This window comes from Thermobia domestica, chromosome 14, assembly GCF_964235325.1.
Source record: "Thermobia domestica chromosome 14, izTheDome1.hap1.1, whole genome shotgun sequence".
NCBI classification, from domain to species: Eukaryota; Metazoa; Arthropoda; class Insecta; order Zygentoma; family Lepismatidae; genus Thermobia; species Thermobia domestica.
Window position 1 is genome coordinate 180,523,330 of NC_137467.1, and position 144,179 is coordinate 180,667,508.

The window sequence follows — 144,179 nt, forward strand, 5'->3', positions numbered from 1 at the left end:
GTCTACCGTAGATTCAAAATTGACGCCGAGTTCACTTGTAGTAACAAAGGACATCGTAAGATGGAGTTATTTTGTAGCATCAGTGGTTATTTTGTACCAAACGTGAAAAGGGTTGCAAAGTTCCTTATTGGTAAAACCATGAACTATAAAGCGAAAACGTCAAGTGTCACTGTTTAATGAAACATCTAGCTGTATTTTCGCCATAATGTTGGCGGTTGACGTCAGTTCTAGTTACTCAAAGTTTTTTTTATTATTATTATTGTAAAGGTATAGAAGGTAGTTGCTGTCAAGCTCGGAAAAATTTGAAACACATCACCTACAAGAAACTCTGTCAAGGCAAGTCGATTTCCTAGATTACTACTTTGTATAATGGGGCTTTAAAGGAATAGTTGAAATTGCAGTGTGAAGCTTTTTAAAGCCATAGAAAAAGAAATCTGGGAAAAGACGGTTTCAGCCTCAAATCGGGGTTACTTTGCACCGGTCCAAAGTAACCGTTTAGATAGGAAATCATTACTATCGGTTTCTGCTCTCTGCACTACTCAAAGCATTGATGCTAGCAATTGTACCACATAAGGAAACAAACTTGAAATCAGACGTCAAAAAATGCGAAATATGACCAAGATTTTTTAAAATAAAATCTTGAAGAGTTTGGACAGAAGAAGCAAGAAAAGCAAGCATGCAATGCAATGAAAGTGTGGCATCAGTAGTAGAGGATACTTTTAAAGAATTGGAACGGATGAAGATAATATCAGGGGGAAAAAGGCCCCGACCAAGAGAAGAAAAGGAAATGAATTTGCCGTCTGGAAAGAACATTGCATTCAGAGATCTTACTACTGGCCAATGCCAATGCTTGTACACCCAGAAGTATCAATCAGTACCGATTCAGAATCCGGTAATTATGATGCAGTATTCCTCGTGATTTCTCACTCGTAGGAATAAAGATCATTGCCCATGTATTCCCACTGGCGAAAGTGACAGGGATGTGAATCGTAAACTGAATACTGTAGACATGAATCACCACAGGAATGGGGTACTGTGCAACGGAAGTGAGTGAATGTTATTTTCAGATATGAGAATTAACTTTCCTCAGGAACAATTCTTGCATTTACATAAGATGGAGCACTTGTTCAAGTAATGCAAAGGGTAAATGATATTGGAAGTGGCCATCTATAGTCGATGAATTGGAGTATAGTTGAGACGATATTCTTGGACATACACTGAGAAGAAAAATTGTAGGTGGCGTACTTAAAAAGATAGTTTATATGCGTAATTCCTGTTGTTGTTGGACTTAACTTACAGGAAGCGTATAACTGAAAACGCATGTTTTATAATACTTTCTGTGTGTGTTCTATCTGTACGTACTTTTCATATGAAACAATATATGCAGTCAGGATCTCACATACAAATGAACGTATATAACATATAGCTGTCGAAGGTAACATAAATATATGCATGTGATATACCGAAAACTGTTAGATGTCAGACATCCTGCAACGGCATGATGTAACATCTAAGGGCAGTGCCTATGTAGCATACGGATAACGTATGCTCCGTACTGATTTCTATAGTAAGCAAGAGGATACCGTATATTTGTAGAATATACCGCTGTCCGGAGAACGGATTTTTCTCTGTGTATACAGCAACCAAGGCAAATCACTTAACGGGGATTTTTCTATTCCTCAGTTGGCATTTTTGTGGGACATGTGGTGAGCTATCAGAACGTCGTTCCTGTGCCGGTACCAGAAGATATATTATTTTCTTTAGAAGTATTGGTAATTCATACTAAGTACAGATACTGGTACCGTCATTCTAATGTCAATATTTGTAGACTGCATGCAGTTTTTTGTAGGAAGTGCAATGTATAAATACGGGAGGCAAAACATTGCAGGGAAACATTTTTTTCTTACGTTAAACATATTTCTTTTGTATGTGATGCAAAGTATCCTCACCTATGGGGTTACTTTCCACCATAGTTTATATTTCATTAACTATGGTCTCACGGAATATTTTCTAATGCTTTTAAAAGAATATTTTCCTTATATATATCAAGCTTCTATATGTTTAAAATACAATATTCTAAATCATAATGTTTCTAAGCAACATGCGATTTTCTTTAAAATTCCTTACATCCGTTGCAAAGTATGCCCGTTTTACGTAACATACCAATTAATGTAACTCCTTTAAAATTACTAATTTTTGTTACAGAGTAAATATTAATAATTTTATAATTGTAAGTATTAAATAAAATATAAAACTATGATTTATAATATTTTATACATTCTTAATGCTTAGAATAACATCTTACCTACAACGTTACGTGACATTGAATGTTTTCTTTCTTAAAAAGCCAAAATATATAACATGTTGCTATCTTATTAGGGACAATAATAAATTCTTTACAATATTTGGCATTTCATTGACATTACTTCACCAGTTCTACACTTGTTACATAACTTACGTTTCTCTAAAAACTATAAATACTACAACTAGCAAGTAGTGTTAGTATACGTAATTGTTGGGAAAATGTAATTAAATGTCTTGATTATGTCAAGAATCAAAATCACCAACTAAAGTTATTCTTTCATAATTAACAATTTTTGGTAATTAAAATGTTAACTACTGTATCACTATCAGCATTAACTAAAACATCAAAATATTACTTAAAATATTTATTTGTTAGTATACGTAATTGTTGGGAAAATGTAATTAAATGTCTTGATTATGTCAAGAATCAAAATCACCAACTAAAGTTATTCTTTCATAATTAACAATTTTTGGTAATTAAAATGTTAACTACTGTATCACTATCAGCATTAACTAAAACATCAAAATATTACTTAAAATATTTATTATACATTCTTAATGCTGAGAATAATACTGAACCTTTAATGTTACTTGAGATTGAATATTTCCTCCCACAATACCAAAGTATGTAACATGTTATTATCTTATTATTAGAGACTATAATGAATTCTGTACAATATTTGTCAATGGTTTGATATTACTTTGTTAATTTTACGTTTTGTTTGTCAGCTTAGGTAACTGTAAAACTGTAAATACTACTACTAGCAAATAGTATTAGTAGAGATAACTGTGGGAAAATGTGAATCAATGTCTCGATTATGTTAATAATCAAGAATAGAAATAACCAAATAAAGTTATTCTTTCATAATTAATAATTTTTGGTAATTAAAATGTTAACAACTTTATCACTATCAGCATTAACTAAAACACCAAAATATTACTTAAAATATTTCTTATACATTCTTAATGCTTAGAATAATACTTAACCTTTAATGTTACCTGAGATTGAATGTTTTAGTATGACTTTCAACATTGAAGCGAATGACCGTGCGGATTGTTTTGCTTTTTTTCCCGGTTCTTTGTCGAAAACAAAGAAGATAACTAGATAAGGGATAGAAGTGAAAAGGAACGTTCAGATAGTGAGGTAAATGCATAAACCTTACAAATTTCAGTGAATTAGATCTTGCTGTATTACAAACAAAAACGAGCCTGGAACGGAACGCAGGCTATTGCAACATGCGATATTCTGCAGTTGGTAACTCTGTTTTCGAGAGATGTTTTGGTAGTAGTTTCACCTGTGGCCACTATCACCTCACTGTTTGTTCACCTATAGCAGTATCGTTTTGTGTTGGGGGAGCCAGTAGAGGGAGGACTAGCTCGGGAGAGTAATGCTCCCGGAAGTAGAAACGAGAAACACAGTTTTGATTGGTTGGCGTTATCCACTTCTTGCCACGTTGCATTCAAATAGCTAACAACAAACGCTTGCTGTTGTCGGCTTCAGTGGCCGAGCTATATGCTAGTAAGAAAATTCTATTTTGGCGCGAGTTCAAACCCCGCCCGAGGAAAGATTTTTTTTTTTACATTTTTAGAACACTTATTAAATTAAAATAATATGAAAATAATACTTAAAAAGCGATTTATTTATTTTTATGCAGATAAGTAGTTGTAGTACTTGTACCCTTGTACTCAATGATATAGGGTCGTTTTGTTCCCCTTGTACTTCATGATATAAATTTTGTGACCAACTTAAAACAACTGGCTAGGATAGCGCGTAAAACAGCTGTCTAGAGTAAGGCGCGGAAAAACGTACTTCCGGGAGTATTACTCTCCCGAGCGGGTCGTGTAGAGGGGGGCAAGAATTTGCGCAAGGGAGCCTTGATTCCAGGTCCTCCCTTGGCTCCGCCACTGATCGTTCACTTCCGTTAACGAGATCGGAAGAATCCTCGATTCCAGTCTTCATTTGAATTATTTGTCACTTTTGCCCCGTTAAGCGCAGCTTCATGTACATTCCACGTTTCCGTAGGTAAGAGAGGAAAGTATCTCTTGAATCTAGAAACAAGTCCCTGTTGGTGTGAGATGTAACACATTTTAAGGTACCACTAGTGAAGGTACTACCAGAATAAAACAACAAATTTTGCAAGATTTCTGGGAAGTTTATTTCAAATTGGACAATCCTTCATCTACCGAATGTAGTGCTAGAAAACGAAGCATTTAATTCAGTAATAATAAAAGTAGAACTGTGTAAATTTATAATTATACATAAAAATTGAACGATTATTGGCTGTTTGCAGATGATCACGAAAGAGAAAGAGAGAATATCCATTTCGATAATAATAACAAATAGTTTCATGTTTAAGTTAGCTGTGGGTGAACTTTTGTCCGCAAGCTTAGCATAACACTGGAGGTGAGCTCTTGTCCGGAGAGCTTATTGCCGGTGAGCTTTTGTTCGGTGAGCTTATGTCCGACACCCAGAAAATCATATGATGGATATGAAGAGGTATTAAAATCTAGACTTTGACTAGTAGTAGGCCTAATTCAGTAGAAAATAGAGGTGCTAATGCTATATAACAGTTGTCAGATATCAGAACAAAATAACAAGGATGTTGCACGGTTTAATGTGTTAAACGTGGGTGGGCTTTGAAGAACTTGTAATAAAATGCTCCGGATATTTAAATGTTCTTTGGCTACTAGTAGGCCTAGTTCCTCAATAGAAAATAGGCTATATGACTAATGTCATATAGGAGATATCAGAATAAAATATTAAGAATGTTGCAGACTTCAAGTCTTAAGGCCGTCATCATATTTGCAGACCAATACTCATCAAATGAATCTCTTTCTTATTTCCTAAGAACAAAACAACAACTTATGAGCCAAAAAAGCTTAGTGTTAGTAAATAAGAAAGAGTTTCTTTGAGTGTTGGTCTGCAAGCACGACAGCAGCACTAAGAAGCAAAACCTAAAAAATCTGAGTATGATGAACTCTTAAAAAAATCCCAATCCTGTTAGCAAGCAAATTCTACTATGTAAGTATTCATGCCTAATCATGAAATTATTTTAATGCAGTGATGAATTGTCCGGCCTATAAGAAAAATTTGATTTCAAAATTTCCAGGGCGAAAATTAGGCCTATTGCCACCCATGGATAACACATTAAACTTGCAGCATCCCTATTTTTTTGGTATATGGTAACTGCTATACGACATTACTCAGTAGCTCTACTTTCTACGGAGTTATTAGGTCTATTTACAATTACAGTCGAAGGATAGATTTTAATATCCAGGGCATATTATTAGAAGTTCCTCAAAGTCTGCCCTCTTTTAATACAACGCAACTCCGCAACATCCTGATTATATATATATACAGGGTGCGGCACGTAAAACCGGCACGTCGTAATATTCTGGTATATTGTGTTTTTGGCAACACTTAAATAATCTACCTTCCTACCAAGAGATGGCGTGTCAAGGTCGGGTCGACTTACGTGACCTGCAGCAGTCACGTGCAGCCGCAGCCAGTGAAACTTGTCGAAACCAGTTGAGAAAAAGGCCTCGTTGTGTTAAGCCGGGTGAGTGTCAGTGTGTGATAATGCCGTATTCGATACCCGAGCGTGTTGCCATTGTTGAAGGGTTCATTCTCACTGGATCTTTTGTGAAAACAAAGAATTTGTTTCGGGACAAATTTCCAGGATGTTCTGTGCCAGCAAAAAGCACCATTCAGAAATTGATTGAAAAAAGGTGGCGTACAGGATCGGTTCAAAATGCTCCCAGGAACAGACGATCATCTGTCTGCACACCTGAATTAAAGATGCAGGTGGAGGAGATAATGACAAGAAGTCCTCGAAAGTCAACCAGGAGATTGAGTCAACAGGTTCATGCGAGTGAGAGAAGTTGCAGACGTGTTTTAAGGGAACTGAAGTTAAAACCGTACCGGATAAGTGTTGTGCAAGAACTGAAGGAGCCTGACCTGCAGAAGAGGGTGCATTTCTGTTCATGGCTGTTGAGCAATGTCGCCAGTGGTTTCTTGGATCCACTAATGCTCATCATGAGTGACGAGGCGTGGTTCCACCTGTCTGGGTACGTAAATTCCCAAAACAACCGGTATTGGTCGACAGAAAATCCACACGCAATCCACCAGGTACCCTTGCATGATGAGAAGATTGGTGTTTGGTGTGCCATTTCCGCCACACGAGTTATTGGGCCCATATTCTTTGAGACGACAGTAAACAGTGACGTGTATATGGGAATACTGGAGGACTTTTATACACACTTGACCGAAGAGGAGCGTCAGTTATGTTACTTTCAGCAGGACGGTGCAACATGCCACACATCAGCTGCACCATTGTCCCTTGTGCATGGGATGTTTACACCAGAGAGGACAATCAGCAAAGGCTTGTGGCCTCCTCGGTCACCAGACTTGTCCACGTGTGACTTTTACTTATGGGGACTGTTAAAGGGAAGAGTATACGAAACAAATCCACACACAATTGAAGAACTCAAGACCAGGATCCAGGATGTCACCAATAGCATTACAACACAAGAACTGACAAGGGTATATATGAATCTCCTCAATCGTGCTCACATGTGTGTTGAAGTGGGCGGAGGACACTTTCAGCACCTGCTGTGAAGGTGAGTAGTCATATTCAATACATTACATTTCATTTTATGTGTTCACTTTACGGGCCGGTTTTACGTGCCGCACCCTATATATATAAATGTATTGTATTGGGAAAATGTAATTAAATGTCTTGATTATGTCAATAATCAAGAATCGAAATAACCAACTAAAGTTATTCTTTTGTAGTTAATATTTTTGATAATTTAAATGTTAACAACTTTATCAATATCAGTATTAACTAAAACATCAAAATATTACTTAAAATATTTGTTATACATTCTTAATGCTTAGAATAATACTTAACCTTTAATGTTACTTGAGAAAATGAAATGAAATCTTTGAGTTTTACGTCCCACGCTTATGCAGGTTAGGCTAAAGGAGACGGTGAGTATGAGAAATGAGTGAAACGGCGGAATGAAGAAAGTGAGAGGAAACGGGAGAACCCCGAGAAAACCCACGAGCACGGTGTTTGTCTACCACAAACTCCACACAGCGCGAGCTGGGACCCCTCTTAATGTTACTTGAGATTGAATGTTTCCTTCTGTAATACCAAAATATATAACATGTTGTTATCTTATTATTAGGAACTATAATGAATTCTTTACAATATTTGGCAATGGTTTGATATTACTTTGTTAATTTTACGTTTTGTTAGTCAAGTTAGGTAACTCTGAAAACTGTAAATACTACTACTAGCAAGTAGTATTAGTAGAGATAATTGTGGGAAAATGTGAATCAATGTTTCGATATGTTAATAATCAAGAATAGAAATAACCAAATAAAGTTATTCTTTCATATTTAATAATTAATAACATTTCATAATTAATAAAATGTTAACTTTATCACTATCAGCTTTAACTAAAATATCAAAATATTACTAAAAATATTTGTTATACATTCGGAATGCTTTGAATAATACTTAACCTTTAATGTTACGTAAGATTGAATGTTTCCTTCTACAAAGTCAAAATATATATTTTGCTATCTTATTAGGTACTATAATGAATTCTTTACAATATTTGGCAGTGGTTTGATATTACTTTGTCAATTTTACGTTTTGTTTCCCAGCTTAGGTAACTCTGAAAACCGTAAATACTACTACTAGCAAATAGTATTAGTAGAGATAATTGTTGGGAAAATGTGAATCAATGTTTCGATTATGTCAATAATCAAGAATCGAAATAACCAAATAGTTATTTTTCGTAATTAATAATTTTTGGTAATTTGAATGTTAACAATTTTATCAATATCAGTATTAACTAAAACATTAATATATTACTTAAAATATTTGTTATACATTCTTAATGCTTAGAATAATACTTAACCTATAATGCTATTTGACATTGAATATTTCTCTTTTTCAAAGCTAGAAAATATATATGTTGTATTGTATTAGATACTGTACAATAATGAATTCTGTACAATATTTAGCATTTGTTTGTCATCGCTAATTTTACATTATCTTTCTGAGCTTACGTTAGTCTGAAACTGTTAATACTACTACTAGCAAGCAGTATGAATAGACATAATTTTTGAGTAAAGTGGGAAACCATATTTCAAAAATGTCAGTAATCAAGAATGCAATTGATTCGACAAATTCTATTTACATCTATAGTTTGGAATGGAGGATTAAGATTTATGATTGTTCTTATATTTTTGTTTCGTTATATCTTTACTTTATTTTGAATAAATCTACAGTAGAGGATAAATCTAAAACCACAAAGGAACTAACGGCTGCTATGAGAGCTCAATCGTGTTAGATCGCGGATTCTTATTTTGACAAAGAGAAATCGAATCGTCGATTACAGATACACAGTCAATTACTGAGGTAATCAGTGTTGCCAAAGTCCTAGCTCTGGAGTGGGCTGAAAAGAGTACCAAATTGAACCGAAAAGGGCTGAATTCATTATTTTATACCAGTGTAATACCTGGGTCTAGAACACGAAACTAAAAGAGGTAGAGTTCTAGAACACTCCCCCCTCTACCAAGACTCCAAATCAAGAAAGTGCTCTTTTAAAAAAATACTTTTTAAAAACATCCAAATAGGAGGACCCCGAACAACCGTGGCAGTAGACGAAACTTTTCTCTCACATAGGATGTATAACAAAGGCCGCAAACTAAAAGGGAAAACAGTTATCATCTTCGGTATATGTTCTAAGGAAACCAAGGGCGCTTCTTTTCCAAAATGACCAATAAACCAAAACGGTATTAAGGCCATATATTAAAAAATATATAAAATGAGGAATAATTCAATAATCTCTGAGTTTGTGTGTGAACAGTACGTTAAAATAAAATATTGAAATATAAATTACTGTACCTTATTCTCGGTTATTTCATGACCAAAGGAGGATAATAGACTGCATTAATATAAGGTGAGTAAAGTGACTGACTAACTAACTAACTAACTAACTCTATGGACTATGGAACCCGGAGGTTCAATGCCGCGTTCAGAAAAACTCTCCACTGACTTCTATCCTTAGCTAACTGGATCCAGTTTCTACTTTGTATTCCTATTTCTGCGAGATTCATCTTGCCTCTGGGATATTTTTCCTTACCTCTCCATAAGTGAGATGCATATCTGCCAGCTCGTGGACAGCATAATCTGCCATTGTGCAGGGACATACAAATTCACAAAATTAATTTTACTTAAATATCAACGTCTAAAGATTTACACAACGGTGAATACCTGGACACAGTGCTGTAGTCTTAATATTTTCAGAGGGTATACCCTATTTTGAGATCATCTATGATTGTCATAAAAGACACAGAATAATTTTTAATGAATTATGTAAAACGCATATGTTAATTCAATAATTAAAATATAAAGGATACATTACTGTTTTATTGTCTTAAAGCATTTTATGTTATTTTCTTGATGACACTTCCTACTTAAAACACCAATTCTCAAAACTCCCATCAATCATCACGGCATCATTTCATCCATTCCTGCTGCGTGCAAGTGCACTTCACTCCTTAGTCCCATAACTCCGGGTCCTAGCATTTTAAAACCATAAATCCATTTATCATGAACAGGCCATAGCAAGGTTGGCATAAAAAAAAACAGTCCACTGTGCTCGATGATAGATTTTAAAAGCCGGGTGATCGGCTCGGCACAACCCCGAACCTGGAAGACCAATGGCTGCCTGTAGTTCCGAAGAACCTGGGCGATGGGGGCGCCACATCCCGATGCCAGGTTATCATTGGAATCATGACCCAATTAAATATATATAAACGAAACAAAAGTAGAAAGTACGCTTTAATGCAGAAAGTACACTCTAATTAAGCAGAGACCCTCGACTACAGCCCTGCCTGGACACAACACTTTACCGTTGTACGCAACACTTTCTATCCTGTTATACAGCAATTTCATACGTAACATCAGAGCATCGGACTCTGTATATCACTCACAAGTTACGTCAGATGCCTACTATAACACAGCCATGCTAATTTATGCCTTTCCATGTCAAAACTGCAATACAGCCTTCCGCGAGCCACTTGCAAGTGGCACACAAGAGACAATAATTCCGTAAGTGCTGAGCAGAAGTACCACAATCTCTTTCCTCCGTGTAGGTATTTCATCCAGCTCCAAAGTATATAGAGAACGTCGAAAAAAATATTTTCCGCCATTTGTTGCATGTGTTTTCTTGTAGAAACAATTTTCTTCTAAAAACTTGCTCCACCAGTGACAAAATCAAAATATAAGTGGGCTACACTACAACACTATTTTGGTATATTCACAATAGGAATGTAGTTTTTCGTAGCTCACTATTAAGGGGCGGTTTGCCAACTCCAAGAGAAGGGAAAAGCCCCTCAAAAATATCCCTGAAAGAAGATTTACCTAAGGGATAAATTAAGTATACTGTCCCAGCGCATTTCTTTGTATCGTTATCCAACGTGTACAACATCTCGTGTTTCGTCCATTTTTGTTGCTTCCGTGCACAGAAGTATCATATTCCACGGAATTACATATTACGAGTAGGCAATCCTTTAATGCAGTTTACGTTCGTCCAATATGTATCTAGAGAGTCCTTGTACACTCGTTGATCACATATGATCTTTGCATTTTCGACTACTACATGTTATGTTTCTTTACATGCCACCTGACTGTCCTATGCACAGTCATTTTAAACCTAATCTGGGTCAAAGTTATTTTTTCTATTTTCACACACTCGTAACTTGGACAGAAAGCCGTTCAGTTATTCGTTATCAATAGCCCAGAAGATATAACTGTGATATGTTAAAGACTTCTTTTTGTTTATATTATTCTCCCAAGAATTTGTTCCGTGATGAGACGAAATAGATCAATCACACATGTGTATCTCTCTTTTTTCCAATTCTAAGTGTTCTAATTTGAACAATGCACTATTACTTTTGCTTGTTGAAATTTTGTACTTGATTGTTGTTCATTGCCCTCATTCAACGTTTCGTAAAATAATCGAAGGAATGCTCCAATTTCTTTGGAAGGCACCCTTGCGTCACCACTGCACTGTATCCGATTGTACACTAATGAGATCTACGACTAAAAATAATGGACATTTTCTTTTACCCAACTTCGATCTGATGTATCATTCTTGAGTGAGTTCTTACACTTCTCCGACAAATTTTCGTGTGATCAATGTTCCAAAAGGATGCATTTTTACACCCAGGTTGGTGTATACTTTTCGTTTTATATCCGTGTCAGCAGTCATCCCCTGAAGTTTATGTTAAATTACACCCTGTATACATACTGGCGCCATTTTATGTATTAAAACCCAAAGTTTGTTTAATAACGTAAATAGTTAAACTGCGAAAACTTCTTTATTACAGAAACACTTTTTTAGTTCTTGTAAGATTTTTTTTTTTTTTTTTTTTGGCAAAGAAAATGAAGCTAAATATATACTAATAAATCAATATAGCTATATTTTTGAAATACAATAGGCATTGATTATTCCAATACTCCCCTAAAACACACAGGAATAATCACATGAGAAGAGCGCCTTACGTAAAGGGCGCACTGTGCCCTTCACCGGTTCTTTACCAACAGTATGCATTCATTGTACAAAACTGTGCCATAGAGAAGAGTAAAACCGTTTATCTTTGATTGTTTTCGCAAGGACGTCTTATGTAAAGATTGCACTGTACTTATCATCATAGGCGCCGACTTGAAGAAAATATTGGGGGGCCAAAACAATGAATAAATATATAATCATATTCAGCCGTTTTCTACCAAGTGCTGGATAAAGGCCCCCTTCCCTCCAGATCTCGGTCAGCTGCATCAGCTCCGCTGCTAAATTCATGACCTAAGTAAAATTTGAGTAAACGCATAAAAACAAATTCAAGTTCAAATTCTGGGAACTTCACTGCACCACGTTGGTCTTCACTTCTCATATCAGTGTTGCCATAGTGTTGGCTGAAGCTTCAGTGCTCTATTAATCCTTTTAGGATTTTTGGTAACTATTGTTACCATGGCGTACTATTGTCTTTGACCTCTTATTTAGATTCTATAACAGGTACGTAAGTCGTCTTTTTATTAGTCAAGTCAAGGATGGACCAAAGAACACCCCAGATGCGTTTTGGAACCAAATCATCAAGCCAAGTGGGTGCGAAAGGGCGTGACTTTTTACTTTTTCTTAAGGCAAATTTCAAAAATTTTTCACGCCTGTAGTTTTCACGATATCATATTGGAATTGTATGTACCTTTGGATATTTCTCAAATTTTTCTGAGATCTCTACGTGAAGCCGAGTCCGGGCACGAGGGGCGCAAATGTTCCGAGGGACTGATTTTTTCAGAAAAACAAAAATATGTTTTCCCGATTTTTCCGGTTCGGGAACACGATACGTACATGTGTCTGGCACCGTTGGAAAGAGCTTGTTATACTAAAGAAAATAACGTTTAAGCCATTACTCTAGCCTAAATAGTAATGACGCAGTAAATCTTTGTAATAAGTATATACGTATGTGTGTGTATAAAGAGAGAGCCTAAATTCAGACTTTCAACAATTTTTCTGCCCTTTGTATTTAAGGTACAAGATTGGAATTTTGCACACATATTATGTACATAACAATGTATTTTTAGAAAAAAAAATCAGATCCCTACGTAAACCCAGGCCTAGGCCAGAGGGGCCAAATATTTTTGGTTGGATTTGCAAAAATACTTCCGAGTTTTTCCCTAATTATCTGGTTTAGGTGTAGTATGATACGGACATGTGAGTGATACCGTTGGAAAGGGCTTATTATACTGAAGAAAATGTCGTTTGAACTATGACTAGGCTAAATAGGAATGACGCAGTACTTTTTTTTTTAATATTTTATACCTAGATATATATAGAGGAAGTTCGGGTATTATGGAATACCATTTTTGTTTCGCTTGTAACTCAGTTAATAATTGCACATTGGAACAAAAAAGGAAAACAAGTATACGCCTTATATATTTGGCTTTATTTATGTATATCTTGATAAAGAAGTTTCGTTACAGGGGTGGGTAAAATTTACAATTTGTAAAGAAACTACTTTGGAGGGTAATATGAAATAGTGGGGTAAGATGGAATACAAATGCTATATAGAAAAGAAAAAAGTTTTCTGTTGAACATACAATGAATATAGTTACATCATCTTTATTTCATTTCGTGGAAGTTACGGGGACCCTCTCCCAGAAAGTTTTCGGCAATTTGGAAATTAAAACGCAAATTTAGGGTTTCCTTTAAAACTTTAAAATTTTCGGGGGGGGGGGTCCGGGAACCCTCATTGTTTGGTAATATGTGGATTGAAGACGTAATTTTAGATTTTATTTTAACAACTTTTCAAAATTTTGGGGTCACTAAAAGAAATAGCATTATGACTATGTCCTTTTCAGCTATTAATATTGCTAGTTGTACATTTACACACACACACACACACACACGCGCATATATATATACTAATTTTATATTGAAATGTATCATATATGTTTAGTGTATTAACTTTCCCGTACTATTTAAGAGCACATTTTGATTGACATTCATTCTGACTGCAAAATCTCTATTGAACTTTTGAAATGGGATGAAAATGATATTTCTTTTATTTGACGTTCCAGGATTTGCTGTTGTTAGAAGATAGATGATCAATGAAAGGGAGTAATTATAAAATTAAATATATATATATATATATATATATATAGGGGTTGAGGGGGTACATTTAAACATTTAAGATAACAGGCTAGAAATAATAGCATATCTGGTGGTTTCAAAATTTTTGCTTTGGCAAAACTGCGTTGCGTGACGGTCAACTGTTATCTGCCATTTTAGTGTAACTGTTGATGAACAGCAGTACTTTGTTACTTTTGTGGGGTGGAAAGTTCGAATTTTTCTGAAATTTTCTAAGATTTTTGCCAGAAGCTTGTGTTTTGATATTATCTGCATTCATTGCAGAAGCAAGTACATTAATTTACTTATCTAATGTTGACCTTTGTATTTCACAATAGTTTGTACTATCTGGGTATTACCAAATTCTGCTTGGTCATGCCGGTTGGGGCATTTTGTACAAAAATTAGGGGGCACATTTGAACATTGTTCTGCCTATACTTTTCTGAAACTTATAAGTATCAGCAACATGTTTGTGTTCTCAGACAAGGAAGAAAAATGTTCACTGCCAACTGCTGATATTGTGTGTAGACTTTCTAATCCCACAACTTCTGGAGAGACAAAGCGTACTGCAAAAATTCTGACATTTCATGTTGATTTGCAGAATTTTAGGGTAGAATAAATTTCATGTCCAGTACCCGGTTAGTAGTGAAAAAAATATGTAATTTCTTAGATCTCTTAGATTGCTAGTAGTAATAGGTTCTCCATTAAGCCTATCAGGTATGACGAGCTAAATTAAAAAGTGAATCATAATCATATTTTCACAGATATGCTACGATGATCATATTTTTTTTAAAGTTTTCTTCAGATCACACCTACACCTATAGATATGTTGTCCACATATCGTTTGTGTGTGTGTGTGTGTGTGTGTAACGTATAATGTACAGCATATATGCAGGCACGTTCTAGTAAGTGCTATTCTGTGCTATTTGGGTAAGTGCTATTCTGTGCTCGAGCACAGGACGTCACAATTTAGGGGGCGGCAAAATTTTGGATTTTTTTTTAAAAAAAGATTCACAATAAAGTTATATTTAACAATACGACACTCAGAGTCCCGCCCAAGAGCGAGAAAATGTTTAATTCGCTCTAATTACAGTAATTACTAATTAGCTAGCTTATCTAATTATTTTTTAAAAAATCATCCTCTCCTACTCCCACCCCAAGGGGTGAGGATGAACTTGATCATGAAAACTGATACCGTTAAACTCAGCGACCTCGAATACAATGAATTCAACACTAATATCTGTCGTTTTCGATTACTTTTAAACTCTCTCCCGCCTCACTCGGGAGTTGAGTATGACCTTGAAGTTGAATTGGATTAAAACTGTCACTATTCGTCTCAGCGACCCCATAAACTATCATTCAACTCAATTCAGATGTGTTTCCGAAGGGGGAGGCAAATTGTTTAGAGCACAGAGGCGCACAATATACAAATACGGGCCTGCATATATGTTTCACCAATTATTACTATTATTATTATTATTTCCTTGTCATACGCGATTGGTTAATTCTTGTGCCTTAAACCGTTAATGCTGCTTTGTTACATTAGCCTTGTTGTTCGTAAACAAATTCATCCTGAAAATTACGATTATTGTAGTAAAATAATGGTTTGTTCCAAACTGCCCCACGTATGTTCAAATCTACCCTATGCTTGTTTCAATCTACCCCCCAAGGGGGAACATTTGAACGACACCCCCTGCGCCCTTACATAGAATGACAAGATCAAACAAAGTACTCTATTTTATGGCAAATATAATGTGTATTATATTTAGCTTTTGCTACAGTTCTATAAGGAAATTTACTGAGTGTTTGGAAACAAAAACGAATATTCGAAAACAGATGTTCAAATGTACCCCTCTCTCCCCTATATACGAGGGCTATCCAGAAAGTAGATTACGTTTTGGAATAAAAAAATCAACAAAGTATAGGAAACAAATTTTATTATATACAGATGAAAGCCACACACAAATACTACTTTTCGACATAGTCACCATTCAAATTAAGGCATTTATCGTAGCGATGTACGAGCTTGGAAATTCCTTCGTCGAAAAATTCGGCCGCCTGCGACTTCAACCACTTCGTTACCTCTTCTTGCAGCTGTTCGTCGTCATCAAAACGCTGCATGGCCAGCCACTTCTTCATTGCTGGGAATAGGTGGAAGTCGCTCGGTGCCAGGTCGGGACTGTACGGCGGATGAGGAAACAACTCCCACTGAAAAGATTCAAGAACTTCACGCGTGACATTTGCCGTGTGGGGCCGGGCGTTGTCGTGAATCAACAAGATCTTAGAGCTCAACATTCCTCTGCGCTTGTTTTGAATTGCTCTTCTGAGGTTTTGCAGAGTTTGGCAATACCTTTGAGCGTTTATTGTAGTGCCTCTTTCCAGGAAGTCCACCAAAATCACACCTTTTCTGTCCCAAAAAACAGTCGCCATCATCTTCCTTGCCGACATTGTTTGCATGCATTTCTTGGGTTTTTGGGGAGAACCTGTGTGCCCCCACTGCATTGATTGCAATTTCGTTTCACAGTTCACGTGTTTCACCCATGTTTCGTCACCAGTAACGATGCGATCGAGCAAAGAGTCACCATCCTTATTGTAGGCGTCCAAAAAGTGCAACGCTGCAGCCATTCGCTGATTTTTGTGGTCCTCTGTCAAGATTTTTGGAATCCATCTTGCACAAAACTTGTGGTAACCAAGCTTTTCGCTGATGATTTCGTGCAACAAACTTCGCGAAATTGTGGAAAACTCAAAGAAAGTTCCGTTATTGTGAACTTTCGATTTTCACGGACTTTATCATCGACTTTTTCGACAAGTTCGGCAGTCACTTTGCTGGGTCTCCCACTTCGATCTTCATCGTGAACATTGGTTCGGCCATTTTTAAATCTTATGACCCACTGTCGCACTCCACCTTCAGTGATAATGTTGTCCCCATACACTTCACACAGCTGCCGATAGATTTCTATCGGTTTACAGTTTTTTGCTGTCAGAAACCTTATTACTGCACGCACCTCGCAGCTCGCGGGATTTTCAATTAACGCAGACATTTCAAACCGTCACAGTATCTTAACGGAGCACAGCACGAACCTCTCACTAGCACGGCTAGATGCCGACTGAGCTGCGCAACGCTCTGACCCCAAGATGGCCGCGCTAGCCCCGCCCCTAGCGGACACAGACGAAAACGTAATCTACTTTCTGGATAGTCCTCGTATATATTTGCGTGTGTGTATGTAGGTTTTACAGACCTGGGGCCCGGCACGTCCTAAGGCTGGCCCTAATTTGGTAGTTCATTTAATACAGCTAAATTAACCTAATTACCTAACTTCTGTCATAGGAATTGGACATTCAACAAACTAGGGAAAATTTGATAGGAAAAGGGAAACTTTTGTGTCAGTCGTGGCAAATTTTCTTAAAGAAACCTACGAACATTGCATCAACGTCCCTCTCCCCACTGTCATTTTGGAGCTGAACTCGGTACAACTAATCATGGGTTTTCTCATGTCCTCAGTACTCCCTCTATCATTCCCAGTTCTACTCTGCCTTGTATGCAACTTGGATTCCATTCTTTTCATGGCCCCGATTTCTTTCCTTATTTTTTCTCTTTTATCTTTCTAGAAATCTCATGTTTCCCTGCAGCAACGGCGCCGATCCTGGTGGGTTGGAATCCGAAAGCTCTTGTGGGCCCCCTATTGTATTTATTCATTATTCGGCGTAATTGGAAAGCAATTTGTCTTAAAATCCTCATATATATACCTTCTTCATCTGAATGCCCCCCAAATTTACAGAGAAATCGGCGCCCTTGCCCTGCAGTTCTTAGTTCTTCTTCCATATTGACTCTGGAATTATTACTTTTAAATAATTAATATTTTTCTGACCAGAGTATGCATTTTTATTCTTTATTAAAGTTTAATTTAATACGTAAAAGTTTCGATAACGTAACGTATTAAATTAAACTTTAATAAAGAATAAAAATACAGACTCAAGTCAGACAAATACTAATTATTCATAGTCCACTTTCTTCTTTTTTTCTTAATTTTCCCAGAGTTTATACCTACCCATTCTGATTTTTTTTCTATCTTCTTACCTTTGTAACTTGCCGTTAGGTCTCTTTGAAGACAGTAAAATTTTACAAATATGTTATAGGCGAAGAAGAAGAAGTGAAGTGAAGTGAAGAAACGTTGATTTATGAACAGTGATGCCAATTGAAGGGAAATTTCCCTTGGCGTAGGGAAATTTTGAGTCAATTTTGAAGAAAAGGGAAAGTACTTGTAATCTCTCAATATTGCAGGGAAATTTGAACCTCTCTTCAATCATTTATAGATTGAATGTATTTACGTATCTGATTAATCTCATTAAAATCCAGTATAAATTCTACATCCTATTTGTTCCAAACATAATCCGTTGCTCATATTTCACATAAATTCTCACAAGTTATCTTGCTTTCAGTGTTGCCAGACACGGCAAGCAAAATTACACACGTCTTCCGTCCAAATTGCACAATTTTACACACAAGCTGGAAGACAGTGCATACAACATTACACAATATATAACTACCTATCTATGTATATATATATTATGTCTAATGACGTACATATCTATACGTACACTCATGTCCAAAATGATTGCCACATATCTATTAATAAGGCTTGTTGTGCGAATATATTTGGATAATGATATCGCAGGGTACATTTAACACTCTTACTATGTGTATAATCGGCAGAGACATGTATGGGGTAAATTTCATGTCAAAAGATCTGCAAACAATATAACGAAAAAAATTTTCCTTGTCCATTTAACAACATTTTGATGTACTCATTCTAATTTTCATATTTATAATTTTTTTCTATGAAATTTAGCACAAATATACATTTCCCGATTATACAGATAGTAACAGTACTAGAAGTACCTTGCGAGTTTATTATCCAATTACATTCGCACAACACGACCGTTATAGGTATGCGACAATCATTTTGGGCATGAGTGTATGATCTGTCAGGAAAGTAAATGTACACCTATTTTTCGAGTCTGGCATTCCTGCGCTCCATCCATGGAGAGTATGAGAATTAAATCAATTAAATGTTTACTGAGGGGCAAAAAGAAAAGCTTAATCTGAATAAGACATTGCAGAGGGGCACAAGCTGTGAATACGAATAGTGCATTGTGTAAATAAAGGACGACACGAAAGAGAAAGCCAGAAACAGCTGTTAAACTTACAAAAAAAGAGTAAAAATTGTCGAAGTGGGAACATAAAACACAAATACAACAAATACGCCGACAACTAAACGACATGATCTTGGTGTAGTGGTTAAGGTGCTGGCTTACAAATGCAAAGGACGCAAGTTCGAATCCTCGGCAAGGACATTTTTAAAAATTTTTGTTAATAATACATACAACTCATGAGAGATGGTAAAAGAGGTCGTATTTAGTTTTTCGTAGCAATTATTATTGGTAATGTTTAGTACTGATAATACTTTTTGTCTTTGCGTATTGCTTTTATTCTTTTCTTCATTTCCAAAGAGAAGAATATCCGAACAAATGACACCAAAATTCCTCATATTTTGAATGTAAACGCCATTTGCAATTAGTAAAGAATAAAAATTGAACGTTCCGATGTAGCTGCAAAAAGTAAAAAGAAAAACATGGAAGTGGACCATACTCATGGTTATTAAAAATACAATTTCTACATGCCTTACACCTCCCGACCACGTTTCTACGTTAGCAAGTAAGAGGCTTGTGTTTAGGTTAGGTTGGTCAATACGTTTTGCAAAGGGGCCCGGTTTAGCTCTGACGCACCACAGGTGCGAGAAGGGAGAAAAACACTTTTTCTCTCTCCCTCTGTGTGTATACTTATCTATCTATTTGTATATATATAACGCTATTTGTGAATGCCATAACCACCCTAATTTTCAGCGGATTGAGACGAAACTTGGCACAAACATTAATTGTTGAAATATCTTGATGAGTTCGTTAACCTGAATAATCAGATGAAAATGTTCAAAATGGTGGCCCTTCAAACTCTTAAAAAGTTCCAAGGGAACCAAATTTCGCCCATAAATAGGTATTCAGAAAGTTTGAATAAATTTTCCTCTTTTACTGAAATATTTGTGTGCAGAAACTTATTGAAATATTGGACCCGATTAATCGCCTAAAGAAGGTTCACGCCCTTTCGCTACGGTCAGTTTTTTTTTTGTGCAGGAGGGGGTTATTTTCCTATCGGAAAAAGATTATTGTTAGTGATGATATGAAATTACACATTGAAAGTGAAGTAACTTGTGTAACGTGTTATTTGAAAGAATAATATAATAAATGTGCATTCCTCTAACACAGAGAACTCATGTATTTCGAGTTCGGGAGCCTGAATGGCGAGGAGTGTTATTTGATTTGCTTTTTAGTAACACATTGCATTGCAAATAAAGGTAGGCACCATTAGTGGTAAGTAAAATAATAATAATAATAATAATAATAATAATAATAATAATAATAATAATAATAATAATAATAATAATAATAATAATAATAATAGGTGTTGTTTGTGGCAAGGTAATATCTTAATCAATTCTTCTTCAAACGTAATGATTGTAACGCCATATCTCCCTTACAAACAAAATATTAGCAATTTATATCGAGAGAACGAGAAACTGTAAAGCGATGGGAGCAACGTTGGACAGTATGCACTCATAGTACTCAGAAAAGTAAGCGATTTCAATGCAAAAGGAACGAAGAGTCATTGTCATGGGTAGTCATGGGGCCACGGCAGAGCCCTCTTTAGGCAAAGTGTCAATAACTTATATCGAGAGGTGATACTGGGATGGGACCAACTTTGGACACCGTAGACCCATAAAGCGCATCGAAAAAAATAGGGGGGGGGGGAAGCCAGCCTTACTTATTTCCACATAATAATATAAAATTATGTTGTCGAAATACACACACGAGTTAGCTACTAATATTTCATATTATTATTATTATTATTATCGACAGCGTCTTTTGATTACGTGTGCGTGTTTGACATGAAGCCAAAGAGAAGATCCATCATTCGTAGAAAGAATAATAGTCAGTTACTTTAACTGTGAACGACAGCGAAAAATACGAAAAGAGTGGACTACCTGTAGCGTAAAGAAGCAATATTTTCTCTCAAATGGATAAAAAATCAAGCCGAGATTAATTCGAACTCGCATGGACGGCGCGAAAAGCCAGTGCTTTGTCCACTTTTTTTTAACTGACTCACTGAACGTGTTTCAGTAACTTACTTATTGCTAATTTTACTTGCTTCACTCGTTTAACTTGCTTTTTCAAATAACTTATAACGACAGAGACACGAACACAGAAACATCGAGAACAGTTAAAAATCATAGATGCTCTCCCGCCGGGAATCGAACCCGGAACTCCATACACCAAAGGCGCACGTGCTAGCGACTAGACCAGCGGGAAGGGCACCACTCTCTCCCTGTGTCGTTAGGGATTACGACCACTGTCTTGCCAGCTATCACTTCTGTGGGTTGTATACTATGATCACATGTTTCTTTTTTGCTGCAAGAGTAAAACCTACATTATATGTAATACATGAGGTATTTAAACCTACATGCTCTTCATATAATGTAATAAAAGGGTCATGCTGGGAATAAGAAAAAGAACATTCCTTGGACAAAACGGAAACTATTGGCATCAGAAATATTTATCTACGAGGCATGCGCAGTAGTATATTTCAGAATAGTTACTGTTTTGTTCAGTAAACGAAGAAAGGGGTATAAAAAAGCAAATATGTCGCGTCAACGAGATCGACCAGATTTGACAGGGGCGGAAGCAGATGTATAGTAATACAACAACTTCGCTCAGTTGATACGAGCCGAGCCGGTTGATATCACTACCCGAGTTGGTCTTCTGCTTGGGCTCAAGAATTCGACCGTGCAGGTCTCAGCCTTAATTTTAAGAACTACAGTATAATTTTAAGTACTACAAGAAAAATACCTTTGACTCGACTCGGAACATGTTTGGAACGAACCAATAATCTTATTGCAACGATATTTCCACCAAAGTGCATGCCGTAGTTAATTTATTCGTTGGTCTGGAGACAATTTAGTGCCCATTAATAAACTAAATAACATACAATGGAATAAAATTACAGAAATGATATCGTATTATACAGTAATTTCGCCGTGCAAGTTCAATAGTATAATAATAATAATAATAATAATAATAATAATAATAATAATAATAATAATAATAATAAAACATTTTCATCGGTCGTGCGCGGAAAGTGAGAATTAAATCAATCACATGTGAAGTCAATGTAAGAAGAAAAGCCTAAACTGAATAAGACATTGAAGCGGGTCACAAGCTGGGAATAAGAATAGTGCACGGTGTAAATAAAGGACGACACCGAAAGAGAAATCCAGAAACAGCAGGTAAAAGGAGAAAAAAGAGTAGACATTGTTGAAGTGGAAACATAAAATACAAACACGAATAGGGATGAGCACAAGTCGAGCCAAAATTCAATTCAACTCGAGTACAATTTGAGTCGAGTCAAAGGTAATTTTCTTGAATTGAGTTCCGAGCCAAGTCGCTGTTTTCGAGGTCTAGTTTCGAGTTGAGTTGAGTTTGATAATGGCTCTCTCGCTCGTTCAGCTCGTTTTAACTCGTTTTGAAATATTGGCCTGATCAGACTGGAAAGCAAAAGCCATGAGAAATGTAAGCAGTAATGTGGAATACTTTTAGTGTTGCTCACGACAGAGGTGCGTCTCATCTCGTAATTTTAGTGCATCTCGTGGGGCAATTTTAGTGTATCTCGTCTCGTCTAGGTAACGAGAAGACAAGAGTTTACTATTATTATTATTATTATTATTATTATTACGAGACAGCCTCAAATGTCGTAATCACCAATATAAGTATATACTGTAGTTCTTAAAATCAAGGCTGAGATCTGCACGGTCGAATTCTTGAGCCCAAGCAGAAGACCAACTCGGGTAGTGATATCAACCGGCTCGGCTCGTATCAACTGAGCGAACAGCTCGAGTCGGCTCGGTTGGAATGAGCCGATGACCCTAGCCGGCTTAGTTGGAACAAGCCATCGACTCAGGTCAATTGACCCGATGGCTCGAGCTTTCTCGGTTGGGATGGGTCACCTACTCGGCTCATGTGAATCGGTTCGAGCCACCTAAGTTGAAACTAGTTCATCAGTACGTTTCGACTCAGCTCAACTAAGCCGATGGCTCAAATCGGCTCGGTGTGGTGAGCTGTTGGCTCGGTTCACTTCTCGATTCGGTTCGATATTGAATGAGCTGTAAGCCGAGCCGCTCGAGCCGTTGAGAAGCCCAAACCCGGTCCCAGCTGTTTTGAATATGTTTGGATGAAGCCTATAACTTTTAACAATTTTTTGCTCGAGCCCGAATACTTGCCCCTTCGGAACTCAAACCCAGAACGTGACCGATGTCCTTGCCTCCTGAAGACTTCCAGACGACCGAGATCGACAGTCAATTAGCTTTTACTATTCAGATACAAACCGTATATCTTTTAAAGATTATACATGGAGTTGATATAATAATAATAATAATAATAATAATAATAATAATAATAATAATAATAATAATAATAATAATAATAATAATAATAGTTTTAAACTTGCCCTGAAATTTGGGAAAACTTACTTAAAAGTAGAGATTTCGGGGAAAGGGTTCCGTACCTTCAAGACACACCTCTGCAACTACCAACATTTTAAACTAGAACCTTTTATTGAAGTTTCATGTAGAAAGTATGTTTTGAGGAAAATAACTGTAATAAATATAACTGAATATCACGCGACAGTAAGGCATATAATAAACTAATTTTTAGAATATGCAGAGGTAAATATAAAAGCTTTGCTACAAAAATACCTACACAGAGCATAATTCAATGAGCTCTGAAATACAATGTAACGAAATAGCCTATGAGATTCAGTCTACAGAGCAATTGTTACTTAAAGAATGGACATACACTATTTCGAGAATCGAGACAAGACGGGGAAATGTTTACGATACTTTTCGTCTCCGCTCGATTCTCATCTCCAAAGAGAGACGAAAATTTTGATTTAGCCCTGACCCGTCTCGAATGTAAAATGTTAATTCTCATGTTATTTTATTTGTTTTAGAAACGAGATGAGAAACTCCTCTTCTCGTGAGCAACATTAAACCAAACCGAAATATTCTTTCCAAATGTCACGTTTCTGCTTGTAATGGTATGACCTGAGCGATAATTTAGCTTCTAGCTTTTAATCTTCTACGAGATAATAATAATTATTATTATTACTATTATTATTCCTGAAGATTTGATAGTTCAAGTATTGAAACATCCGAGTATTCAAATATCTGAATACAATAAAACGGTATGTTATCGCTGATCAATCGCCATCAAAAATTCTAAAGTAAGAAAAAAAATTGCAACGTGCATTCGCAGAAGCACCTTGACCACTGAACCGCGATTGCTACGCGGTAAACGATCCGTCTTTAGTCTGGTTACGTTAGGTTTCTTTGTCTCCGCTTGCAAACTTGTATGTTATATTTTTCGATTCAAAATGTCTTTCGTATTTCTTTTATGAAGTCGGCAAAGTTTATATTAATAACTTGAGTTTTTCTTAAACCACTGGTTCATAAATTCGTTCTTTCTCCACACGAAACTACAAATATGACAGATTGAATTCTCATACTTCCCATTTCTTTCAAAGCAGTCGCCATTACCTGGTCAAAGACTTATTTCCGCCACGATTCATATTAACCAAAATAAATTCATTTTTCGGAAGCGGAACTTTCACTTTCCGGATTTCGCAAAATTATGGAATTCAGTTATACTCCGGAATTCAGAAGAATTTCGGAACTGGGAAAGAATCCGGAATTTAGAAAATTCCGGAATTGAGAAAAACTCCGACTTTCGAAAAAATCCGGATTTTCCGAATTCCGGAATGTTAACGAAATCAGAAATTTCTAAATTCCGGATTTTTCCGAATTCCGAAATTATTAAAAAATTGGAATTTTCCGAATTCCGGAATTTGTCCGGCTTTACTTTCGGGAGTCCGAAAACTAATAATTCCGGAAAGGGCTATCCCTAGTTTATACACAACCTTTCAGAACACTAAGCTAGTAGCTGTCTACAAACAAACAAGTAATGCAAAGCATGTTGTATACTGCAATACGTCATGTATTAAAATCCGACACCATGACCCTTTTATTACATTATATGAAGAGCATGTAGGTCTAAATACCTCATGTATTACATATAATGTAGGTTTTACTCTTCCAGCAAAAAAGAAACATGTGATCATAGTATACAACCCACAGAAGTGATAGCTGGCAATACAGTGGTCGTAATCCGTAACGACACAGGAAGTGAGCGTTGCCATCGCCGCTGGTCTAGAGGCTAGCACGTGAGCCTTGGGTGTATGGAGTCTCGGGTTCGATTCTCGGCGGGAGAGCATCTATCATTTTTAACTGTTCTCGATGTTTCTGTGTTCGTGTCCCTGTCGTTATAAGTTATTAGAAAAAGCAAGTTAAATGAGTGAAGCAAGTAAAATTAGCAATAAGTAAGTTACTGAAACGCGTTCGGTGAGTCAGTTAAAAAAAAGTGGACAAAGCACTGGCTTTTCGCGCCGTCCATGCGAGTTCGAATCAATCTCGGCTTGATATTTTATCCATTTGAGAGAAAGTATTGTTTCTTTTCGCTACAGGATGGATTTTCTCTTTGGTTTCATGTCAAACATGCTCACGTAATGAAAAGACGCTGTAGATATTAATAATAATAATAATAATAATAATAATAATAATAATAATAATAATAATAATAATAATAATAATAATAATAATAATAAAATGAAATATTAGTAGCTAACTCGTGTGTGTATTTCGACAATATAATTTTATATTATTATAAGGAAACAAGTAAGGCTGGCTGGCGCCCGCCTCCCTAATTTTTTCGATGCGCCTCATGGGTCCACGGTGTCCAACGTTGGTCCCATCTCAGTATCACCTCCTGTTTTCTCGATATAAGCTATCGACATTTTGCCTAAAGAGGGCTCTGCCGTGGCCCCATGAGTACCCATGACAATGACTCTTCGTTCATTTTGCATTGAAATTGCTTACTTTTCTGAGTACTATGAGTGCATACTGTCCAACGTTGGTCCCATCGCTCTACAGTTTCCCGTTCTCTCGATATAAATTGCTAATATTTTGTTTGTAAGGGAGATATGGCGTTACAATCATTACGTTTGAAGAAGAACTGAGGAAGATATTGCCTTGCCACAAACAACACCTATTATTATTATTATTATTATTATTATTATTATTATTATTATTATTATTATTATTATTATTATTATTATTATTATTATTGTTTTACTTACCACTAATGGTGCCTACCTTTATTTGCAATGCAATGTGTTACTAAAAAGCAAATCAAATAACACTCCTCGCCATTCAGGCTCCCGAACTCGAAATACATGAGTTCTCTGTGTTAGAGGAATGCACATTTATTATATTATTCTTTCAAATAACACGTTACATAAGTTACTTCACTTTCAATGTGTAATTTCATATCATCAGTAACAATCATCTTGTTCCAATAGGAAAATAACCCCCTCCTGCACAAAAAAAAAAAAAAAAAACTGACCGTAGCGAAAGGGCATGAACCTTCTTTAGGCGATTAATCGGGCCCAATATTTCAATAAGTTTCTGCACACAAATATTTCAGTAAAAGAGGAAAATTTATTCAAACTTTCTGAATACCTATTTATGGGCGAAATTTGGTTCCCTTGGAACTTTTTAAGAGTTTGAAGGGCCACCATTTTGAACATTTTCATCTGATTATTCTGGTTAACGAACTCATCAAGATATTTCAACAATTAATGTTTGTGCCAAGTTTCGTCTCAATCCGCTGAAAATTAGGGTGGTTATGGCATTCACAAATAGCGTTATATATATACAAATAGATAGATAAGTATACACACAGAGGGAGAGAGAAAAAGTGTTTTTCTCCCTTCTCGCACCTGTGGTGCGTCAGAGCTAAACCGGGCCCCTTTGCAAAACGTATTGACCAACCTAACCTAAACACAAGCCTCTTACTTGCTAACGTAGAAACGTGGTCGGGAGGTGTAAGGCATGTAGAAATTGTATTTTTAGTAACCATGAGTATGGTCCACTTCCATGTTTTTCCTTTTACTTTTTGCAGCTACTTCGGAACGTTCAATTTTTATTCTTTACTAATTGCAAATGGCGTTTACATACAAAATATGAGGAATTTTGGTGGCATTTGTTCGGATATTCTTCTCTTTCGAAATGAAGACAAGAACAAAAGCAATACGCAAAGACAAAAAGTATTATCAGTACTAAACATTACCAATAATAATTGCTACGAAAAACTAAATACGACCTCTTTTACCATCTCTCATGAGTTGTATGTATTATTAACAAAAATTTTTAAAAATGTCCTTGCCGAGGATTCGAACTTGCGTCCTTTGCATTTGTAAGCCAGCACCTTAACCACTACACCAAGATCATGGCATGGTGACCATTTAGTTGTCGGCGTATTTGTTGTATTTGTGTTTTATGTTCCCACTTCGACAATTTTTATTCTTTTTTTTGTAAGTTTAACAGCTGTTTCTGGCTTTCTCTTTCGGTGTCGTCCTTTATTTACACAATGCACTATTCGTATTCACAGCTTGTGCCCCTCTGCAATGTCTTATTCAGATTAAGCTTTTCTTTTTGCCCCTCAGTAAACAGTTGATTGATTTAATTCTCATCCTCGCCACGGATGGAGCGCAGGAATGCCAGACTCGAAAAATAGGTGTACATTTACTTTCCTGACAGATCATACATTGACCAGCCATTGTTCAGGGATTCGGAGCTTGATTTATTATTATTATTATTATTATTATTGTAAAACCGTCACCTTCCCGCCCATTGTCATTTTCATTTTACTTTCAACCATGCTCGCCGACTACGTGGATGCTCCAGGGCTCCGGCACCCACATAAATAAACTTGTGGGTGCGGCGCACCCACAAGATTTTTAGCTTGAACCCGGGTTTGAACCAGTTTTCTCTTGCGTTTAAATCAATCGTGTTACCGACTGATCTAGGGCATCCCCAATTTATCCTTATAGTACCGATATATTTTACTTTCTCACAGGACAGGCCTTTATGACAATGTTCATAAAATATTTTAACTTAAAGTAAATCAATCAAATATTGAGACTTCCCTGGAAACATATAAGCTAATATGACCCGCCATTGATGATATGCAACCACATAAATCTTGGAAAGTCTGCGCCATTGCTTTCAACGTACTTAATGTTTTTAATTGGACATCGGACACTTTGTCATTCATCTGTTTGCAAAATGGCATTTTCTTCACAAGTGGTGAGAAGACAAGATTTCTTATCACCTCTGCCTCATGTTTTGGCCAACATTGAGGGTCAACATTCATTCACATTGCTTGCTTGAACAAAGCGTCTTTGCTTGGGGATGTCATGACACCCGCCTCTGAAAAACAAGAAGTGAGGTACCAAGGAAGCAAGATAGGTTTTATCATACTGTAGAGAAAATAACAAGAGATTAGCAATAATCACAAATAACTTGTTATTTTCTCTGTGGTTTTATTGCGCTGGCCTGGAGTCAGGCGTTGGAGCTCGTAGTTTTTAGAAGGCAATTTTCAGGAAAAAAATGGTGGAAATAATGAATATTTGAATGAAAGGAACTTCGTAAAAGTCATCAATGTCAAAATTTTTAATTGTGCCAAATTACACACAAAATGCACACAGATTGGCATTACACACAAAATGCACAAACAGGCCAAAATTGCACACATTTTGTGCAATTACACACACATTGGCAACGCTGCTTGCTTTGCATTCGTTAATATTTATCAACATTACACATCTATCAACATATTCAGTTAAATTCGAAACATTACAACAATGCTTATTTAAAATCTTTTATCAAAATTAATCTTCCCATTGTTGAATTAAGTGCAATGCAATAAGATGAAATATTTCTCAATTAAATTATCACTCCAACTATTATAACAGTTTGGTTTTCTCAATCAAAAGATATTTTTCCCAACCAGAAAATTGATTGTGAAGAGGATTAATCGATGTAAGAGAAGAAAAGTCGCGTGTCGTAAATTTAAATTAGTATATATGGGCGAATACTGGGTCATTAGTGTATGTGTGTTTGTGTAAGTTTACAAATTTTCTGGTGACTGTGCGGGTACAGAATTATAAATTCTTAAGAATTCCGCATCTCTAAACTTTGTATTGTGCTTACGAACATTCCTCGTGTACAGCCAAAGACAGTAGCAGCTAGAGTTTTCTTTGTAACTGTTCGTATTCGTTTCAGTAAATATGGGAGTGCTGTTTTTAAGTAAGTACATACCAAATATATACTTAATATTTTCTTTGTACTTTAGGTTACATTAATATTAAAACCTATCATGATATCTAGGATAGAAATTAAATTTACGTAATATTTATTTTATATTTTTTATGATTTATTTAGGTTGTCCGTCCTGACCGAGGTATTTATAGGGGGTTTCCTCAGTCACACCAGGCAAATACAGAGATTGCACCTTTAACATAGTTCCTGGCCTACACCTTTCCATAACCTTTCCCCTCCTCTATCGCGACGCCTTAGATCCCTAAACAATAAACCAAGTTCAAATTCTGAGTAAGCTCAAAGGAAGGCTGTCAGGTATCTGCTTGTATGTGGTTATAAGATTGGGAGCGAGGGGGTGAAAGCGAAAAGGATTAAAATTGCGTTTACTAAATACAGTACTTGAACGATTTGGATGAAGGGAAATTTTGTCCACGAAAGGGAAATTATGAAGTTTGTGAAGGGAAAACGGCTCTCAAGGAATTGGCATCACTGGTTATGTATAACCACACCAAGTCATACGACGGATTAACACCTGGAAAATTTAGTTTTTATTTCAAAAATCCTTTTTCTACGATATTATTAAAACAATTTTACATTTGTTACCTGTAGGATGTATGTCTGAGGCACTTATTTCTCTCTATGTGACTATTTTTAGAGAAAAATAAAATAAAATATGCAAACGTCAATTTACATAAATTATAAATTAACAATGTGCCAACATAAATCTACATACGTGCTACTGTAGTTTTTTCGCACCACACTTTCGGTGATTTTCAGGTAAAATTCAATACTTTTACGCTAAAACGCATATTTTTAAGGAACACACTTCTGCACGTGACAAATACAAATTAATACGTCTGTATTTTAGGTTTACAGGTGCAGGGTTATGGTACTAGTGTGAAAGGATTGTATTTGTGCCGTATCGCCGGACCACTTTGATAAAAGAAAAAAGTGCATTCGGTTATATTTTGTTGGATTACATTAAGTTTCGCTAGATTACGTTACATTAGGCGTGCAGTATTACTTTAATACAGATCCATAGTATAAGTATAAAAACGGGTTAGAAGCCCGGCAGGGTTTGGTTGGGTTCTGTTCTCGAGATGAAATGGGCACACTAAACACTTGCGATTTTTTTTCTGTACATTTTACAATTTTTGGATCCGTATAGTAAAACAAGTGTACCTCCGCGAAATACTTCATCCGCCTCCATATACAGTGCCGCTAACAGCATCAAAATAATCAACAAATACAGTCACTCTTAACTTTTACTATTTCCCTTACCTCCCTTGTACTCATTCTTTCTCATAAACTTAAATAAATTCTCCAGTTGACCAGGTAAATATCCTAAAATTGGTCCGGCGATACGGCACTTAATCCGAAAGCATTAGAAGTGCTTTACTACCCATAAAATAAGTAAGTTGGTATGAAAAATGACACTATTAGATGTTATCGTGCAATTTTACTATGCTCATCCACGATGTAAGTAGTAGTAGTAGGAACGGGTTCGGAGCCCCGCAGGGGTGGTTCAGTTCTGTTCTCAACATAAAATGGGCAAATTAGAGACTTGCCCAAATTTTTCTGTACGTTTTACAATCTGGATCCGTATAGTAAAACTGCACCGATGATGTATTCTCCACAGTGTACAGAAGTTCTATTTTATGTTTACAAGTGGAGCATTCCTTTTCGAAACTATGACAAGTGCTGTTGAAGCTCGTATCATTGACAAAACCCGTTTTTTTTTTTTTTTCACTATCCTCTCTTAAGCGTATACTCACTTGTTCATTTCAGACACACCTGCGCTGCCACGCCAGCTTTCCGGGTGCGCGCTGCTCTGACTCGGTTACGTAGCATTCGTGTTTTGAAAGGCCATATAGCATAGGTTAGTTTCTAATTTTTGTATTGTAGTTTTTAGTACATTGATTCGGAAACCGTATTTAAATGCATATCTTAAAATGTAATTTTTCAACAATTACTTCTGGTGGCCTCCTTGAATTTGATCTTTTGCGAGTGAGATATTTTCACAGCAAATCTTTTAGGGGACAATAAGCAGGAAATTAGTACATGAAGTAGATTTTCTCAACAGTTATTTCGACTGTTGCACCGAAAGTAATCCTGCAACTTTATATATATTTATAAATCAGATTAGTGCTTCACGAAATGTTTTCGTTCTTCTACCGATCCACATTGTCCCCAAGAATAATTTTCGCTAGGCCACATGGCAATATGTTAAGTAGTATATTCCATATGTGAAATTCACGGGATGCACCAGAAATAGATGTTAAACAATTTATTATTTCACGATTTTCGTGAGAATACCAGCTTGAATTTAAAAAATGTTGCATTGCAAAACACAAACGAACTTGAGGTAAGTGGCCACAAAATAGCACGAATGCTGTGTAACTAAGTCTGCACTGCGAAACTGGTGGAGGCACGCGACAACTCGGTTGTTCGTACGTAGGAGCAGGATTATTGGCTACTCTGCTATTTTTGCGTGTGCTGCGATAATAGTGAAAACATGAGAAAGGCATTTCCAAGAATACTGGCTTTTTTTGTTAGGTGATGCTCAATTGCTGGAGGCCAGTCTTTTCGTAGAATGGAAAAGAGTTACAATTTCGTTTATTTCTGGTAATTTTAGGTTAGGTTAAATTCTAAACATTTAGCTCCCTTAATCTAAACAGAGACATTTGCTACATTAAAACAAATAGATATCGAATCCTAGCAGTTAAAAAAAAAATCACTGAAAAGTTTGACTTTTCCTCTTTATTTTGTTGTATAATATTTGACACTGTAAGAATATGGCAATATTGGACAGTACATTACTTTTATGTACCATTTAAAATTCCCAAACTAGAACTTTTAACTAGATGCGTTCAAAAAGGAAGCACGAGCACTATATTTATTTGTAGTGTTTATTTATAGTTGTTTGTCACGTGAACATGTCCGCATTCTCACTCCATTACATTCGAAAGATTTGTGATGTGAACTTTTTATAGATGAATTACTTTGAAGTGATTTTTTTTTAACGGATATCGACTTTTGTGGTGGAATTTTGTGTAAAATGTGTTTTTCTGAGATCAGCGTAGTGACTGCGTAACTATCAAAGTTTGCCGCTTGGGTCTCCTCCTTTGCACAATCAGTCTCTCACAAGTAATTTTTCTAAATTCAAAAGGATTAGCTTGCCGCTTGTATGTAGAAATTGACTAAAGCCATTGACACGTGTGAAATATCTCTGCATCAAAAACTTTACCGGCAATTATGCTTAATTCCTCTTCCAAATTTAGGAATAGTATATCATTCCCATTTTTGCCGTAAGACAACATACAACATGCACATGGTTATTTGGTAAGAACAGTAACAAAACAGTTAGGAGCATTGTCTCGTTATGTAGAAACAAAATTACCTTCTATAAAATTTTGGGCTTAATGCAAGATTGATAACTCCGTAAAAGTATGAAGAGAAACAAAAGAAATTTCTATCTGAAACATACCTTTATACATGATCACAGATTCCGTATGTTTGGTCCTTCCATATATATATATTTATTTATTTTTTATTTAATTTTCCGCCTTAAGAACTCTGGGTTCATGAATTCGTCATATATATGTGGTTAACACTCATACTATTAGTATGTCTTTCGAGTAATTAACTATAGCAGTTATAAGAAGATTTCTCCGTGAGGATGAAACAAGTATTGGGAAAGCATTGGTAACCCTAGTTTTGTTCTATCGGTAAATCTCTTCGGGCCTGTTCAGTAGCCACTTGCGGAGGCTTTCACTGTCGTACGGGAATTTCCTTTGGCGGTATAGGAGGGGATTGTCTGAGAGTTATAAAAAATAGTACGAAAAATTATATCTAACAAACCAATATTTATGAAAGAGGAGGCAAGTAGTATAGTATTGTTTATTTGTAAGGTAGAAAAATGACTCTTCGCTGCATCCAAATAAGTAAGTTAAGCATTTAAATCGTAAACTCCTATTAATATGAACACGCGTTTATCTTAGTAAAATAATTTATTTTTTAATTTGGTTGAGAATGGTAAAATAGTTTCCTCGTACCTTTATTTTACTTTATTTCAAAATAGATTAAATTTGTCGTTAGCATATAAGCCAATAGGACCGTTTGGTGTAAACATTTGGTGATATTGATTTTAATGTTTTGAGTATCGAAAAACATCATTACGGCACAAAAGTACGATACATGCGAATTTCTTTTTTTGAGATGCTTCAGTTCTGTAAAATATACCGTATAACTACGCTCGTAATACATTTTCTCTTGCCTTAATTTAAGATAGGTATGCACTAGGCTATAAGAACATTGAGGATATGTCCCATTACTCCGGATATTAGAGCTGCTTTGTGTTTAGGTTGTGTGCCTGCCGCGCAAAAGACAGCTTTAGTTCTGGTAGCAGCTCAAGTTTTTAGGATCCAACATTAACCAGTAGCTCGATGTTCCATATAACATTGTACTAAAATGGACGCTAAATACAAGTACAACAAATAAACCAAGAAATACAATAAATTACTATATAACAAATGAAATGAAACAGAATCATGTGAAAAATACTGAAAATTTGAAAATACCTATAAAAAAAAAGGCAAAAGAAAGAAATTAAAACATTAAGTATGACAACAAAATAAATTTATCTAGAAATTGTTAGCACTACATGTATTTGAGTAAAGGCGAATGGCTGGAGAGAACAAAGAAATTGATCTTTAAAATATTACACTAGTCTTAAAATTGTTATATATTTTAAAGTAGAATATTTGTATCACATTGATTTTCATATTTTGTTTAAGAAGTATAATCTAGTAATGTAGTAGAGAAAAGTTTAGTTCCGGGGTCTTCTACCCTCGTGCAAAAATAAAAAGAAAAAAAATAGTAAGAATTGTATTGCGATAACTTGTACTTATGTATAACAAAAAGATAATAATATATATTAAAGATAATATAGCACTATAATATACCTTATGCAAAGCAGAAGATAAAGAGATTAAGTTTTGCTTTAAGAACAGATAAAATAAATTTAAAAAATTGGATATTTTCAGCATTTCGACATTTTAGTATGAGTGGTAGCGAAATTTCGGATATTTTAAAATATTGGTTTTAATACCTTTTGCATCCCTAGTCTGATGCCAAATAATTTCCACCATTAGTTTAATCTCAAGTGCCATTTTCCGCTGTCTTCCCTGCTTGTTCACCAGTTCTGTTAAAACGAATATTTTTCTTATTGCTTTCAGATTTGTTTGTTTTTCTTAAACATTGATTGCTGAAGGTTTTATACCTCCCTGCTGAACAATTTTTATGTTAGCGAAATGGATTCTCATCATTTCAGCTTTGCTTGTGATAAAATTGAAATGGAAAGAGAGAACATTCCTATTAGAGTTGAAATAAAAACAGAAAACGAGTCATTTGAAGAATGCAATTATAAACAATGTACTAGTAACAGTTACGATTTTAAAGATCTTACAGTAAGCTTGGAATGTAAGGAACGAGAAAGTGCTAAGGAAGCAGAGAGTATCTCTTTAGGGAGAAATGAGGAAGAAATAACATCAGATTGGAAACTTACTTCGAAAGCAGTATGTTTGGTCAAGCGTTTATCACCTGCTGTTGTACTTGTAAATGCCAAACGTTTTCACAGTAACATCAAGCCAAATTTCTCGGATTTTGCACACAACATGGAAGATTCAAGTAACCATATGTCTGTCGGCATTCGAGAGAGAAACAATCATGAAGAGGACGTGCAAGAAAATAATTGTGAAACATGGAATAGTGCTCAGGGCCTCAGGTACGTTAAAACTTTTTTTTTCATCAGTTAAGTTTTGTTTAAATACTTCTTTTCAACAAGTCATATACTTCGTTAAATATTCCTTTTTTGTTTACCTTAAACTTCGTTAATGCAATCGCAAAAATTTGAATACATAAAAGAACGCAACCTATTTCTTAGGTTTGTAAGAGGTGAGGCAGGTCAACAGTGAAATAAAATCCAAACGTAACAGTAATATACTGTACACCCCTTTCTTATATCAAGCGTAGATGGTGAGGGTTGAGTATTGACAGTGTTCTTAGCAAAGTCAAGAGCAATCAGTAATACTTTAGACAAGATACAAACTGCTGTCAAGTCTCAGGACTACTTAATAGGAGTCTTTTAAAACACTAAGTGCAATAGAAAGTGTTTTTATTTTTTTTATGGGAAAGGGGTGGGGGCAGAAATTTCGGTAATATGTTTTCTATTAGGAATCAACACATTTCTCCTCTGAAAATGTTGTCATAACAAAAGCTCATATTTTTGTATTATAACAGAACACCCTAGTAAATAATGCCGAACAGGGATCACACAAAGAAATTATCGAGTTCGTTTTTTATTGTTAACGTTACGGAAATTTTTCACGTATTGTGATTGTTCTAATATTCAAGCATGTCATCACAAACTAGGCCAACCACAAATTTTGCAAATATTTTAAAATATGGCTTAATTGACTTCACTGGTAAAGCTTCGTTGTTTCAGAAGTTTATATCTTATGATGGCGGGCCTAATCATATGACGGTGTATCCGGGCAAAGGTTATAGATGAAAGGGCTTTTCTTGCTACTTGTGTGTCATTTGCCGGCAAAATATTATTTTCCTTAAAGAAAGCTTTCGTCGGTTTTTTCAACACTGACCTTGTTACGGGTCCAGAGTGGGTTATTAATAGAATGGTCAACTCCTGCTTTTTAATTCTGCTGCTTCGATTTTTCCAAACGAATACTTTGCTTCGATACTTCATTCTACTTAGATCAAGAAACTAATACTTTTTCTGTAACGAAATATCAAGTTATAACTTTAGGATATTATATTCCATATTATATGATGATTCGTTACAACATCGTTTAATAAGAGGCATTGTGGGCTGTGCTCTATAATTGTTTAATGGAATAGCAGGAAAACATGATATTAGGATGTGTGCTGTAGTCCGTTCATTAAATAATTATTAAATTGTTTGAATGATCTGTAGTAAGAAATTCAGTAACTCAGTTTTAAGATATGTAAATTAGGAATTAAGTTGTATTTTAAAGAACGTTTGTTGGATATCTGTTCCTTGAGAGTTAGTTGTACCGTTATTTACTAGAAGTAGATTAATGTGTAATTAGATAACGGAAGGTTTTTTTGTGTTCTCTTGTACACGGGAAGAATGTTAGTTTTGCGTAGTTCAAAATGATGAAAAATATATAGGGATTATCTGCAAACTTCTTTCGTGGCAAAGCTTATACTAACAAGTTTACCAGAGATTAATGCGTAGCGTACGAGTTAGAACCGAGGATTTTGGCAGAAGGTGAGATGAAAAAATGGAACCAGGAAGAATGGAAATATATAAAACTTTCAACTACAGTGTTTGAAATATGTAGCAAATGCTTTCTAATCTTACCATTACTAGAACTTCTCTTCAGGCAGTTTTGTCTCTCCTGCGTGTAGGCTTCCTATACTCAATATGCGACCCTGCTTATATCGTTATGACCTCATCTACTTTTACGGTGGAGGAAAGCGGACGTTTGAGTTATTAAGTGTTGGGACTCACACTCCGATTAATAACAAATTGTAATCGTTTCATATGTTTTCTTCCTTTCACCACATAAAATTGAATTCAGTCATATATTAACGAAATAAAAGACACATGAGGAATGTTATCGTGCATATGCTCTTTCTCTACAAGTGGTGTTGGACATCGATCCGAGTAGGTAATGTTGGACCACAGTGGTTGCGAACAGTGATAGGTCATATTAGTTCATAGAAGGTTGAAGTAAATAGTAGCCTTAGTGGATTGTAATGGGTATTGGTGAATGTAACACGGGAGAAATTTGTATTGCACCTTCTTGGATACTCAAATCACCTAAAATATCCAGAGCGCTTCATATCATGTAAACTTAGATATTTTCAAAAAATTATATTGACTTAAAAACTAGAGAGTGTTACGTAGATTTTAGGTATATTTCGTACAAATTCAGAATACTAATTTATTTTATTAAGCTTCAGAATTCTTACAGAGTGTCCCTTAAATGTTCATTATTTCATTTGTATTACAACGAGATTTACGAATTTTTGTTTGTTCTTTAATTTTAAATATGGAGTGTATTGGACAATTTTCTGGTATCTTTATGCCTAACTGATATTAAAACTAAAGTGTTCAATAGTAACACAGTAGGGACCTTGCACATTCCAGGCATGATGAATAATAGCCTTTGTTAATTTTATTATATATATTTCAGGTGCAAACCTCGTACTTCTTTCACTGGGATTTTTTAAGCTACACTCTGAAAATGTTTGTTATTTGTATTTTATAGATGGGACTTTTGTGGATTCACTATTAAATAATTGACCGTATGAAACATCTAAATTGAACGCAGTACTTACGTTATAGCTTCCATCCGTGATGAATACTTTCCTTTAAGAGCAGATAGTAAACTTCACAACTAGAACACATTTTGTTAGTAATTATTATTATGAGTAGGGAGTACCTATGTGGTTAAGCGGTCAGCGTACCCGCTTGCGGCATAGGAGACCCAGTTTCAGTTGCCGGCGGGTGCTTATGTGGTTCGGACTCCGCGTTATTCTGTAGGTCAACGTCTTATATAGCCTCGCTCCTGAAATGTGATGAAATGTAGAATAGGACTATCAAAGATTGGGAGCAGCTAGTTGCACTGATCAGGTGCTAAATCGAAGTAGCTAAATTACTACAAGTAATTATCATGAATTCTTATTAATCACTTATCTTATTTATTCAGTTAATAAACTTGGACATAATCTAAATACGCTGACGAATAATGCCGTACTCTTATCTTGAAATCATAAGCTATCGTAATATGAATCTAACTTATCATTGCAATCAAATTCAGCATATCGACAGGTAAATGCATTTCTTTCTTTCTTACTACTAAACGTACCTAGCGTTAGAAAACTAGTCATTTGTTGTCAACTCTTACATTTCCCACTCTTCAATACTCAACAGAATGAACGTTAAACTCAAAACCAACTCAATCACTTATTATTATTATTTATTCTGCCTTTTGGCAGCCCTGGGACTAGTGTGGTGTATTCTAATTTTCCTTTTTTTAAAAATTTATTTTCCGCTTAAACCTGGAAATGTTTTTTCCACGTTTCTCAATCTTCAGCTTCCTCCTTTAACTCCCAATATTTTATTATATTTTTCAAGTCATCGATCAGTTTTCTTTTTTTCTTCCCTTCCACCATTCTTTGTATGGCGGTATGAAGAAAATAATTTGTTCGCAAGTTGTGCCCGCTCCAATCGTCTTTCCTTGGAAGAATGCTGGCTAATTGTGCTCAATATAGGTGTTATATACTTTCTATTTGTTATTATTTTATTCAGGACAGGAATGTTTTAAAATTCACCATTATATATTTTGTACAGCTTTGCATACGAGACTTGTACATTATGCAGAATTGCAATACATTGTTGTGTGCTCTGGGTCTGTAATGTGTTTTGTGTGAATCTCAATTCTAATAATTTATTTATTACTGAAGAATTGTGGGTTTTCAAATTTTTAGTTTCTTCAATATTAATTTTTACAATTAAATTTTTGTAAATAATAGTGTACTCTTTACATTGCATTTGTATTTTTCTCTATTAAAGTACACTCTTCTCTATTTCATTTTCTACATATATTTTATCTTTTTCAGCTTGTCTATATTATTATTATTATTATTATTATTATTATTATAATTATTATTATTATTATTATTATTAAAATAGTAGTAGCATTACTCAGGTTTATATTTGTGATGATGCTATTCTTAACTCGTTACCATGTACTTATTGATCACGTTTGTTATAAGATCAATTTCTTTACATGCTGACAAAAATACAAAAAAGAAAAAAACAACTTTTCTTGTGGTGAAAACTGTAGACCCGGAGGTAGCACGAAACTTGCCATATGTGTAAAAGTTGTTACTTAATCAGCACTAAGCGGACAAACAAAAATAAAAAGAAAGAAAGCTTTGTCTTATTGGTTAGATAAGAAGCATAAGGCAAACAGCTTGTGATATTTTATTCCGAATTCTCAGAAAATGGTAATATAAGACTGGGTTTATGGCATTGAAGGCGGAAATTGTTGTTAATCTCATTTTCCGACATCAGTCAGAAGTAATTGCAATACTTGTCACTGGGAAATAAATTGAACCACTTAATCTATAGTACTGTACTACCTATTGGTTTCCGTTGGATAAGATTCGTACGAAAAGATTGTACGAATAGAATGCTGCAGGCTGTAAAATAGTTTTCTGTGTCTTGTTTTTGGATACCACAAACATTCTTTGTTAAGGAGGGCATTATGTGATATTTACGTGATAACAGTGGCTGCAAATTATGTTCTTCGTAACTGTATAAAATAATTAGTATGTATATCTGGTAAAGATTTCTGTGTATGAATTTTACTTTGAATTCCTTGCAACGACTCTGCTAACCAATTAGTAAACTTAATTTATTATGTTAAGTCGGTATACGTATCATTATCTAATAATTTCCATGCATGAGTAATGAGCATTTTCTTTGCTGTGATTGGTCATGAATGAATTTACTATTTACGTGTGTTAAGAATAACATAAGTAGACCATTTCTGGCATACACCTAAAGTATATCTTAAAGATACACACTTAACAATTGTAGTGTTCTTTATTTTTTGCTAACTGTACATCGAATTTCAAACGAGATATTTTCATACATTTTGAATGGAATAAAATCATCATATATTCTTGTATGCTAAAACCGATTTCAGGAGTAAATAACATTCAAATAGGCTCATGCAACACCTTTCCGTTATTTTAACTATAATCCTAATTAATACTGTTCGGTGTACTTTAAAAGAAATGTTTTAAGTAGGCTTTGCACGTGTGAATTTTCCTAGGTTATCTTTCACCCTTGTCTAATTTCAGATTGTTTTCTATTTTTCTTTGTCATTAATAGTATTTTATTACTACAGACAAGGCAATATTTCATCTTGGTCTACACATCGTGTGTTGTAAATTTTGGTCATCTTTAGGGTAGAGAGTCATCTTGTTTAGACATGCATTCGATTGTTTCACATTACTCGTTACAGTAATGATAAGCAATAATTTTTGTCTCTAGTTATATAAACCTAATCACATATCTTATGACATTTTGCAAGTTTGCTTATCAAAATTTCACCACATAACTTAATATAGCTTGTTCTCTGATTACTAAGGCAAAGGATTTTTTTAATTTTGTTTGTCCGCTTACTGCTGATACTTGAATTCGTTATACTTAGGACGTGAGAGCTTTCGTGCTAACTTTCTCTATATATCGTCTATTAAAGCGTTAGGTTACTTGTGTTTCATGATTGAATTGATAACATGCAAAAAAGATGTTTCCATAGGTACACTTTGCTGTTATCATATGGTCCGTACCACACTGTAATATACACAATTGACGGGTACAGTTGCGATGGTTTATTGGGAAATGGTGGTGGTGAGCATTTTTCGTTTTTCATACAAAGTCATCTGGGAAACAGAATGCAGTTTTACTTGCGTCTGTAATCCATACGTCCCGTTCAGTGAATTGTGATTACTATGTGTGTCACCAAAATTATTAGTCTGTGAAATTCTGAAGTTTATAACGAATAATTTAGGAGAAATTTGCTTTGTATATATAACAATGTATGTAATAGCTGTTGCTATAATCACGGCAATAAATGTAGATATTGGAGTACGCCTATCACACAGCTACAAGGGTCTTTCTTAATGTGCGAGCTGTTATACCATTACTTGCAAATTGAGTATGAAGGAGAAACTGTCTGTTTACAAGATTCGGAAGATATCTTCTCAACTGTAAACACTTCACATGCAAGACCGCGTCGAGGAAAGGAAAATTTTCCCATTCGTTGAAGCTGGATTTCATAACATTATCACAAGTCCAGATAATCGAATTATATAGTTGTTTATTGACAGTTGAATTTTGAAGAATGAATTTTAATAAATTACTTAAAGTGAAATATAAGAAAATTTATTTCACTATAGGTATAGGTTATCTTTACAATAGAAAGAGATCATATATTATTACACAAATAATGAAATAGAAATGTCTATGATAATTGAGCGATATCGCGTCAGTAATACGCATGCACTCATAATATCTTTATTAACGAAAACCTATATAGGCTGTTAGTAGGTCAAAAAACAATAACAAAAATCATAAAACATTCTCCGGAAGTGAATGAACGAGGGTGGGTTGGTTATTTCTAAGATGGTAAGTTTATTTATGACTGTCCGGTTTCGGTTAATCACAGGTTGAATTAGTTTCCTATCCTTCTGTTCGCAAGAATTCGTAACAGAAGCATGAGCACTTATTTCACAAAAACCAAGGAACTTCCAGAAATAGTTCAAAAAATTAACCGAGATTCGCTACAAGAAGTGGTTATGACGACGGCGGTTTAGAGTCGGGAGGCACTGAGTCTTCGTAAATAACTTGGAGTTCGAAAGTCAGTCTCATATTTTTTGTTTTCTGAATATGAAGATATGATAAAATTATTAAAAGTTATGTTACAAATTTAAGCTTCAAATTCAATGCTTTCGTGTTAAAATTGGTGTTCGTTACTATATATTTTTTTAAGTTCCAATACAAATGCTTATAAGACTTCTCGCTTTAACATCTGTAGAATAATCAGCGAAATTATGATGGATGTGGTCTCCGACCTATATAGGCACACACAAGCCTTTATACCAATTTCATACCAGATAAAATGCATCTATTGCAAACATATTTGTTAACCAATTAATCATATAAAATTGACAAATCAAAAAATTATATTTGATACAAAGTACTTTCACTGGAAAAATAACCATTTTCTTTACTATCACAAATATCACAGATGCCCATCACTTACTAAAAAACGGACAGTAGTGCTAGCAGCTTTATGACTAATTTGCTTATTTTTTTCGCCTTTTCCTTAACAATTGCTCGACATGTTTTTTTTTTTTTAATTTGGTAATTTTCTAATGAAAAAGAGTACAAGATTTCCACAAGTAAGAAATAATACTGTGACGTAACTTGAGAATCAAAAGTCGGAGACAAGGGTAATAGTATAAACTGATAATACGTCATTCAATCAGTTATTATCAACTGTTGTCTTTTCGGAAAGAACAGCTTTCAGAGAAAAAAGATCCAATTACTTTTACATTGAGATTCTCAAATTTCACTTACTCTCTTGAAGAGAGGTGACGGAAATTGAAGGACTTAAGAAAATTAATTTGGACATAAATATTATTAAACCGTTTTAATAAGGATTTTTATGGATTCGAAATATTATTTGTCTGGGGTAGTGATACTTTTGTAAATAAACGGTAAAATAAGAATAACTTTCCATAAGCTGTAAATATTCTATGATAAAAGAGCCAGGCAGCCCTGTATTCAAATAGTTTGTTTCGGGGCAGAATGAGAACTAATAAGAAAACAGGCCCCACACAAAAAATATCCGTTTGCTATTGGAAATGCAATTATGATTTCTAATGAAATAGAAGTTAAATATACACATAAACAATTATCATGACATACTTATAAAGGCCAACTTTAGAAAAAGTGGCGATAAAAAAGGGTTTCGAGTCTTCCATTCAGTGTTATAATGCAGAGTTGGCCAGTCATAAGTTATTGTATTTTTATACAGGAATTTTACTGTAATTACTATATCCGTTATAAGGTTCGAAATTTAGATATGGAGAAGGATGGAAAAATCAGTTGGCAAGATAAAATAAATAAGTTCTGAGAAGCCTAAGTGAAGAAAGAATACTGAAGTTGATGACAAAAAGGAAAATAAATTGGCTAGAACATTATCCAAGGATAAATTACTTACAAGAGATACTTTGGAAGGTTTAGTTTCTTGAGTAAGAAAGAGGAGAATGAGAAGATTATATAAAGACCGCTCTTGGATTATATAAAGATAGAAAATCTTGATTCCGTAAAAAAGTAAGGCTCAGAACAGAAATAAATCTGCAAAGATTAGTTTACTATAAAGGCCTGACAATGTAAAAGAACAGTAATGATATGAGTAAGGTTAAAAGTTGTGTCCATAATAAAATCCGTAGGATTGCTTGTCTTCATTACGATTCATACTACCACCCTTTCTGTGGGTAAGAGAATTACTGTTATTGTTGCGTCACATTTATATCTTAACAAAATATACATAAAAATATAGTAGATAATTTCTCCAAATTATAAAATATCGTTAAACGGGTGGAATGGAGGTATTAAAAATGGCGAACGAAATATTTTTATTATTATTTGAAGGAGTAGTAGTAGAAGATGATGATGAAGCAGTAAAACATTGTGAGCAAGAACTAGGAAGCAAGAACGTTTGTATTTGGTCAATGGCATTTCTGGACACATACTAAAGATATGTGTGATATATTCAGCAATTGCTTGCGAAACTCCTTACGTTCGCAGGGAAAACGAATCAAGGTCGATTCGGCTGACGTCATTGTGCATATATGAAATATCAATAGCACTATAGTGTGTGCACTAAAGAGCGTCGTGTCAACCCTACGACCGAGAACAATTGAATATTTTTCATTTTATTGTACATGAGAAATATCAATACTGCAAACAAGGATAAATTCTTTAATTAACTCATCGGGAATCGAACCCGGGACCCGCATCTTTGGAACCAACGATTAAATCACAACTTAGAGACAACAGTACAGTAGGAAGAGAAGAGACTCGATAGGAAGTGTATTTAGAATACAACATATTTTTACGATTCAAATTTTGTAATAAAGTATTTTGTACATGATAAAATACTGAAGTGTTAGTAAAAGCAATAATCCGGAGAATTCAAATCTGAATTTATAAAGAAAACGTATACAAACATGCAAGGATTTAAAGGAGAAATCGAGCCGTTATTTGGTTCTCTTTGTTTTGAAAACAAAGACTAAACTGACACTTTTCAGCATATTATTTCATATTTAGAATAGTTTCTTAAGATGTATAGTGATTCATATTTTTAAGTAGTTTTAATTCTAGTGTTTGACTTTAGAACGAAATTACGACTCTGAATGTTTTTTCTTTAATATTTCTAGGAGAACACAGAAATGGTCGATGAGACAGAGAAGAGTTTCTCGGTTCGGTTTCGTTCCGGTTAACTGTTTGAAACAAGTTAATCTTAGAAGACAAAATCTCGGTTTACAATTGCTCTAACGTCCAGATCTAATAGCCACTTGATCATGCCCTGGATACACTTCAATATATATAAACTGTAAAATGTAGTGAATATTGCCTTGGTAGATTAAGGATGCCCAACGTTGTTTTAAACGCATCAGACCACTTGAGTAGTTATGGATCATGTTGCGCCAGAATCAAGACAATAAGAGAGTCTCCTAAGAAAGTGCATTTTTAAATACTTGTCATCGTTTTTGTCAAAATTAGAAACCAAAAATTGAAGTTTATCTGTTGTAAGGATACTGTAAATGTTAAAAGTTGTTAACATTATTGAAAATTCTAATCCTTTTTCATGTATAGGGTAAAGTGGCAAGTTTGGTTATATCATTGTACTTTAATGTTTGTTTCTCCCATGAAGGACATCGTTAACGCAATTGTTATTTATTTCGTAAGTTTTAGCTTTCTTCAGTGTCTAAATGCCAGTGGCTTCAATTCTGTTCGCTTACATTAATATTCTTCCCTTTTTTAAATTTCATAACAAAAAGTCTATACAAAGTAATTTAAGGAAGAGAAAATATGTATAAAACGTACGTTTGAGGGCGCGTTCTACATATCATGACTTCGCAGACTAACGGTTAGATATGCCTGCCATATTTTTATTCTTTAAATATCGAGGAGAGTAAATAAAACACCATACATGGCAACCTACAATGTGTATTAGTTCTTTATATATAAATATATTTGAAAACATATCTGAAAATATATTTGTAGTTTTACATAACATATAACCTCAATGCTCAATCAGGGCGTTAAAATTCCTATTCCCGTTGGGCCAGCCTTTGGAATTTTAACTGTCGTCTAAGTTTCCGTGTTCGTATCGCTATCTTAAAGGAAATCTATGAAAAAATCAAGTAAAACAAAACGAGTAAGAGAGCAATGAAGTTACTAAAATTATTTGGTACACGAGTTTAGAAAATTTAGTCTGAAATACCAGATTCCAGTAGGAATGAGCGCCAGTTAATTGTTCGAATCACTGTAGACCGTTCTCCCTTCTTGTTTTTCCCTTTTTGTGTGTCTTCTGCGTGGTAATTTTAGATTTCAGTTTCCTGGGTTATTGTCTGCATGTATTTCTTTAGTGTTTCATCATAACAGGAATCAAAGTGTTTCGACATTACTACAACACTGAGATGGTGAAAACGTGCAATTTGAGACATACACTTTACATCGAATTTTTTGATAATAGTTAACAGTAATTTTCCATCTTCATACGTCCAGGAGATGCCACGTTCTTCCCCTCTTTTCCGTTCCAGAAACTAATCCTTGCTCAGTATCTGTTATAAGGCAATCTATCCTCGAACACTAGCCTGGACAATTACTTTTCCTTTCTGCTACCAAGTTCGGTATTCTTCTTCATTTAACTTCTTTATTTCTTATTTTCTCTTTCCAGCTGACTTTTCCTTCCTTCTTTATATTTGCATCTTGAACCTTAATGCAATACTCATAATTACAGTAAAAACATGTGTAAAAGAACAACAATGTAAATATGACTGTCCAGCTCTATATTATAGCACAGGAGGTCGACTCAGAGTCTGTTCTTATAGCAACTTTTTACAGACTACTTTTTACAGCATTCATTAAGTATGTCATGATAACTGTTTATGTTAATATGTACCTTTTATTTAATTGGTAATGATATTTGCATCTGCAAATACAAGAGGACATGTGTGATGTGAAACGTGCTTTGTCTATAAGTTCTCACCTGGCTCCAAACCAAGCTGTTTTAAAGCGGGACTGCCTGGCTTGTATATCATACAATATTTAGAACTTACGACAAAGTGATTTTCATTTTTCCTTTTTTTAATATACAGGGAGTTAATGAACTATACCGACAAACTGTAAGAGGCGTTTCCTTACATCAAAATAAAAAAGTTCATATGGATCTGTGGGGCAAAGTGCTTGGTTTCAGAGCTAGGGTTGTCCAAAATCGCCCAAAGCCAAATTTCAACAGGCCGTACTTCGAATTTCAGAAACTGTGGATGGAGATCCTTATTAGCATAAAGGAAGTCACGCGTATGAAATCCAAAAATGCACATTTCATGAATTTTTACTGGGTGTACAGAGTATTCCATGCAGAGTGAAATTCCCGGACATGCCATCAACCGAATTTTGATATGCTCTGACTTTATGATTGTTCGAAAGTAGGCAAACGATAAGGTTTGATGGCAGTAAACACAGAATCTTTTGACGCGGTGTCGGAAGTGTTAAGGATCGTCAGCAGCATAATTTCTCGTACTCGGGAAAACGTATTCTGCAATGTTTTCTTTCAGGCTTATAAGTAAAGAAAACGTGAAATATACCTTGACGAAATGCATCGCATGATACATTATTCAGTAGACGAAAAACATTGAGCTGCCGGTTCCTAACATTTCCCACTTCCCTCCGAAGCATTGGTTGTCCATTGTTCAAGGCTTACCTCCTGCCTACTTTGGACTCTCCTTGAAATCAGAGAATATCTGAAAACTCTACTGAGAGCATATCTGAGAATTACACCCTGTAGGGAATAAACAGTATACCTATTGAAAATTGACGAACTATGCACTTTTTGATTGTGTGTGCGTGGCTTCCTTTACGCTGACAAAGGACCACTATCCACACTTTCTGGAATCCGAAATAGGGCCTGCTGAAATTTGGCTTTTTTGGTGATTTTGGACAGTCCTAGCTCTAAAACTATGCACTTTTCGCCATAGGTCTATATGAACGTTTTCTCTTATTTTGATGTGAGGAATCACCTCTTACAGTTTGTCGGTATAGTTCAGTAACACCTTGTATAACACTCCAGATAGGTAACATTTCGATTGTATAATGTTACTTACTAAAATATTTTAATAAATAGAATGTCTCTTTAGAGATCTACGGGAATTGTGATAGATCTAGGTAAAGTTTTGTGAACTGAAGTATACTATGTTTAACGGTCAATGGTATATTTTATTTCCTTCATTGTTTTTCATTTTCTGCTAGAATTACGCAGTCCAACTTACCATCACAGCTAAAAATGAAGGTCAGGTCTCTAGCAAGTATTTAACTCTTTTTGGTTTTCATTCCTACTTTCACTAAAATATGCATAATAAATTGTTCATCTTCTTATAGGCAGGAAGTCGCATACCTCGTCAAGAAGGTAAGACTTGTAAGACTAGTAAGAATATCCAAAAGAACAATTCATAGCTTGAGTTTTCTGTATTATTATTTTCGCAGATCGATCAGTAAATACAATCAGGTATAAGCGTATGAATATTTTCCCCTTTTTGGGAACTGTGCAAGATCTTGTTCCTATTTGTTTCTGGACTGAAGTGTTGACTAGTTTCAGAATGCATTTTTAAAAAGATAGACTTCCTTTCCCTGAGATAATATAATTGAAATGTGTACTCTTTCCAGAATGCGTTGGTAAATTTGGGGAAAGTTGATATTTCCTTAAACTTCATTTTAATCTGAAATACTTTCTTGGTTTTGGAGTTATAAAGGTTCGTAAATGTTGGGTGTTCACCACAGCATTCGACATATAGTATCATAATTTTTATTCACTCAAGGGTGTGTTAATAAAAGTTATATCGTGTATGAAACCCTTAATACAACGTAAATATACTTGGACTGATTGTCCACAAAGCCTCGTCCCGTAAACATTCTAATGTATTAACTAGGGAATTAAATATGTCATATAAATATAAATTAAGGAGAAAGAAGTTAATTTTTATTATATTTTTTCCAAGAAGAAGAATACTCTACATAGGTAAGGGGACAGGTGAGGAACGGAAAAGTGGCGATATTTAGAAGGAAAACGACGAAAATACTTTCCGTGAAAAGATTTCTAATGTCGCATGTGTCGAAACTTTCTGTACTTTTAGACGATGCACATGTTAAAATATGGAAATATGTCAGTGTGATATGTTTAACATCTATGAGTTCCCAGCTGAATAACATTTCATGACGTCCACATGAAAACCTAGTTTTCCTAGAATTAACTGAATGCTAGTTAAACTGTGATAACGAAACTCCATTTGATGATGTGTAACCGATGTCCGTATATTATATGATAATCGTATATCATATAGTAATTTTGTATTTGGTCTAGAAATTAATTCGTGCGGTTGGTACGCACACATTGAAGCTGTAGTACAAACACAAAATACATAAATACCTTAAGAAAAATATTGTCCATCGCTAGCCACCACTTTCGCCCATCTGTCAGGCAATGTACGGATTCCGTGGCGAAAGAAGTCCTCATCCTTGGAAGCGATCCAGTCAGAGACCCATGTTTCGATATCTTCTGAAGAAGTATACCGCTGTCCAATCAAATCGTTGTTCATGCAATCGAACAAGTAGTAGTCCGAAGGAGCAACGTCTGGTGAATACGGCGGGTGGGGTAAAACATCCGACATTTTCTAAATAGGTTTTGACCGGTTTTGCGACATGTGGGCGAGCGTTATCATGTTGAACAATAAATTTATCATGTCTGTTCTCCCATTCTGGTCGTGTTCTGGCCAGAGCTTGCTTCAAACGAATTAATTGTCGTCGATAACGTTCTCCATTCATAGTTTCACCCGGTTGCAGCAGCTCATAGTACACCACACCTTTCATATCCCACCATATGCACAGCATAACCTTTGCACAGTGAATATCTCGTTTTGGTTGTGATGGACCTGGTTCACCTGGTTTCACCCAGGCCTTTTTTCGTTTAGGGTTCTCGTAATGAATCACTTCTCATCACCCGTAATAATTCGATGCAGAAACCCCTTTCTGCTCTGTCGTTGAAGCAGCAATTCGCAAATGGTTTTTCGTCTTTCAACGTCTGTCTTTCAATTCATATGGAACCCAATGTGACATCTTTTAAATCATTCCCATGGCTTTCAAGCGTTTGGAGACTGTTGTTTGATCAACGCCTAATGCTGCTGCAAGTTGTTCCTGCGTTTGACACGAATCCTGCTCGAGCAATGCTGTCAATTCTTCGTCTTGAAACTTTTTTTGGCTGTCCAGCTCGCTCTTGGTCTGCCAAGCCGAAATCAACCCTTCTAAACCGTGCAAACCACTTCTGACACGTTCGCTCAGCTACAGCATGGTCACCATACACTTCCACCAAAATACGATGACTTTCAGTTGCACTTTTCTGCATGTTAAAGTAATGCAGCAGGACACCCCGCAAAAACACTTTATCAGGCACAAATTGCGCCATGTTCACTTAACTACAAACTGGTGTTGTTGACGCTTTAATCCACTGCCCTATACTACGAACGATACGCGATGACAGGGGTTTGCAACACATGTGTGGATACACGGAACTGTGGGACGCTCCGTTCGTTGCGCCATCTCTTGTCCACCCGCACGAATTAATTCCTAGACCAAATATACTAAAAAAACTACGCAAATTGGTCACTTTCGTCCCTTAAAAAGTAGATGTCTTGTCCACTAGTTTTAGTACATATTTTATATTGCATATCTCACAACTGTAACATAATCTACTCGTCAGATACCCTATTTTGGCGTACAATTTAAACACGTTGTGTTAGTCATAAAAATAGTAATATAAGAAAAGGAAAGAAAGAAAATACTGTTGAAGGCCAGTATTAACTGATGTGTGAGACTTACGTGATTCACCCATTTCGTCAGCTAATAATAGTCGATCTGGATGTGAATATTGCATACTGAGAAGAATATCAAGATTGTTCTTCTTTTCACTCTTAAACATTGTAATTTCCAAAACAAGCGTATGTGTTAAGTTGTCTCTTTCTAACAAGAAAGAGAGAGAGAGAGACTCGCAAGGTGATTATTATTGATGTTCCTTTTTTTTATCTTCTTCATTCCTTATGTTACCCAATTAAATGAAACTAACATGATAAAATCCCAGTTGATGGTAGGCACCCAACACGTTAGATTTTTTTTAAAACCGTTCATCTGCCTTACTTTTAAAATATAATATATAACGTGTTTCTTTGATTTTTTTTAACATCGAAAGTGGAGCATTAACTTGACATGCCCTCTTAACTTTTAAAGTAACAAATGGTAAACAGTGAAGTCTCTCCCGAACCAAATAATCTTAGTGGGGCATGGTTTGACATACCCTGCAATAACAGTGGAGCATATCCGATATAGAATTTCGTTTTCTTCATTACATCAGTTTATTACAGTAACCCTCGAAATTCTGAAAAACTATCAATAATCACCCATGGGAGACGAACAGGGCAATGCATTTCGTCATTACCTTAGCATCGAAATCTACACATAATATCAGGTATCTTTTATAAATAGGTGAAAATTTACAAGGAATTGTGAAATCTACATACCTAAAGGCTTTACTTTGTTAAAGTGCTTAGATGTATATCACATCTAACTACATAGTTATTTATAAATAGACGTAAAAGTTTAATGAAAATTAAGATTTAGTAACTCAAAGCATCTCGAGGATATTAAAAGCCCTTGTAGAGATTAAAATACAGCTGGAGTTTGCGTACTTTGTGCAAACTTTCAAAAATTGTTATAGCCTTCTTTTGTTTCATTGTTACTATAATAACAGTTTCTGGTAGTAGTAACAGCAATAAGTTAACACAGTTACTAAATTTTCTTCACAAAATTAATTTTATGATACATAAACACCTTTAGTGACTTCGTACCTCAGTTTTCACCTATAATAGTGAAATATTCAGTCCATACTGTAAAATGTGTATCTTGGAATGTACTAGAGGTAACTGTGATGTCATATGTATAAATGTAGATACAACTTGAGATGACAAAAAGTACATAGTATTAGTTTGCGATTAGAAATAACATGGAAACCTCTCATTAGTTCTTCATGTTTCTACATAATTTTATGTAATAGCACAAGAGTATGGGGCTTCAGTTTACCACGAAATATAACGTATAAATGTCTTGCAACACTTCACACTTAAATTGCAATAATGAATGGAATACAAAATAACTGCCTTCCCATTGTTGCTGTATTTACCTGGAAGCATTTCTATTTCTAAGGTGTATTATGCTATTCACCTAGTATTTCCTTTTTTACTGAATTCGTTACAGGTCCCCTAAAGATACTGTTTCCAGAAATGCAGGTACGTTTATTACACGAAAGGATATAATTTTTCATTCAGACGTGAAATCTTATTCTTCCAAGGAGTTTTGCCCTGGGTCTCTTGGATCACATTTTGCAAAACGTATGTCTTCACATACAAGTAGAAAACAGCATGCATCTCAAGAATTCGGGAAAGCAGTTACTCACAGTTCAATCTTGGCTAATAGGTTATTAGCCCATACATCTAGAAACCTTCACAAATGTCGTAAGTGTGGAAGGGAATTTACTCAAATTTCTACGCTGAGAGCACATATGTTAACACATGCCGTTGAAACACGTCCTAAATGTGAAATGTGTGGAAAGGAATTTATTCAAAAATCAAAGTTAAGAAAACACATGCTAATTCATACAGGTGAGAGACCTCACAACTGTAAAGATTGTGGTAGAGGATTTACTCAAAAGTCAGGTTTAACAAAACACATATTACTACATACAGGTGTAAGACTTTATATGTGTGATATTTGTGGAAAAGGATATAATGAAAAATCACATATAGGTAAACACATGTTAATTCATACTGGTGAAAGACCTCACGAATGCCCACAGTGTGGGAAGAGTTTTAATCGAAGAACAAGCCTGGAAAGTCATAAGTTAATACATGGCGGTGAAAAACGTCATAAGTGTGATGTTTGTGGGAAAGGTTTTATTGATAAATCAACATTAGCAAAGCACGTGCTAATTCATACAGGTGATAAACCTTATAAGTGTCGAGAATGTGGTAAAGGATTTACTCAAAATTCAACTTTGGGAAGACACGTTTTAACACATGGAAAGGAGAAATGTTATACGTGTGAAAAGTGTGGTAAAGGATTTACTCTCAAAGTATATTTAGCAAAGCACATGGTAATTCATTCTAGTGAAAAACTACATAAATGTGGAGTGTGTGGAAAGAGATTTATTCAACGTTCATATTTGAGACAACATATGCTAATACATTCTGGCGAAAAGCCTCACAAGTGCAAAGTTTGTGATAAGTTTTTTACTCAAAAATCACATTTGTCAACGCACTTGCTTACACATGCAGGAGAAAAATGTCATGCCTGCCAGCTATGTGGAAAGCGGTTTAGACTAAATTGTAATTTGACGAATCACATGTTAGTGCATACTGGTAAACGAGCTCATACGTGTCAAGAGTGCGGTAAAGGATTTATTAGGAAACGTAATTTGACAAGTCACATGTTAGTGCATGTTGGTAAAAAAAAAAAAAAAAAAGTGCGGAAAAGCATTTATTAGAAAATCAAATTTGAATGCACACGTTTCAATTCATAAGCGCGGTGAATGACGAAAGCAATTTTTCAGAGATCGCTTCGAATCACGGATTTTTCTGCTGATGATGAAGCTCACAAACGTAGAGAGTGCGGAATGGAAATAGAGGATGTTGAGCCAGAGCCCTTTAAAGAGAAAATGTGAATTCACACGCATAGCCAATATAAATTGTCAACTGTCTGTTGTTCTCATTGTTAGGGTGGCGCTTTTATCGTTTGCAGATTTAACCAGATCATATGTTCCTGCTTGACATGAGTGTTTTTGCCGATGCTTTGTACCTAAGATCACTTCTTCTGGACTCTTTAAAAATCGCTTTAACCATAAGAATCTCCAGAATATGTTGCAATTAAGAAACAACACAAAAACAATTGAATCTCTTCCTGTCAATATTCAAAGTACATTAGAAATAGCCGGATATTTGTGAAATAATGGTTTTTTCTACATATTAGCAGCAGTTTAGACAGGATGCACTAAAACTACATTCGGAATTATAATATCGTTCTGCTCTGATGATCACCCTTCTACGTTTGACTTTCTTTATTTGTATATCTTGCAATTTGTGAATTTTCCTCCAAGAAATCTGCTTTCTTCAAGTTCAAACTGGGAATCACAAATAAATGTTCCTCTCACGTATTTTGTTCATTAAATAGGAAAATTAGCAGAAATGACTGACGAAGAAAACTATAGAAAAAAAGGGCTACAAAATATCACTTGCAGGTTTATTTTGGTTGAAAAGGTTATAGACGCATGTAAGTGGGAAAGTAATTATCCACCATTTCCAATAATATTCCCTTAGAAAATGGGTATTTTTTTCATCTAACAGGTTAATAATAAAGTGTCAAAATATACTAAATGTATCGTACATGTCCTATGATCAAACTACGAAGAACATATTCAAAGCAAAATAATGTTTCCGTCTTCACCAAATGAAAAGACTTTGCAAACCTATTTATAACGTAACTAACACAAGAAGTGTATCGTGTGTTATTACTTGCAGGATTAGAAATGACCGCTAGAGTTGCATCTAAAAAAAGCACGTGGGTTGACATATTCTATGATTCTTTGGACAGCTTGAATGAATTCATAGTTGAGGCCACATCGCGGGGATGTAGTAAGGGATATCGCGCAAAGAAATTCGAAAGGTGTTAGCGTTGCCAAAATCACTAAGCCATCACGAGAATTTTCAAAATTTGCTAGTGTCTAATTACTGACTCAGGGCGCAACGAAGAAATCTTTCATAATGTTTCTAATAGAATATTATCTGTTGTGAATTTATTTTTATGCGCGGAAAACAATGGATTTGACGTTTTCTCATTCTTTTGACAGATTTCCCTTCTATAGATGTTTGGGAAGCAAGAAACACACCAGGATTTGGATAACTTTCCGTTATATACAGATTTCACTTTATTGGTTTTCCGGTTTATACAAGTTTCTTTATATTTCAAAACGTAACTTTGCTTATGTCTACATGTTATATCTATAGAATTTATTAACAAGGGAAAATATAACAAATTTTACACTGTGAATTGTTGGTGTAGTTGTTCTATAACTTTTTTTCTACAACGTGCTGCTATATATGTATTGAGTATTAAACTTAATGCTGCAATCGATTAAGTACACGCTACGTTTGTGTAAATTAATTAATGAAATGTTAAGAAAAAATATGAGATTTACACTTCTTTCCGTAGCGTTTCATACGAAGTAGAATCACGATAGCGTCTTTTGTGGTGAACCACTCCAACTAAATATGTTTTCACTTTGTCTTCAAACCGATCTGGTCCAGCTTTAGCAGCACACATGCTAACTCGTACATGAGAAGCTTGTTGCACGTGGAAGATGTTCGAAAAGGGATTTAATCAAAGTTCGCGTTTAGTTTCACATGGAAAATATAGCGCGTGCCAGCACAGTTGAAATGATGTATCGGAAAATTATGCTTGCCAGTACACATATTACGAGATGCAAATGGTAAACCTCATACGAGCGAAATGCGAGAAAATGCATTATGGTGAAGTCAAAGTTTTGGAAGACAAATACTTAAAAAAAAAAAAGTTAAAGAAGGTCATGCGTGCGGAAAGTTTGGAAAGGGATTTATTGAAATATTACGTTTGGCAACACCTATTAATATATACATGAAAAAAAAAAATAACAGTTGCCAAGAGTAAGATATTAGTCAAAGTTCAAAATTGACAAGACACATGTTAACATAATCAGACGATGAACAACATATATTCGCCAAAAGTGTGGAGCAGAAATTCGATATTCACATTTCTCAAGACGAACAGCACTACTGACTTGAGTGTGGGAAGAAATGTAGTCGAGGATCACATGTGGCAACATATGGACGTAAGACATGCTTCACTTGTCAAAAGTATGAGAAAGGATTTGTTCTAAAGTCAAGTTCGGTAAGACATGTTAACATACAAACAAGGAACAGATGTCGAGAGTGTATGTGATGGCAATTAGTTGAAGTTCGCATGTAACACGCAGACTTAGAAAAAAATGAGATATATCTGTCAAGCATGTAGGAAATAATATAGTTAAAAAGAAGTTTTTCGCAACATATGTTACCATTTGATGTGAGAGGTGTCACACGTGGCAAGAGATAGAGAGAAACCCAAGTTAAATGTCAAATTTGCCACCATATTTTAACACATAGATCTGAGAACTTCACATATTCCACAAGTGAAGAAAAAATTATCATGAAATTTGACAATATATATTTTAACACAAACAAGACCCAACTTGTGTCAAGATTGTAGTAAGGAACTTACTGAGAACTCAGAAGTGTGAACACGCACAATACATTCTGGTAAGAAGTTTGTCATGTGAGGAATGCGGAAAGATGCTTATTGAAAATTCGGGTTGGCAAGATTCATGTTAAGAATCACGATACTGGGAAGTAAATATAAACCATAATCAAGAGATCACATGTTTACAAGTACAGATGAAAAGTTTCATCCGCCTTAGCGGTGGGAACAAATATAGTTGGAAATCATATTTCACAAAACACAATTAAAATCGCAATGTAAGGGAGCGGATTTTATAATAAATTAATTTCAGAAAGCATTTATATTCATACATGCATATGCATACTCATATGGTTATATATATGGATATCTTCAATATACAATTTTATTCATTTGAACAAACATTTCTTCATTCTAACATGAGACAAATCAGTCGAGACAGTTATTGTCCGTTCGCTCTAGGATGGAAAATTGTTTACAAACAACAATTGTAGTGCGAGCGTCAAAACCTTGCTTCTCACCCCTACATGGTTAATTCATGATTGCCAGGCACATGAATCGCCGAACCGAATGTACCTACTTCTGCACAGTCATGAACCAAGTGCTATTACTACATAAATTGTTGCTTTTGAGATGACTGAGATACTAACAATATGACAAATCGAGTTACTTATTATGTAATACAATCTTACATATAATGCACACTCAGTTTTGTACAAGTGTTCTTGTTCGAAAGTGTGCGAAAACCTTGTACGCCTGGCAATATTGGAAGATGACAGTTTGTGTTGTAAACAATAAACAGAGAGGGCGAAGACCGTTAGGTTCGCTGGACAGCGTTGTTTTCATGATAAGGCGACAAAAACATGCCGTATTGTACTGATTGTAGACAAGGGCTGGGAATTTCGATGCGAGTATAGGTGGAAATATTCTCGCCACATATTGCCTGTTGGTGAAGGTTTGCAATGTTGCAAACTGCTAAGTCTGGAATTTCATACTAATTGAACGAGCTTTGAGGATTACTATGATGCAATAATTATAAATACTAACAACCATAGACTTAAAGTATTAGGAAATAAACTATGCTGCTGTAAGAAAAATATAATACACATTGAATTACGTGTTCAAAGTACAGTATAAAGCGAATTTTAACATTTAAACATTTTAAAGCTGTACACATTTGCCCTGTTTGGGTGCCCTTACCAGACACTGTGCAACACAAAGAAAAGCATTAAAACAGGTTGATCGAGCGTGGGCATGAACCCTTCTCTGGCCGGTATTCCTTATTAAGGTTTTCCTCACTCCCACGAGGTGAATGCCGAGATGGTAGCTTCTGTAAGGCAGGGGCGGATCGAGGACGGACTTCTGGGCGGGCGGTGGGTTTTAATACTGCTACTTAGAGCACTTTGAAGAGCTCCAAACTCGGATTGGGTTTTATTTAAATATATAAAATGAGAAAGTTTCCTTTCCTTGTGGGGGGGCAATCGCCACGAACGCCCCCTGCATCCGCCACTGCTGTAAGGCCAGAATTGGGCCAAACACTGAGGCCCCAGAATTGGCGGGAAATATATTCCGCCAGAATATGTTGCCAACTCTACCACAAATATGGTGGTGGGTTCTGATATCCCTTTTTCGTTTATATGTGCTTAAATTCATTATGAAGTAAATGTAGAAGTGTTTCTTTCATTCTTTTTTCTCATCCTCGCTCTCCTTCCCCCATTTTCTTAAAATTTGAATACTATCCTTTGTAAGATTGTTTCTCTCCACGGCCCATGGTTTAAAGAGACCAACCTGATATAGTTAACTATCAGCAGAACTGTACCAATAAATTCACATTAGAGACAGCGCCGTAACTTAAATTTTTTCTGCGGGCAAGCATTAATACGTGTATTTGGGCCTTCTAGAAAAAGTTGCTTTTCTCATTCTTGGGTCCCCCTGTTCCTACCTTTCTCTTGCTATTTATGCCCCCCCGTAGTCTGTGGGTCCTTTCTGACGGCAAGGTGTGCGGGGCCGTAACTTATACCCCTGGGCCCGTTCCATAGATGAAAAATTAATTAAGGGGACAATATTGACAAATCTCAAAGCCATACGAATGAATGTTATTTCTAGGGCCTTATAAATAGACGTTTCTTACTGAAGTGGGCCCACGGCTCACTTTTGTTTTACTCACCTTTTGTGTGCTGTTATGTAATGTAGTGAAACTGTTTGATGCTTCATATATAATTTCATGTTCGTATTGTATATGGATTAAGAAAATTTTCTCTCCAAATGGGCCCCTTCGAACAGCGGGGAACCTTTCTGGGGGGCAGTTGCCCCTCCACTGCTCCACACAAGTTACGGTCCTGATTAGGGAAAAAGTAAACTCTCGAAATTTACACAACTTGCAAATACCAAACCCTACTAGTGCTAAAATTGATGAGTTAGTGCCACCGTTACCACTGCTATAAGGGGAAAGTAGGGGAAGGACTGCTAAGATTCGCTGGCCAGGTTTTGTGTCAAAACACAGCGCCAAGCTACAGTAAACGGACAATACTGATAGAAATACCGTCTCCTTTAAAGTTGCTTACGATTCTGTACAGTTTGGGGCAAACATATTAAAATAAAAGAAAGTTTTCTCTTCATACTCGAAGTGAGGCGATATGACAAGAAAACGTGAATATATGTCAAAAAGTAAACTAATTCAGCGTAGTTAGTGTGGTGTATTAATAATGGCACACCACACTAACGCTACCTAAGCATAATTTTTTTTTAAATCTCGGATATACATCCTATTCCCTTCTCACAATTTAGTTTTTATAATATACGATGCTTACAATACTTTAAAACCGATAAAATCTGAAACATTGTGATATGTAAATTATTTCATTTTCTCCTTAAAGTGACAAGTTTGATAGTACAAGACAGTGGTGAGCCAGGGAAGATCTGACTCGAGCTAAGCTACTTGTTAGCTTGCTGGAATAAAGAGTTGATTGTGTTTAGGTATTTTATTTTAAATTTGTGGTCCCAATGTTAGATGATTTGTTTATTCTTGACAAATTATAATTTCAGATTCGAGATATATATACTCATACCGTACCGGTAATTACCAGCGGATCTGAACAATATTTAGTGACAAAATATCCAATTGTCTAGGGAATAAACGTCGTTATATTTGGCGGTAGAGCTCGTATTCGCTGGCAGAGTAGCAGTATTTCTGGCTTAGATTAGCTCAATTTTATGCATATGCCTGCTTTATGTTTCTTTAAGTACTAACTGGCTCTGAAGGAAATTTTCTGTGAAAATAATCCATTGTGTAGACAGTCATTATTATTTTATTGTAACATTTGAAGGCTCCTTGGCCAATGCCACACTCAATTCTGTTTTGTATAATACTTTATTTCTGAAGTATCTTACTGTAAGCTTCTGAAGTATCAGTAAAGTATCTGAAGTATTCTTAAAGTTTATTTCTGAACCAGATCACAAAGAAATTCTTTGGCCAAAAGCCCATCTTCTAAGCAATCAAGCTCACTATATTTCCGTTCGCAAGTAGAAGGTATGTAACACAGCTTTGTACGCTGGGAGCTTCTGAGTTCTATTGCTTGTATATGTTTCCTTCGTTATCACTTATCACACAAACGCAAAAAAGAAAAAAGTATAGACCTTACGAGGCCGACCTTGTAAACAACTCATACGGGGTGGGCACATATTTAAGCCTCTAGTGTGAGAATACTAATTAATATCTCGAAGATTTTTTATATGCCAAATATGGTTGGTACAAAGTTTATCCTGATGTTAATTTTCTCCACAGTGTTGAATTCCCTCTAAAGTGTAAGCCCAAAGTCGAAAAAGCGAAAATTTTCATTTTTTCTTCCAGTATATATTCCTTCGTTTTAGGGAGACAAGTTTAGGACTTACATGTACTCCATATTGATACCTAATTGTTCAGCCCAATTTGAACAACTTATCACCAGTCAAAAAGGCTATAATAATCTTAACATTGGTAACCTTCTTAATCGAAAGTAGCAGAAGTTCCAAACCCTGCAAGGAAAAATTTCCAACGCTGAAAACGGAAGTTAGACGGGAGCAAGGAAACAATATGTTCGGAAACCACATAAAAAGTAGTTGTAGAATGATCTCATGATACATGCATCTTCTGTCAGCACCGAAAGAGGATACTTGTGTTTACGTTACAACAAATAGCAGCTTTTGTGAATCTACTGTTTATATTCTTGATGTAGAGTGTGAAAGGTAAATTTTTGAATAATTAGGAGGTGCATCGTTCATTTAAAGAGCGGATGCACACCAACATAGTGATATCAAGAAAAATATAAAAGTATGTCAGCTATCCGTTGTTAAGTGAATAATAATTAGTGTTTGTATACTCAGTTCTGCAGGTCTGATCAAGCACCGTCCACTATTATCAATCTGCTTCGATAATTGCTCCTCACCTGACTCACGTAAGAAATTTTTCCCTTGAATCAGGCATTTTCCTACAGCGGTTAAAAGTGGCTAAAATGATTACCTTGTTCAAAAAACGTAGTCGTTACAATATTAAGAATTATCGCCCTATCTGTTTTCTTTGTATCTTGAAAAAAAAAATTGAGACGGTAATGTCAAATAGGATAAGAAATTACTTACATTCCGATAATCTAATATCATTATCACAATATAGGTTTTTAACTGGCAAATTTATTGATTGCAATTTTTGATTTTCTTAGTACTGTTATCCATGCGATAAATAATAAAAAATGGGCAATTGGACTCTTTGTTGATCTTACTAAAGCATTTGACACTGTAAATTATGATCTCTTACTGAAAGAAATATGCTTTTATGGTATAAGAGGAACTGCGAATAAATGGATCGAGTCTTACTTAAAGAATAGGTATCAGATAGTTCAAATTACAAACGAAAATATATTACAGTTCTGGGTTCGAGCAGCATAGTGCTGCGCGGTGCACACCATCCTCAACCGGCCTCCGCAGAGAACTCTCTCTACTCGTCGCCCTCAAATAATATAGTTTTGCACTATTTCATTTGAGGGTTCAGAAACTTCGTCCCCACGACTATCGTTTAAGGAAGGCGCGACACACCTCACCGTTACGGTCCAGATCCGGACGGAACCACCTGGGCGAAGATCTAAGGCGGGTTATGAAAAATAGATGATAACATCACCTACTCTCATAGATTACTTACAAGCGACACAATGACCATAGTCTTACTTCGTCAGGCGATCTAGAAAAAGAGAAAACGAACAAATCTAAACATTATAGTGCCATTTATTCAATAGATAAACATACCTGTGATACACTGATTATTTTGGATATATAGCCCCGCTTACGTAGTAAATTCGTAAAAACGCGTTAAATCGTCCACAATGATAGTTTAATTCGTCGTGGCGCCAGTTACTTTAGTCACATTTTGTTGTTCACTCACCGAATCTGAAGTAATCTTCACACAGAAATTGTTCTTTCTTCAAATTTCAAGTGTTTATGTAACAGTCGTTCCTGGCCGACTTAATAACAGCATTATGTAGCGGCTACCGTTGGATGAAACAAGTTATTCAGACATTTTTGGTTTAGTCTGTAATTATATGTCCATTACCTTCAAGAGCAACCTGCGAAGTCCTTTGTTTCACTTATAATCTCGATCACACCCCCTTGTCGTTATAAAATATTACTTGGGGCTGATTTACTTTAATAACGACTTACGTAAAAAACACCAGATTATTCAGATTAACAATACTATTTTCACTGAATATTTATGCATATTCGAAGATAACGATGGATTTTCCAAATTACATGACAACTTCTACTTTTTTAAATAACGTCTGGTAACAAGATCATGACATGATCAGCAAATAATAGCTGTGTCATTAACATCAACACACACCAACACTTACAACGAAAAACTAACTATTGCCTCTCTCTTCTTTCCTTTTCTTCTTCTTCTATCCTATCTTTTAGCACCACTAGGCGGCAGCATGATCAGTGAGAAACATATACCACACAAAGTGTAGGAATTCAGATGAACGTCACATAATGCACTAACGCAGAATTTGCGTTTATACGAAAAATATTTTAAGTAAAATTTTGGTACAGTTACATTGGCGGTCGAAAGGAATGTACGTGCACCATTGGATAATCGTAAACGTTCAAGAACCCTGACTGTAATTTCACTTCAATAATCACCAGTGTTCCAAAGTCAAAATTGACACTAGTTCACAAGGAAGTTTATAAGAACTTTCGTCGAGTTACACTTTATCAGATGAAAAAGTTTCATTTAACGTAGTAAAACGACAAACGCGTGGGGCATTCATACACTTACGTAAAAGTTCTATGGGGCTTTCGTACGTAAAGTCTTTAGAGTTCTTTTTTTTTTTTTTTTACATTCGGCACTGTCACTAAGTTAAACATTTATAAGTGCGTGACTCACAATATACAAATAATTCTCATGATATACTTTTGATATTTGTATTACAATATTGCTATATGCGCTCTTATTGTTAAAATAACACAAACATTATACGAAATCATGGCATTATTTAGACGTAAAATATTTACATTACTTACTTTACGATATTATACGAAAAACTACAAAACATAAACAATTAATTATTATGAATAACTCAACTTTTCAACAAATAGATAAAATAAACATTATTTGAATGATATATTTCAATATTCCACAAGAGGAAATGAACAAACTTATTCTACACACATTATACTTAAACTGCATAAATGACAAAACATACTCGCACTTCTCACTCTATTCTGACAAAGAAGTTACGAAAACAAAATTGTTATTCACAAATACAAGAATTACACATCATTTAAACATAATAACTATATGAAATAAGTTTATTACCACTCTTTTGTACTGTTACAACAAGAGTGAGGCCGGATAGAAGTAAGTCTGCCACACTTTTACGCTAATAAGCGCCTATCCACTTAAACTTTTAAGTCTCCCTTCCCCATTATACATTTATATTATCATCCCACCCCTCTGGAATGGCAACAAGACCTTCTAGTGAGGTAGGAATATAAAACAACATAGAAAAATGAACCCAAAGGTTAAAAATAAATGAGGGGGGGAGTTGCCATTCATAATTCAATACTTGTGTCACAGTGTTCCACTGACACATAAAAACTTACTCTCACTCTGACAAAATCAGAGCTCATTATCGTTTACATTTGTAGTAATACATGAATACTAGACAACTCACCTCATAAAATTGCTGGCTTAAAATCTAACAGTTAGTCTTGATAACTTATCGCAAAGCATCAACAAGACGATACAATAATTCATGTAAACGAGTTTTTTATCTCATGTTTCCTTTACATATGAATACTAATGAACAACATTTTCATACATATTAGCATTTAAGAAATAATCATATCCGTGACTTTTTTTTTTACATGTCACGTCTGTTTAGCTCAGGATTCAGCAAATGATTTAAAGCTAACATAAGAGTATGATACCGGCAATCTAGCTTATCATTTAAATATTGCAAATATGTATCACATTTCAATAGCTCTTTCAACAACAACTGAACATTGAACTTATTACTTTCGCTCTGGTTGAATACAGACAAACTAACCTTTGTTATATTCAAAGAATTCACATTTACCAAAGTTTCCGGTTCACAAGAATCAGCTTTTTCACTATTTTCTTTTACAGAATCAAATTCTCTTTCATGTATATGTTTCTTAGCTAATTCTAACCAGATGTTTTTAGTTTTTTGAGTGGGTCTCCACACTCTCACACGATCGATAGAATGTACGCCACAAGATTCTCCAGTTAAAGGATCTACAAGTTCAAAGACTTTATCTGAAATTTTATTTTTACAAAATAGCGGACCTTTGTAGAGCATGAAAAACTTGCGAATCTTTTTGTCTACTGCTGAACTCAAATGTGATTGCAACAAAAATACCAAATCATTTTCTTTTATTTTGTATTTTCTTTCTTGGGATGCATTATATTTCTCGTTTCTTTTTCTAACTTTTTCACTTCTGCGATAGTCAGCCATTATGAGTTTATTTTCCCAATTTACAGGTTCACTTTCATCATAGCTTTCGTTTGTTACAATGCCAAAATGCTTCAACACAGAATAATTTGCTTTCACATTTAAATGAAGACTAGCAGGGCTGACACCTAAACTACTACACACAGAATAATTTAACAAAATGACAATTTGAGGTATGTATCTTTCCCAAGAAGTATGTTCTTCGTTACACAACAATTTGAACAACCTATTCGTCTCCCTATGGATTCTCTCTACAATTGAGGTCTTCGGGTGATAAGGAGTTACATAATGAATTTTAATATCATACTCTTCCATTTTAGATTTAAATTTTGCCGATACAAAACATCCACCATTGTCCACCAATATGGATTTTGGAATTCCCATGGTTACAAAATAGTAATATTCTAAACATCTTAAAACACATTTGGTCGTTGCGTTTCTAATTGGGAACATCGTGTAATATCTACTAAATACATCCAAAATTGACAATGCAAATTTATTTCCATTATGAGAAGGTGGATAAGGTCCTAACAAATCGATCGAGACCATGTCTCTTACATTCTTTACAGCCACAGTTTGTAAAGGTCTAGCTGGTGGCGAAGTTTCAACTTTCGTACGTTTACAGACAACACAGTCACGCAAATAATTGCTGATATCTCTACGCATGGACTTCCAATAAAACAATCACTTACAAAGCCTAAAACCTTTTCAAAACCAAAATGACCTTGTTCATGATAATTTTGAATTACATCATTCACCAATGAAGGAGGAATACAAATTTTCCATTGATTAGGAAAATGGTAACTACGATTCAACAAAATTCCATTTTCGATTTTGTAAAATTCACCAATATTTCGATTCTTAACCTTAACATAAGGATCATTGGGATTCTCTAAGTACTTCATGATATTTTCATACTCTGGGTGTTCTCTTTGTTTACTGATTAAATCTTGTACAGACAAATGTTTAAAACAAGATGGCAACACTTCGTACTTATTAACTTCATGCTTTTCAACCTCAGGAAACAGAATGATACGTGACAATGCATCGCTAGCTTGATTATCTTGACCTTTAATATATACAATTTGTACATCAAATCCCTGAATTTGTAAACTCCAACGAGCTAATCTAGAGTTCCACTGTCTCATTTTGTGCAAATATACCAATGAATTATGATCCGTGTAAATTTTTACATGTCTTCCATACAACAATTGAGACCAACGTTTGAGCGCGACTACAATTGAAAGACACTCACGTTCAGTCACAGTGTAATTCTTCTCAGCAGGTTTTAACGTTCTACTATAAAACCCTAAAATATGTTTCTTACCGTCTACTTCTTGAAAAAGAATGTTTCCCAAAGCAACTGAACTACAGTCTGTAATTAAACAAAAAATCATGATCTAACAAAGGATGTGCAAGCATTACCTCTTGAACTAAATCACTTTTCAATTGATTGAAACTATCTTCACAAGATTGATCCCAGATCCAATTTTTATTTTTCTTTAACAAACCAAATAAAGGTTCAGATTTTTGAGCGAAATTTTCAACAAATTTGGCACACCACTGGAACAAACCTAAAACTCTTTGTAATTCTTTCAAATTTCTAGGCCTTGGAAGGTCTTTGATACATTGTACATAAGAAGGATTTTTTGAAATGCCTTGTGGACTAATGTCAAACCCTAAAAAACTAAATTTCGTGTTGCAAAAGGTACACTTTTGCAGATTTAAAGTCATGCCAGCCTCGTAAACTTTCTGAAATATTTGATCCAAAAATTGTAACTGTTCTTCAAAAGTCATAGAAATTACAGAGACATCATCAATATATGAGACTACCTTTTCATACAAACCTGCCCCAAGGACAGTTTGCAAACATAACATAAAAGCAGCTCCTCCATTTATGTAACCAAACGGAACTCGAGTATACTGATACATTTTACCGTTCCAACAAAAGGCTGTGTATTGTTTACTTTCTTCACTCAAACATACCTGTAAATAACTTCCAACAAAATCTCAACAAGAAACGAATTGAATTTCTTGAAATTTAATGAGAAGATCATAGATCTTATCGACTTTTAACTGCTTTAATTTCACAAATTTATTCAATTGAGTTAAATCTACAACAGTACGAAGTTTACTAGTATTTTTCTTAGCTACGCACAACAAAGGATGACAATGCACAGAAATACATTCTTCCACTACGCCACATTCTAGCCATTCAGCTATTTGCTGTTCAATATTTTCTTTGTACTTAAAGGGTAATGGGTACTGACCTTTTACAATCGGTTGGTCTGTTTCAACTTCGATGGTGTATTCAAATTTATTACATTTACCTGGCAAGTCGCTAAAAACCAATCTATGTTTCAACAATAAATCATATAGTTGCTGTTTTTGAACATTAGATAAATTTTCAATTTCAAGGACTTTTGTTCTAATTTCTGTAACAGAAGGAAAGTGACTTCGGGGATTACGAGTAATTTTACTTGTATTACAAACATCCTGATTTATTTTTACATTATTATGAGACTTTTGAATTTCCTCATCCAATTTATGAATTTGTTCCCCATAAAAATGATACAAAAAATGTACTTCAGCAGCTTCGTTCAAACGTGCTTGTTTTATTTGCTCTATATTTAAATCATTATTGATATTACACCTTTCTACATGTTCGAATGCTTTACTGTTTTCTAACAAACTAACCATCCATTCCTGCGTCAGTTGTTTCTTATGAATTTCTAAATTCTGAATTATCGGACACTCTAGCACAGGTTCGACTACATCTTCGTTTTCGCTTTCAATAGCAGAATTAGTGTCAACACAATTCGCATTATTTAAATGAAAACCAACCTTATTAACACTCTCTCTAGTAAGTATTTTTACTTTACCTTTACTTTCATTACTCAGAAGGGGGTCACTACCAAATCCGTGCTCATACTCTTTCATTGGTACCTTACAAGTGGTAGGGTCGTAACCTACAGTAACGGATTTCTCGCCAAAGTCTAATTTCGCATTAGCTAGCGATAAGAAATCTCTGCCTAGCAGACAATTACAATTAAGGTCACTGACAACAATAAATCTAACATCACAAGTTACAGGTCCAATTTCTACACAGAGGGTAACCTCGCCCTTAACAGATTTTGTTCTTTTTCCACTATAATCTACTAGAACAATTTGAGGAGCGGGTTGTAATACAGCGTTTGACACAATGTTAGATATTTTCTTCCACGCATTATAGCTTAACAGACAAGCCGAAGCACCTGAATCGCACAGAGCATACAGATTTTCATTCATGATTTTGACAAGAATTTCAGCAGTGGCACATGAATTTACATTAGTTTTACAAAACTCTTTAGTTTCTTCTTCATCAGATGAGAAAACATCATCCCACTGTACTAAGTTTATTAGATTTTTATCAAGCTTTACAAAAACAGTCTGACTATTTGGAAGGAGTGCATTATTTAACTCATTACTACACGTTTGAATTAATTCCCTGGTATGAGCACTCTTCAGGCAGGGTGCTTCTAGTTTGGGGGAGGAAATCTATTTTGAAACCCAAAATTGCCTGCAGTGACATTCGTAAAATTCGGTCTTGGTGGCCTAAAGCCAGTAGGATTACCAAAATTCGAAGGATTTACAAAGTTTCCATTACTGTAACCAGTCTGAGGTGAATTTCTTGTTTGGGAATTACCATTCGCTGGCCTATTAGTCACATCACTAGTGGCTTCATTTTGATTTACATTAGCATTGCTATTACTTACATTTGAACCATAATTGCAAAAGCACACACTTTCTTCATGCCTATTAGAACTACTATTATTATTCCATTTTTTCTTTTTGTTTCTACGAAAGGAATTTTTTCTTTTCCGATTATCTCTGTTATTTGAATTTTCGTTTGAATGTACCTGATCTGATTCATCACAATCATTAACGTTATTCTGATTACTTTCACGCTTACCATTCTTATTAACAGACACCTGGTTGACTTTCAGAAATCTATGATTATTGCTGTTATTACGGTTATCATACCTGGGAATTGCTTCTAATCTTTGTATAACGGACAATACAGAAGACAAATTCATAGTAGACAAAGTTGTTAACTGACGTCGGTAGTAAGGTGGAATCAAATTGAGAATCATACTAATAGCTAACGATTCTTTTATGTCGGGATTAATTTCTTGAATCTTATTACATCTATATGACACAAAATTGTACACACTTCCGTCGACTTTTGCATCATATGGTTTCTATTGCAATACCATTAACTTGTTAGCACGAACCTGTTCATTCTCAAACTCTAATTTGAACAATTCGGCAAAACGATCGTAAGAAGTGAAAAAACCACCATTGTTAATGTACCAATTTTGCGCAGAACCAGTCAACAAGAATTTGATAATGTCTAAATACTGACTACGAGAAATTGACATAAGCGAAGCTTGATCTTCAAACTTACGTAAGAATGCAGTAGTAGTCAATTCATTTTCATGACGTGAGAATTTCTCGAAAGATTCTAAATCTCGCAACTTTATAGCTACTTTTCTTTCTCGTTTTTTCCTCCGTTTGATAGTTTTTACCCCAACAAAGCTATTATCACTGTGAGGATCCGAAGAATCATTTTCACTTAACACCGGACTTACATCATAGTCAAGAAAAGGGTTGGTGTTTTTACGTACACTGGTATCAACTTTTTCTTCTTTAATTTCCACCTCGGGTTTTACATTTCCCACAAGTGTTGATGACCTAATTTGACTTTCAATCATACTTACACGCAAGTTTCTGACATCTTGATTTACTATATCGAACTTACTTTCTACTTCACCCTTAACATCGTCTATCATTGTTTGAGTGTGATGAGCTATTTCACGGGTTGCTATACTTACATCATAAATCTCGCGAACATTTTGATCTAACTTCATGATTCTACTTTCGTGTTCTCCCACTTTTTCCTGAGCTCGCTCAGCTTTATCATTTACTAAATTGACATCGGAACTTAAATCCTTAACGTTATTCCCAATCATTATAATACGTTCCTTAGTGTCCCTGACTTGATCTCCTAACTGATTAGCTTTAGCATTGACAAAACGTATTTTGTCTTCGTTATTTTTCACGGCAAGCTTAACTTCATCAACCTTTGTTTCTTGCACATTTAATTTCTCCTGAAACTGTGCTGACAGTTTTCAAAGTTATCCGCACAAGTACGACTAACCCTCTCTATTTCACTTCTCATTTGTACTAACTCAGTCGACAGTGTCTGAATTTGCCCATCCATCCTATGTTCTAACGTTTCTAATTTACCTGTAAGATCGTTAGAAAATTTTTCTAACTGAGCTTGGGTTTCATTCACAGCACCATTAAGTGATTGCTTAGTGTCATTTACACTGCCATTAAGTGATTGTATTTGTTCTTTAGTATCGTTAACAGCAGCGTTAATTTTATTAATAGCTTCAAGCAAAGTTTGCAAACTCAAATTTTCACTTTCTGCCATGATTACCAGTTACAAATATGCAAACACAACAAACACCAATAATATCTTCAAGTTAGCGCATATAGCATATCATGAGAAATGAAACCTGTCGAATATTACACCTAGATCTTCTCCGAGATGCCACATCCGTTACGAATCAATTAATAAAAACGTGAATTATTATTAATTGATCCGTCCCTGGAGGGAAACGCCATTCTATTACGGTTCTGGGTTCGAGCAGGATAGTGCTGCGCGGTGCACACCATCCTCAACCGGCCTCCGCAGAGAACTCTCTCTACTCTTCGCCCTCAAATAATATAGTTTTGCACTATTTCATTTGAGGGTTCAGAAACTTCGTCCCCACGACTATCGTTTAAGGAAGGCGCGACACACCTCACCGTTACGGTCCAGATCCGGACGGAACCACCTGGGCGAAGATCTAAGGCGGGTTATGAAAAATAGATGATAACATCACCTACTCTCATAGATTACTTACAAGCGACACAATGACCATAGTCTTACTTCGTCATGCGATCTAGAAAAAGAGAAAACGAACAAATCTAAACATTATAGTGCCATTTATTCAATAGATAAACATACCTGTGATACACTGATTATTTTGGATATATAGGCCCGCTTACGTAGTAAATTCGTAAAAACGCGTTAAATCGTCCACAATGATAGTTAATTCGTCGTGGCGCCAGTTACTTTAGTCACATTTTGTTGTTCACTCACCGAATCTGAAGTAATCTTCACAGAAATTGTCCTTTCTTCAAATTTCAAGTGTTTATGTAACAGTCGTTCCTGGCCGACTTAATAACAGCATTATGTAGCGGCTACCGTTGGATGAAACAAGTTATTCAGACATTTTTGGTTTAGTCTGTAATTATATGTCCATTACCTTCAAGAGCAACCTGCGAAGTCCTTTGTTTCACTTATAATCTCGATCACACCCCCTTGTCGTTATAAAATATTACTTGGGGCTGATTTACTTTAATAATGACTTACGTAAAAAACACCAGAATATTCAGATTAACAATACTATTTTCACTGAATATTTATGCATATTCGAAGATAACGATGGATTTTCCAAATTACATGACAACTTCTACTTTTTTAAATAACGTCTGGTAACAAGATCATGACATGATCAGCAAATAATAGCTGTGTCATTAATATCAACACACACCAACACTTACAACGAAAAACTAACTATTGCCTCTCTCTTCTTTCCTTTTCTTCTTCTTCTATCCTATCTTTTAGCACCACTAGGCGGCAGCATGATCAGTGAGAAACATATACCACACAAAGTGTACGAATTCAGATGAACGTCACATAATGCACTAACGCAGAATTTGCGTTTATACGAAATATATTTTAAGTAAAATTTTGGTACAGTTACAAATACTGGCAAAATTCATAAGTTTAGTAGTTACAAAGGAACAATTCTAATTGGTGTACCTCAAGAATCAGTGCTTGGCCCGTTGCTCTTTCTTATATACATTAATTATTTAACACATGAAATGTTGCCTAATAAGTGTGCTTTATTTGCTGATGACACCAATGCTATTATTACAGGTAACTCACGATATGATATCGAATATAATATAAACACTGAATTTTCACAATTAAGTAACTGGTTAACTAGCAATAAATTAGTTTTAAACAATGATAAAACATCCTTGCGATAAATTTATTCCTTACAAAATAGTAAAACATAATAATGAAGATAGTAAAACAATGGCTTGATAATCATCAGTTAATATTAAATGCTGAAATAACCAGGTATATGACGTTTTCACCAACTATAACAGGACAGCCAGAGTACATGTCACTAAAATTGCATTATTGTCAAAATACTGAAAAATGTAACTGTAGTCCTCCTATTAGTGAAAATAAAGTAAAATACTTAGGTATATTTATTGATAAGCATCTAAAATGGTCTTCTCACATTACACATATCGCCACAATACTAAGAAAATTATTATATAAATTTGTTCAATTACGAAACATTGTAAGCATAAAAATATTACGAACTGTATATTATGCTCTGGTAAATAGTATACTTGCATATGATATATTAATTTGGGGTGCTGCTTACCCTACTCATTTAAAACCTCTGATTGTTCAGCAAAATAATATTGTAAGAATATGTTTAAAAAAGGGACTTGAAAGTAGACTAGATAGACTCTATGACCAATTCTCAGTACTACCACTTTCAAAATTATATTTGCAGAAGGTATTAATATATGTTAAAAAGAACAGAAACAAATTGGAAGTAATAAAACATACGTATATAACCAGAAATGTGACAAACAAAAATTTAGAAATTAGAGCAACGAGTAAATCTATAACTCAATACCAAAGATATTACAGAGCTCCGAAGATCTATAATGAACTCCCACTCCGAATCAAAGATGAAAGTAATTTCAAAACATATAAAAGGTTAATTTTACAGTGGTTAAAAGAATTAAAAAGTGTTTTAAAAAACTATTGTTAGCTAAAAATAAGAATAAACCTCATATGTTATGATAAGAAAAATAAAACACGAGAATTAGGCTCACACACAAGCATTGCATAAAAATTACAAAAAATTGGCAATATAGAAATAATTGCATTGAATTAAGTTACCCGACACTGGGAGATAGACATGACTTCTGGAAGTCCGAAGTCCTGTCATCTCTGAATACCGGGTACGTTAAACTCTACTAATAAACGGAATCTAGGAAGTCCTATTTCCTTTAGAGAAGTAATAGCACTTATAAGTAGAAAATTTACTTGTTAATTTCTGTAGCAGTTATTTTTTCTTATTCTTTTATTTTATTTTCATTAATATTTTGTATATTGTTATTTTATAATTTAATATGTTTATGTATTTTTAATGCATATTCTTTAATATATTGAATACACCCAATATATTAATTTTCTTTATTAAATAAATAAAATAAATAAAAATAAAATAAAAGAGTCGACTACTCTATTTCAACTAAATTTCTTGGTGTCACCAATAGTTGAAACTAACGTGGAATGAACATATTTCTCAACTCAACAAGAAAGTAGTATTTGTTTCGGCCTTCGTAGACTAAGAGGTAATGTCACAACACAGGCTTTAGTTTCAGTGTACTATCCAAAATTCCATTCTTTAATAACTTATGGTATTTTTTTTTGGGGGGGGGGTATTCTACTGAATGTATTAGCACGTTTCACTTACAAAAGAAAGCACTAAGGGTTGTGTTTGGATTGTCACCGAAGTCTTCTTGCAAGCCCATCTTTCGATGACAAAAAATATTACCATTACCTGTTGTGTGTATCTATTAAAATTATCTTGTTTACTGTAAGTTACAAACACCTACTTATTGAAAACACTAACGCCCATAAATACAATACTCGATTCGTTAATAATTTGCATGTTATCCCCCAAAATTTCTCGTTTTTCAAACAAGCGTATATATAAACGGTATAAATTTTTTTCAATAAGTTACCTGACTTTCTAAAGCAAAACAAATCATATTCTATCTTTAAATCTGATCTTCACAAGTTCTTAGTATATAAATGTTACTACTCGGTAAATGAGTTTTTTGAAGACAATGTATAAATGCTTTTTGTTAATTACGTTATGAATGTGTAAGCTTATAAAAGCCATAGTTATGTATGTATTACTCTATTTGTAAGTTTTTTTATAGCATATATGCATGGGCGGCGATTAGGGGGGCAGTTGCCCCCCACTTTTTTGAAATGAACCATTAATGTATATAATTTCATTTGGAAATATAAAGTTTTTGTATGTATTAATGGTTCATAGAATAAAAATGGTGCCAAAATATTTGCCGGTATTGGTTGTCTTCCCGTACAGTGAAGAAAGCTACATGAATTGCGTTTTAATTGTCACGAAAAATGGCCCAAAAATTAACCTATTGGAGTGCCACAATTCGAGTGTACTTTCATTTCTTCTTAAAAGGGTTCGATATGTTAGTCGCTTTAAAACTAATTGAGATAACACTTCGCAAAAAAAAAAAAAAAAAAAAAAGAAGAAGTTCTTCACAAGCAGTGTTTCTTTCAGAAACAATGTTCCGGGCCACACACTTAGTATTCCGGGGGAAGCACTGCAGGCACTATTCTATTTATTATTATATTATAGACGTATTATTTTGGTCTCCTTCGGGGGTGGGATACTCTCAGAGCTTCGGGGGGGGGGGGGGGAAGTGCCTCCCAAAAGCATGTCTGGAAGAAACACTGTTCACAAATTATTCTTTAATTGCACAAAAATCGACAGTTCCTAAAATGTCTTTTCTTCTTTCTAATGATAAGCAATATTTTGATAATATTTCTTTTCAGTTTAACATCCCGTTCAGCAGTGAGGCTATATGAGACGTGGACCTACTGATTAACATGGAATACAAACCACATGAGTTCCCGCCAGGAATCGAACCCGGGTCTCCCACGTCAAAGGCGCGGCATTGTTTTGCAGTGTAATATATGAATTTAGGGGTATACATACTGTATACAATTTTGTATATACAATTAAATTTAGTGAATTCAACATAAATCTAGGTTTTACGATTATTTTGCATAACTGGAGTGTGGAGTGATACTAAGTATTGTTGAGTTTTGATGTATTCCAAAAAAGTGATAACTGTACCCAGGGCCGGCGAGAGCGGTCGCGGGCCCCGGGGCTGAGCAATCCCGGGCCCCTTACATATTTCCTTATGACTTTTTACATACTTACCACTTTGGACGGAAATAAACTAAAATGAACATTAAGACTTATTTTGAACTCTTTATTAGACAGCGTTTAATTTATATGTTAAACAGTATTGCTATATCTCCAAATAAGTGAATTATAACTCTGAACCTAACCTATGTTCACTGTTCGCTGAGAAAAAAAACTTCATTAATTCACTATTTATGACTTTGTTTAGACCCTATACTTGTTGGTTCTAAGATTTTTGAAGGCTTCAAAACTAAAATGAATAAAAAAATATTTATTTAAATACAATCGTATCAAAATATAGAAAAAAAAGCAACTTATCTATTTGTAATAGCAAAAGTTCTCCCCTAATGCTCAATCAAATGCTCAAAACAAACTAATTTGTAAAGGAAATACAAAAAGAAAGTATTAAATAGTTAATAAAAGTTGAGAAAGTAAATGTTCTCAATCATCCAACCTACCATGCACTATGCATATCTTTGCACAAATTGTTGCTATAAATAATTATATAGAAGTAAGCTATGCAGTTAGTCTTCCTTAACTAGAGACATGAGGCATTAGGCCTAATTTAGTTACTTCAATAAAATATTGCTCAAATTAACTATAATGTGATATTAATAGTAATTGTCTGTAGGAGAAATTTATTATATGTATTACTACTAGACAACTGTTACAGTTACAATGTATCCTTTTCTACTTATAGTTACAACAAAATTCCCTTTCTGGCTTTTTTTCAGGGCGAATTCATCAATGATAGCATCCAGTTTGGTACACTTGATAAGTTCTGTCTCCACTGCCAACAAGCCTAAGCTTGACAATCTGTCTTGACACATTGTAGAGAGTAAAACATTTTTTACTCTATTTAACAGAGAGAAAGAGCGCTCTGCACTAGCAACGGTAGCAGGGATTGTGACGAATATACGAAGGGCCACTGTCAGATTTGGAAATAAAGTTTCTAGATTCAAAGTTTTGATGTTATTTAGGAGATCCCATGGTGAAAGCGTTTTCTCACCAAAATTGGACGAAGATATCAATTTCAGGCTATGCAGTTCATCAGTAAGATCATCTCCTAAATCTTTTGGGTATCGCTGGACTAATGCAGCTGTTTGTTCTTGGATCTGGTCACCTGTTATTTCTTTGCAAGACCACAGTACACAAAAATTGTTGCACAAAGAGCGCACTGATTAGAAGCGAACTGAGTAAAAATATACATTTAGTAATTCTTTATCCTCCGCCGCCGGGCCCCCTTTGGGGCCCTGGGCCCCAGGGCTCTGGCCCCTCCTGCCCTCCCCTCTCGCCGGCCCTGACTGTACCTAATGGCAACGAACATTTTTCGGGAAACTGCAAAAGTATTTCTTTAAATGTCGCAGCATATGCTTGTAGTATTTACTGTTTTTCTAAGAGTAATAACATGTAATAATATGCATGGAATTAAAAATATAAGTTGTTCATTAATTCCCAGTTTCAATATAACTTGCGAAACAAGCCTCATTTTTCATTACTATTCGATCAGTATTATCCTTTCTGTTTGTTTTGCGAATTTGTTATCAAATAAGCCCCTAATCTGACCACACAATTTTCCAGACAGAATTTTAAGATGTTCATGAGCAAGGAATCAAATCTCTTCTTACACCTTCGTTGTTTAAGAGTACAAAGAGGGCTAGTATCTACTTGCGTTGCTCTTGTCAATTTACTTAGTAAAATATGAAACACGATATACGGTATGTTAACTGGAAAATACAGTATCCTAATAGTTATACAACCTTTCGTCAAACAAAATGTTAGAAGAAACCAAAAAACTAACATTGATATACAAATATTGAGATTATGTCTTGCCCCCCACTTTTGACGTCCAACCGCCGCCACTGCATATATGTACTTACTTTGCGTATGTAATGTATGCGTACTCGAGAATACTCTCATTTGTATGCAAAACAGGCAAATAATTAGATAAATAAAATAACTAAATGGAAGTTCTATATGTTATATGTCTGCAATAATAGTTGGGAGTGATGGTGTATATGCTGATATTTGTCAACATTGATTTGTACCGGCGTGTGGCTACCTCCATTAGTACACATCAGGGCCGTGCTGGGATACCAACGAGGACGGTGAAAACAAGTTTATCAAAAGGGCGCCCATACAAACGTGAATATATATATATATATATATATATATATATATATATATATATATATATATATATATATGTGTGTGTGTGTGTGTGTGTGTGTGTGTGTGTGTGCGTTATAACTTAATCACTTAATCATCCGGAGGTGTTTCCTGTCCCCGGGATAAAAGGGAAAGTATAGAACAACCTGGATGTAGAGATGCATCGGAGCTTTGAACATCCGAAAATTTTGGAAAAATGCAGAAACAACCATAGTCGAGAACAAAATGTCGGATCGAAATTGGGCAAAAGAGAGTGTCCATTATATTTAATTGTAGATTCCATTTGTGTACAACCGTGTTTACTGCAGTGGCGGTGCAAGGGTGATACCCAAAGAAACTGGAGTATTCCTTTGAGTATTTTATCAAACATTGAATGAGGAAATGTACAACAATCAAGTACAAGATTTCAACAACCAAAAGTAAGAGTACAGAGTTCAAATTAGAACACTTAAAATTCGAAAAAGAAATCCACATGTGTGATTGATCTATTTTGTCTCAGTATAAAATAAACTCTCGGAAGAAGAGTTTAGATGAAAAAAGTTTTTAACGCATCGCAGTTATATCTTCTAGGCTAATGGTAACGGATGACAAATTAACTGCTTCCCGTCCAAAGTAAGAGTGTGTGAAAATGAAAAAAAAAATGACTGATCCAGATTAGATTTATTATGACTGTGCATAGTCAGGCAGGCAGCAAAGACCATGTATGATGAACGAGAGTACAAGGGATTCTTCACATGAAAACAGTCATTGTCACAAATTATGTCAACAGAATTTGGGCGAAAGTAAGCTGCATTAAAATATTTCCTCCTTGTAATACGTAATTCTGTGAAAGATAATGACTCCGAGCACAGAAGCAATAAAACTCGGCGAAATACAAGCTGTTGCGTGTGTTGCACAATGATGCAAAGAAATATAGTTTCAAACTACCGATTTATTGTGTTTCGTACAAAGTAGGATAACTATGAAATACTCAGAGGTACCTTGTGCAGTATTTTGGAAATGCAGCATGTGTACACGAGATAGATGTGAACAATAAGAGTTCACAGTCTTTGTGGATTATTGACTGTATTGCAAACATGATATCGGCGAAGAAAATTTTTCCGCATGCTGTGAAATACATCTGAAATTTCGGAGATGACTGCGGCAGCTATATAAATTCGAGCAACAAGTTCTTCGGCTGTCTTACCTGGTATTGCATTCAAAATGAGTTTCAATCACCCCCTTAAAAAGGAATCAAAGGAGTGTGAGGTAGAGTAAACGAGGTCGTCATAACAGAGGTCCTCGCCCCAGTTCAAAGATCTGGAATGTTTCATTTAGGTAGATCTGCTTATTTTTATGAAAATGTGCAGGTGCTCTGTTATGCTGGGATCACATCTGTAGTCTTATGTTCAAGGGTATACGTTCTAACAATTTCGGGAGAACATTACGTATAAATAAAAAAAATATGTCTTCCCACACAGGCGAGTCCGTAATAAATAAGGTCCTGTCACAAAATTATCCACCATACTGCACAGCATGCTCGCATTAAATCTCTGCTGCTGATCGTTCACTAGAGCTGCATGTCAACTTTTACGCCCTACAATTTGCTACAGTTAGTTTCAGGACGGTCTCTGATCATGCCAAGTTCGCTGTCTTCAAATTCAACTGTCCACATAGTGCAATTCCGATTTAACGTAGGGAAAATTGAAGAGACCTTATTTCTCGAATGCGAATATAGACATGTGGAAAACAATAGGGATAATTAGTCTCCTTTGAAGGCGATGGTCACGATATAAGCGAATCGCCTCTAGGCTATTTCTTTTGTCTGTCCATAAATGAGGTGTAAATCTGTCAGCTCATGGATAGGATAATGTGCCATTGCACAGGCACATACAGATTAACACAATCAATTTTACTTAAACACCAACGTCTACATTTTTAATCGACTGGACTATACCTAGATATAACCCTCTAACGTTGAACGCATCACTTCCTGTTCTGTTATACAGCAATTCCATCGGACTATGTATATCTCTCAAGTTGCGTAGATGCCACTATAACTCACTTTACGAACAATTCGTCAGGAAAAATAATATATCACAATTACCGCATGCACATGACTGGGGATAGTTGGTCCCTTCGCGATTCCGCGACGAATCGAAGAACCTCGGACTAAAAGGAAGTCCTTGCTGGTACGGGGTGGTAACTTCAATACTCCGACTCTAGATATCTCTTTCGATTCATCGAAGCCCTGCCGCCAGTGGCATACTAGCGGCAGTCTTTCGACGCGTCGCTATAGCGACGATCGATATTTACCCGCCAGTGGGCCACTAGGTGTTGGCGACGTTTACGGCATGGGGTCTATGCATATTATGCTGTGCTAGTTTTTACAATGTGGGACACCACATGTGGGGGAAAGCCAGTCAATGGAGAGATTGAAATCTCCAAGAACTGTTGCATTGCAGTCCGTTACGGCGGCAATCAGAGTCACGACACGCTTCCAGTATGTACAAGGGAGAGTTTCTCTTTGGTCGATAAAAGCAGCATATGAGTTGTTTTGGACCGTTTAAAATGTTTATTTCAACCCATAAAATTTCACAGTCCTCACGGTATAAGTCGTTACGTTCTTAACTTTTTGGTTTAGAGTTCATGCATATCATTACACCACTACCACGTGAACCCCTGTCCCGTCTGTATATAGTAGTTATTGGAGAATGGCAGTTCATAATCAAGCACATCATCAGTCATCCAAGTTTCAGAAAAAAGCTAAACAGCCATATTCTAGAAGTTCATGTAAATGTATTTTACAGTCACTTAGTTTATTTTTAATGGAGCGAACGTTTCGATAATAAATAGAAAGGGCATGACCCTCACTGGGTCGCCGATTGAGGTGAACATAGCCACTGAGCAGAACGATCAGCAGTAGGTGGTGCCATCTATTTGTAATTTCTTACCTGAAGCTGTCTGCCCCGAAGAAGAAGGTTTCGTAATGGCAGTCCAAAGAGCCTTTGGAAAGGATGATACAGGAAAAGAAAACATCCTTTCAGAGCAAAACAGGTCACAAACACAACAATGAAAGCCCAGTGTTTTTCAATGTCACACCATCCTGCAGATACAGATAAACAAAACGCTCTAACGCAAGGACAAAGCAGACAAAAACTTAAGAATATCAGAGCATAACAAAACACTGACACACCACTAGACACCATGTTTGAAACTGTAAACATTTACATTTCTATTGAAGTTGCAATGTTTTACACATTTAATATGAATACATATTTATTTGAAGTGTTATAAAAAGCACCTTTATAAGTGTCTGAATCAATAACAATGCCAGTTTTATTATTATTATTATTACAATTAATGGACATCAGTCTTTATTTTTCTATCATCTCATTCGGCGGGTGTCCAATATCACGCATTGAAACTATTTTTAGATGGACCAAAATGGATTACAACATGTTAAAGAATTCAAAAATGGATTACAGGATGAACCACAATACAAAAATGGATTACAACCTGAAAAACAGTACAAAATGGATTAAACATTCTATTCTTTTCTTAGTGGTTGTTTCTGTATGAACACTGCTACGTTAGTGTTAAGTAATGAATTATCAATTAAATCTAAGATTATTACCTATTACGACATATTATTAGCTGTTTCATCGCTGTCACTTTCTGGGACTTCCGTAGTTTCTCCTGAATGGGGAAGGAGTCTGAAGAAACTGAAAGCTGTTCGGGATGCACTGAAGTTCGGGAGGTTGAATAAAGTTCCTAAATTTTGAATGCTGCCTCTGCAGCTGGGTCCGTACGCGATCCAACAACTCATCAAAAGATACGATAGACATACGAAAGTAATTAAAGAATTTTCCTTCGTCTTCCCTTAATTGTGGAAACAGTATAGAGAAATCTCCTTCAAGATACCGTTTCTCTAGAAAAGGGTGAACCCATATGTGTCTCTGACTTTTTTTCTGCCTGTGTCTTAACAAGGCGAGTAGAAAACACATTTTGCGTCTGTCCATTACAACCACCACAACACGACAAGAGTCACAGAGTTTTGTTTCTTCAGTTGCACAGCAACCCTGCTCGCATATTTTTCATCCACGGCAATACGCCGGATAATATGAAAGGGGCCGAAACCAGATCCGGCAAACAGCCGGAAACGGATCCGGCAAATCGCTGGATAATGTGAAAGAGGCCTGAACTTTATCTGTCGCTGATCTTTAGAAACAAAAGAGTTCCCAATACAAACATTTGAATATAATACCAGAGGTCAGCTTTCAGAAAGTGGGACAACACAATGTAACATTTCGAGTTAGAAGCATTGCACATTCAGAATGCTGTTTTCCATTATAAAGGTATTCTCGGAAAATTCGATTCCTACATCCCCGAAAACGAAAACATTTTAAAAGAATTTAGACATAATTCGCAGCGACAACCTGACGACCAGCTGTTTAGTGAGATTTTTTTTTGTTTTAAAATGCAGTACATGAAAAGCAATTGTTGCTTGTTCCAATGAAGTGACTATACAATGGATCAAATGTAGCGTATACCCGCGTACTTCCTAAATGTTAGGTGGCTATACGATAGTTTCCAAAAATTAGAGGTGGGTATATGCCGTATACCTGCGTATACCCTCCATTACATCCCGGCTACATATATATAATGTAGCTCCAAAAGATTAGCTAATATTCTTGTAAATTTGAGCTAATGATTTCTTAATTTTAAGTTCATAGCTATAAAGGTAATTAAGAGATGGCAGCACAGCGATGCATGGACATGTAAAAAATGTCAACAATTTGTAATGGAAGAGTGGATTTATTTTAACAAACCTCGTAACATATTAATAATGCAGTTCAACAATTTTCTTCTTTTGTTGTAATAATGAAAACTAAAAGTAAGTTGTGTCGAAATATTGTCCTCTCCGTAGTAGTATAGTTGGATATTCTAATATTAATATACAGTTACGGCGCAAGGACGTATACTTTACCATCTGGCGCAGTACAGCTTTCGTAACAAGTCTAGACTGTTTTCTTTGCGTACGTGTGGACGCACGGCGATCGGAATTCAGTTTCGGGCGACAGGTTACGAGAGATCGAGGGTTTCACCCAAGTGGAAGCCTGCTGAAGTACACTATTATTGTGTATTTTTTGCTCATCAATTCTGAATCCGTCGTTTCGCTTCGCTTCCATCACTTCACAGTTAGCAGTGTCTAATTTCACATCGCTTATGGTATCTGGCTATGGATACCGGACAGGCTTCAGGACCATCAGCTTCCAGACCTTCTACTATCTCGACGAAGACGGAAAAGCGGAAGCCTCGTAGGGAAAAGTCTACAGCAGAAACAAGCCCAGATCGATCTCGCTCACCTCTTAGCTGCCCAGTACCGTCGTCAAGATCGCCACCATCCAAGAAATACCATACAGATGCCCACAGCATCTCTAGTTCAGACGATGACCGTCTCATCATTGACGAGGAATTTCCTCCTCTGCCTCCTCCAAAGCTGAAACCGGACATTTATAGCTATCTTCTTCAAAATTACGATCCGAAGTACCGGAATTCGAAACTTCTTCTTCAACAAATTCTGAAATACCGACCACGCTCTGAGATATCACAAATAGTAGAAACCAGGAACGGCTTCATCATCAAGTCATCATCACCAAACTTTGCTACAACCATCCGAGATAAACATAGCTTTGAAATCTTCGGAAAAACCGCAACGCTTTCTCCACTCACTAACAATAAGCAAAAACAGCGCCCACCCCCACGCCAACCACCTACCATGTCGGTAGTGGTCCGCGGGGTTGATCCGTCGATAACAGATGCAGAGGTTGAAGATGAACTACGAGAGGAAGCCTATTCCTTCAAAAAATGTATCCGTATTCGGAATAACCAGGGGCCTACCTACATGGTCCGGATCTTGACCACTTCGCAAGAAACGATCAACGATCTACTAGATAATGGAGTATTCATCTTCAAAAAGAGACATCGTGTAGAACCGTCACGATCACCAGCACCACTTCCTCTTAGATGCGAAAGATGTCAGGAATACAATACGCACTTCACTGATCGCTGCACCAACCAATTCAAATGCGGCTATTGCTCTGGACCTCATCCAACTCGCAACTGCACTAATCTTCAACAAGCTCCTACTTGTAATACTTGCCACGAAAGATTTCATCCAACTTACAGTTATAAATGTAAGTCTCGGCCTACTCCAGAAGAGACTAAACCAGAGCTAGTAGTACCATTACGTACTCACGACGCTCAGAATCAAACAGTGGATACACCACTGGAACCCAATCAATATGTCACCCTTCATCAATTATTAGCATTCATCACCTTGACCCTTCAGAACGTCCAACCTTTTGCACGGCCACTCATGTTACAGCATGTTCAACATGCCGCTCGCAACCTTTTCCATCTTGATTTCCATGCTACCTATAATGGCCCCTACGTACATTTCCATGGAACTCCACTTACAACTGCTGTCTAAATCTATCTTCACTATGGCTTTTATCATGGCTCTCATATTCTTATTCCTCAAAATCCGCTCATTTTTCACTCATAAAATTCTGTTTGAACAACTTCTACTAGAAGAAAAAGTCAATACTTTCCTTCTGAATGAAACTCTCCTTACACCCAAGCTCACTTGCCGCCTTTCAGGATATCACATTCTTCGCCATGATAGTACCATACCAGCCTGCCGTGCAAATGGTGGCGTTGCCATAGGCTTTTCACCTCATATACCTCATCGTACTCATTCCGCTCCGATTCAAAACCTACCAGAACATCTCATTACTACTCTTTATTATAAGTCATTATGTGTAACAGTAGCCACCATTTATGTTCGTCCGGTCACACAATACCACTATCATTCTTTCACTACATCTCTAACAACTTCCGTCATTACATCATTTTAGCAGACATTAACTTTCACAGCCGTTCTGATAGAGATAAGACAACTTTCACGAATTTCATTGTCACAACTACGACCGGTATAATTCATCCTTTACCTAAACCCACCCGCCCGGAATCCAATACTACTCCAGACGTCGCCATAACTTCATCCTCTTTATCACACCGTATTCACATCGATATCTTAGATCCAATAGGAAGCGATCATGTCCCAATTAAACTCAGCCTCCGAGTATCCACTACCTCTATCACCAACACACCACCCCCTCCCAGACTCATCCCCCGCTATGATAAAGCAGATTGGTCGAAGTATCGAACTTACTTAAGTCACTCTCTTCAGCAATGCGTTCCTCCCACTACGGAAGATGAGTTATACTCTACCCTGGATCATATCACTAAACATATACAAGTTGCCTCCGAACAGTTCATTCCTAATTCTACCTATTCACCCCATAAACCTAAACTACCCCCACAATATCTTACTCTCATACAGCGCTTCCGTCAGTTTTATAAAGAGTATGTGCGATCTGGAAACCGTGAAGCTCTTCAACATCATCGAGCCCTCCACCGTACAGTTTCAAACTATGTTAAAGCTTATAAATTACGACAATGGATCAAGGCTTGCAATTCTCTTTCTGATACATCCCACCCTACCAAATATTGGAAGCGTTTCAACGCCCTCACCGGAAAATTGACCAAAACATCCTATCCACTCATTCATCACGATCAAGCACTCCACTCAGACCAAGATAAAGCTAATGCCTTCGCTACCTATTTACAGGATATCTTTACGCCTTTGTCAGCTACACGTCATTTTCGTCATCATCCTACAGATCACTTTAACTTTTGGTCTCCACATCTTCAACCAAACGTGCATCACACAGTCTCTTCTCACAAAGCTCTCACTGCCCCTATCACTCCTATCGAGATCAAGCATGTAGTTACCTGCAAACGCAACACAGCACCCGGCATCGATAACATCTCGTACCGCCATGTGAAAGAAAGCCCAACTGTTCTGATAAATATTCTTGCCCTGATCTATACTTTTATCCTTCGTACTGGCTATATACCCGCTCCGTGGAAAACGTCTAAAGTTCTTATGTTTCTTAAACCAGAGAAACCTCCCGACCAAGTATCCTCTTACCGTCCGATTCAGCTAACCCCGGTTTTCACTAAAATTCTGGAAAAAATCATAGTACAACGCCTTCATCTCCATCTTTCACGGTACAATCTCTTGCCAGTCCACCAAGCAGGATTCCGCCCAAAGTTCAGTATTAACGATCAGTTCATGCGTCTTCTAAACTACATTACTAATCACTACAATACGGCAAAACCATCCTGCCTGGTCCTTTTTGATCTGGAAAAGGCATTTGATAAAGTTTGGCATCAAGGACTTCTCTCTAAGTTACTGAATTTTCACCTTCCCATCGCATACATACGTTTCATTTATAATTTCTTGTCTGGACGCCTCGCATACGTTTTCATCAATCAACAATCATCTCATCCTATCTTCCTACATTCCGGTGTACCACAGGGTTCTTCGCTCTCTCCCCTACTCTACCTGCTGTATGTTGCAGATATGCCTCCACTTCTTAACAACGTTCATTTATTTCAATACGCCGACGACACAGCCTTTCTTGCCGTAGGTCGCACTGTTCACCAACTTAACACAGCACTGCAGGAGGCGATAGATACATTTGTTCTCTGGTGTGATAAATGGAGGCTTAAGATCAATGCCAGTAAAACACAAACTACAATATTCCTACCACCCAACAAACGCTCCAAAGTCCACCGCAATCCATCTCTATTAAATCTCACAGTTAACGACACTCGTCTTCAGCTTTCTAAAACAGTCAAATACCTGGGACTTACATTGGACAGACACCTTTCTTGGAAAGCACACCTGCAGGATGTTACAGCAAAAGCTTACCGTCGACTTAACTTACTTAAACGTATAACTGGTACGACTTGGGGTCTTCACTCAGAACTTCTTTTAAACACCTACAAAGTATTTCTTCGCCCAGTGCTGACTTACGGCCATCCTGCCTGGATTTCAGCTCCCTCTTCCTATTATCACAAACTTAAAGTTCTCGAACGACACGCCCTTCGTATAGCATACCGCATCAAACTTCCCAGTCCAACTCAGACTCTATACGACCGAATGCCTTTCCCTCACATCTTATTCCATCTCGAACAACTTCGCCTTAAGTACTTTCAGACACGTCTCAATCTTCATCACCCGCTTCTCCGCGATACTATTAACGCTCATACCAACTTCGATCTTCCACATCCCATCACACACTCTCCTCTTTCCCTCCTTTTCACACTGTATCATTACTCTCTACCACCCGACCACCCTGATCTTCCACTGACTCGTACTTTTCTCATCGACCATCCTCCACCTCATATCACACCGTCATATTCAGCACAGTAGTCCTCTGTTACTAACAGGGCTTCCCTTTGTCTCTCATCAATGCTTGGAGCAGCCCCCAAGCGAGAAGATTAACTTGCATCTGTCCTCTAACAATCACCCTCGTGTTGTGTTGTCTAGTGCACCGTATCTCATAGTCATCTCATTCTTCTCTTCTCCCATATAGAAAATATTGTCCAATCTAACAATCAATCATGCAATACCGACATTCCCCTACCTCATGATTGCTATCGCAAAGATAGCAATATCCACCTTCTGAATCATAATAAATTTTATGAAATAAAGTGATAATAAAATAATGAAAATTCCCTTAGACCATCTCCCAGTCCTTTCCTTCCAATTCCCAAACTTCTCTTTCCCCATGGAGGGCGTAACCCTCGGGCGGGTAGCTAGCCTCGGCTAGCAAAAAAAAAGCAAGGACGTCACATCTTTAACTTTGAGCAGAACCCAGCCTCTCTTATAGCTGTTAATCTGTTAGCGAGAATCAGGTGTAGCATACGCACTTGTGAGCATCACAGACATACGCTATTTAGGGGATTGACGAAAGTTGACACTTTCGGAGGGTCGCTTGCATTTTTGGAATATCATCATTGTCATCTCCATTATTATTTTCATCACTACTCTTGTCAAATCACACGGATAGGTTGTGCTGGTCCTTGGACCAATGCACAGGAACCTACCCCAATTCGTGGGGCCGCCGGCTCCTAGCTCTTCTGCAGTTGAGCGTGAAACTGTATCTCGCTCCAATCGTACTAGGCATCTTTCGTGGGGCAGTCAACCCAATTTACGAACAACTAGACCCAGAGATCGTAATGATTCTGGTGGTTCTGTTCAATCAAGTAAGCGACCTCGCGATAGATCTCGGTCTCCTGTCCTGCCTACTAACCTGGACTCAGCTATGGATACTGGTTCTGGCAATTTATCTTTTTATACAGCCAAAGAATCTATCTATTATTTTCTGCTCACAGATTTCGATACCAAATATACTCATTCTAAAATGGTGTTCTTACAAATAATCAAGTATCTGCCTCGAGCAAGTATGGAAAACATTGTTAAAACTAGAAATGGATTCATAATTCGCTCTGAAGACCCGAATTTTGGCATAACACTCCGAAATAAAGCGTCCTACGAAATATTTGGCAAAACAGCTAAATTAACGAAACAAGCAGATCGGAAGACAAAACAACCACTCCCTCCTCGAAAACCACACATGTTTTCTGTTGTTATTCGGGGAGTGATACCAGAAATTAGCGATGAAGAAGTTCTTGAAGAACTCAAACTAGAAGGAATCGAGGTTCACAAATGCATTCGCATTAAAAATAGTACTGGCTCTACTTATATGGTACGCGTTTTGTCGCAAAATCAGACCTCTCTTGACTATCTGTTAGCTCATGGTGCTCCTGTTTATAAGAAACTTCATCGTGTCGAGCCTTCCAATACACCAGGGCCGTTACCACTTCGGTGTGAAAAATGCCAAACTTATAACGCTCATTTTACAAACCAATGCCCTAATCCATCTAAATGTGGCTATTGCGGTCAACCTCACGACACAAAATCATGTAAAAATCCACAACAACCACCAAACTCTTCCACCTGTAACGAAAATCACCCAACATACAGCTACCGCTGTAAGGGAAAACCTCGCGCAGAACCGGAACGACCAGAATTAACAGTGCCAGTACAAAGCTTTGACAAAGCAACTCCACCCTCACAGTCTTTCGCACAACCTCTCTCTGTCGAAGATCTTCGTTACATCACAATTGTGTTACAAAATGTTTTTCCTTTTCAGCGTGAGCACATACTTCGTGTTGCCATTTCATCAGCCAAATCTCTCTTTAACCTTAACTTTACTGCAACATATTCTGGACCTTTCGTTCACTTTCACATCGCACCTCTAGAAACAGCAGCCTAAAACCAATATGGCAGTACATATTATGGCTCTGACTTTACTTTTCCTCAACATCAGATCTTTCCATCAGCATAAAGTACTTCTAGAGCCTCTTCTGTTAGAACAAATCGATCTCGTAGCCCTTAACGAAACAGCTTTAAAACCAGGCTCTTCAGCACGACTTTCTGGCTACCAACTACAACGATGTGATTACCATGATATACACGCACGTGCTCAAGGAGGAGTGTTAATTGGTTTTTCTCTCAAACGTCGTTATCGCCAGTACAATCCTACTGTATTTGCACACCTTCCTGAACATCTCTTATTCTCCATATATTATCCTTCTCTTACAGTCAATGTAGCTACTATATATATACGCCCTGGTCATCCAATACCATTTACTTTCTTCGATTATATAGCCCATAATTTTAAAAATATAATCATCATGGCTGACATAAATATTCATAGCAGAAGCGCTAGAGAAAAACGTTTTACAAACTTTGTTCCCAATACATTACAACTTCACATTCATAATCTTCCTGCTCCCACTCGACCAGCTAGCCAAACAACCCCGGATGTAGTAATTACATCCCTCCCGCTTATGAACGACTGTGAGGTGAAGGTTCTTGACACGATCGGGAGCGATCACTGTCCCATCAAAATCACCATCAAAAAGATTCGTTTAGCTCTACAAAAACTAGAACCTCATATTATCCACCGATATGATAAAGCTGATTGGCCTCAATTTCGACACACCGTCAACACCCGTGTCTCCACTTTTCAACCACCAACTTCAGAAACTGAAATGTATAATGTTGTCAACCATATCACAGACACCGTACGTAGCGGTGCTCAACAAGCTATACATGTAGAGAAAATTTATCCGTCTAAGTAAAAATTGCCTCCACATTATCTCTCTCTAATACACAAATCAAGACAACAGTTTCGAGAATATAAACGCACGGGCAACGAAGAATGTCTTCATCAACACAGAAAATGGCAACGCACTGTTACAAATTATCTCACAGCATACAAACGTCGCACTTGGATCAGTGCCTGTAATAAACTCAACGATGAAGCCTCACCAAGCCGTTATTGGAAAACCTTCCATAGACTAACGGGCAAAAGCACTAAAATATCGTATCCTCTTTTGGACAAAACTGTTCCTTTATTTACAGACCAAGATAAGGCTAATGCTTTTGCAACACAATTACAGTCAGTCTTTACGCCTGCAATATCACATAATCCTCGTCAACGCACAGACTTGTCTTCTATTCCAGCTTTACAACCATCACTCTCACACGTCATAGATATCGACCATCCTCTTACAGCACCTATTACTACCCATGAACTTCAACGTGCACTTCATAAGAAGCGAAATACTGCACCCGACATTGATCATATTTCGTACCGGCTAATTAAAGAAGCTCCTCTCTCTTTATTGTACTACTTGTTGCACTCTACAACTTTATCCTCCGTACAGGCTTTTACCCTGTGGATTGGAAAGTATCCAAAATCTGTATGTTTCTTAAGCCTCAAAAGCCTGCACACGCCGTGACGTCTTACCGACCAATACAACTGACATCAGTCTTCAGTAAGCTGTTTGAGAAAATTCTTGTCCAGCGACTCCATTTACATATCCAAGAGCATAACTTACTACCCATACACCAAACAGGTTTTCGACCGGACTTTTCAATTAATGATCAGTTACTTCAACTCTCTACAATAATAACAAATCAATATAACAAGGCTTTTCCATCTTGCCTAGTCATAATGGATCTTGAAAAGGCTTTCGATAAAGTATGGCATTATGGCCTTATTCAAAAGTTACAAAAGCTTAACCTCCCGATCTGCTACTTACGCTTTATATATTCCTTTTTAACTAATCGTATAGGATATGTTTACATAGGATCTGCTATTTCACACCCTATAATTCCATATTGTGGCGTTCCACAGGGTTCCGCTCTCAGTCCGCTCTTATATATACTTTATGCTTCTGATATACCTAAACCAATGCAAAACGTGTTTTTATTTCAATATGCCGATGACACGGCCTTTCTAGCTCTCGGCAAGACTATGAATCAGATCAGCACGATATTGCAATCCACTCTCAACGACTTTATGCAGTGGTGCAAAACCTGGAAGCTTGCTGTCAATAGCGAGAAAACACAAGCATTGGTCTTCTTACCCCCGAAACGCCGCTCCAAGGTTCATCGCAATCCGCGAAACCTCAAAATCACACTTAATGACCGTAATCTTCAACCTACCTCAACGGCTACATATCTTGGGGTTGTATTCGACTCCAAACTAAATTGGAAGGCTCATCTTGAGAAAATATCCCAAAAGGCTACTATCCGGCTTAATCTTCTACGTCGCCTAACTGGAACTACATGGGGCCTAAACGCGCCATTGCTACTAAATACATATAAAATGTTCCTTCGGCCCATCTTAACTTTTGGACACATAGCTTGGTGCAACGCTCCCACAAAATTTTATGACCGATTGTCAATACTCGAACGTCAAGCCATTCGACTTGCGCATCGCATAAGACTGCCATATCCAAACTTTCTCACTTATGAGCATATCGATTTTCCTCAACTGTCTCAACATCTCGCAGATATCCGTTTGAAATACATACTCTCTCGTCTGACTGTCTCACATCCATTTTTTCTTGACACTTTACAGGCTGATGCTGAAACTGACGCCCCGTATAGGTACTTGCACACACCATTAAATATCCTTCTTACGTTGTATCTCAATACTGAGCATCCTACCGCCGATGAGCGCGATATCTTTCAAATTTATCATATACCAGATCATCTTCCTCACTTGTTTCCATCTTTGCACCATGTATAATTTCATCACTAACACTGGGCTTTCCCACTGTCACCATCAGTCTCGAGCCGCCCCGAGACAGAAGAACTAATCTGCATTTGTCTTCTTAACACTGTGTCTGTGATTGTGGCGTGCATGCACTTCGTTTCATCTTTCATCTGCATTATATTTATTCATCAAAACACAACTCTATACACTCTTTTCTCTACATAGTCATTTTAAAAAAAGTAGCACCCTTTATATATATGTATGTTTATTGTATATATGTATTTCTTTTTTCTGCACTTACATTTAATGTTTTCTACACGATTTCATGTTTAGATATGTATATATATTTTTTTCTCTTCAACGTTTTCATTTCTCAATTGCACATAGTCCATCAACAAATGCAATGAAACTAATGTGTAATAACACCTGTGCCAAAGAGAGGGCGTAACCCTCTAATGGCCAGGGTTAGGAATATTATCACAATGTCAACAAATGATGAATAAAGAATTCCCTAAATCCCTAACCCTTTACTATTACAAAAAAAAACGCAAGGACGTTAGCAACTTTGTTCCAGCAAAAAAAAAAAAAAAAAAAAAATTAGAGAGGCAAGAACTAGTAACTTGATATCTTGCTTCTGAAGGAGGGATAAGAAGATTAATAAATGTATTAGTTTTATTGTTGTGAGGGTCAGTTCGTTCCTTTTTCATTTCCAGAATATATTTCTTTTAAACCCGTAACAAATGAGATTCCGGCAAGTTGTATGTTTCCGAGTTTCGTCGTTTGTCAATTCGTGACTTTCGATCCAGAGGAAGTTTCGAATTTCTTGGTACCAATGATTTATGTAATTTTGAGTTTTCATACACCTCTCCAAGGATACATTCTTGCGGCCAAACTAGTCAAACAACTTTTATCATCTGATAAGTTATTGCAAGGTTGTACTTTGGAAAGAGGAAGAATGCGTGCAGAAAGGGATTGCTTTCTAGACACACACATTAAGTTTAATTTCTACTTTAATTCTAGCTCTTTTGCCAGATATATGGTCTTGATTGTACAAATAGGGTAATTTGCTCTTTTCGTACGATATAACTATACTCGCCACCAAGGTCGGTCGACCCTACTGTTCCGCGCTTTTACAGGTCCCTTCATAACTAGCTGTTTCTGCGTAGCCACTTTCTCCATCTGTAGTGTGACGTCACCGCGGTGAAGCAGGGACAAATATCGTAGGCTAAGCCAATGTTCCTCCATATCTATTTGGAAAGGAAAACAAATTTTAAAATGCGATAAAAATAGACTACAAACAGATACAACACGTACTTACTTTAGGATTGTGCAGCACTTGAAGAATAGCTTTGCATCCACTACCTTAAAAGCATTCTTCTTCCGAAGTTCCCGTGCTTTTCTATTCAAAAACGGAATTCTGAAGAATGTCCTAGCCTTGTCGAATAGTTTCAACATAGAAGCGTCTTACTTAGGACATCAAATGGTCGGCCAATCACGTTCTTTTGTTTTCGACTTTTTTTTTTGTAAAATTTTCAAAATACATCTTATTTTTTGTTGCTTCCATCCACCGGGAAGAAGGTGAAATGAGACCACAACATAGCCTCACATTGTCACCATTTAACTTGGAAAGAATTGCAACTATGTTTAATTCTAAGACTTCAACTTTCGATATGATTTCGAAGTTTAAGTTTTTACTCATAGTCTTACCGAAATCTTCATACATTGACTGTTTCCACGCACCTATCAAGCCTCGAATCATTGCCACCTGGATATTTCTATGTCATTCCAAAATTAAGTAAACCTATTCGTCATAGGACACGCGCCCATTAACATTCATTTCATCAAATATAAGCACTGAAAGTTTCTTCACATTCTTTAAGCAGCGCCCTTGCTCCGTCAAAATTTTCAAAACTGGTGTAAGAATACCACGAGAAAATGGTTATTTTTGCATGCAATGTCGAAGTGTTGCACATTGGGTACGCGGATTAGAACATGCAACCGCAGATGATTGTATAATTTATCACGGTTGCGCGTTGTGTTAATGCATGAATAATACCTTCATCAGTCCATCTTAGTTTTTTCTTGCCATTTATTAGCATATTTACTTGGCCCTGTATAAAACTTTTTTTGTAATATATCCACCACCGGTTATTAACCACTCTATTGAAACGATCACAATATTAATTTTAGAACCGGTCTTTGAAATTAATTCTTTATTATATTTGCTTTCCAATTCTCTTAACTTCGTTTGTAAATATAGACTATTATTTTGGCTTTGTACATACTGACAGAGTTTAGTTTCTCGTTGGGTCGCGGTGGCTCAATGGTAGAGCGTTCACTTCTGGTGCATGCGTCCTTGGTTCGATCCCTGCGCGCCAAGTGAACTTTGTGGTGGATACACACCGTGTGCGTGGGTTTTCTCGGGGTTCTCCTGTTTCCTCCCGCTTTCTTTATTCCACTATTTCATTCATTTCTCATCATCATCGTATCCTTTAGACCAGCCGGCATAACCATGCGACGTAAAACTTAAAAATTTAATTTTAGTTTCTCATTCTCTTCATGCAAAAAGGAAAGCTATTCCTTTAGTTCATACCCCTCACTCTCCACAGAACAAACGGAACATAAATAGTTATTTTTTGTTCCGGTCATAATAGTTATTTCATCTGACTGTACCCAAACGCCTGATTTGATTTTACTCTAAACACCTAGCTTTCGTACACTTATTTCTTTCATTATGTACAGGAACACGATTCCGTATGACACTGATAAGTTCAGTGAAGGAACAACATCGGTTTAAACTTATTCTTGAGTGGAATATTTAGAAACTCACGTTTTAAATCACGTTTATAAGCTTCGAGAATAAAATGATCGGAATAGAGGCTGGCGTTTTTAAGTATAAAGGTGTCTTTTCGACAGCATTTCTCTTGCCAAACTTTCCACAGAGGATCCGAGGGAAATACCTGATAAATAACTTCGGAACCCTTAATATTTCTACTATGATTGCAAGTACTTATCGTACAATTCGACATGCTTATAAACTAACACAAACACTACAGTAATTTTTTTCTCAATACAGGAAAACAAGAATCATTCGCTTTTCTGCAAAAATCAAACTAACAAGCATGGGTGAATGAGAAGAACCTTGGGCGAAAGCTGTTTCTGCTCCCGCGGTGACGTCACGATTTTACTACATCTTCGGTTTTCAAAGAAGGGTAGTTATGACGCGACCTTAAAAGAGGGAAGGAACAGTAGGGTCGACGGACCTTGACTCGCCACGACCTTATCCTGATAGCCGAGATACGCAACTTCAATTCGGGCGATTCCGCGCATGTTACATAGTTGTTCACGTTACACACGAAAAACATTACTTAGGAGATCAATTCAAAGAGCTAATTGAGTTCAAGTATATAAAAATGTTAATACAGAAACAATATTTAAAATAAAAGGTACTGGATTTATTAGTAACGGGTTATGAAAATGACGTCACAACTCAGAATCGGAAAGAGAGAAGGAAAGAAAAGAGTGGAAAGCCGGTAGCTAAGATGCGAGTCTCTTGCAAGTGTTGCAAGATTATAAACTTGAAAAATCTTATATCAAAAACAGAAGACCAGTAAAATTAATTAATTGATCAATGTTAGAAATCGTCCACAATGGATAGGAAATGGCTTAATATTTTTATTTGATATATAAATTAAATAGAATTGCTACCCCGTAAGAAACTTCTATGCCTTCTGATAAATGAAACAAAAGAAAGAACGGGACTCACGTGTAACTTCTGCAATTTTTGTGCAGAGAGTAACACTGCTCTGCCAAATATCGTCTTCGCACTTGCGTTAGTGTGGGTACGTGGGGGTAGTGAAAGTGAAACCATGGAGAGTGTTAAGCGCGAAATTGAAATCTTGAATGAATCCGAATTATCTTCTCAGTATTATCGCAAACACGAGGAAGGGAAACCTCTTTAGTCAAGCAAAGTAAATTGTCAACAATGTTTACTCTCGACTAAAAGAAAAATATGCAGACAAAACTGTTGAAGAAATTATTGATATGATTGTTGCCTGTTCGCAGCTGGTTTACTCATTGTTAACGTAGAGTTGCTGTGCTTTGAGAAAAAAAATCGTATTTTTAATGTATTATGTGGGAGGGTGGCTGCTTGTGTGTTTCTTATGATTGACCTTTTCCAGGTAGATATATGAGAGCAACTTCATTTCTTATCCTTTCTTACCTTAATCAATTGAAATTAATAATCAAAATAGTTTTCATGCTCTCGTTTTAATTGTGAGGATTGCAAATACATCACGTGGGAATTTCCAATACATTTATTACTATTGTCGTGTCTTCATGAATTATTAAAAACAAACCAAGAAACATTTTTCGTAGCGGCAGGAAAAGAACGAGAAATCACCGCTCCGCGCATATCAGCTGAGACCAAGAGCAGCGCCAGTTGAAACCCTGGCGAATGAGAACCCAACCAAAACACACACACACACATACAAAGGCTTCCCTGCGAAAAGGTTCGCGCGCCAACATGTACTAATGCGCTTGTGATTCGGCTCTCAAGTTAACATTGCGTTATCAATCATGTACGGTGTTGCTGAAATTTTGCAGCAAAATTTTATTTTTAAGCAAAATGTATAAACTTCTGTCATGTATAATTTTCTCTCTTTCAAAGGCTACTAGTTCAAATATTGCCACAACCAGATATAGTGGTGCTTTAGACGCACTTTCCCCTTTCGACTTTCATTAAAATAAATATAATGAAATGAGTGGTAATTTCAAGGATGACTCATGAAGGATAACCCCCCGAAACATCTCTCTGATAGTGTTCACCGCGAGTTAAGAGTATTTTTGCAACATTACTTTGACCCTCCATGCATTCAAAATCCCTCCGGAAGGATCCTACCACAATTTCTCTACACCAATCACTGACATTCCTTAGAATGGTATGAGGTTAATAAGAGGGTAAAAAGTCTAACCTTTAATTCGAAAAGTGGATATATTAATTTTCTTCACTTAAAATATATTTTTATAATTGTCTTAATTATTTTCTAATTTATATTTCTGAGTAAATTATTCTTCCGGAGAACATCTTATCACTATTGAAATTTTCAGAAATGCACACACAAGATAGATTTCCAAGCCAACCATTTGACCAAACAGATCAAAATTTCACTGCTTTCCATTGCCTAACCCTAAAATTTCGGACATTAGTTAATCCCAGACAATTTTCCGGACACAGGCTTGAATTCAGTACTATCCGTGCTGATCTTGGGGATGTGTGAGTAAACCTGGCGGAAACCTTGAAATCATCACTGAGTTTAAGGAAGAAAAAGGAAAATAAACTTATTACCTGGACAGTGAATATACAGTGTATTTTCTAAGCATTCGAACTGTGCATTATAATTATTCAACCCACTAGCGCATTTAGAATTGTCGTTTGGTGGGGGAAAATTGGCCCCGAAACGGATAATGTAGCCTTAAAACATAAAAGTTTTAGATCAATTCAGAATAACGTGGTGCTTTATTTTATATATAGGTCTATAAAAAGATGATCTTAGAGGCCGATGTCCCCCCAAGCCCTCTCCGTGGATGCGTCAGTGGGTCCGCATGCGATAGTTTCATACAATTCACGAATAAATTAAATTCAATGAGTTGTCTCTTGTATACTTCGAGCCAGTGGTGTATGCAGAATTCTATTAGGCGGTGTCCATGTCGTCAATTCGTCGTCGATTCTTTTACCGCAGCTGAGACTTTTGTATTAATATGTTAAAATAGTAAAAATTTATTATCCCGTAATAGCTTGCTCAAAAGGTTTTAAACCTCAAGCTTCTTTTGTACGTCACTGATTCGATCGAAAGTACGAAAAGTACAATTAATTTTACTTTTTCAAATTATTCAAATAATGTTTTTTTTTATTTTATAGTGCACAATTTCAAAGAAAAATAAACGTTTCTTTTGTAGTATTTGTACATACGAAAACTAGTCACATTTAACAATTATTAGTATTTCGGAAGGAAGACCTAAAACAGTTTATATTATTAAACAGACCCTACTATGTCATAACAGAAACAACTATTGGCAGAAGAATCAACCTTAATTATGGGTAACAGTGCCGTCAGTAACATTCGTTGAATAGAAACAGCGTAAAAGAGTACGGAAGCGATTGGAGAACTAGGCCCCGTTTCATTTCGTTTACAACACGTGTCAGAGCAACTTCCTTTAACTGCACTGTAATTGCTCATCAGAAACGAGAGAATAATAAAATACAGCAAGTGACATAGTTTAACGATAAAGTTGCAAATAAGGTTTTTCTTTTTCTTTTTTTCTTTTTTTTTTACAACTGTCGATTTCCCTTAGTACAGTATTATTGAAACAAACAGAACGCCCATCTCTGCTCCTCTAAAAATAGTCACAAGTGTTTAAAAGAAGTTAGACTTTTATCCTGGTTCTCCCGTTTCCCTCCAATTTCTTCATTTAACCATTTTCATTCATTTCTCATCATCACCTTCTCCTCTAGTCTAGATGTCATAAGAGTGAGATTATGTGAATTAGCAGCAGCTCACAAAGAAATTAAAACATTTAGATTTTCTAGGGACGATAGCACAGTGTTGACATAATATCCAATATCAGATTAGAAACACAATAACTTGGTAATGTTAATAGGAAAATGCCAAATTCGTGATCACACTTAATATCACTGCAACCTGTAGGCTACCACTTACTAAAATGGGTACTGCTCTTTCTGCTCTCATTTGTAACTCACCATCAGAGTTCAGAAATTAGGAAACTGAACTAAAATAACTAGTTATTTACTTTCCTTATGTCGCATGCACTCACGTATCATTAACTACAGCTTGAAAACCAACGTTTAACGCTGCACACCTCTCATTAAGGAAATGTATTTTGCAAAACCCACTACTTTAACGTTTCCAGAGTTTAATACTGAGGGTGAACAGAAATTGTGAATAAATGAAAAAAAAGAAGAAGTTTCTTTTTTTAACTAAGCCTTTACAAAAAAAATCTATCACCTTGGCCACCTCTCTAATTTAGCCACACGTTCATCTTGGCCTGGTTCATCCTGACATAAATCCTTGACCAGATAATGGCTATTGTTTTGGAACCAAATGCGAGTATGAGGATTAAATCTGTCATATCTGTAGTTTGGTGTGGAGAAGAAGCTAATTTGTGAACCAAAGGTCTGTGAACAACTCAAGTTATTAATGTAATCTTTGCCAAATATAATGGACTTATATCATAATAGAAGAAATACGAAAGGCTTTTTGAAACGAAGAAAAATAACGTATCATTATGTAACTTTCGGAAAGAAACCTAATGTAAACACACTAAACGCGAACCATTCATTGCGTAGTGATCGTGGTTTAGCGGCCAAGGTGTTCGGTCAGTAATCTGAAAGTACTCGGGTCTGACCTCGAGCTCATAAATTCTTTTTTAGTTTAGGCTTTTTTCCTGGCAATTGATCGGCGATGAAACACGTTTTATTATCTTCACATATTTGAACACTTGAATATTTAAATACTTGAACTAATAAATCTTCAGGAATAATAATTACCTTGAAGAAGATTTAAAGTTAGGAGCTTATTATCGCTCAGATCATATAACTACAAGCAGGAACGTGACATTTCGCAAGAATATTGAAATTTTGTTTAGTGTTGCCCACGAGAATTTCTCTTCTCCTTACAAAAGAAAACAATACAAATCCAGAGGTGAATTAGCATTTTACATTCAAGACGGGACAAGGGTAGCTCAAATTATCGTCTTTTGAGATGAGAATCGAGACGAGACGAGAAATATCCTAAGCATTTCTCCTCTTATCTAAATTCTCGGAATAGTGTATGTCCATTCTTTAAGTAACAACTGCTCTGTAGACTGAATCTTGAATGCCATTTTGTTACTTTGTATTTCGGAGCTCGTCGAAATATGGTCTGTGTAGGATTTTTGTAGAAAAGCTTTTATAATTACTTCTACATATGATAAAAGTTAGTTTAATATATACCATACTATTCACTGATATCCGGTTGCTGTTATTACAGTTATTGTCCTCCAAACGTACGGTAGAATACATTCTACATAAAACTTAAGTGGAACGCTTTGGTTTAATATTTGGGTAGTTGCGAAAATGTGTTCTAGAGGTCTGGACCACATCCCCGAATTCCCGACTATTCTGGAAGTTTTTCTTAATTTTTAGCAACTTTCAAATTTGAATATCTATAATAATAATAATAATAATAATAATAATAATAATAATAATAATAATAATATTGTAGAAGTTTTGTGCATTTAATGGGTCGACATATGCCAAAACGGTTAAGCGCCTTCTTTATGGTAGTTCCAGTTGTAGCCCACTCTGCTCTGGGGCTTGTGTCCTTCGATCTATCCGAGCTTCCCCCAGTTTGCATTGTGTAGAATATACTGATGGGTACATTCCCGGTAAGATATTTTTCGGGAATATTCCCTGGGAAAATTTTCGTTAAGATTACCAAAAATGGGAATATTACGGGAATTTATGTACAAACACAAACAAAAGTGAATTCTATTACTATATTACGATTTCAAAGGTAAATTCGTTTCTTATCACCGTATATTGTTACTGCTATGTCCAGAGGATTCTTCAAAATGTATATTCTGAACGATATTATGTTGTTTTATTAATATTTTATTATATTTGGAGAGTACGCATAAATGTAAATTTACTTACAATATGTTGTATGCAACTAAATATGTGAAAAAATGGTATAGTAAGTCCATATACTTTTACACCGATAAACAGTTTAAATTAAATGTAAGTGGATTTTCTTAACCTGACTCTACTATTGGTATTATAAACATATTAAATGTTTAAACGTTATAAACAAATTAGGTTGGGTAACTGTCAGAAGACACATGTTTTACCATGTCTTAGAAGCAGATTTGCGCATACATATTTATGTTCACAATATTTGCAAGATACTGGCCTAGTTTTAGAAATTAGCACATAACATTGCCACACACGACATTTCTTCCTACCTGTTTCTCGAAATTTTATGCGTTAATTCACATGTAAGAAAAGTGCGAGGACCTTTTCAGAAATTGGAGTCAGAGACAGGACACAGACTGACGTCTATTACTAACGGTGGTTTGGGGGAATTGATAGTACTTCATCTCTATTTCTACATGATTTCTACATTACTTTACAAACTGGCTCCTTCTCATCGTTTGTAAATTAGTACTTTCCTACTTTCTAGTGCAAGTGGAAATGGAACTTAAAATATCATATTATTAGTCATATGAAGTACTGTCAAAGAATTTTATTTTTTTAATTACACGACGAACTTGGTCCTTTTCGACCAATATCGCTTTTGTCTGAATATACGATTTGGTCCTTTTCGACCCCAAAAAAATATTCAGACCAATAACTAATGTAGCACTGGCTATCCTGCATCAAACCTTCTGCTGCTTGCATTTGTGCGTTCTAAACCGATCAAAGGAACACGTGAACCAGTTGTAACCCAAACAAACCAAAAAATTGGTTACTTTTCCTCCTCTTCTTTCTTTCATTTCTTCACGTTGACTTTTGTGACCGCTTGCTTATCAATTATTTCTGCTGACACCAGGAGATTGTTTCTGTTGTGAGGAACTCATCTTACACTTCGAGGTGTTTATTACCAATGATGTTGATGAGAGAAGGGAAAAAGTGTGTGTGTGAATGCGTTTGTGTGTGTGTGTTAGTGTTTCTGTCCAGACAGTCCACACTCTATCCCTTTGGGCGTTTCATGGTACATTATGTTATAACTCTCCTATTTGAGCTTTTTTAGTCCGTTTTTTTTTTTTGTTTTTCAAGACCAGAGGCATTGTAGAAGACCTTACGTATGGTTTCACACCTTTCTGTGTTGAGCCATAGGAGGTGATGACGTCATAATTCTCAAATATATATTTTCTTTTATTAAGCCTATGTTAATTTTTTTTTGGCGGGCTTTTTTTTTTGCTCGTAGAAGATTGAAATTTTGCACAAACATTCACTCCACCGAGTACTATTTAACAGATTTTTTTTTCAGATTTCTACGTTAAAACAGAGGGGATCCAGAGGGGCAAAAATGAAAAAAAAAAGATATTTTTATCAAAAAATCCCTTTCTTCGGGATTTTCCCACCTTAGATACACGATGGAGACATGTGAATGGTACCGCCTGAAAGGCAGTTCTATTCTGAAGAAAATGATGTGCAAACCATGATTCTAGGGTAATTAGGGATGTCTCAGGGAATTTTTCCAAAATATCCGTCTATATACGGGAATATGGTACATTGTCGGTATATATATTTTTTGGCGGGCTTACTTTTGCACCTAGAAGATTGAAATTGTACATAAACATTCAGCCCACCTAGTGGTATTTATAAGATTTTTTTCAGATCTCTGCGTCAAAACAGCGGGGTCCAGAGGGGCTAAAAGTTGAAAAAAGGGATATTTAGACCAAACAAAATCCCTTTCTTCGGGATTTTCCTGCCTTAGATACATGATGGGGACACGTGAGTCATACCGTTTAAGAGGCAGTTCTATTCTGAAGAGAATGATGGGCGAAACATGCCCCTAGGGTAATTAGGGATGTGTCAGGGAATTTTTATCAAAATATACTTCTGTATAGGGGAATATGGGACATTGTCAGTATATATAATTTTTTGCGGGTACATTTTTGCACCTAGAAGATTGGAATTGTGCACAAGTATTCAGTTTACCGAGTAGTATTTAAGACTTTTTTTTTCAGATTTCTGCGTTAAAACAGGAGGGGTCCAGAGGGACTAAAAGTTGAAAAAAAAAGGATTTTTAGACCCAAAACAATCACTTTTTCGGGATTTTCCCGCCTTAGAATCATGATGGAGACATGTGAATGGAACAGCCTTAAAGGCAGTTCTATTCTGAAGAAATTGACTGGCGGATTATAGTTCTAGAGTAAATAAAGATGTCCCGGGAAATTTTTTACCTGAGATCATGGTGTTTTGTGGTAATTTGGGGCATTGTGGGAATCCTTGGTAAAATTTCTTCCGCCATTAGTATTCAAGATAGAAACTTAAAATTTGGCACTCACATTCAGCATACCAAGTACTATTTATCAGATTTTTTTGAGATCTCTACGTTCACACAGGGCCGTTCCAGAGGGGCCCAAAATGTGAAAAAATAATTTCCCCCGAAATTTTCCCTTTGACATAATTTTTCCCTCTCCTGGTATACGTTATGAGCATGCAAGTGGTACCATTTGAAAGCCAGCTTGATTCTGAAGAGAATGAGGTATGAACGATAATCCTAGGATAAATAGTGACGATGCAGTAGCTGCTTGACTGAAAGTCTAAAAAATACCCCAAAAACGCCGGATCCAGAAAGGGCTATATAAAGAACCATTGTAAAAAAGAAATAAAAAACTTCCAATAAAAGCTTTTGAACCTTTCTTATGTGGTTCGTACATTTTGTTTATATTTGAAGTTGAGAGTTGAAAATTTAGAGGCTGGGCAAAAATTTTTAGAGAGAAAAAGAGATGTGGCAGAACTTATGTGTGAGTCACGAGTGCCAAGTGTGTATAGGCGACTGCTACTTGTGATGGCACCACAAGAAATAAGAATTACGAGAGACAGTTCAGCGTGGTAACCTTCATGAGTTATAATTGAGCAAAGGTGAGTAGATAAAATTGTTTATGTTTATATTTTTTTAATTATTTATTTCCATGTTACTTGAAGGCTCACTGACAGTGAAAAAAAAAACGACCAACAAAAAGGTCAGGAAAGAATATGAAACATATTCAAAGAACACTTGCCATGCAACCCACTACTCATACACAATAAATAATACTCAAAATAAAAGGATTATGAAAATATCCCACAGAAACTAAAAAGTAGTTTCAAAATTATCAAAAATAGAGTATCAATACTTCACTATACATTACTAACGTATCGTAATAATAAGATTAGCTTATTTACTCATATGCTCAAGCTCACTTTTTTTTTTTTTTTTTTTTTACACCACAGGAAAATATTCATGCATCAAATGTTCATAGATTCGTTTATTCTGTACATCGTAAACACAAAAAATAATTTTATCTATGGAATCCAAATTTTCCTCCAAGAAATTTCTCACAGTTCTTAAGGCTATGTGACATGCTGGTGTTTTAGGATATAAAAATGCACCTGTTGTAATGGTGGGCAATGCAACTGTACGAAAATCATTGTTTAAAACACTAAATAAGATTTTCTCGTAACAAGACTGTAATGATTTGCTATTTTCACCTTTAGGTCCACAAGTGTGTATTACGTGTTTAGCTGGAAGATTGAAGCCTTCTGTAATTATGCACGAACCTTCTTTTAATTTCCCAATGCGTGCACATTCTTGAGTTAATTGTGGCCCTGCTGCTAAGTGTATTGCCCTGTCTGTGCCCCCTATGGGTAATAAATCCGTGTTGCTTGGGTTTACAATGGCATCACCCTGGAGTTCTACAATGCTTCCATGGTACAAAGCTACTTTAGAATTGATCTCAGTGTTCACACCAAATTTTGAAGGAACTTTAGGTGCATTATGTAGCGTACGTCTGGCTGTGACATCCCACGCCGGTAAATGGAGCATAGAAATGGCATTAACGATATTGAGGCACGTGTAATTGTCAGTTTGATCATCTTTTTCTTCCTTTCCCTCTTTCCTTCCAGTGAATTCAATAATAAATCTAGATGTTGGTAAGCCTGTTTCCTCTTCATCATTCCGTGGAGACAGCTGATTCCGGTCCTCCTCATCTTCTGTACAGTTCTCTTCAGGGGGTACGTTCTCTCCTTGAATAGCTGAGTCTCTGGCTTCAATATCGTCACTGGTGGGAGGCTTCTTGCGTTGATGGTCGTGATCTCCTAACTCGTCCAGAGGCGACGGAGGGTAATATTTCTTAAGACGGTCAACCGTAATGGAGTCTATCTTCTGTCTTCCTGTGCCAGTAGTGAATTTAACGAAGTAACTATTTTCGTTATTCTTGCCCTGTATCTCACCTGGTCCAATGTATTTCCCAGTGAAAGCACGTGTCTGGCCCCGTTTCATGTTATCTACATATATCCAAACAAGATCTCCCTTCTGAAATTGCACTTGTTTATGACGCTTGTCATATGATTTCGCAGAAGTTTGGAACCTTTTGAATAATTTTTCAGCAGCCTGCTCTCGAATATCATTAAGATGAGATAGCCTGACTGCGTTGTCTTGAAATTGACACTGTGTGTCAAACATAGCTTGATGTATTAACCTTGGTTTGAAACCATGGAGTAATTCAAAACTGGAGTATCCCATACTTGTGTTAATAGAAATATTATGGCTAAATGTAACCTTGGGAAGTAATTCCACCCAGTTTCCTGAATTATTTGGGTCAATGTTGAGCTTCAATTTTTGTTCCAAATTACGTATTGTTACTTCAGCGAGCCCAATAGAAAAATGTGCTTTCACGTCTGCAAATTTCAACGTAACACCACAAATATTGCACAATTCCTTAAATATGGCGCTTGTAAAAGCAGCTGCCCTGTCTAGGCAGAGTTCATAAAATAACCCATATTTTAAAATGACGTCATTAAAAAGGAATGATGCCAAAGTATTGGCAGTGGTGTCTGGAATACTAGCTGTTATACAAAATCTTGTGGCTTCATCCACACAGACCACAAAATATTTGTGTTTCAAAATATTGTTAGTGCAATAAGGCCCAGCTACGTTCAAATAAAGCCGGTAAAAGGGCATAACACTAGGGTGAGTTTGCAGCTTACCATAACTCAAACCAACTCTTTTCTTTAACATTTGGCAGTGAAGACATTCTCTACAGCGTCTATATACAAAGCGTTTCATGTCAGGAAAATATACAGTGTTAACTAATAATTTATATGTTTTACTAAAAGCAGAGTGATTGGCTCCCAAAATCTCCTCATGACACTTCTTAAAAACTGTTTCCCGCAATGACAAAGGAATGGCAAGCAAGTAGTTCATACCCATAGGTGTTTTGTTTTTTCTGTAAAGAATGTTATTGCGCAATTCATAACAGGAAGCTTGTCTTTCATACTGATTGTCTTTAGATTTGCCCTCAAGCCAGTCAATAATGTGCTTAAGAACATTATCTTTTCTCTGAGCTTCGCTAATATTAATATCGGTGTTATCTTCCAGAAAAAAAACACAGGGGTCCTCTGAACTTAACTTTTCATCTTCGAGATCTCTTTTATTGGAAGCAAAACGACTGATATTATCGGCTTCTATATTGGCGGTTCCTGAGACATGGGATATTGTAAAGTCAAATTGTTCTAGTTGAGAAAGCCACCGAGCTAGCTTGCCACTAACATTTTTAGATTGTTTCAGAAATGTGATCGCTCTACAGTCTGTTTTTAGAAAAAAATGTCTTCCGATGAGCCAGTAACGAAAAGAACGTAGTGCATATAGCACCCCAAGAAGCTCAATCTCATATATTGAGTAATTTTTTTCTGTGGCGTTTAGAGACCGGGAACAATACCCAATAGGAACTAATTCACTGTTAGGGTTATCATCAATTGGTTGCTTAGCAACCGCCCCCACCCCAGATTTACATCCATCCGTGTACAGAAATAATGGTCTGTTGGGGTGATAGTTCATTAAAGTTGGTGAATTTATGATTGCTTCTTTGAGTTTTTCAAAAGCATCTTGTTGTGGCTTTTTCCAGCTATATTTAGCATCACGCTTAAGTAATTGTGAGAGAGGAGCTGAGATTTCACTGAAATTCTTTACAAAGCGTCTCACAAAACTACAAGTGCCGAAAAATGATTTGAGTTGTTTTTTAGTTTTTGGACGTTTGTAACATTTTATAGTGTCAATTACTTTGTCAGACACAGAAATACCATATTTATTCACTTTATGTCCAAGAACAACTACAGAAGTCTGTGCAAACTTGGTTTTCTTTGGAGACAATTTTAAACCTCGCTTGCGAAAAGCATCAAAAAGTAATGTGCATAATTCTAACATTTCCGGTATGGTGTCAGCTACTATAAAATAGTCATCTAGGTAATTCAATATATGGGGCGATGGAATATCGGCTAATGTCAGTTTTATGAGCCGGTTCAACGCCGCAGAAGAACAAAGTAATCCCTGGGGAACCACATTATAATGAAAGGAACCCTCTCCCGGAACAGAGAATGCTGTGATTGGTTTGCTATCTTCTGTATTGCGGATTTGGAAGAAGGCATCTTTTTGGTCACACATTGTAATATATTTCTTTCCAGAAACACGATTTAACACGTCCTCCATGCTAGGAATCGGAAAGGAATCCACTTTACAGTTTACATTTACAGCCCGAAAATCAGAAACAAAACGATAATCACCTGTTCGTTTTTTAACTAAAAGAATAGGTGAGTTCCATGGGGATATAGTTCTCGAAATGATCCCTCTTTGTAATAAATTATCCAGCTGTTTTTTAACTACAGCGCGCAAATGGTACGGTATAGGTAGGGCTGGTTTACAAATGGGCGTGTTGTCTTTGAGCTGGATTTGATATTCATAATCCTTAGCAAAAGAAAAATCTTGGTCGTGCCACATGAAAATATCACTATAACGATAAGCGAGATCATAAAATTTCTCTTTATCACTTTCAGAAAGTTCGGGGTTAACCTGAATTTGTGACCTGTCAAACAGTTTTCTTTTTTCTAAAATTTCCGGTGACAATTCCTCCTGAATTTGACCTACTAGATAAGCAGAGTCTTCCTCTGATATTTCTTCAAATTCTTCGGCTAACCCTATTTCTTGACCCTCGTTTAACGTTATGTCTTTAACAGTAGGATTCGTAATCCATACACAAGGCTGAGATGGTGACAACACACAAAAAGGAATAAAAATTTCTAATTTATTCTGCAAAGAAATATTTGGCACTAAAAGATTCTTATTCCCTCCTATGTCATAACGTTTAGTGAGAGAAACTCGAGTATGCGTTTTCGCTAGAAGCACTATTCGTTCAGAAAGTGTGTAAACAGCTTTAGAAAGAGACGCTAATTTCTCTTTTAAAGTTTCAGAAATTACACCCTCATTGTTATTACGTGGAAGCTGGTTTACAGGTGGTTTCCCAAATCTATTAACTGAAAAAATATTGTTTTGAAAATCCAGGAAAACATTGTGGGATGTTAAGAAATCCTGACCAAGCAAGGGCTTAAATGGAAACCGAGGAATTATTCTGAACGGATGCGTAAAGCTCTTTTTTCCTATGAAGAAACGCAAAAAAACAATATGAGATACTTCAATTGTGTTGCCCGTCACTCCCTTTAATTTTGTAGTAATTGCAATTTTCTTTGCTCCTTTAGGAACTAAATTTTCAGGGAGACAAGAAACTTGTGATCCTGAGTCGATTAACAATGGAGTGTACACGCTCCCTGCTCTAATATTAATGTATGGGAGTTCTGATTCCTTGAATATAGGGACTTGTAACACAGAATGACGAATAGTTGTGTCCCGACCAACTATTCCGTTTCTTCGTTTAAAAATGCGCGACAATCTCGGGCTATATGATTTAATCCTTGGCAGCGCCAACAGACAATAGGAGAACGTGGTGGTTTAGAAGTTCCCACAGCGGGGCTTGAACCCTGGTCACTCGAGTTATTGTCAATCGCGTTACCCCTGTCACTATTACTCCCTTGATTTTGAGCATAATTGTTGTAGTAGCGAACTTGGTTTCCCCCTCTACCTCGGCCTCTTCTTCCTCTGTTATTACCACGAAAAGATGAACTTGCATTTCCTGTGTTTGTCGATTGACCTTGATTTGCAGTGAGAGACGTAATATTTAAAGAAAGTTTCTCTAACTGTTGCTGTATTTGCTGCAGTGCATTGGAGTCAGGGACCTGAGAGTTTACATGCGCGTCAGCATTTTTCTGAGCAGAAATTTTCTCAACAGCTCTGGGCTGTGTGGTAGGCTGAGAGCAAGAATGCGTATTCATCGGGTCAACATTCGTATTACTAGAAACTAATGAAGACTGCAATATTGACGAATTACGCTTAATGTATTTCTCGATGGTTTTCCGTTCTAATAAGATCTTTGTTTTTTCCTCAGTTATTAAGTCTGATATCAGTTTTTCAACTGAATCATATTCCTTGCGAATAACGGCCCTAAAATACTCAGGTTGCAACCCTTCTATGATTAATTGTGTTTGTTTCGCTGGGGGGGCTTGAGGGTCTACCCTCAAAATGAGGTTGAGTTTAGAATAAACATAATCAGATATGCTCTCAGTTTCTCCTTGTTCGCGAGCACGCATTTCACTTTCTGTCAACTGAGGCATGGTGTTGCTCCCAAAAGCTTCTATTAATCTCGCTTTGAACTCATCGTAAGTCCAATTAGCAAATTCGGGTTTTTTGGAAGTATTGTCCATCCAAAATTCAGCCGGACCCTTCATCAATGTACATAGTATTAGCTTTTTTCTTATGCCTGTCCAATTATTGATGGAGGCAATAGCCTCGTATTTCTGCAAATACCGCCTGATGTCTTCTCCTAATTTAGCATAAAATGGTTCGGGCCTCACTATCGTATGAATCGAGGTCAATGAACCTTCTACATTCTCACTATTATTCTGGGCCATGTTTAAACTGTCCGGTGTGAAAGAATAAGAAATACTTGAAACTGGGGTAGATAAATGCAAATTGTCTTTAAGATTGGTATAAAAATTTCTAGTAACTGGAATGGCAATCGGTGATGAACAAATTATGGGTTCAAAGTACTGCGTAGTGGAAATATCGTTTAGATCATCAAAAGGTTGTAGATACTGTTCAGCTAATAATCGAAACATGCAGAAAATGCTAAGTAAACATGCATATAAAATCAGTGTCAACACAACATACTTAAAGTTAAAATAAACCCAATCTTTGCGTCAATTCAAAAAAAAATAATAATAAATAATAAGAAAGACATGGTTTGATGTAACAGAATTGTAATAAAAAATGATACGATAAAAATCGATGGATTGACGTTAATTTAAAAGTCTTATGGTTCGGAATTTATAATAACAATGTCTCATAGAAGCTGCATTTCTATATTAGGAGAAAAAAATTTCCTAAATGCTAGGCAAAGGCCTCAAAAATCTTCACAAAGTGAAGGACCACATCTCCACCATCTTGCTGTACTGTACTGTGGGGTTACAACCACAGTTATTTGCTCTATTATCAGTTCTTTACTGAAAGAATGTGGGGATAGCACTTTGCATGGCAAGAGAGAAAGTACGTGGGGATCTGAGCAGTACAGCGCTGAAGTAATTAATTGGGGATGAGTGAAATGAAATGCATGTTTTCTAATAGAAGAAATCACAGAGACGCAAAGGTTAGGAAAGGAAAGGGTTTACTGTACCTCAGCCATTTCGATGTGATGAGCCTCTTCAATTATCGGGTGAAGCCTTATCCTCCAATCCGTTGAGTGTTTCCGTCTGGTATCGATCCCGGACCTCACGTTCGAGAGTGAAGAACCTCTCGATCTCAGGGCAACAGCTTCCAGATGTCCTGGCCTCTTCGGAATGACACCTCTGTCATGCAGTGGATGGTGAGGGCCCAGGCGTGCCGACCGTCTCTCAATTGCTGTTACGACGACTCTTCTGAATAGGGGTCCAAAGTATGTTTCTGGCGGCTTCTGTCACACTTCTCACCTAGAGGGTTCCGTGTCCCCTGGTTTTGTTCTACTTCCTAGCTTTCGCTTCTTCCTGGTGCTCCGCACGTGGATGACTAGCTCATCATAATTATCTTGGTCAATAGGGAAGTTTAATTGCTGAAACGGCGTGGCTGAGTTTGTTTTGGTGAAGTTACGGAAACTAGGAAGAGAATGGTAAGCATGAATTTGTATTGGGATGAGGTGACAACATAGGGAAGTCTCTTCTTTATTATTTAATAATTACAATTTCTTGTTTGAAAAACAAAATAACTACATACAGGGAGAATTCAAAATAGGCGCTTAGTCTGATATCCTCTACAGTATTTCTTAATATTTATGCCGTGTTTATTTATTTTTTATTACCGATAATTGTTTCCCTAGTTATTCTGCTAAAGTATCGTTTGTATGAACCAGTGGCGTAATTGAGGGACCTGCAGGGTTTGGGGGCCCACTGCGAAGCAAATGCCAAGAACTATAGGCTACAAAAAGTGAGCTGAATACGGAATATCTATTTCCCTGAATAACATTATTTACTTTAGAAAAGAAAAATATGCACTGAGTGAAAATTCATCCATTCTATCAACATCATTTTAAAAAATCATGAAAATTAATGGAAAATAATTTTCGCCTTTTTCGGTGAGTATTAATTTTAATTGTAATTTTATTATATTCTATGGATTTATTAACCATTGTCTTCTACAGAGACATAATATAGTGGGAAATTAATGGGAATTGGAAGTGTGGCCCAAAAATAAACCTGCGGGGAGACTCGACATTTTTTCGTTGCGCTACTGGTATGAACCATATTTCGATCACCTCGGGAATAAAAGACAGTGCCTAGTCATTTAGGCAATGTTTGATTCTATGTAGTGTTATGGTTACATTTTTTGAGTGAGGAACGCTTCAACGTAGTGTGCCTTCTTCCTCTTCTTCTTCTTCTTCTTCTTCTTCTCCTTCTTCTTCTTCTTCTTCTTCTTCTTCTTATTATTATTATTATTATTATTATTATTATTACACTTTAGTTTAATTATTTTGTGTTAGTATAGTGTTCTTGTGTAACACACTTCATATTCTTGATGTAATATTTACGTGTGGAGAATAGAATAGGTTCCAAAATGTGTTTTGGATTAATATGTTGTAATAAAAGTGAACCTGTATTTGGTGATAAAGCACACAGGAAAATTTTTAGATAGTATTTTTATTTGAACTATTAACGGAAACGTGCTCTGCCAGAGATATCGAAACAGAAACAAAAGAGCTTACTGACGTTACTGTTACCAAACCCCACTTATGTGATGCAGATTATTTTCTTGTGCAGAAAATGTCGATGAAGAAAGAATTAAGAACTGCAGAAATCATTTACCCATATACACCAATTAAACGACTTTATGAACATAGGTATCAATATTTAATTGCATTTTGCTAAAAATAATAATAATAATAATAACGGAAACATACACTGACTGAGAAAAACTTATGGAATAGCAGGTCACTGATTCGCGGATGGACACCACGTGTGTTCAACGCCACCTGCAGGGCTCCGCGACGGTTTCAGTTGTGTGTAAGACGTTGTGGGAACTGGCTGTGTGAGTGATCCAATAAAATGTAATGTGGTTGTGTGTTAACGGCATTCGAACGTGGCATGGTGGTAGGTGCCCGACGCATGGGACATTCGATTTCGGAGGTGGTGCAGGAATTTGGCTTCCCACGTTCAACCGTCCCGAGAGTGCACCGAGAATGGGTGAATGAATGTGTCACAGTCCACAACAGACACCATTCTGGGTGTCAAGAGGACCTCAATGATCGAGACCGGCGACACCTGGGATGAGTGGTCAACAGAGGAGAGCAACTGCGCAACAAATCACGGCCCAATTCAACACTGACCGTGCTAGAAAAATCTCCCAGTGCACATCTCATCGGAACATGTGTCTTCGGATATGGGAGCCGTCGCCCTACACGTGTGCCGCTGCTAACCCAGCGTCATTGCACACTCCGGCGTGCATTTGTCACCAATAACCACGGATGGACACTGCAACAGTGGCGTAACGTGTCACGTTAACAGCTGTGCTATGCCAGTGGGAGGCACCATGTGTGGCGCAGACCACATGACGCGATGGATCCCGCATGCCAAGAGGGCGTAGTCCAGGCCGATGGGGTATCAGTCATGGTGAGGTGTGCATTTTCCTGGTATGAAATGGGCTCCCTGGTTGTTCTGGAAGACACATTGACTGGTCTGCGGTGCTCGGAAACCATCTCCACCCGTTTGTGACGATTCAACACCATGACGACATTGCGGTCTTTCAGCAGGACAATGTGGAGACACATCACGCCAACATCGTCCGTGACTGATTTGATGAGCATGCAGGTGAGATCCAACGACTGAACTGGGCACCCAGAAGCCCTGATATGAAATCCATTGAGCATATCTGGGATGTCCTTAAACTCAGGCTCCGGGCACTGGATTCTCAACTAACGAACAGGCCACAATTGGCTGTTGCTATGCAGACTGTATGGTGTGAACCAGAGTTGGCGTAGGTCAGTGAAAAGTTGACCCACAACCCACTGACCTCACAAGCCATCGTCACCCATTATCCAGTGACCCACCATCCATTGTGACCCACGCTGACCCACGACCCAATATGACCTACCACCCACTGTGACCCACTGTGGCCCACTACCCACAGTGACCCACTCTGATCCACCACCCACCATGACCCATTCTGACCCACCACTCACCCCGACCCACTCCGACCCACCAAAACACATTCTCATCAACTTTGACACATGATCCACGGCCTCTTCTGTATTGACTAAAGAGTTTACACTTGTAATAAAACCAGGTTGTGAAATTCTAAATAATCTGAGTTTGAATTTTGAACGGTCAATCGCTCAAGGACCGCTCTGCTACAATAACTGTGGTTCTGACCTTTATTATATAAAATGATAAAGTGTTTGCCATGAATCAAATTACGATAAGTTTCAGTTTAATTATCATGGTATAATTATTTTCTTGTTGAAGTGTCGATACTTTTCAGTGGAAGAAAGGATGAAATTTGAAAGTCTCAAATCAAGGTAAGTAAACCAACGTAAGTAGGGAAAAAGTGTAAAATTTTCCATAAAATTATGCATACAGTCCAAACTTAAAATTTCCGTGTAATTAGGTTTACAGTATAAATTTTATGTCTATTTTTCTCACGTTATTAGTTGAATGCTATGTATCTAAGCGCTCCATATAATAAACATAAACTTCAGCAGTTATTATAGTAGAAAGCAATGAATATTCATAAAGGAAATATTTAAAAAAAAAAAAAGTTAGGACGAGTTCAGTTCGTTTTCAATAAAGTGTTAATATAATAATATACTGAATTTCAGCTCCGTAAGTTTAACGGCTTGTTAGATACTACTTTCTTTTTTTTGCACAAATACGGATACCTATCACCTCCTAAGGATATATATTATAATGAGAGCGATATGATAACATCCCAGTTTCGATTAAGGACTAACTATATACCAAAAGTAAATTCATTTGACTTTGCAATTTGGCCGTGATGATCAGGAACTCATAGTTAGATTAAAATTTTATATAATAATTTATATATTACAGTGATTCAAAAATGCATTTTTTCCCCTTAGTTCACTCCTCTAAAAACTCACAGGTCCCGAAAGCCAAGTAGTAGTATAAGTCCTATTCCTATTATTACAATTACACATACTTTTGCTATAGTTCGCCAATAGTGATCTTCTACCCTTCCATCAGTTTGGGTTTCGTGCTCAACATAGCACTACTACCCAACTCGTACGAGTAGTTGATCACTTAACAGTGGCTTTCAATAGAATATACCACACCCTTGGAGTATACCTGGATGTGTCAAAAGCATTTGACAAAGTATGGTTAGCTGGATTATTATATAAGCTACACACTCAAGGTTTTCCGGATCGTTTTCTGCATTTACTACGTTCTTATCTTATTGGCAGAACCTTTCATGTGTCGGTTGATGGTGTCAAATCCTCGACTAGGCCAATTAAAGCAGGTGTCCCACAAGGCGCTGTACTTTCACCGCTTCTATATAATCTCTATACAGCAGATCTACCGACTTTACCAAACTGCTTTTTCGCAACGTATGCCGACGATACCGCCTTTTTCACAACAAGTAGTTCACTTGCACAGTGCTACATCTATATGCAACGACAACTAGACAGTTTTCAGGAATGGGCCAGGCGCTGGAGAATTAAAGTAAATGCCGACAAAAGTTGCGCTGTCATCCACAGTAGAAGACGCATCCGCGCGACTCGAAATTTAATATATGAGAACGCACACATTCCTCACGCCACGCATGCGAAATATTTGGGTGTGCTATTAGATCATGGGCTCACGTTCGCCCCACACATCAAAGATATAAAGCAACGAGCATTACGGAAAATCTCGGAATTGTACCCCATTTTTCGATGCAGTTCGCTCTCTCATGAGGTCCGCGTGCACATATTCAAGATGATAGTCCTGTCCACACTTTCTTATGCATGTCCTGCCTGGCAACATGCTTCTAATAGCCATCTTCAAACACTCGAAAATGTACAAACGAGAGCCGGTCGCATCATCACTGGTCACGACAGATATACGCGCAACAGACAAATTCTGGAAGATCTAGAGCTGCCTCCTGTTAGAGAAGTTCTACGGCATCTCCATCATAAGTTCTGGCATACTTTACCAAGACATGTTAATCCAGCTATAGCCACCATCGGCACCGAATACGCTCTACGGAATGTTCATCGCACGCCACGCATTTAATATCTTTCCATAGCTTGTAATAACATTATCAGCTACTCTGCGACAGTTGCAGATGTAGACCACCAGCCATAATAAAACAATAGTAATACCCAACTAGCCACCTGCACATCTATATATATTCTTTATGTCATCTTATTCATGGAGTCAGGGGCTTCGGCCCGATACTCTTCACAAAACTTCACCATTACCGTGACCGTGACCGTGACCGTGACAATTACACATACTTTTGCTATAGTTCCTAGCCTTGCCAATAGAGTTCGACACACTACGCTGTGATCAGGTATCGCACGTGTATCTGTGAGACAAGTGTGTTCAATCTATTCCAAGAATTGAGAAAGATCTTCATCTTTCGAAAGAATTAGTTAGCTACTAGATTTTTGCTATTATCATCTGTATTCTTTACAGGTGATTCCTTGTCTTGATTCTGCTGTTTTTCTCTGATATCGGTTTGTCAGTCCACTCATACCCTGAGCGGGGCACAACACTTTGTGTTTGTGAAACGCCAGGCTATTTACTAACACCTAGACGGTGTCGCAAGCACTTCAGTGTTTTGCGGTACGCCTACTTAATCCAATCTCCTAGTGATCTATATTATCCTCTCCGGCGGCGCTCGACCGACGAAAGGCCTTTCTGAAGTCACTTATCAACAACCATGCCTAAGACTCCAGACTTTTCTTCCCAGGGCAAACACCAAGGCTTACCGCTAATGGCACCACCTAGAGAATCACGTCGAGAGGTGGCACGATCTCAAAAACGCACCAAACCTGCTAGCACCTCCCAATCATCCGATGGCTCTCCACCTAGGGATCGCGAGCGCTCTCGCTCCCCCTCCAAACCTTCCTATACTGAGGCCCTCAAGAGTCCTCCTAAGTCAAAACCTACTGCATCTGATTCTTCTTCTTCTGTTGCCAGCACTTCCATCGACCAACCTATGGATGCTACTAATGCCACGCCTGCACAAACTACCATACTTTTCACCCAGATAGATCCAGCTCTCCATAATATTAAATCCTTTTATATAAAACTGCTTCGCTACTGTACTCGCCTGGATTTACAGCAACTCATTAAAACACAGAATGGTATTATCCTTAAAACAACAAACCCAAATCTCTATCAACATCTGATCTACAAAGTTGGACCAGCCATGTTCGGAACCAATACAAAAATTCAGCTCTTACAGTCTCCTTGCTTAAAAACACCAACTCCACCCAAACGTTCTCCTTTACTATCTGTAGTAATTCGTGGGGTTGACCCTAGTGTTACTGAACAGGAATTGCTGGAAGAACTCAAAGCCGATAACATCCATCCGAGTCGTGCAATTCGCATTAAGAATGCAGAAGGTCCTACATACATGGTGAGACTGCTTACAGATAACCAAGCGCTTAAAGACGATCTTCTTCAAAATGGTGTCTTTATCTATCGTTGTCACCATCGCGTCGAGGCATCTCGCACGCCACCTCCTATCTCACGCCGTTGCCAAAATTGCTTAACCTATAACTCCCATATGACCACTCAATGCACTTTTCCAACTAAATGTGCACACTGCAAGGGCCCCCACAAGATTAAAAACTGCACCCTTCTCCAACAACCTCCGGTATGCAACACCTGTGATGGCGACCATCCTACCTATTCTTACAAATGCAAAAGTAAACCGAAACCGCTGCCAGATAAACCTGAGACAGTCGTGCCACTCCGACTCCACGCTTCTTCCACTCCTGTAAATACTTCAACTGGCACCCAAACCTCCTTACTTCCTCCTCCTACAGTTGAAAATATCTTACAGTTTATCACGCTAGTCTTGCAAAATGCCTTCCCGTTTCAACGCGAAGCCATTTTGTCACACGCAACAAAAGCTGCGTACGACATCTTTAGTATCCATATGGCAGCCACTTATTCTGGCCTCTACTCTCATTTTCATTTCCATACTGAATATACTCCTTCTGTTCCAGATGGCGGGGCACAACAATACGAAGGTAGTCAAGCTCCTATTTTCTAATATCCGCTCGCTCAAGACAAACCGAGTTTTACTTGAAATCATGGCATCCTCCCTAAATGTAGACTGTCTTGCACTAAACGAAACTTTCTTGAAAACTACTGACCGGTACTACTTTCCACAATATCACCTCTTACGATGTGATCTCCCTAACAATATTGCTCGTGGTGGAGCTACTCTTGCCATCCGTCACTCCTTACCTCGTCGTCTTGTCATCCCACCATATTCTGAGCAATATTCTGAACACGTTATCAGTACCGTCTATTTTCCAGCACTTACTTTGACCCTAGCAACCATCTATGTACGATCTACTCAACCTTTGCCATACCGCTTTCTCACTTACTTGGATGTCAACTTTAAAACATACGTAGTTCTTGCGGACATCAATTATCACTCACGCACTGCGGCTCAAAAACAGCGTTTCCAGGACTTCCTTCAAACTACCCATAGTTCTTGTATTCCTCTGCCACACCACACTCGGCCTGCGAGTAACACCACCCCTGACGTGGTTATAGTCAGTAACAACCTACTGCCCAAATCTTCTGTGGAGGTACTTAGCTCCGTCGGCAGTGATCATCTCCGGGTACTACTTACTATCACTCCATCTGACACACAATACAGGGAACCACCAGCCTCCCCTACAACCTACAATTTCACCAAAGCCGACTGGGAGAAATATCGCACGTACATCACGGATAAACTGGTTTCTACTCCCACCGAAGTCACATCTCTAGCTGACATTGACCATGTCTCCACATCTCTTAGTACCCTCATTGCAGGCGCTAATGAACACGCTGTTCCTAAACGTGCATTACACTCGCTTCGCCGAGCCTACCACCTCACGCAGTCACTCTACTTCACCGGTCTTATGCCTTTCTGGCCGAATACAGGCGAACTCACGATCCACTTTCTCTTACTCCATCGACAGTTCCAACGCATGGTCCAACACTACGTCATAGCCCGGAAACGCCTCGACTGGCGAAATTCTTGCAACGAGTTACGCAATGAAACCAATGCCACTAAATTGTGGCACTCCTTTAAACGGCTTACTTACCAACACCGGGGTTCCAAATACCCTATTCTGGTCGATGGCAACGTTCCTACAACGGATTCCGAAAAAGCGGCCGCCTGTGTTACATACTTTGAGGACTTCACGCCACATGATACTCCATTATTTTACCATCTATCTCACCGTGTATTACCACTTTGGGCAATGCTGAGCGACCGTTATTTACACCTGCACTAGACCATCAACTTGATCCAACTAATCCTTTAACAGCTCCAATTACTAGTGCTGAAATCGTCACTGTGCTTCGTCGACGCCGCAATACAGCTCCTGGTGCCGACACTATTACATACAACCAAATTCGACAAGCCGGAGAGGCATTCCATCTTGTTCTCGCACAGTTATATACCACCATTCTCGCAACTGGCTATTTTCCTCTTCTCTGGAAGCTCTCCAAAATTGTGGTTTTTCTGAAACCGCAAAAAGATTCTACAAATATCGGCTCCTATCGCCCAATTAGTCTCACCAACGTCTTCAGTAAGACCATGGAGCGTAATGTGGTCACACGCCTTCATCCGTATTTAGAAACTCATCATCATCTGCCTTCAACGCAAGCCGGCTTCCGACCATCTTTCAGCAAAACGGATCAACTGCTTAAGCTCTCGAGCTTCCTGACTAACCACTTCAATAAACGACTACCTTCTGTCCTCATCTCATTTGATATTGAGCGAACATTCGATACGGTGTGGCATCAAGGCTTTCTTTTTAAACTCCTCCATCTTCTTCCTATACCGTACGTCCGTCTATTGCCAATTTCCTGCATCAACGCCCAGCTTTTGTACAAATAAACAAGGCTCCGTCTCACCATTTTGTTCTTCGTGCTGGGGTACCACAAGGTTCCGTGCTCTCCCCTTTACTCTATATATTATATGTTGAAGATATGCCACAACCTCGGCCACCCACCAATACACTCCAATTTGCTGACGACACAGCCTATCTCGCCTTTTTTTGTGCTCTTCTGTTGATCGTATCAACACTACTTTTCAACCAGCAATCGATCAGTTGGTCACCTGGTGTCTGAAGTGGAAACTCAAACTAAACCCCGCCAAAACCCAAATGGCATTATTCGCCCGCAACCGCAACAAATTTTGTCCGACACGAAATCCTGAGCGTCTACATCTTACGCTCCTCGGTTCATCGTTGACCTTGTCCAACAGTGTGAAATATCTAGGCGTCATTTTTTATAAACATCTCACCTGGAGAACCCACCTTTCTCAGTTACAAACTAAAATTCGACGCCGAATAAATTTGTTGCGAAGCCTCTGCGGCACCAACTGGGGTCTCAACACCAGGCTCCTTCTCCATACGTATAAGCTATTTGTCCGCCCAGCTTTTACCCATGGTCATATTGCTTGGTTGTCTGCTCCTCAGCACTTCTACACCAAATTACAAGTCCTGCAACGTCATGCTCTGTGCACCGCTTATTTCTTACCGGCAAATACCCCTACTAGGGAGGTCTATCGGCACACCACCATACCCACGCTTTTACAACATCTATATCGTCTCCGCATTCGCTATATACAGAGCCGTATAGCTGAGATCTACCCAATTCTTGGTGCTCTGCTCGATCAGACTTCTGCACGACCACGGCATGCCTATCCACCAGTTGACCATCTCCTTGCACTGCATGAACATGACCAGGCCACGCCAACCTATAACCCACGTCGTCGCATCTATCAAACCCATCTGCATATCTATCGTCCATAATCTCTTCTACCCTGCACTTCTTGTACTGCATCTAAAGATATAATCATGGTCGTACATCAACACCATCAATAGCTTCCTGTATCCCATCTATAGACAGGCGCTTCTAACAATTCTGTTTTTCCCCTGGCCCCGGAGAAGACGTTACCTTCTGTGGCCCGCCCAGTTTTGACTGGGAATAAAATTGCAGTTTAAAAAAATTACAATTACAAATATCAATACCTAAAAGTGCCTGAAGTTCTTTTTTCACTTAGATATACTCATCTGAGGTAAGTAAACAGAAACAAGTGAAAAAGGAAGGGAAGTGGAAGCCTTGAAAGTAAAACGTAGACAAATTCAGCCGTGTTCAGAAGATGCTGTCTACAATTCAGTGAGCAGAGTGTTTTAATAGGTCAGGGTGAGTCGGTGGGTCATAGTGGGTGGTTGGTCACAGTGGGTAGTAGGTCAGAGTGGGTCGTGGTGAGCACTGGCGCAAATCCCGGGGGGGACGAGGGGGACATGTCCCCCCCAATCTTAGACCTGGGGGGGACTGTCCCCCCCAATAATCTGATTTAAAAAGTGCTTTTTCGGATAAGTGTCATGATTTGTGTCCGACTGCCCGAAAGGAATGTAACATGAAATTTTTTTCTCTTGGCTTTTCCATTTTTTTAAAAAAAAGAATCGTATTCTGTAGTATTTCAAACTGAACTTCGTGCTGTAGTGAGTTTAGTAGTCTCATCAATATGTATTAATTCCACTTCCGCTATTTGGGCACAAATTGTAATAAATGCCAGAGGAGGATATGCCCCTCTCCTCATGCTGGAAAGTTGTCTCAGCTGTAGGTACGGGCACGAATTCCGGGGAAAAGGGGAGACATGTCCCCCCCAACATTGGAACTGGAGGCTCTCCCAATAGTGCTTGAAAAGTGCTTTTTGCAGATAACTGTGATGAGTTGTGTCCGACTGCCACATAGGAAAGTGAGATGAAATTTGTTTCTCTTGGCTTTTCCATTTTTAATGAAAATGAAGGCGTGCGACTGTGCGTGACGTAACCTGATATGAAATCTTATCTTCTCCTCTCCCCTAGGCCCTAGCACACGAAGAGTATATAGAATATCCAATGTCAATAGAACCCATCTTTTCAGTAAATGCGCATTTAATCTATTTGTAGTATCAGAATAGGCATCTACTCATGCTTCGTAAGCTAACTAACTCTATAGCCTATGGAACCCGGAGGTTCAATGCTGCGTTCAAAAAGCTCTCTACTGACTTCTATTCTTGGCCAACTGGATCCAGTTTCTACTTTGTATTCCTATCTCTGCGAGATCCATCTTAATATTGTCTTCTCATCTGCGCCTAAGTCTTCTTAATAGTCGTTTTCCGATTGGTCTTACCCCTAACACTTTGAAAGCGTTCCTACTTTCTTCCATCCTGTCTACATGTCCTGCCCACCTAAGCCTCCTAGACTTGATGACCTTAACAATGTTTGGTAAGCCGTATAATTTACGTAGTTCGTCGTTATGAAGTTTCCACCATTCTCCATTCCCGTTCCTCTTGGTCCGAATATTTATCTCGGGATCTTGTTCTCAAATACTTTCAGTCTATGCTCTGCACTCAGTAAGCGACCATGCTTCTAAACCATACAGAACAACAGGTATGATTATCGTTTTATACATTTTAAGCTTCAAATCCCTCGACAGAATTCGCGACGACAAAAGGTTTTGAACTGAATAATAACACGAATTCCCTGTTTTTAGTCGACATTTAATTTCTTCGTGAATATGATTTTCGTCTGTTAATATTGATCCTAGATATTTGAAAGTATCCACTTTATCAAAAGTATTATTTAATATTTTAACACATACATAATTTGCCGTATTACGGTCCCGACGCATTTCCATGTATTTAGTTTTCTCTGCATTTACTTCTAAACCCATGTCCATGCAAGCGCATCTAATAAGACCTCTGCATTTCTTTCTAGTTTTCTCCTATCATCCCCTACTAAATTTACATAATCAGCGTACGCATAACCTGGTGAACACCGTTCAGCTCTAGGCCCTGGTTGCTATCTTTGATTTTCCTTATAGCGTATTCCAGGACAAAGTTGAATAATAATGGCGAAAACGCATCTTCTTGTTTCAGGCCATTCTTAACGTGAAAGCTCGTGGCCAAAAATTTTCCTGCCCGGACTTTACTTTGGGATTCATTTAAACATGCCTTAATTGATCTAATTAGCTTTTTCGGTATTCCAAATTCTGTAAGAACGTTGTACAATGTTTCTCTCCAAACCGAGTTATAAGCCTTTCTAAAATCAATAAATAGTTGATGTGCCGGACTACTGTATTTCCGCTTGTTTTCGAGTATTTGGCGAATGGTAAATATTTGGTCGATAGTTGATCGATTTCGTCTAAATCCACACTGATAATCTCCAAAAATTTCATCTGCGTATGGGGTCAATCTTGCTAATAGAATGTTTGAAAGGATTTTATAGGATGTTAACAGAAGAGAGATGCTACGATAATTATTACAGTCAGTTTTGTCGCCTTTCTTGTGGATTGGAACAATGATTGATTCTTCCCACTCTTGTGGCAATTCTTCCTTGTTGTAGATAAGGAGAATGAGTTTTTGTATCTTGTTCCACAATTTTTTGCCTCCAGCTAAAACTAACTCAGCTGGAATTTCGTTTACACCCGAGATTTGTGTTTCTTTAATTTCTTTATAGAGATTTTTACTTCTATTCGATTGGGTTCTGGAATATATGGTTCTGCGGTGTGTATCTTCCTTTCTCCACGCACATTAGTTTTTGGTTGCGTGTTAAGCAAATCGTCAAAGAAATCTTTCTATCTATTTAAAATGCTATCTGTATCAGTGAGAACTGTTCCATCAGCTTTCTTTCATATATAAGAACGAGGTTGATAGCCTTTCTTAAATTCGTTGATCCCTTTATACATGTCCCGAATGTTTTTATTTTTACTATTATCTTCAAGTTCCTAAATTTTAGCTTTCAAAATATCGCGTTTCTTTGTTCTAAAAGTTTTGGAAGTTCCTCGTCTGATGTCTACGAAATTTTGTGTAGTTATTTCATTCGGATTTTGTAGCCAACGTAATTTTGCCTGTTTTCTCTTCTCTGCTAGTTCGAACCATGGTTTGTTCCTACGTATTTCCGCGTGTCCCATTTTTTCTTTTGAGAGAGGATGTTTCGTAAGCAAAGAAAAGAATTCAATTGTTGGAATATTTTTCTCTATAATCTTAAGGTTACATCTGTTAAGTAAAAAGTATGTTATGCGTCAGATTTCTGAAACGATTCCTGTAATGTTATTAAGATTATAATAATTTTGCTCAAAGAGTATTGTTGCGTCATACATAATTGATATTCTTTCTTCATAGTTTTGGGGAAGTCGTCATTTATATTATTATATTACTATAAAACAATTTTAACGTGGATCTTTGTGGATGCCTAATTAGAAACATACCAATTATAAATATGCATGTATTCAGATTTCAGAATGTTTTCACGGCAGTGATTTGTAATACTGATATGTACTACTACTTCATCTACATCACCTAATATACTCTGCAACAGTTGATCAGATTCATCTACCGTAATATGAGTTTCATCTCCCTTATCTAGAATAAGCCTCAAATCTGCCCACCTTCCAATGTTGAAGACAACCAATGGCGTATTTAGGATTTTCTTTCTATGCCCAACACATGGAAGAAAGTGGGCAATTGCCCACCTGAGTTTGAGAATTAAATATATTTTAATTTATGCATAAATTGAAGTTATAATGGCAAGAATTACAGATCGATAAATCCTATGTGATATGATACAAAAATTTAGAAGTGAATCTAACCCTTTATTCTATTCATACAAGAAAAAGAAAGCATCCTCTTGGCCGTCCTAATTTCCCGGGCTAATTATTCCCCCGTTTTGATTTTCTTTAATTCAAACATTTCCTTCTTTTAAAAATAATTAAACGATATAATTGTTTCTTTGTTATAATAACTAAAGTCCTGTCATGTTGATATCCGCGCATGTTGGTGTGGAAATCCGCGCACTAGTTTCGCTTATCAGCTACTCTTAGTTTTGGTGTTACTGATGACGGCCAACTTGAATCACAACTGACAACGGTCGATAAAGTATGATAGGAGAAATGAAAGTAGTAACGTCAAGAAAAAGAAACAGAAAAATAGAAAGGATGACAGAAAGAACAATTAAGGACGCAGTTCTTACATGGAATGAAATTTGACAAATACAGTATTATTTCTGAACAAAAAGCATAAGAAAATGGAAAGTCAATGACATTCTTAGAAATGGTAAGAAGGATTATTGTTGTACGTGGAATGCGTAAAACTAACAAATTATTTCGAGGGGAGAATGAGCCCGATAGTCTCCTAAATACGTCACTGAAGACAATTCTGCTCCCCTGATCCTTCACAGCAGTGTTTTTCAACTTCATAAATATTTTGAACATCGCTTATATATATACGTATACATATATATATATATATATACATACATACATACATATATATATATATATATATATATATATATATATATACTAGCAGCGTTCACTCCGCTTCGCTGCGGTCACCCCGGAACGCAATAAACTTTGTTACTTAGATAATTTTTACTTTTTCGCTTTCAAATTGCAGTAAATGTTAACATTATAGCGCCTGTCATTTATGTTAACCCGCCGAGTGACACGGTCATGCGGGTTGCATATAAATACGTTTATTTTTACCTATGATGAACTAACAAAGGATTTGTACGTTATGGACACTTGAATGGTCAATTATCTCAAGACACTGGTAATTAAAAATTAAAGTGATATGATAAAAACCATCTAGGGTCCAAATCCTAATAACCCCCCAAAAATAAAAGAAATTGGTTCAGCCGTATTAGCGTGATGAGGGAACAAAGGATTTGTACGTTCTCTTTTATAATATATATATATATATATATATATATATATATATATATATATATGGGAACGTCTTACCCGTCCCCCCCAATGTTGAAGACAGATTTGCGCCTTTGGTGGTGAGTGGTGGGTTGTATTGAGTCACATGCTGTTGACCCACTGACCCACTCAGAAAACTTGTCCACTGACCCACTCCATCTCTGGTGTGAACTGCCTCCGAGCGTGTACCAGGGACTTCAAAACTCCGTTCCACGTCATATCACTGAGTTCCACAGGCCTTAGGGGGCCCGAAAAGATATTAGATTTGCTCATTCAATGTATATTTAAACAATAGGTCTAACAGACGTCCTGATAAATTTTAAGGTATTTAATTTTTCTAAATTTGTATCTTTTTTTACTATAATGAATGCAAACTTTCCGTTTGTGTATCCAGCTTATGCTGTGTTGGCTAAAGAAGACGGTAATGATAAGATTGAATGATATGCTGAAGTGAAGAAAGTGGGAGGAAGCTGGAAACATGATAACTCCGTGTAAACCGATTCACACGCTGTTTGTCCACCACAAAGCTCATTTGGCAGGAACTGGAATCTACTAGGGACCCCATGCACCAAAAGTGAACATTCTACCATTGAACCACCGCGGCTCCTTTTCTTATTATAGATTTAGGATAAACCAGATAGAACCTTAATGGTTTTCAAATCTCTTCATGATATTTTCTAAAATATTATCAGTGGAAACAATGGAATCCCGTTCTAAGATTTGGTTAAATTTTATGAAGTAATATTTTAAGTTTCTAACTGAATAGTGCAGCGTTAAATTTAAATTATACTAACATTTATCTCTTTTTTATATTTATTTCCCGTTTTTATACTACTATTTATCTTATGTACGTCTTCTTTAGGCTATGCGTTTCTTCTTCTTCTTTCATAATATTTATGATTGGAGGCCAAATGTCACTTGAAATACACTCATTTTTTAATTAATGCTCTTGTTTATTTTAATTTTTATTGTTTCCCATATTATTAATTTTTCATCTTTCCTTCTGCCTTTATTACTTCTGTCTCAAGTAGAATTATAAATTTCCCCCCCAGTTAATTGCTCTATGTAATTCTATTTATAGGTTGATATAATCATTCGCTCTTCATGAAGATGAAATCAGTAAAGAATGACGTTGGAATATTCCCTCCGATCGTATTTAGATTTCCATAATAACTTATATATTTTCTTCAAGGCCTCATGATCATTCGCTCTTGCTAGAAACCTGACTAATTATTGAGAGTGTATTTGAAGATCATGGAGATGATAACACGTCCCGTTCAGGAGCCGTTTACCCGTTGGAGACTATCAGTGTAGATTTACACGAAATCGATCAACCAGATATTTACCATTCGACAAATAATCGAAAAGAAATGAGAAAGCCTACGACTCCATCAGGAAGGAGGCATTGTACAACATTCTTACTGAATTTGATATACAGAAAAAACTAGTAAGATTAATTAAGATATACTTAAATGAATCCCGAAGTAAAATCTGCGTAGAAAAATACTTGTCCACAAGCTTTAACATTGAGAATGAGCTAAAACCTTGTCGTCATTATTATTCAACTTTGTTCTGGAATACGCTATAAAGAAAATAAAAGATTACAACCAGGACCTATAGTAAAATGGTATTCACCAGACCATGGCGTATGCTGATGATAGGAAGAAATGCAGATGTTTAGATAAACGTTTGGAGGGACATGGGTTTTGTAATACACGCAAAGAAAAGTAATCACACCTAAATTCGCAAGGATCCTAATACTGGAAATTATGGATACGATAAAATATGAATAATACTATCGACAAAGAAGGTACTTTCAAATATTTAGGAATAATATTAAAAGAACAAAATTAGATCCACGAAGAAATTAAATGTGGATTGAGAGAGAATATGGTAATTATGTTAAGAACTTTTCATCGATAAAAGAAAAGTGCTTGTCATTACCTGTTCTCGTTTGTGCTCCATGTATATCTATTTTCAAACCGGAAGTTGTAAAATTCAAACACTTTGGGTTTTTTAGTAGAGAGTTAAGGATGGATACGTAATGTAATTTAATATGTAAAATTGAAAGTCACTATGTGGCTTCCTATCTCTTGATCCCCCGACCAATCTCGATCAAATTTTCAACATACATGAGATCTTGGCAGGCCAGTCCTGTCCCAGCGAGACACGGGACATATACCCGGTGCGCTCTCCGAAACATCACATTATAAATAAGGTACAAGCTTTTTTTTTAATATAATAAATTCTTACAACTGTTATTGGTAAAGAACCCGTCATAAGTGCAGTGCTCTCTTTACATAAGGCGCACTTGCGAAACCACATCAAAGATGAACGGTTTTATTTATTCTTCTGTATGACATAGTTCTATACAACGAATATATACTGTTATTGTTGATAAAGAACCCATGAAAGGTACAGTGCGCCCTGTGAAACATCACATTATAGATAAGTGGTTTTAGTTGTTGTTCTGTATAGTAAATTCATATAGTGGCTATTCATAAAGAACCTGTGAAGGGTACAGTGCTCCCTTATAAAAGGCGACCTGTGAATATATATATATATATATATATATATATATATATATATATATATTCTTCTGTAAACTAGTTTTGTATCATATATTCATACAGTTGCATTTGGCAGAGAACAGGTAAAGCGTACAATCACTCTTTCAAAAGATATGTATAAAGCCAGTAAAGCAATTAACATGTAGGTCTATTTGAATAGATAATATAGGAATTTTTCGTGCTGCTACTCATTTATTGCAAAAAAAGAAAAAAAAACTTTCAGAAGCTAACAGCAATTGATATAGCGCAGTTTATAAAAGCTCTTTATTTACAAATTTGATTGTTCCTATATGTTTTAGAATAGTGTTGGAATAATCAGTGCCCATTGTATTTCTAAAATATAGCTACATTGATTTATTAGTATATATTTAGCTTCATTTCGTTTGACGTAAAATTATTACAAGAACTAAAAAGTGTTTCTCTAGTAAAGACGTTTTCATAGCTTACCTGTTTACGTTACTAAACAAACATCGGTAGGTGATTCCTGACACCGAAATAAAACGAAAAATATACACCAACCAGGGTGTAACACCCGAAAATTTGTCACAAAAATGTACAAACAGCCATAAATCATGAACAAAACGTCGTATAAAAGAATACCCATTATTTTTAGTCGTAGATTTGATTAGTGTAGAAGTGGATACAGTGCAGTGGCGATGCAAAAATGACTCCGAAAGAAACTGGAGTATTCCTTTGAGTACTTTATCAAACGTTGAATGAGGAAATGAACAACAAATTACAAGATTTCAACAATCAAAAATAATAGTACATCGTTCAAGTTAGAACAACACTTAGAATTCGAAAGAAAGAGAGATATACATGTGTGATTCACCTATTTTGTCTCAGTACAGAATAAAGTCTCGGAAGAAGAATTTAAGTGAAACGAAGTCTTTAACGTATCACACTTATATCTCCTAAGCTAATGGTAACGGATGATAAATGAACGGCTTCATATCCAAGTTACAAGTGTGTAAAAGTTAAAAAAAATAACTTTGATCCAGATTAGATTAAAACGATGTGTATAGGACAGTCAGGCGGCATGTAAAGATATATAACATGTAGTTTCGAAAAATGCAAAGATCATATGTGATGAACGTGTGTACAAGGAATTCTCCACATGACCCAGGGATTCCAAATATTTTATGAATACATATAGGGCAAAAGTAAACTGCATTAAACGGTTTCCTCCTCGTAATTTGTAATTCCATGGAATATGATACTTCTGTGCACGGAAGTAACAAAAGTGGACGAAACACGGGATGTACACGTTGCATAACGATACAAAAAAAGGGGCTGGAACAGTATACTTGATCTATCCGTTAGGTGAATCTTCTTCCAGGGATACTTTTGATGAAGTTTCCCCTTCCTTCGATTTGGCAAACCTAAATTTTCCCCTGAGCTATGAAAAACTATATTGCTATTGTGAATATACGAAAATAGCATCCTAGTGTAGCCCACTTACATTTTGATTTTGTTACTGCTGAGAATTTTTTTAAAAGAAAGCTCGTTGGAATTACATCCAGAAAATGGGGAAAGTCTCTTTTCGAATTTCCAATGTAACTTGGAGCTGGATGGAATACCTACACGGAAGAATATCTACGGAACTATCGTCCCTTGTGTACCAATTGCGACTGGCTCATAGAAGGCTGTTTTGCAGTTTTGTTGTGGAATGGCGTCAATTAGCGTGGCTGAGTTGTAATAGGCATCTACGCAACTTGTGAGTGATATACATAGTCAGATGCTCTACTGTTACGTGTGGAATTTCTGTATAACAAACAGGATGGGAAGTGTTGCGTTCAACGGTAGAATGTTGTGTCCAGGTATTCACGGTCGTGTAAAACTGTAGTGTAGACATTGGTGTTTAAGTAAAATTGATTGTGCTAAACTGTACATGCCTGCGCAATGGCAGATTACCGTTACCACGAGCTGGCAGATATGCACCTAATTTATGGAGAAGGAAGGGGCAATAGCCCAGAGGGGAGGCGTTTCTATTGTGACCGTCGCCCTCAAAAGATAGTAACTTTCCTTATATTTTTCCACGCTCCCATATTAGCTTTCGAGAGAGGCGTTTCTTCAATTTCTCCTACGTGAAATCGGAGGAAATAGCCCATTATGGACAGCTGAACTTGAAGACGGCATACGTCGAATGATCAGAGACCGTCTTGAAACTATCATGTGTATGGCGTAAAAATTCACATGCAACTCTAGTAAACGATCACCAGCAGAAATTTGGTGTGGTATGGTGAATAATTTTGTGGTAGGATCTTATTTATTACCGGCCTGCTTGTGTGGGAGTACATATCTTTTATTTTTACGTAATTTTCTCCCAAAATTGATAGAACATCTGCCCTTGAACATAAGACAGCAGATGTGATTTCAGTATGACAGTGCACCTGCACATTTTGACAGGAATATGCAGACTTACCTAAATGAAACATTCCCAGATCGTTGGACTGTTAGAGAAAAAACTTGTGTTATGAGAATCACGTTCATCCTACCTCACGCAGCTTGATTTTTCTAGGGGATACGTATGAAACGCCTTTTGTGTGCCACGACAGTCGAAGAACTTGTAGCTCGATTTAATATAGCTGCGGCAATCATATACGAAATTTCAAATGTGTTTATTTATTTCGGAAAAACAACAGGCAAATGCCTAATTACAGTTTTCCCTTATTGTAACGTGTATGTAATACCAGGGGCGTCATTTAGGGAGGGCAGGAGGGGGCAATTGCCCCCCCCAAGAGTTTAAGGAATACATATACTTTAATCGATTGTCTACTAATATACTAGTACAAAACGTAAAAGTCTTATGTCGGTGGTGCTCTTGCCCCCCTCAAGCAAAGTGTGAAATGACGCCCCTGTGTAATACACTTGAAAATACACATATAATAAAATAATAATATGACCTCAATTCCATCGTAATACACTCTAAAATACACATATAATAAAATAATAATATGAAAGCAAAATATACGTTAAAATACAAATAGCACGATATACAGGATACAACAAATTTATGTAAAATGAAAATTTTGTTTGCAACTAAAAATATCTATATCTGGGTGTTCTTGTGACATCTTATTATACAATATACACATTTTTCTGACAGGCGATACATCTAATGCATTAGTCCTTTGCGCTGAGAGATGGAATATGTCATTATGGGGTCTCGTTGCTCTATTTGGGACACGAATTTTGATTTCTGATAACAAATATTCTGAATCTATTGCACCATGAATTATTTTATGTAAGAAAGATAATATGAAATGACTTCTTCTGCTTCAAGAGATTGTAATGAATATTTGTTTCGAAGACCTTCGTAGTTCTCAAATTTTGGATATATACCTGTTTCTTTATATGTCAAAAAGCGCACAAATTTATTTTGAATGTTTTCGATTTTATTTATATATTTCTCACTATTAGAACCACATATTATCGCTGCATATTCCACCTTAGACCGTACATAGGCAGTGTATAATGTTTTGAGAGAATTAGTATAAGAAAAATCACCTCCTAATCTCATCACAAAGCCAAGATTCCTAAAGGCCTCACCAATTACTCTGTTGACATGAATATCGAATGATAGGTTTGACTGCAGAGTAACTCCAAGATCAGTAACATAATCCACTCCCTCAATTGACGTTTGATTAATAGTATACATATTGCGTACATAGTTTATTTTCCTGGTGTATGATGCTACTTTACATTTTCTAATATTTAGATGCAACTTGTTTGATTCATACCATTGGGAAATAGCATTAATGTAATTTTGCAAAGAATTTGCGTCTAATTCCGTGGAGATACTGCGATAGATTATTAGATCGTCAGCAAACAAAAGTTCGTGGGAAGATGTTATTACAGGTGGTAAATCGTTAACAAATAGTCCTAACAGAGGTCCTAAGTTCGATCCCTGAGGCACACCAGAGTATATGACATATTCCTTACTTAAAATATTCTTGTATCGAACGCGATGTTTCCGTTGGTAAAAATAGGATGCTATAAATTGTTGAAGATTTTATGAAAAATTGAATGTCACAAGTTTGCTTAGAAGTATATCGTGATTAATTACGTCGAACGCCTTGGAGAAATCTGTATAGATTATATCTACTTGTTCCTTTTCATCAACTTGATTAGCTATAAAATGTGTAAGTTCTGGGAGATTAGTTACAGTTGACCTCTTTGGCCTGAAACCATGTTGAAAGGGAAATATTACTAACCGTACATGTGAGTAAATTTTTTCGTATATAATAATTTCAAATATCTTAGATGGGACAGATAGTAGGGTTAACGGTCGATAATTTTTTATTTAGTCTGTAGGACAGCCTGTTTTGGGAATGGGACTGACGTCACCAATCTTCCATTTCGAAGGAAATGTAGAAAAAGCTATTGGCTTGTTAAAAATAACTTGTATGGGATGTTTCAGTATTTCTGAGCACCCTTTAATGATATATGGTGGTATTTTGTCCGGTCCACAAGATGACCGTGGTTTAAGTCTTTTAATACCTTTCTCCACATCTTCGATGTCTATAAAGATAATGTTTAATTTGTCCAGGATTTCTGAATTATTGTGTTGCTCCATAGGAATAAGATTGTAGCTCGATTTATTGTGTGTCACTTGAAAATTTGCCATAAACGCGTTTGCAATCTCAGCATCGTCACTCAAATTTGACCATCATAATGAAAGATATTACTTCCCGAATTACTCTTTTTATTCTTAACCTACGCCCAGAAAGTCTTAGAATTATTTATAATATTGGCCTCACAGTTGTTTAAATATATATTGTATGAATTAGAAATTTGACCACGAGCGGAAAATTCTGCTTCGCCGATGTTATCTTTGCAATGCGGTCAACGGTCGACAATAACAGACTGAACTGTTATTCTTCACAGCTGCCTCGTATACACATACTGCATTGCACAAATACTGTAAAGGTACCTCTGAGTATTTAACAGTTATCCTACCTTGTACAAAACAGAATAAATCAGTACTTTAAAACTGTATTTCTTTCTTTCCTTGTGCAACACGCGCAACACCTTGAGTATCGTCGAATTTCATTCCTTCTGTACTCGTAGTTATTATCTTCCACGGATTTACGCATTACGGGGAGGAAATCTTTTAATGCAGCTTACTTTCGCCCAAATTGTATGCACATAATTTATGAGAATCACTGTTGTCATGTGAAGAATCCCTTGTACTCTAGTTCATCATACATGATCTTTCCCCACTGACTGTCTTATGCACAGTCGTTATAAACCTAATCTGGATCAAAGTTATTGTTTTTCCATTTTCTCACACTCTTATGTTGAACAGGAAGCCGTTCATTAACCATCCGTTACCATTAGGCTAGAAGTTATAATTGTGATACGATAAAGATTTCGTTTCATTTAAATTCTTCTTCCGAGTCCAGGAATCACTCGAATGAATCCGAGTCCAGGATTCAACTCTTCCAGGTTCTGTGGGAGCGGTGGTACATAAACGTTGTCTTTAACGAAACCCCACAGGAAGAAGTCACGGTGCCAAATCAGGTGACCATGGAGGGCAGCTGAGACATGCTAAGTCGCCAGCTTCTTGACGGCCAATCCAACGGTTCGGTAGAGTTTCATTCAGATATTCACGCACTTCGCGACTCCAGTGAGAGGGTGTCCCGTTTTGTTGAAAAATGAAGTTACCTTCGTGTAGCCTCGGAAACAACCAGTTTTGCAATCTAGTGAGATACTGCTGACTGTTAACCGTGTTTCCATTAAATAAGAATGGGCCGTAAGGAAATGATCGGGATATCGCACAAAACACATTGACTTTGGGTGAATCTCGTAGGGTCCTGTAGCTCCCAAATTCGAACATTTTGTTTGTTTACCTAACCACTAACACGGAGTCGCTTCATCACTGAACACGATGCGTTGTGCAACAGTGTTATCATTGTCAATAGCATCCAGAATCTCGTTACAAAATGCCACACGTTTGCGATTGTCATCAGGACGCAGAGCTTGTAACAGCAGTAACTTGTATGGCTTCATAACCAACCGACATCTCAAAACACGCCAATTGTTGTTGTCGGCACTTGTAACTCCCGACTGGCACGACGAGTTAATTTAGAAGGACTACGTTGGAAAGCAGTTTGAGTTCGTGCAACATTTTCTTCAGGAACACGAGAGCGGCCAGGACTGTTTCCTTTACATACACATCCTGTATCTACAAACTGTCGAAACCATCTGCGAATGTTCCATCCATTCGGAGGATCAATTTGGTACCTCAACCTGAAACGTCTTTGCACTTCGCAAACTCAAGAACACAAAATGATTTCAGCTGCGGAGTAGCCATTTTAAACATATGACGGTTACCAAGCAAAATAGAAGACAACTGACATCTAGCGGCTATTAATATAAACTAGAGTATGTATTCGTTTCTCCAATAACCAAGCCGAGGCTCAGCGATCAGCGATCGATACTTTGGACAAGATAATTCTTCGTAATATATATATTCTTTTTGTTGAAACAGTATATATATATATATATATATATATATATATATATATATATATATATATATATATATATAGGGTGTGTCAAAATAAGTGGTACAAGTCAATATCTCGCGAACTATACATGAAATAAGAAAAATGCTAAGAGTCAATGTACAATACCGAGGGGCCTAAAAATAAGTCAAACACGAGGTTCTCCCCTGCCCCCATTTTGGGGGGAGGAAGGTGTACGTGAAATTTTCAAGTGGGAACATGAGTAGCTCGTTCGAAAGAGCTTGGAAAATTGAACAGTTTTTTTTTACAGGAAACAATTTTTGATATGGGAAACCGTTTTCAAGATAGCCCCCCAAAATGGTCCTGTATCATATACAATTTCCAGTACTTAGAAACGGCTGAGTCGAAAACGGCCAAACAAAAAAATGAAAAAGCAAAACCCCATTGCCAAAGTGGAATGGTATTGTTGCGTAGTCCCCAGGACCCCCATCATGAGGCCTCGGGAACAATTTGAAAATTTCCAATGGGAATATAGCTTGACTGATAGCTTGTTTGATAGATTTTGGAAAGCCAAACTGCTTAGTATTTTTTTTATTTCGGGGAAGCCTGTTTCAAGATGGCCGCCAAAAAATGGCTCCACATTCAGATACAAAGCGCATTGTTCAAATTGAGTGTTACATGCCAATATCCCACGAATTATGCATCAAATAAGGAAAGTGTTAAAAGTCAATGTACAATAAAGACGGCCAAAATATGGGTTAAACACGAGGTTCCACGCCCCCCCCCCCAATTTGGAGGGAAGGATGTACGTTGAATTATCAAACGGCAACATAGGGCGAGTGATACCTTCTTTGATAGATCATGATATACCACACAGCTTAGTACAAAATTAGGACCTCGTGTTTGACCATTTTTTAGACCTGTCTGTATTGTACAGTGACTCTTAATATATTTCTTATTTGATGCATAGTTCGCTGGGTATTGGCTTGTAACACTTATTTTGACTCATCCTGTATATATATGGATTCCTGTCACCGCGGCATGGTGCGTCCTCAGGTTGCAGATCGAGGAGAAAGCCTCTAGATATAGAGGTTAGCTGCGAATATACTGAATAAGCAGTCGCGGACAGCCGACTAGGAGTGATCCTTCAGCTTGGGGGTTTGAGTAAGGCTAACAACCTCATGCTGTAAAAAAAGCACTTGTTCAGAAATATTCACAAAAGCCTCGGACGAGGACTGAGAACTTGGGCCGACCTCAGCAAAAGAAAATGGATATGAGATTTGGAACATGGAATATTACAAGTCTTTATAGGGCAGGCGCGTTAATGTCCGTAACGAGTGAGTTAGAGAAATACAGGATGGACCTAGTCGGAGTTCAGGAAGTTAGGTGGGAAGGAAATGGGTCTGTGAATTCCGGAAATTTTACGTTCTTTTACGGGGAAGGAAATAAAAATCACCAGTTAGGAACAGGGTTTTTCGTTCACAAACGAATATTACCAGCAATTAAACGGGTTGAATTTGTTACTGACAGACTTTCTTTTATTACTCTTAAAGGACGATGGTGTGATATTATTGTTTTAAATGTACATGCCCCAACTGAAGATAAAAATGACGATATAAAAGACAATTTTTACGAAGAAGTGGAACGGATATTTGACCAACTCCCGCGATACCATATAAAAATTCTATTCGGGGATTTCAATGCGAAGGTAGGACGAGAGGATATTTTCAAACCGATTATAGGGAACGAAAGTCTGCATAAGGAAAGTAATGACAACGGTGTTAGACTCGTGAACTTTGCCACATCCAAAAACCTAATCGTGAAGAGTACAAAATTCCCACATCGACACGTTCATAAGTACACTTGGACATCACCAGACGGAAAAAACATAATCCAATTGATCACGTTTTACACTGCTCCACAAAACTTAAGCAACCCGAGAGAACATGGTAAAAGTGACCTGTGGGGCCCATTCAACACTGGTTAGTGGCTTGCACATACACACAGACACACAAGCAAGGCGAGCACCCACTCCATCGCATAAGCAGCATCGTTTCAAGCGCGGTGAACAACTTATGCCATGAGACGTATACCACAGGCCAGTAGTGTCCGAGGCTCCAAGCATTGAGTTAGTGGTTCTTTTGTGGGGTACACACCTTGCAATGACTGGTAGACGACATTTGAGTGACTTTGACCGTGGGCGAATAATTGGGCGGTTGGAATTGGGCCAGTCGCAAGTGGAAGTGGCGCAGGACTTCAACGTGAACAAAAGTGTTATGTCGAGGCTGTGGAGTCGCTTCCAAAATGGAGGTGAAGTCAGTAGACGTCATGGAGGAGGCCGTCCGAAGAAGACGTCGGCCGTCGAGGACCGATTTCTCACAATTTCTGTCAAATGTAACCGTCAAGCTTCATGCTCTCAACTGGCCAATGTGTTTCAGGCTACAGGACAACGCGTGAGTCGTGAAACTGTTCGTCGGCGGCTCAATAGGGCAGGACTGTATGCAAGAAGGCTTGCGCTGTGTGTGCCATTGAAACTGGAGCACAAACGTGCGCGTTACACATAGTGTCAGGAACATGTTGCATGAGGAGAACACCAGTGGGCGCGTGTCATGTTCTCCAATGAGTCGAGATTCAGCCTGTCGTCAGATTCTGGTCGGACTTTAGTGTGGAGAGAGCCAGGAGGACGCTATCATCCAAACTTCATTGCTAAACGGCCGTCCTATGACGGTGGTTCCATTATGGTGTGGGGTGGAATTATGCTGAATGGGAAAACGGCCCTCCATATTGTGCAACATGGCACTTTGACAGCACAACGGTACCGGGATGAAATTCTCAATACACATGTGTGCAGTTTCCGCGGAGCATTTGGCCCAGACTTCCTGTTCATGGATGACAATGCCCACCCACACCGTGCACATCTTGTGTCCGAGTATCTGGCGAGCGAAGACATTACGCGTATTGCATGGCCTGCATATTCGCCGGACTTGATTCCCATCGAGCATGTGTGGGATGCTCTTGGGCGGCGAATAGAGCAGCGCAATCCACCAGCACGCACTCTCCCTGACCTGCAAAGAGTTCTCCTCGAGGAGTGACGCTATCTGTCGCAAGACTTGATAAACACTCTGATTTGCAGCATGGAGGCCAGATGTCGTGCCTGTATAGCTATTCGTGGTGGTCGCACGCCATATTGACTGCCTATGCCCTCGCACAATCCAGCTTCACCTGTTGAGGTATCGTTGTGCTGAACGTTTTGGTCACCCTGTACATCCTAACTGTATTGTTCGTCTTCACTTGTGTTGCATTGTGCATCTGGACCGCCTGTTTGTTCATTATACTTGGTCCAGTGATCGTGTAGTTTTATTTTCTGCCACTTTCTTCGAGTTGCTTAAGTTTTGTGGAGCAGTGTAGTAGATAGAATAAGGCAATCTAGCGTAATTTATGTCCGGTGACTGTGACACTTATCACTACCTGATAGCAGCGATAATACAAGAGAGATTATCGTTGAATAAAGCTAATATTTATTGTCCGAAAACGGAGAGATTCAATTTAAAGAAACTAGAAGAGAGTCAGGTAAGAGAGGAATACCACATTGAAGCTTCGAATAGATTCTCTGCTTTAGAAGATTCGGAGTGCACTAGTGTTGAGGATACCTGGAATGAAATTAGAGATAGCATTAGAAGTTCAGCAAAAGAAAAATTGGGACACGTGGAAATACGTACGAATAAACCTTGGTTCGACCAGGAATGCATAAAACTAGCAGAGATGAGAAAACAGGCAAAATTACGCTGGCTACAAAATCCGAATGAAATAAGTACACAAAATTTCGCAGATATCAGGCGGAAAACTTCCAAAACTTTTAGAACAAAAAAACGCAATGTTCTGAAAGATATAATTAAGGAACTTGAAGATAATAGTCAAATTAAAAAATATCCGGGACATGTATAAGGTGATAAGCGAATTTAAGAAAGGCTATCAACCTCGTGCTTATATATTAAAGAAATCTGACAGTACAGTTCTCACTGATACGGATAGCATCTTTAACAGATGGAAAGATTTCTTTGACGATTTGCTTAACACGCAACCAAAAGCACACGAGACACACTGCAGAATCGTATATCCCGGAACCCAACCGAATAGAAGTAGAAACCGCTATAAGGAAATTAAAGAAACACAGATCTCCGAGTGTAGATGAAATTCCGGCTCCGGGAATACACAAACTCATTCTCCTTATCTGGAACAAGGAAGAATTTCCACAAGAGTGGAAAGAATCAATCATTGTTCCAATTCACAAGAAAGACGACAAAGCTGATTGTAATAATTATCGAGGCATTTCTCTTCTGTCAACATCCTATAAAATCCTTTCAAATATTCTATTAACAAGATTGACCCCATACGCAGATGAAATTATTGGAGATTATCAGTGCGGATTTAGACGAAATCGATCAACTATCGACCAAATATTTATCATTCGCCAAATACTCGGAAAAAAAGTGGGAATACAATACCCCGGTACATCAACTATTTATCGATTTTAGAAAGGCATACGACTCGGTTTGGAGAGAAACATTATACAACGTTCTTACAGAACTTGGAATACCGAGAAAGCTAATTAGATTAATTAAGATATGTTTAAATGAATCCCAAAGTACAGACCGGATAGGAAAATTTTTGTCCACGAGCTTTCACGTCGAAAATGGCCTGAAACAAGGAGATGCGTTGTCACCATTATTATTTAACTTTGTTCTGGAATACGCTATAAGGAAAATCAAAGATAGCAACCAGGGCCTAGAGTTGAACGGTATTCACCAGGTTATGGCATATGCTGATGATGTAAATTTAATAGGGGATGATAGGAGAACAATAGAAAGAAATGCAGAGATCTTATTAAACGCTTTCAGGGACATGGGTTTAGAAGTAAATGCAGAGAAAAATAAATACATGGAAGTGCGTCTGGACCGCAATACAGCAAATTATAAATGCGTTATAATATTAAATAATACTTTTAATAAAGTGGAAAGTTTCAAATATCTAGGATCAATATTAACAGAGGAAAATCATATTCACGAAGAAATTAAATGTCAACTAAAAGCAGGGAATTCGTGTTATTATTCTGTTCAAAATATCTTGTCGTCGCGAATTCTGTCGAGGAATTTGAAGCTTAAAATATATAAATCGATTATCATGCCTGTTGTTTTGTATGGTTGTGAAACATGGTCACTTACTCTGAGGGAAGAACATAGACTGAAAGTATTTGGGAACAAGATCCTGAGACGAATATTCGGACATAAGAGGAACGGGAATGGGGAATGGCGGAAACTTCATAACGAGGAACTACACAATTTATATGGTTTACCCATCATTGTTAGGGTCGTCAAGTCTAGGAGGCTTAGGTGGGAGGGTCATGTAGCTAGGATGGAAGAAGGTAGAAACGCTTTCAAAGTCTTGACTGGGAGACCAATCGGAAAACAACTATTAGGAAGACCTAGACGCAGATGGGAGGATAATATTAAGATGGATCTCGCAGAGATAGGAATACAAAGTAGAAACTGGATGCAATTAGCTAAGGATAGAAGTCAGTGGAGAGCTTTTGTGAACGCGGCACTGAACCTCCGGGTTCCATAGGCCATAGAGTTAGTTAGTTTAGTTAGAATTATTTAGTTGAATCATATTTAAGTTAATGTTGTTTTTTGGCTATTTTAAACAATTAAGTTTTTATGTATGTTTATGATTTTATTATTTTGTTTTAAAGTTTTGTTTGAAGTTGCGAAACAGAATAAAAATTATAAAAAGGAAAAAAAAAACGAAGATACGAGTAAAGGAACGCTAAAGTGATTTAAGTTATTTTGAAGGGACATAGAAGTTTGTTTGATTTATTCTATGTGCAGGGCGATACCGGTTGCCAAATTTTAAGTTTGAAAATTACTTTTTACAGAAAAAACTCAGCGCAGCGGCTGTTTACACATACCTGATTGGTATTGGAGTCTACAGGAGCACGTTTGATTGTTTTGGAAGTTGGAGAAGAAATGAAGATCGGAATTGATTAAGGCTGTTTTTGCCTTTTTATATAATACCTGCTCAAGGTTGACTTTGGACAGAAAACGGTTGGAGGAGGTGGAGTGGGGAGCTATAAAAGAGAGGGGAAGGAGGAAGGTGGGGTTATGCTTTGAGAGAGCTACATTAGCGCCATGTTTTAACTGGGTGGGGAAATGGTTAATTTAACCGGCTGTATTTGCTACAGAAATTCTTTGTTAAGAATATTACATAGGATTTGATACTACACATTTTTTATTTTATTCTATTTTATTTTGCTATTTGTTTTTTTTACTTCCTTGTTTGTAACTATTGTGTTATAATACAAGGTACAGAACCATTTATATTAATTATTTATGCATTTTTTTTAAGCCCTGAAGCCCCTTTTGTTGGCTTCAGCCGGATGGAGGCCTATGCAACCAGGTTAACTGAAGTAAATAACGCGTTTTCTGATACAACCATTCCGAACCTTTTTCGTTCTGATTAATGCCTTTACGTTTTTCACAAGGAGCGCGGAGTTTACAATTTAGGAGTTGAAAGCCGGCCATTAGGCTTACGCGCCTTATGTAACAAATTTGCCTCGACTCATTTTAAAAAAAAGAAAACAAGAATAGAAAAAAAAGTCAAAAGTTATTTTTTGATACAAAAGAGGCGATAGACTTATGCATTAGCCTTGCATATAAATAGGTATAGCTTAGCAAACTTGTAAAGAAAACACCGAATTAAGGAAGAGAAAAATGCATTTTGTTTTGAAACGGTTTTTTCTTTAAGGTTAAGTTTACTTAGTGTTTTTTGTAGATGCTCGGAGAGGAAAGCAAAGGGGATAAAGAACGGAAATGAATTGCTGGCTATGTTATTTTTTAAGATGTGTAAAATAAGGATTGGGTGTGAAGATTGATGGAGTTAAATATAGGTTAATCCTGGAGGGATTGACGTGGTTGTTTGGAGTAACCTTTATGGATGAAAGGTCGTGCAACCCTTCGGTTCTTTCTACTTATGTTTATGCATGTGTTGTAGTTATGAGATAATTAAATAAGGTGATTATTAACAACAATATTTAATCTAATTATTAGGAAGGTTAAACTATATAGGAAGCTTACGTTTTTTTATTAATACATTGCAACCATTACAGCTATTGCAACCATTACAGCAGAACCCAAAGGATTGCCTTACAGAAGTTTTACTGTAGAACGAATTAACATAAATTGGCTGAAAATGCACATTTTTAACAATATTTAATTATAAAACCAAAAGAAGTATTGAAGTAGAACATAACAGTTAATAATAAATATTATTAATATAAGGCCACCTTTCATTACAACAATAGTTAGGGACAAGGTTAGCTAACAGCAAACTTTAAAACAGTGAAATATAACATTTGAGTATAGGATGTCTTTGTATTTTAGTTAACCTTTTTGGTAATGACGGGAGTATGCCCGCTTACAATATAATGGCTATTTTATAACAAGATATTATTAGTTAACTTTTTTGGTAATGACGGGAGTATGCCCGCTTACAATAAATTGACTATTTTATAACAAGATATTATTAGTTAACCTTTTTGGTAATGACGGGAGTATGCCCGCTTACAATATAATGACTATTTTATAACAAGATATTATTATTTAACCTTTTTGGTAATGACGGGAGTATGCCCGCTTACAATAAATTGACTATTTTATAACAAGATATTATTAGTTAACCTTTTTGGTAATGACGGGAGTATGCCCGCTTACAATACATTGACTATTTTATAACAAGATATTATTATTTAACCTTTTTGGTAATGACGGGAGTATGCCCGCTTACAATAAATTGACTATTTTATAACAAGATATTATTATTTAACCTTTTTGGTAATGACGGGAGTATGCCCGCTTACAATAAATTGACTATTTTATAACAAGATATTATTATTTAACCTTTTTGGTAATGACGGGAGTATGCCCGCTTACAATATAATGACTATTTTATAACAAGATATTATTATTTATTTTGAGTTTTAAAGACATTATTAAGAACTTTGAATATAAATAATGAAGCTTGTTTTTAACATAGAAAGAAAAGTAAACTGAATTATAAAAATATTTACTTAATGAGAGATTAGGTTGACTAGTATGCAATACTTTTTATGCAATACTAAGATAATAGCAATGTTTTTTTATTTACAGCAAAGTACTTATTTGGTAATGATATTAGTAATTAATAATAAATTGAGAACTGGGTATAATTATTTAAGCAAATGGTATAGGTTTAATAAGTAGGTAATTTTACAAAACGGTAGAGTAGCTTAAAGGATTTTTACTTGAGGATATTACAATTAAAGGGAGAAGTTATTTTTTATAACAAGATACATTAGCGCTTTTTTATTGAGCTTAGATTGATTTTATAGTTAATATGTTTTTTTGGTTATACCATTATATTTAACCCGAGGTTATATTAAGAAGCAAGTAAGAGGAAATAATTTAATAATATTGACATACTAGCAAGTGAACAATAATTAGAAGTATAACGTTTGAGGCTTTAGGATTTGAGCTTTTTACAATACCTAATTGAGGATGTTATTGGTTTTTAACCCGAACGTACAAACAGGAAGTATATTAAAGTTAAGTTGTGGTTTTCATGTTGCTTGGGTTTTAACCATTTTAGGCCTTTTATGTTTATTGGGTATTTTAGCGAGTTGAGCCTTATTATGGAATTGTGAGTGGAAATATGAGTGAATATATTTATTGCTTTTACTGCTATTTTGAGATATATTGCGTTTTGAAGTTATGCTGAGTAACAGTATTTGATTTCATTTACTATTATTTGTAAATACTGTTTTAATAGCACGTTATGGACAAGTTTACAATTAAATGTTAATTTGTTTTTGATAACAAATTAATACAAAAGTAATACCCTTTACTTATTTTGTTGTTTGAACATTATAAGCAATAAAGAAAACATCAGTTGAACATAATATAGGAATTTTAAGATAAATAATTTGATGCTCAAGGCATTGGATTGAAATGACAATAAAAAGAAATTAATGCTGAAGGCATTGGATTGAAATTATAATAAAAACAAATTAATGCTGAAGGCATTTGATTTAAGTAGGGCACTTGGGAGATTATATTAATTGATAAGACAGAAGTATATAGAAATTTGAACATTTGTAAGGGAATGCGTTCAATTTATACGCGCATTTTCGTGTGATGAGTGTTTTTTGACATTGGATATTTAATTAATGCCATTAACGAGAGATGGGAATAAGGGCTCACGCACTCGTGTCCCCTCAAATGGATCGCCGTATAGATTTGGTTGCATTCCTTTATTAGGGTTTGAATGAGGAAAGAGAAAAGAGATAGAACTAGAGTTAGCACCACAAAAGTGGTATGTGATTTGTTAAGACTTTTAATGAATTTTTTGTTCCTTATTTTGTTTTTAAATTACGTTATAATTTTTATTTTTTAAAGAGTTTGTTGCCTGTATATAGAGTTTGTTGTCTGTATATAGAGTTTGTTATATGCTACATATATTGAATAAGGAAACACAAGTAATTGTTAACGTTAACGGAAGTGGTTCTATATTTTTTTGTGTTTTTAGCTAGAAGCAAACAGCAATTGATACAGCGAGTATTAGAGTCTTTATTTTCATTTTATTTTTTTTTGTTTTATAAATATATATGACGTATTAGGAATGTACTAAGGAACATTTAAGAAACCATAATGAAGCAATGATAAGAATTTACCGTACATGATTTAATTAAAGTTAATATTTTACACACATTAATTTTGAATTAATAAATTATAAACAACCTTAGACTTTATTGTTTAACATTTGCTCAGCAACAAGGCTAAGCATAACAAAACCTTATAATACGACGTAACATTTGGAGACCTTTAGTGTTTTTTATTTGTTATTTTAATTTTACACATAGTAGTTAATGAAATTACAATTTTGTTGCTAGTAATCATTTTTATAGTTTACATTTTGCTTAGCACTGCGACTAAATGCGGCAGTAATACAAAGTAAGTTGTTAGTTTATTTATTTGAATTTAGTATTTTTGATTGTAAGGTTTTTCGCTTGGAGCGGTTTTTTGAAGTTGATGGTGGGTTTGTATTATCTTTGAGGAAAGTTTTTGGGTTGAAGACACAATGAGAAAGTGCCTTTAATAAACTGATGTCCGAAGGAACAGGAAATGTTCGTTGAATTAAACCTTAGGATTGGTAGGTTTAAACTGGGCTGGGATTACATTAGTTTACTTGCGGGGCTATATGCATTGCAGGATAACATATATATTTTGATGATGGGTATTATAACAGAGTTTGAGGTAGAGAGTTTTGACAGGAAAAGATGATTAGCTCATGGTGCTGGATAACAATGCTGGATAGGGTGAGCCGTGACATTGCTACTTAGATTTTTTGTTTTTTGAGATAGATTTGAAGCTTTTTAGGTTTTGAGTTGGTATTTATTAGATGGCTCTTTTTATTACGGTTAAGGCTTGATTTTTTTTTAATGTGGGCGGAGGTTATGTTTACTGAGCATGAGAGTTTTTAGCAGTGGGCTCAAATGCTTAGGATTACTAACAAGGGAACCTTCCGAAAATGATAGTTGCAGTGAAAGATGTGACCTATGCTAATTGAAAGAGCTGTAACAGAGATGAACATTCCCAAAAATTTAGCTGCCCATAGCAATAGGTTCAAGAAATATAAGGGGTGGAAGTTCGGGAAACAGCAAGGTTGGACAAGGGGGAAAAGTGCAAATTCCGCAAAAAAGGGGGCACGGCAAAATACAATGCTGACAAGTGATGTATAGAGACTTGTCACAAGAGGGAACAAATGAAGGGCACCAGTGGGGTTAACAGTGTTGCCAACTGCAATGAAAAGTATATGTTTTGCAAAGAGCACTATATGAAGTGAGTGCAATATTCAGTGTCAACCTGTCATGTAGAACATAAGATATGGCGTGTATAATCAGTGTACAATCTAACAAAAGAAAATAAAAAAACAGAAGTACGAAAAATACGGAAAAGACGGAGTTGGCCATAATGAGCCACATTTGATCACGAGCTGTGCATATTAGAATAAGCAAAATATCGAAAAGAAAAACGAGTTCCAAAGTTGGCAACACTGGCCATGAACATCCAGACAAGTCTAATACAGTTAGGCCACTCGCTTCACAAAAAGAAAATTCCGGCAACAGGCATCACTCGGAATGCATCAATGCTAGAGTGATTGAAGCAATTTCAAGTCGGGGAACATGAAACGGTTGGGTTGAGCCAACAACCGATAATAGAAGTAGTGAACATTATGTCATGGTTGGGTCGTATGTGGGAATGTACAGGGTGTCCCACCAAACTTTGTGGCCTGAAAGATTTGCAAAACGAACAAAAATGTGACGGATCCAGTTGTGCAGGAATGTACCAATGTCAGAGGGTGATAAAAGTCTGTGAGAAGCAAGTGCCCCCAGGATCCCCATCATAGGGCCCCAGGAGCCAACTTCAAACTTTCAAATGCCAACAGGGACCGAGTGGTACCTCTGTCGATAGATCATGAAATGTGCAACAATACCTGTAGGAAACATTTGCTATATGAAGCATGTTTTTCAAAATGACCGCCACAAATATATGTTGTGTCTTAACATGGCATCGAACATTGTGATCCCAAATTGCTGCGAAGCGAAAAGAGATGTTGCAAATCCAATTGCACAGGAATGTACTCATGTCGAGGGCCAAGAAAACTTCGTAAGAAGCAAGTACCCAAAAGCCCCCATCATAAGGCTCGAGGGGTCAACTGCAACATTTCATAGGGGAACAGGGGGCGGATGATATTTCTCTGGATAGATACAACACCGCCTATAAGAAACATTTGCTATATGAAGCACGGGTTTCAAAACGGCCGCCAAAAATGCACGTTGTTCTTGTCACCGAGCAGATATTTTTGGCGGCCATTTTGAAA

The 144,179-nt window shown here is 36.7% G+C and overlaps 1 protein-coding gene across 4 annotated transcripts; it reads left to right on the forward strand.

Moving 5' to 3' along the window:
• The first annotated feature begins 29,881 nt into the window (after window positions 1-29,881).
• Window positions 29,882-75,224, forward strand: LOC145670496 (uncharacterized). 4 transcript variants are annotated; one of them, XM_081739228.1, is made up of 3 exons: window positions 29,882-30,170; window positions 34,631-35,178; window positions 74,578-75,224. In XM_081739228.1, the coding sequence occupies exons 2-3, from the start codon at window positions 34,706-34,708 to the stop codon at window positions 74,666-74,668; spliced, it is 564 nt and encodes a 187-aa protein (XP_081595354.1). In that variant the 5' UTR covers window positions 29,882-30,170; window positions 34,631-34,705; the 3' UTR covers window positions 74,669-75,224. The 4 variants fall into 4 exon arrangements, with proteins under 4 accessions (XP_081595354.1, XP_081595351.1, XP_081595353.1 ...); XM_081739225.1 differs by lacking the exon at window positions 74,578-75,224 and adding an exon at window positions 51,610-56,130; XM_081739227.1 differs by lacking the exon at window positions 74,578-75,224 and adding an exon at window positions 51,610-56,130 and having other exon boundaries at window positions 34,726-35,178.
• Window positions 75,225-144,179: the final 68,955 nt, after the last annotated feature.

What these genes read in the sequence shown, in the direction of transcription:
- LOC145670496 (XM_081739225.1), top strand. Translation starts at nt 34,706, where the DNA reads ATGGATTCTCATCATTTCAGCTTTGCTTGTGATAAAATTGAAATGGAA. An exon ending in AATAGTGCTCAGGGCCTCAG is followed by an intron (nt 35,179 to 51,609) that starts GTACGTTAAAAC and finishes AATTCGTTACAG; the next exon opens with GTCCCCTAAAGATACTGTTT.